The sequence below is a fragment of the Sebastes umbrosus genome, chromosome 7 (assembly GCF_015220745.1).
Source record: "Sebastes umbrosus isolate fSebUmb1 chromosome 7, fSebUmb1.pri, whole genome shotgun sequence".
NCBI lineage: Eukaryota > Metazoa > Chordata > Actinopteri > Perciformes > Sebastidae > Sebastes > Sebastes umbrosus.
This window is the reverse complement of record NC_051275.1, coordinates 23,531,222-23,675,400: the sequence shown is the minus strand read 5'-3', so window position 1 is coordinate 23,675,400 and position 144,179 is coordinate 23,531,222. Positions and strand designations below refer to the sequence as shown.

General features: G+C 40.2%; 3 protein-coding genes and 1 long non-coding RNA gene across 9 annotated transcripts; 3 read left to right on the top strand and 1 right to left on the bottom strand.

Moving 5' to 3' along the window:
* Positions 1-84,750: 84,750 nt before the first annotated feature.
* On the bottom strand, positions 84,751-112,138 carry LOC119491808. The gene is made up of 3 exons (XR_005207660.1): positions 111,563-112,138; positions 93,113-93,241; positions 84,751-85,619 (listed from the first exon to the last, which is right to left on the bottom strand). It is a non-coding gene; the product is annotated as an uncharacterized LOC119491808 (long non-coding RNA).
* Positions 86,957-104,071, top strand: scn2b (sodium channel, voltage-gated, type II, beta). Of its 2 annotated transcripts, XR_005207659.1 has the most exons (6): positions 86,958-87,210; positions 97,240-97,400; positions 97,509-97,725; positions 99,299-99,491; positions 102,765-102,833; positions 103,267-104,071. XR_005207659.1 is itself a non-coding variant. In XM_037776028.1 (5 exons), exons 1-5 carry the CDS (start codon positions 87,129-87,131, stop codon positions 103,295-103,297), a joined length of 684 nt encoding a protein of 227 aa, XP_037631956.1. In that variant the 5' UTR covers positions 86,957-87,128; the 3' UTR covers positions 103,298-104,071. The 2 variants fall into 2 exon arrangements, 1 of the variants encoding a protein (XP_037631956.1); XM_037776028.1 differs by lacking the exon at positions 102,765-102,833 and having other exon boundaries at positions 86,957-87,210.
* A 3,497-nt stretch (positions 112,139-115,635) lies between the features above and the next one.
* Positions 115,636-129,441, top strand: LOC119491175 (sodium channel subunit beta-4-like). 2 transcript variants are annotated; one of them, XM_037774893.1, is made up of 5 exons: positions 115,636-116,480; positions 125,314-125,477; positions 125,685-125,904; positions 126,392-126,521; positions 127,866-129,441. In XM_037774893.1, the coding sequence occupies exons 1-5, from the start codon at positions 116,387-116,389 to the stop codon at positions 127,957-127,959; spliced, it is 702 nt and encodes a 233-aa protein (XP_037630821.1). In that variant the 5' UTR covers positions 115,636-116,386; the 3' UTR covers positions 127,960-129,441. The 2 variants fall into 2 exon arrangements, with proteins under 2 accessions (XP_037630821.1, XP_037630822.1); XM_037774894.1 differs by lacking the exon at positions 115,636-116,480 and adding an exon at positions 124,551-124,987.
* Positions 129,442-136,655: 7,214 nt separating this feature from the next.
* On the top strand, positions 136,656-138,357 carry LOC119492039 (keratin-associated protein 9-1-like). 4 transcript variants are annotated; one of them, XM_037776374.1, is made up of 4 exons: positions 136,656-137,389; positions 137,484-137,503; positions 137,534-137,953; positions 138,104-138,357. In XM_037776374.1, the coding sequence occupies exons 2-4, from the start codon at positions 137,499-137,501 to the stop codon at positions 138,267-138,269; spliced, it is 591 nt and encodes a 196-aa protein (XP_037632302.1). In that variant the 5' UTR covers positions 136,656-137,389; positions 137,484-137,498; the 3' UTR covers positions 138,270-138,357. The 4 variants fall into 4 exon arrangements, with proteins under 4 accessions (XP_037632302.1, XP_037632303.1, XP_037632301.1 ...); XM_037776375.1 differs by having other exon boundaries at positions 137,484-137,773; positions 137,894-137,953; XM_037776373.1 differs by having other exon boundaries at positions 137,484-137,923.
* The last annotated feature ends 5,822 nt before the right edge of the window (positions 138,358-144,179 follow it).

The following is a 144,179-nucleotide window of genomic DNA, read 5'->3' as shown; positions in this document are numbered from 1 at the left end:
AGCAAAGGCTTTATGTGACCCATGTTCTAACACAGCTTTAACCTCTTGCAGCCACATTGTCCTCCAACACACATACCCAACACCAATAAATAGAAGAGCGAGAAATTATAGAATGATATATGTAAACATGCTGGCTACTCTATTTGCAATTTAATGTGATCTAAATCAATGCTTCCTCACACTGCAGCTCAAATGAAATCAATTTATTCTTATTACAGATTAAAGAGTTCACACACATGCTCTCTGCATAGTGCGTGTGCCGAAACCCTTGAGTATAATGTAGAAATGCAAGGTAAAAATCCTGTCGATATGCATTTACGCGTTGTTCGATTCCATTGGATATAATTTACTACATTATTAGAAACATGAAATATTGATAACACCTTGGCTAGCCCGGGGGGCTTCTAGAAGTTTAGCGACCCACTTTGTCATTATTTGAGACGAAATTACTTTTTCATTGCAGTCGTGTATCTTCTTTCATACATTCAATATATTTTAATATTTCAGTAAATGATGCTTTACTTTTAATAACCTCTCTGGATTTGCCCAGTAACAGCTGTTTTCCCTGGACTTTCATTATTTTGCATCCAATTACAGATCCTGTGGTGCACCTTATTTGTATTTCCATATGACTAAAACAAGAGTCTGCCTCCATATGTCTAGACACATGCCATTAATGAATCATGTTTCCATATCATGAATAATTCCTATTCCACAAAATTAATTTTGTATGCCACACTGGAGGTTTATTGACCCGCTCTGTTTCTGCCATTATTATTTCATTAGTGCCTTTGTTTGCACATGCATGTAGACACGGCAACGTATGTGAGCATGCATACTAAGAGAGAACATAAACATTTACTGTATTTACTGATCAAGCATTAATTAGATCGTCCCTAAGTAGAGCACACAACCCATACTTCTAATGCTATGAATGAAAGGAACATGTGGGGAATTAATTATAGTCAATGTATACAGCATTAAGTGTCTTTTGTTGTCAAATTTGATAAGTGGTGCTTCCAACGTTTTCTTTACTCTGATAACACAAAGCAGCATCTCCAGCCTGAGCTTCGCCATCGTGTTTCTTTTAAGCTCAGAGCATCAAAGTCTTGTCTCACGACCTTACATTTTATGTGTTTGGACTGGATCTTGTGTTTGTTAGTGTGGTGGCAGACGTACCGTAGTAGGGACATTTTATGGTGCAGGACCCCCAATCCATCTGGCGTGACCTTTGGCATGTTTGAAAGTGTCTCTTCAGGAGGGAATTACAACAGTTAACATAAATATCTTGCCTAAATTGTTGTCGTGTTTGGAACCACTCCCAACATCAACGTTTTTGTAACTTGAATTCCTATGAGATGATAATTCCCAACTTTTGACTCAAATTGTTAGGCTTTTCCACAATTGATTGAAAATGAAAAGTTCCTTGGGCTTTTATTACAGCAGCTATCCACAAAAACTGAATAGACTCAAATTTGTTGTTTTGTTCTTGGGCCTTTACATCTAAGTAAATTACAGCCAGTTCTATCATAGCAGAAAGGTTGGCAGAATTATGTTAGCTTATTTAAATTTCTGCCTGTCTACTTTATGGTCTAACTTTATCATATAATGTGATAAGAAACTACTTTTGCATTCAACTTGGGTCTCTGTTGGTATATCAAACACCTCTGGTGACAGTGATGGATTGTGTTTGTTTCAGGATCTCACTTCCAGATTTACAAAGATAGCATTTTTTGTATTTGTTTACAACAATATGCCTCTAAAAGGCTCATGAAGGTCCATCGGCCTCCCCACGTCCCTTTAGAACCCAGTGGATAAATTAATTAACCAACTTACTAGTTTTCCACCACTTGTGCTTTTATTATAAGTTTGCAGATTTCTCAAACCGTGTCCAGAATGGGAAATTATGGTGTATAAATCCAACTCAACTGTCTATATAGCCACAACCCATCCATTGTTGCCATGTTACATGTATGCTAAACTGAATTAGCATTTATTCAGTTATAATATAATCATATAATGTCCCTTTGTAATTGTAATGCTTGGGAGTCTGTTTTTATGGAATGATTTGTTGAGTCTACAATCCCAAGCTCGGTTGTGACTTGCCTAAATTTATATTTGTCTTTTAAAAGTTTAGCAACTTGATCATTGCCCTAGTGTGTTCCGTTTCCATTTGTCATTGTATATTACAAAAACATGAATAAAAATGTCATTTGACAATACCTTCCCAGGTAAAATAGAATGTCATGGCATTTACCCATGGATACTGAGGGGATTAAGAACAATGGTCGCGGTCTCGAGGAATCTCAAGTGGAATGAAAAAAGATCACATCTGCAGGAATACAGCATTGTGTGTTGTGAATAAAGCCTTTCAAAGGAAGCAACCAGGAATGCATCAGACTGTAAACGACCAGATTATGTATCTACCTGCATGCAAATGGTCCAGGAAATGGATGCACGCACACACACATAAACACCCACAGAAGCACACATGTACACCGCACACACACGCACAGGGACAGGAAATGTTTCCTCTCAAATTAGCTCTGGTTAAATGCCTTTTACACACACATACACACAGCCAGATGGGTTTTTAGGTCATTGCTGTGCCTGAAGCAGAGCGGAGGGAATGATGTCATCCCAACCTGTTGGGTTGTTGTCTCCCGGCATTCCTCAAAAACCTGTTGACTGACCTTTACCGTGAACGTCCACTGAACAGTGAAGTTCACAGGCGGGATGACTCTGCCTGTTCATTAGAAAGAGAGCGGATGATCACCGCAAAAAAAAAAATCCAAAACGCCACTTCTGAAGTTATTTTAAGCAAAACCACGATCTTTTCCTAAGCCTAAGCAAGTAGGTTTGTTGCCTAAACCTAACTAAGTCATTTTGTTGCCTAATCCTAACTAAGTCTATATTTTCCTAAGCCTAACTAAGACGTTTTATTGCCTAAACCTAAGGAAGTTGTGTCCTGTGAAGACAGAATTTTATTTTGAAAAGACTATGCATGTAACAAGCAGGAATTGTGTTGCTGGACATTCGTAGGAAAACGAACGAAAAAGGAGAAATAACTTTTACATAAGATATCATCTGAACCGTTGAATGAGAACACATTGAATACGTTGACATGTGTTGCCAAATATTTTATTCATATAGAGTAAAATACAAGCCATAGAAAAAGGACACATCTTTAGATTACTTTAAACACATTTAAATTCCTACTTTTTTTTTTGTTTTTTTCGCCATTACTGTATATGTTTATAAAACGTTACAAACTGACCAGAGTTGTAATTTTGAAAGTGCGGTCTAATTGTCTTCCTAAGAGCATAGGTAAAGGCAAAGAGTACAACTATGCCATATACCATGAAAACAGACACTTGGGGAAACTTCTAAAGTGAAAACTTACATTTTCTCATTTCTCAAAAATATATACATCACATAATTAAAATGTTTTGCATTTTGTTCTTTAGAACCATGTTTTCAATATGATTTGATTGACTGCCCTGACAATGTAAAAGGTGAATAGCTTTTTCTTTGCAGGGTTTCACTGTTGTGAACTGAGGAACTGCCTTCTATGAGGGGAACTGAATGATTCACACAAAGAAGGTTGAACACTTTCAAATGCTAAATAATTCGACAAGGTTGGTTTGGACTTTATTCAGAAACCGTTACAAATTAAATACTGTTAGTTGTAGACCATACAGAAGGTTAAATAAAACATTCTTGAAGGACAGAGACTGAAAAGTCTCATTTCAGGCTGAACAAGAATGCATGTTTCTAAGGAACTGCCCAGACTGTATATCGTTCGCCATCACTTACATCAAGTTTGCTTTAAAGCTGCTTTCGCACTGCCGCATGACAACCTCCCTTCCAACCGCCTACCTGCAAGAGCTGCTGCTGCTGCTGCTGCTACGGCCCACGGCTGCAATGACTGGCAGCTGTTTTGGTGAACGTCATAAAGGTTTTCTGTAAAATAATTCTCCAAGAAAATGGGCTTCTGGTTGTCCTTCTAAGTAGCTAACACCGTGTTGTACAACTGCTGGGATTCAGACACCAGCATTATCAGCTCCTCCATCGCTCTTTTCTTCTTCCGTTTCCCTCTATTTCCGCGATGCCTACCCCCTTCTATTTTATCGGTCAAAGCCAGGAGGTTACTGACCAAAGTAGGGTGAAATCTGTGAGCGTTCAACCACTTCATACCCCTACCGCTGTGATCGAAGCCTCCTCCCCTCTGCGTTCCCCTCATTGAAATGACGGGAGGCGGCAAGTTACTACTACTGTGAAAAAGAAACACCGGACTTTTAACCAGGAGACCGGTGTTCGAGACCGGATAGTGACATTTGTAACGTGTTTTTTATTGACATGTTTTCTGTACTCATGTTACGTTGTATTTGTACGTATTGTTAGTTCACATACCTATTTTAAGGCCAACCATGATGTTTTTCCTAAACCTAACTAAGTGGTTTTGTTGCCCCCTGCTGGTGCTGCACATTAATCCACGTGTGTAATATTCACGCCTTGGCGAGGCAAAACCTAACAATGACACGCTATCCTCCGGTGGACAGGCAGGTTTATTACATGCTTTGGCGTGATACAGGGTTGGCCTGTCACTAGAAGTATAATTTAAGTATGGACTGTATTGACAAAAAGTCACACAAAGGATAGCATTTCATTATATATTTATTAATTAGTAATAATAATGTTTAAAACAATAGTTAGTGGATGTTTTTGTTATTGCAGCCATTTTTGTATCTTTGAAGAAAAACACCACCGCCGGAGTCCAAAAGCAATGCAGCTTCAGCAATATCTTCCCTGAGCATATGAAACTCTCAAAGCATATTTACTGTTTTTCATCCTGACTGACCTGACCTGTTAACCTACTATCTCATGTTGTCATGGTAACAGAACTGAGCCTATTTTGTGAGGCATAATAGACACTTTGTTCAGTGTTCAATCTTTAATTAGGTTTGAAAAATAGTAATTAGAGAGAAAGCAGTGAGGTGTAATTAGGATAGATTTAGTACACATAAAATATTACAGTAATACAACAGAGTGGATGAAATGACACCAACATATAAGTAATTGTGAAGAGAAGTGGCCCTGATTTTCACTAAAATAAAATATTAAAATAGGATTTAGTAAAAGCTTCTGTTCCTTCTTTGGCGCATTTATGCTCTACACCTCTTTTATCTATTTTATGATTTTAATGCCGTACATAAATTAAGTTTATTATCATCCGTCCTTCAGCTGATGAGGTACTATTACTTTAGTGCTGACTTGTCAGCCTGAACGGAAACCGGCTGATCTGGAGGTGAACCGACCGGATTCATCCGAGGGACGGGGCTGCACCTGCTGACCCTATAGTCTGAGACAATGCAGGGAAGCATTCAGGCAGCGACCTTTGACCTTGCATTGATTCCATCACATGTCACTTGGAACAGAGCATTGATTGCTCACAAATTGCATTTTTGTTGCCAATAGGATGGATAGAAATCAGAATGCAGTGTGGAAAAAAAAAAAAAGGCGATGACACTGCGTGACAAAGGAGCTTACAAGTTACAGTGATAACTGTGTAGCTTGACTGAGTTGGCGGTAGACACTGAGAAATAACAGAGAAATAACACACTGTTAAAAGTGTTTTACACTAGAAATCAAGGACAAGTGTTCGGTAAACACAGTGTGGCAGGAGCAATTTTTTTTTGTGTCTGAGAAAGGCCACAGATTCTGAAAGCAAATGAACTTCATTCAAATAGGGAAAGCATTTTCAAAACAAGTCACTGATTACTTCAAACCACCGTATGATTCTTGTTACAACCATTTAAAACATGATTGTTTCCAAACTAAATTCTGTAGTTGTGAAATTTATTGTACTTTTCAGCACATAAGAATTTATCCTCTAGCACAGAGCCTGACTGTAGACATGTGTGCATGCTCACAAAGAGATCCAACGAGGCGCACACTATAAATCATGTGCTGAAATAGAAACATGAACAACCCCCGAACACTTACACGCACACACACACACACACACACTCACATACATCAAACACACTGACCTCCCACACGAGCGTCCCCTGAGTTTAATTTTGGTGGGAGTTTTTTTTTTTTTGCGGACGATTGTGGAGGAATCTGTGTCGTAGGTGGCACCGAGGCGGTAGGGCTGAGGAGATGAATACGCAGAAAAGAGAGAAGAGAGAGATCCGACAGAACGATCGAGCCACATAAAAGTAAAGGAGGTTGTTCAGAGAAAGAGGAAAAAGTGGAGAGAAATGAAAACCGAGGGTGAATGGGATGGATGGAACGAGATGACAAAGGGTGGTAAATGCAGAGCAGCACAGGAGTGAGAGAGATATAAGGAGAGATGGAGCAAGAGGGGGAGTGAGGGAGAGATGTGGGGGTGGAAGAGAGGTTGAGGAGATTTTTGCAGCCTCTGCATTGCAGGGCCAAGGTCAGAAATAAATAATGAAGTAAGTGAAGACGGAAATAAATGAATGGACTGATAAATGGAGGGATACAGGAAGGTGAAGCTTAACCTCAGAATTTGTATAACTTCCACAGAAAATCCCTCTTCCAAATACAAATGAACAGTGCTGCTTTCTTTTTTTCTCAAACAAACAGTTCCGTGTTTCACACCTGTAACTGAGCAATATACGATGAAATCTATCATAAGCCGAATAAGCAATTGATTCAAGACGGATTAATAATGAGCTCGTGGAAGATTAATGTAAAGCTCATTATTATCAATTATACATCAATTATATCCCAATAATTTGTAACAGATTAGTACATGATTTGTTGAAAGAAGTTTGGCTCATCCTTTAAGAAAACACTCATTAGGCTTAAACTAATTTGCTTTTTTGTATAAAAAAAATTCTATTCAACATCTAAAGATGTTTTGCAGCTCTTTAAAGTTGCAGCGAATGACCTCTATTCAGCATTTACTAATGGTTAGTACTGTAAAACAGCTGTCTCCATGATAATGAAAAAGAAATGAAAAGGCTGTTGATTTATAGTTTACTAAGAGCAGTACCAATTTTAACAGTATGACCTTGAATCAGCAGCGACGGTTCTGGGCTCTACTACCCAATAACAGTTTGTGTTAGAGGTTAACATTGCCAGTGCTGGCCCTCAGCTATTAATGGTCGCTGTCCATGGTGCCGAAGAGGATGATTAATTCACCGATTTTACTTGCATACATGCTTGTAAACTATGTTATTGATTCAAATGAAAAATACACAATAGAAGTATTTCATACAGTACGTTTTCCAGACTGAATACGCTTGAAATGTAGCCTTGGTGGTGGACTATAAGCAACTCTGCTTTGCATTATGGATGTACCTTGTACATCATTTTTCTTTATGGGGACACTTCATTTTTTATTATCAATTACATTAAATTGTGAGTAAGAATTCACTTTCTACCTGTGGGCAGAACGTTTGCTAGCCTTCATTCATTTAGTGAAATGTATTTTACAATCATCTTAGTCTTAACATGCTTCTTGGTATGCAGCCCAGAAGCAATTGCCCGACAGGGGTGAGACTGAGGCCAGTTGGTTTTCTTTTAACAGTATAACTACCACTCTCACTAGTTGCATAACTATGGCTGTCAAAGTTAATGTGATAATAACGCGTTAACACAAATGAATTTAAACGCCAGTTTTAAAGCTAGAGTGAAGATACTGGTATTATAATATGATAGTATGTAACTAAAAAACCAAGGAATCCATTGGAACCAACCATGTCATAGTAGCTTGTCACGAAGAAGGCTAAATTTTGGAGAGAAAAAACTGGCATGGACATTTCTAAAGGGGTCCCTTGACCTCTGATCTCAAGATATGTGACTGAAAATAGGTTCTATGGGTACCCACGAGTCTCCCCTTTACAGACATGCCCACTTTATGATAATCACATGCAGTTTTAGAACAAGTCATAGTCAAGTCAGCACACTGACACACTGACAGCTGTTGTTGCCTGTTGGTCTTGAGTTTGCCATGTTATGATTTCAGCATATTTTTTTTATGCTAAATGCAGAACCTGTGAGGGTTTCTGGACATTATTTTCCAGTGTTTGTGTTGTTAATTAATTTCTAATAATAAATATATACATACATTTGCATAAAGCAAGCATATTTGCCCCCTCCCATGTTGATAAGAGTATTAAATAATTGACAATTCTCCCTTTAAGGTACATTTTATACAGATAAAAAATGTGCAAATTAATTTGAGATTAATCGCAATTAACTATGGACAATCGTGTGATTAAATATTTCAATCAATTGACAGCTCTAGTTCAAACCAAATGTAGTTAAATGGTCAAGACTGCTACCTCCGGATTGAGAGCATAGAAACATGGAAGAAAATCTCTACAGAATCCGCAGTAAAGGAAGGTTTGCTCCTCCCTTTCCTTTATAGAAGTTGTTTTGTTGTTAATTTAAGGAGTACAGGAGAAAAGTAACACACTCAAGAATGCAAACTGGCTTTGAGCTACAGCAGCTCTCACTTGCAAACAGAGAATAATTAGAGTTAAGATGAGGGCATCGATATTTTGTCATCTTCTCAGTGGTGACGTGTTTCTGATTCTTGTTGACTGTGTGATTCATGCTTCTTTTTTCAACTCCTTCTATGCTACTTATAATTATCCCAGAAGGCAGTTTCTGCTGGAGTAAACTGAGCTGAGAAGCTTGAAGCGGTTACTTGGTCAGTCGAGTTTGTAAAAAACACAATCACATGCATCTTACCGAGTGTATCACTAGGTTAAACAGGAACAAGACGCATTTTGGATTTAACATCATATCAAAATAATGAGAGGAATGTGCTGTGAATGCCAAGATGTCTACAAAGGTGAATTTTCTTCTTCCATTCTGCTTGTCTTTCTTTCTCCGGTTTCTCGTGTTTTTCAGTACTGAAGATACGGTAGTCAACTGAAGTACTCTGGAATCACATGAGGATATGGAAATGTGGAATCAAATCCTACAGTCAGATAAATATCTCCAAAAATATAACATGGACAGTAACAAAAGTTGCTAAAAACAAAACAAAAAAAACCTTAAAACATCAAATTCAAATATCTTAAAAAACACCTTCCACGAGAAGGACAACCAACTACACAAAAAGATGTGTAAATTCAGAGCAAGGTTTTAAACGACAAGTAATGATGGACAACCCAATCATCATCCAACATAGAATGCCATTGTTCTTCCTAAGTAAGTTAAATGCATGCTTTTTGTTATACGCAAGAAAACATTAACAGTAAAGATACCTAGATATGGACCACTGCCAGCCATTTTGTGCTGGATGTGTTGAATGACTACTTACTTACTAAACTAAACTACTACTTACTTGCTGCTACATAAGATAGTACTAATGTGGACAGTCAACCAAAAATGAAACAGTAAAACCGTTGATGAATGGGAGAGGGTAACCAAAAGCACTTTAGAAAGCACACAACAGACACTCCACTTCAGAATACATGTATGAATGCAATAAATCAGGCTCTTGGCAAAGCCTTTAGTGTTTACTACATCCTCAGAAACAAAGAACCATGTTCAGCCTCAGGAAACCCCACTAACAAAATGAAAATAAAACATTAAAAATATAAAAAAAATGGGAATTGGCTGCCATTAAAACCTTTAAATGTACTCCTGCTTGCTGCTTTGACATTATTCTGGCAGTTGTATCTCAGTTGGCAATCTATATCCAAATTTCAGGGGGGAGAGCAGGCAGAGCTTTTTCCTGACTCTGCTTCTCCCACGTGCTTCACTTCACCTTTCTATTAGCATAACACCAGTGCCACCTTCTGTTTGTGTCTTACTTTCCTTTTTTGGCATCAGTTTCATTCATCCTCAACCTTTCTGAAAAACTAAGGAAGGATTACTTCATGCACACACATGCAGATACACATTCCTCACCCGTTCTTTATCTTTAATTTCCACCATCTCCTTCCTTCTTCCTGTCAGTCTCATTCTCTCACAAACTCCAAGCCTCTCCATGGTATCCATTTCTCCAGATGTGAGTGTAATGAGTTCGAACATGTCTTCAGCAGGAAATATTTGTTTAATGACCCAAATTTAGAGTGACTGGCACAATATGTTATTATATTGTGTATAGCTCATAATTCTTGTCTTTTTGTAAAGTTCTTAGTGCGAAAGTGCCTTAAACTTGCATTCTTTCTAATAGCCAGCAGGGGGCGACTCCTCTGGTTGCAAAAATAAGTCTGATTGTATAGAAGTCTATGAGAAAATGCCCCTACTTCTCACTTCCCATGTGAGTGTGTGAGTTTATGGTCTCAATCACTAGTTTCAAGTCTTCTTCAATACAGCATGATGTTCATTTAGTAAATTATGGTCCCATTTAGAGTCAAATAGACCATAAAGCAGGGTATGCTTTAGGGCATGGCTACCTTGTGATTGACAGTGTCCGGTCTGTGAGTTGTCCGTGTTTTTGTCTTACAAACTTTACCCTTTCACAGTGTGTTTTCAGTCCATGAAAGTTAATTGTAACATTTTGGTCGCCTCTTATTCAGCTTTCGATTGTACTTATCTCCACCCTCTTGTGTTACTTCTGGTTGCAAAAAAAACAAGATGGCGATGGCCAAAAACCAAGATGGCAATTGCGAAAATGCCAAACTCGAGGCTTTAAAACGGCAGTCCACAAACCAATGGATGACGTCACGGTAAATACGTCCACTTCTCTTGAACAGTCTATTGTCCTGCAGCTGTATTTCTAAATTAATAAATCAAGTGAAACCTATACAAAAAGTTAATACAGTGACAGAAAGATATAGTACATCCTCAGGGTGTGTACTGTATACCACATCCCTGTGCCCAATTATACATGTATCTGCTACTTTTTAACATGTAAAACAGACACATATTTCATCATATTGAGCTGTTAAAACAAACAAGCTTAACGGCAAAGGGTTACTTGAATTTGTCTTACTTGTGGTGACCTATAAGTAAGACAACTCCAAGTCATGACTTGGAAAAGAGAGAAAAGATTAGGTTGACAGAAGAAGAGCACGCATAAATACGAATAACAGATATGTGAGAGCAAACACACACAAGGGCCTGCTTGCGGATAGAAAACTTGAATAAAAGGCTTTATTAAACCATCAAAAGTCAGATCCTTCTTACAATCATCTGCCACTTAATGGAGTAAATCAATTCATCATATTTAAAGAAAGAGACACAAGGGTGGTCAGTGAGGTGGTTGTATCTGTCTTCAGGTAGGTGGATGTGTGAAGGTGTAGCTAAATAGGAGGAGAAGGGATGGGGAGGGAAAGAAAGAGAGGAAGAGAAAGAATTGGCTTTTTAGAGAGATGGCAGCTAAATGAAGCCGTAGAGTGTGGTACAGATGGAGAATGGCTTCAGACACAAGGTAATTATTTCCTGGCTGGTGGACTGGAAGGAGCAATGGCTCCTTCATTAACTGGCTGTTCATTACTGATGAATAGAGGGATGGACGCATCTACACATAGGCACATGCAAGCATGCACAGTCATAAGTGCACACACACACATGGTCACTACCAATGAACACACACCCTGATGCATATATATTCACAACTATTTAATCAGTCTTACCAACAAAACTGTCTAAAAAAGGTCTGGAATTCTGATGAGGTGTTGTAGATATGAAAAAATATGAAGAAAGTGTCATTCTCTTCCTCCAATGATGAAGATGAGTATATTTTGAGGTCAGAGTTAAGGTTATATAATTAAAACTAAATTGGGTAAGGTAGGGATTCATGTCAGGAGTCATTGAGGCGGCTTTATTTCTTTGCTAATTTGCCAAGAATTAGGTGAGAAGATTAGAGGAAATATGAAGCCACAGCCGGCTAACCCAGCTTAGCACAGAGACTGGAAACGGGAGGAAACTGCTACCCTGACTCTACCCAAAGTTGACGAAATCTGCCTACCAGCACCTCTAAAACGGAAATTGTATTCTGAAAAACTTGCAAAAAACTCTTGCGAGACTCGCTGTCCGATGACCTTTCCTGATCTTAACCATTTGAAGTCAATGCCTAACCTTAACTATTCAAGGTCAACACCTAACCTTAACTATTCGAGGTCAACGCCTAACCTCAACTATTCAAGGTCAATGCCTAACCTCAACTATTCAAGGTCAACGCCTAACCTCAACTATTCAAGGTCAACGCCTAACCTTAAATTTTCAAGGTCAAAGCCTTACCTTAACTATTCGAGGTCAACACTTAATTTGCGTCTTACCTTTTAGCCATGACCCTTGTTATTTTTTCTTGCTTGTTATACTCATTATTATACCATGTAACTTTCATTAACGGTCGCTCGATAAACTATGTCACCTGCCCTGCGTGTCACTCATTTTACCACTTGCTTGTGATACGAATTTGTGATACGTCAAAGACAAACGTAATCCGAGTCAAAATACGCTTCCTTCCAAACATAATTGGGAATGCAGTTTAGTTGTATGGGAGTGTAATTTTTTAGGAGACAGGGCTGCCCACAAACAAGGTGATGGTGTAATCTAAATGATTTGAAGTAACAGTCTCTGAGATAAGTGGGCACTCAGAAAAGAGTAGCATTAGGTTCATCAGTTTAAAAGGAGATTTGAAGCTTTAAGTTGAAAGGATTGAGAGAGAGTTGGGAGGGGGGCAAAGCAGCCTTGTTTATGCCTCTCATAAAGGGCTTGTCAACTCTGTCAGCCCAGAGGAGAGAAACCAATTTGCAAGCTGACACCTTGTGACGTGTGTGCGCGTGTGTGTGCATGTCAATGCACAACCGTGCCCACTTCTCACCTGTTAGCACTTCCTCGACAATATACTACAGCTATACATATGCTCCCATATGCATATGCACATGCACAAAACCACGGGAACACTTGGATGTCATACATGTATATGTGGAGAGTATAGAATATGTACAAGGCCTGCAGACACACGGGCTACACACTCGTTCATACGCGCGCACACAAGCACACTTAGACAAACAAGTTCTGAATTTGAATGCAGATGAGCGTCTGGATGAGGGTTGCTGCAGGCTGTCCATTTAGGAGAGTCATCACCCCGTTTCCATCTATGACACCTAGAGACACCACAGTCACTTATCATCTATCTCAGACACCTGAAGACAGAGAAAGAGATAGGGAGAGACAGACATTCAGAGAAAATGAGAATGGGAGAAGGGAAAGAAAAATAAAGTCTGATGTGCATAAGCAGACATGCACACAGGGGTATGTGTGTTTCAGTCCTTCTTGGTGTGTGTTTGTGCTTCAGCTTTTGCTCTGTGCTGTCAGGTTTATCATATATAAATGCCAAGGGTGAAAGGTCATCTCACCGTTGTACCAACCAGCAGCAGACTATCCAATGTTGCAACTGGAAACTATAATTATGTTTGTGTATGTGTTGGAGAGAGAAAGAGAAAAATGATGGCTCACTTTTTGCATCTGTTCCATATCAAGCTTGACATATACTTATACATATTTTCTTTAAGGGTTACTATCTCTCATGTCTTTGAAATGATACAAACATTACATAACGAACAGACTCTATGAATTAGAGTAGAACAGACAGAATATATTCTATTCTACAGATGAAACAGCAGTTAGTGAATTTGCACTGTCAGGCTGTTTTCATGCACTGTTCGTAGCTATGCCTACAAAATGTAATGCACTGTAATTTGTTTATATCCAACGAAATCAATTTGTATGCAATCCACGTAATCGTTAACCAGGAAGTGTATAGAGCTACAAACTTGTGGTGAATGGGTGGGTCAAAAAACACCGGACTTTCGCCCAGGAGATCGCTGTTCGTACCCGTGTGAAACAAGAAGTTAACGATTTATTTGTCACTTAACTTTCGTACTTAAGTTACACCACTTCCGGAATTATTTTAACCCAAACTACGGTCTTTTTCTAAACCTAACTAAGTAGTTTTCTTGCCTGAACCTAACCAAGTTGTTTCCTGTGAAGATGGAAGTTTATTTTGAAAAGACTGTATGCATGTAACGAGCAGTGTGTTACTGGACATTTGTAGGAAAATGCACGAAAAATGAGGAATAACTTTTCATAAGATAAGACAAGATAGATAAGATGAGACAAACCGTTGTATGAGGATACGTTGGAACAGTTGTACTGTTGCTTCTTGGCCATTTTAAGTGCTATTCAATAGATGTTAAAATCAATTCATTTTTTTTTAATATAGCGTCAAATCATAACAGAAGTTATCTCAAGATGCTTTTTATATACAGCAGGTCTAGACCGTACTCTATAAAAAGACACCCAACAGCTACAACAATGCTAGGACTTTGCTCCACCCAGAGGACCTCTTCATATTTTCTTTTGTATTATCAGAAAGCCCCTAATTGAGATGAAACATCCCTACAATAACTACTTCACATTTACATAACTGCAACAACTGATGAAGTGTCTAACAACATGTTTGGAATCATGTTTTTTGCAATATAAAGCTAGATAAAAAAAAAAAAAAACGTGAAGCCAAACTTCAAATTGAGTAATCTGCAGCATTTCATTTTTCTGACTGATGATGCCTCGCATCATGATGTCTCTAATTGGAACTGTTACTGCATTACATCTCTCTGTACCCTTGAGGAATGATCATACCTAAAAAATAAAACCGACACATCCACAGTGACTCACATAAGTGCAACAGCAAAGTATGTGAACGTTCCTCAAGCATCTAAGTGATAAGTCGACAGATGATTCTTAAAGTGCTTTAAGTGTCGATTCATTCAATGAGAAACGTTGAACAAGATCAGGTGAAGGATCTGGGCTTGATGTGGGGGGGCTGGAGATCAGGGGATGGGTAGGAAACAAAAGAGATACGTTTTCATTCACTGATTTGACGAAGATGTGACAACTCAGACTCGGGACTAAAGCTCACTCCACCAATGGAGGCGCAGGAAGGAGTCAAGGCGTAAGGTATGGATTTGAGTGTAGGTTGAGAATGAAGGTGCATTGGAGCTGCACCTGCATCACTTTGTAGGTCTTTATAAATGTTGTGAACTGGATGGCAGCAGCCACTGGCACCCGGATGAATGCAGACAGAAAAGGAGATTGTGTCTAACAATCTAGAGGGGGTTAAAGATAAAGTGTCTGTCTTAATGAGGTGTGAGTTTCTGGGAGCAGACGCGGGATAGCCCCAGCCAGCAGGAAGTTGTAGTAGTAACAAGTCGAAAAAAATGATGAGATCCTTGAACAGGAACTGTGGAGACTCTCTGGTGAGCCAGGGTTTTATTTGATGGATGTTAGAAGCAATTCTGCACAGTCAATCAGTGACTGCTGTGAGCGCATCAAAGGGTGACGTGGTTGTCAGGGTTTAATACTAGGCTTTTGGCAGATTGAGTAGATGTTATAATGTTTTGCTCAGTGGTGATGCCAAGAAATCAAACTGTCTATAGGAGCAGCTGTGTCTTATCCTGACTGGAGTTCAGGTAGGAAAGATGTCCATGTGGAGATGTCATCCAGGAATGCTGAGATCCATTCTGCTTGAACCTGTGTGGGTCAAAGGAGAGAATACAGCAGAGTCGGTAAAGCGGTTTGTGAGACATGATGAGTGAGCCAATGGACTTTGTGTGAGATGAGAACATGAAGGGGCTAAAAAGTGAGCCCTGAGGGGGCCACAGAAGTAGAACTGCCATGAAACCAGGCTAGATACTTCCAGCTACAATTGTATTTAACTCGGCTCATCCATGTGTGTCATCACATGAAGCAGGGTCAGGAGGTCACAGAGCCAAAATATGACACTGTGACCTCTGATACTGATTGCAGCATGTAATGTGGCCCGGCCGCGCTAAATGGTGTATGTATGAAACAGAAATAATTTCACGTGCAATGAGAAAGACGTTCTTGCATTTCTACACCATGTAGTCTTTATTGACTGCATTGTCAACGCATCCGCGTAAATACGCTACACCCAGAGTGAGTGACGTAGAATAAAAAGTGAGAAAGACCACTCATGGCGGGCGGGAGGGGAACAAAGGATTTTCAACCAGGAGACTGCTGTTTGTGTTTCAAAGTGTTGTTGAGTTATTTTGAAGCTACATTAGTGATGACTGTGACATGTTTTCCGTACTTCTGTTACATTGTTCACATACTTCTGTTACGTTGTGTTACATACGTATTTTAAGTAGTTATTTTACGGCCGACAAACAAAGGATTTTCAACCAGGAGCCCGATGTTCAAGACAGGTTTTGCGGTGTTCAAGACCAGTGTTCATGTCCCAAAGTGGGAAATTATTTTGAAGTGACGTTAGTTGAAGTGATGTTAGTGTGTGATGCGTTTTCCGTACTTCTGTTATGTTGTTCACGTATCCTTACTAAATGGTTTTGCTGCGTGGCGAAAAAAAGAGGGATACAAATGAAACGCAAAAAAGCTAAAATGCGTTCTCATGACACGTGGAATGACCTTGTAATGACATGTTATTTATACGCCATCCCATGAGATCAAGTTGTGTAATGCCACCTGCTATAAAATCTGTGACCATGGTTCATAAGTAATAAGCAGCACTGTGAGACTGATCACAGGTTAGGAGCATTCCTGGCTGCAGTAACGCTGGATTTGTACCAGACTGAGATGGCAAAGAGTGAGCAGAGATATTATGCAGAGCTCTTAATTTCCTGTTCAATTTTCATTCAATCACATTATGGTCACAAGCTTTGATAAAAAAAAAAAATTAAAGAGTGAAACTGCAGTTAAAATGGACCAAGATTAGTTTTTTGCTACAGAGTGGCTGGTGAGTGATGATACCACAGAACCATTCTTCACACTGAGAGGAACATGTTTAGGTTTGGACACCTGGTGAGCGTGCAATCTGGTGGCTGCTCTTTGAAGGGTTTCTGGGCAAGACAGACTTGGAGGATCCCCCGAGGGAGATGGAGGGATTTTCTTAGGAAAAGGACCAAGACAAGTGACTCAAATTGATAAGAAGCCTTCTTTGTCTAATATAATATTCCCACTTATCCTCCATTTAGTCGTTCCCATCTGCTCTGATGGCAGTGGATCATCCTTATTGCCTCAACATGTTTGTGTGATATTGTCTTTTTGTCAAGTCTCAATAAAGCCAATACACTGCATGTGAAAAGGGAACTTTGAAAACGGATGGCCACAGTCATAGAAAGGGCACATTAAGATCAAAGGCCTTTATGGACTGTTATTGTCTCCGTGGATCATGTAGATTGACAGATAATGCATATCTACAAACAGCCCTCAAGACATAGACACACACTTATCGTTCTCTTCCTTTCTGCCTCTGTTTCTCTGTATCTCTCTTAAGACAAATACACACACACTTGCATTTTGGTTCCCCCTTCAAGCTTCAAAGAGGGACCTGGAGTGACGAAGAGGACAGGGATTAATCTGAAAAAAAGCATCAGAAAGCTGCATTATCCACCCAGATTACCACTCCTGCTGCTCCAGGGGCAAAGGGACATGTCTGTGTGTTTATGTGTACCCGAGTGTTCATTCAGGTATACATGTATGTGTGCGAGTGTACAAGTGTGCGGATGTGCAGACTCTTTTTTGTTGAAAACTAGGAAGCAAACACAACCTAATGTTCTAGGACGAAGCTAGAACAGAAGATGAAGATAAACAATGCAACACAGACGGTAAAAATTCATAATAAACTTTTTTGAAAATTATTTTTTGCCTAGGAAAGTTTTGTCGGCGTCGAGCTCATTGTGAAAAGCTCATACGGCAAACTTTTGAATCAAGGTGGAGGAAGCAGGGAGTTTTCGAAGGCAGAGACAGAGTGTCTGTTTCCAGTTTGAGAGATAGAGAGAGGAGTGTTCTTTAAAAGTGAGATATTCTGAATTTCATTCAGACAAAGGGGAAAAACATGGCACAGTAAATCACAGCAAGTAGCTTAACTTATGGAATATGCACCAATAGAAACTTGATATTGCCGTTGAGTAGTTAGAGATAAAGAAGGCACGCGAAGCAAATTGTGTAACAGACATATTAAGAAAGAGCAATTGTTTTTGGTCACAGGCATCAGGTTTATGATATTAATATTGTTTTATACTTATTTTTTTCTTTTATAAGATGTTACAATACACTGTCACATTATAATGATCAAATCATTTACACACAAATCCTGTTTTACAATGCTGTCTTCTCTGTCCGCGCGGGAATGTGTAATGAGCAGTAAATGCACTGCATGTGTATTCATTTAACACACATAATTGATGAAGACAATTAAACATCCTTGACTGGAACTGAGAGAGATCAATGATAGACATGTGAATGATGATGAGAACAATGACACAGAACCTAATTAATATGATGGATGATAGGGTGGATGATTTTGACAAATAACGCCAGATAAAGAATGAGGTGAGGAGGAATGGTGGGGGAAAAAAACAGGGTTATGAAAGCATAGGTGCTGGTAGGATGGATGGATGGAGGGATATTGAGGTCAAAGATGGATAGAGCGATGACTGGGTTGACGGCTGAGGGAATGTTAAGGTGAAAGCTGGAGGTAAAGATGGAAAGAAAACATGGAGTGGTATCATATACACATTTTAAAAAAGCTTGAACCTTATTTTCAAAGCTCAATTTAAAGTATTTGTCATATTGACAGGTTGCTACCACGTCGTTGTCCAGTCTGGGAGTTGTCTACGTTTTCGTTTTAGAACTTTAACCCTTTCACAGTGTGTTTTCAGTTCATGAGAGTTAATTATAACCTTTTTGGTTGCCTAAAAATGTCAGTTGTTAAGTCCACCCTCTCGTGTCACTTCTGGTTGCAAAAGACCAAGATGACGGCCAAAAACCAAGATGCGACAGCCAAAAAGTCGAACTCGAGGTTTCGAAACGGCAGTCCACAAACCAATGGGTGACGTCACAGTGACTACGCACACTTCTTATATACAGTCTATGAGGAGAACAAACTTTGATGCAGGCCAGAGAGGACAAGAAAACTAAAAACAACTGCACCCACAGCAGCTGTGTGCTAAAATGCAGTTGCTAACAGCTAGTGTTTTTTATGTTTTACAGTGGCTGGCAAACAATGAAGTGACGCTCTACTGTCACTCACCACTTTAGTGTAGGATAACACCTCCTTGTCCTTGTCAGTGTGTGTGTTCCTGACTTAGGCTACTATACCTTCGGGGACACATTTAGCAATGCACGCTTGTGCAATCGGGGACAAAAGCTGTGTCCTCTATTTGGAAAAAGCTGATTTTTGGGGTCAGAGGTTAAAGTTAGCGTAAGGGTTAGGGTTAGGCAAGTAATGGTTATAGGTTAAGTGTAAGACTCCAGGAAATGCATGTAAGCTTATGTAATGTCCCTAAAAGCGACCTAAGTAAATGTGTGTGTGGGTGCGTGTGTGTAGGATTTTGAGAACAGATTATATTTGCGTTTTTGCCGCAAACTGCATAAAAGAAAAAAACAGTGATATTGAACCGATGACTTCCTTTAAGCACTCAGCTTTGACCGAGGAGAGTCAAGTTGTTCTCAGTGCTTCATCCATTATTATGGGCAGTTCACTCATCCTTTTTTAATGTGTAATGCTTTATTGATCCATATGGGCCTTGCTTCTCACACTGTACACACTCTGCTTGCAATGTCATGGCACATGTTGTGTAGAGCAGCATGGTTATGTTCAGTATGTTGCTACTTCTGTGGTTGACTGAACTCCAAGTTGTCTCTGTCACCACCAGGCCACTCTGCCACTTCTAATGATAAAACTCCCCTGTTACGCTGCTTTGTGTATAATGACTCACTTCAAGAATCCGGCACCAATGCAGTGGAAGCAGAAGCCGGGAGTTACAGCAAGGCCAGCAATGAGTTGTCTCATATCTCAGCTTTCTGTCCCAAGATGCCCTCTTGTCTGCCTCACTCCCTTATTTAATTTTTTTTAGAGGCACTCATCTTCCTCATGCTCTTTTCTCTTTAACTCATTTCGTGACGAGCACCGGAGCCCCTCAGTGTGACAAACAATGAGCGTGCCTGTACTGTATGCAGGTGCATTCCGAGCGAACACGTGTCCACGCTCTCTCACCGGGGCATGAACAATTCTTCATATTATTGCGCCGTGCACAAAAGCTCCTGCATCTGTGAGCAATCGCGGGTGCGAAGCAATCAGTCAGAATAAAGCAGACGCAGTGACTGCTCCCCTCAACAACTTGTCATCTTTATTTTATCCACTTCTTGCTTTAATATTCACAACAGAAACATTACATCCACGTCTCCTTGTCGGCTGGATAAGATTTGTCTGTGTCTAGTGAGTGCATGGCTCAGTGATCCATTCATTCATCATGTGCCATAACGGTATGGATCTTAGTGGGGTTTTTTTATCTCCTTCTGTCCTGCCTGTGTTTCACCAAGTTCACACAAGGCAATATGTAATGTGAGTATCAAGGAAAGTGTAATGTAATGATAAGCAGAGAGGAGGTTTTGACACCAAAGAATAACACAAACGGATTAATGTGTCAGCATAGACGATGGCTCTTACTCTTGAGGTTCATCCTGGTGTGACTCGGCATAAGTAAACACTTTTGTCCTTCCTTTGCTGATCTTTTCTTCTGCTATTCTGCCAGTTTCACCCTCTCTTCTATCACAGTTCTCTCAGTACCTCCCTCCTCGGCCCAAAATTGTGTCTCTTCCCCTCTGGATAGTGTTCATTAGTATGATAAATCTCTCGGGCCTTCCTAAATATTCCACTCGGTTTCTAATGAGGCACACACATACACACAACAAAACAAATCTTGGGGCGATGGTGTGAGGATCAAACCTAGTTTGGAATTGGGTAGATAATGCATCCTTTACCACAAGGCAAAGCCCCACAGATTTTGTACACAAAACCATATCAGCTCACATTCTGTAAATGGAACAAGAACGATGTCAAAACTGTATAAAAAAACAAGAACAGCATAAATCACCTTCACACAAAAGAATGTGTTTTCTAATGCGTGTGAGTTATTTATTGTTTTAGGGCTGGGCGATATGACAATACATATAGCGTCAAACGATATAAAAATGTCTATTGTTTGGATTTTTTCACTATTGTTTCTATCGTGATGTCAAAAAACAAGCAGCCAAACTGTGTTAGGGCAATATTTACGTCATTTGGACGACGCTATACGTTCCTACATGTGGGAGCCGGAGTGAAGCGGAGCTGGAGCGAATAGCTGTTTTGCTTCAAGAGAACTCAACATGCGGAAACTTTCTGAGACTGCCCAAACCTAACTTCCTGTGAAAATGGGCTTTTATTTTGAAAGGACACTATACATGTAACGGGTGTATACTAACACGCCGTCCCTGGTCCGTCCAAAAGTAACGCAAGAGGGATACCCCGTGCGTCGGTATCCGATGCCAGGGCACTGACCAGGCAGCGGTATTTGACGAGTTGGAAGTGAGAATGTGTTGTATATTGAGGACCAAATGCAACTTCATAGACTTGAAACATATATCTCCAAGTCTCCAAACTACATTAATATTTCTGGGCTGACTTGTACTCGTTCTCCCATTGCACTCTAACACTGAATGCCTGCTCTCCTTCATGGTGCTGAGAAGCTTTTCACACAGGCCACAGTTAACATCTCCCCTGTGTATCCCTTTAACAGATTAGCCGATGTCAGACCATATGTCTCCACACAAATTCTCCCGCAGCACCCACACTGCTAAAAGCTCAAGCCCAGGAGTCGTGTAGGCTTTGTCAACCTGTCATTATCAACTCCCTTTTGTGCTGTACAATACATGCTATCCTCTCGTTACATTAAAGTCAAACCAACTACCAGCACAAGGCCGGGGTCGTGGTAGCATGAACTGGTAAAGCACTCCAGGTCTAATATGCAGATGACTAACCTAATTTATCTTTCTTTATCTATCTTAATCGTTCTTTTATTGTGCATATGAATGTCCATGCACTATGTCTTAAAAAGAAGTACTGAAAACAAACTGTCAAACTGTTAGAGACGAATAAACTTCAAGTGAGGTCTTCAACAAAGGGCTGGTTTTATTTTTCAAAGGGCACATGATCTCATGTGGGGTGATACGGGACTTCTAAGTGACCGTGAGCATTGCCTGTTATCTGAGAATATCTTAGCTAAGTGTCGGTAATGCTCGTATGTGCGTCTCCTCTTCGGTGCCTCCTGCAGTCTGTGGAGAGACGCTTCTTCAGGGTCACCTCCTAATAAATGACTGAGCTGGAATATCTGTTTCTGTCTCTACTCCCTCGCCTCCTCCCTCTTCGCCATCCACCAATACCGGGACTGCACAAAGAGGATGACCCTTACCTGCCACACACGTACGCACAAAATCTTATCGGTACTCACTCTGTCGCACGCATACGCACACACACTGTTTCTCCCGACTTCCCCAGAGCTGTCCAGGGACAGATTAGCTGTGACACAGTGTTGCCCTGCCACCTCTGACCTTCCAGAAAGTTCTAAGAGAGCAGACCCCTGGCTTACCACTGAAATCCAATTACCCAACCAAGCAGGGAGGCAAGAGAGGGGAGAAGGAGGGGGGCGGCAGCGAGGGAGGAAAAAATTAAACTGAAAGTTTGCCATACTGTGGCTCTCCATCAAGCTTGCTCCATTTCGATCCCTCTTCACCGCGTCCTTTGCTCCCATTTGTTGTGTTTCCTCTGCCATCATTTACATCCCCTACCACACCATTATGCTATTTTTGTTGGACTGCATTTGTTTCATGATGCCTGCAGTAAAGGACAAGACACAGGAGAAAACGATGTCACGGCATGCATGGCCGTGTGCTCAGCAGAGCAAGCTTATCAGCTTCATATTATTAGATACAAACCACTGAAAGTTTCAAGGTAATCTGAGCTTGGTGATGGTTCGCACCAAACAAGGAAGGGAGGGGGAAAGAAAAAACACTGTCCAAGTTTACATAAGCTTTAAAAACTTCCTATTAGTGTTGCATATTCATGAGTACCCTGATTGCTTCTGCTATCTCTTAAATCAATCGTCTGAAGGTTATAAAAAATCTTTTATTTATCTTTATCTTTGCTCACGTGTATCGATCAATGAATCAGAGTTCAGGTAGCTTTTATCAAAGGTGTGCAGCGAGACTTTGATATTTGCATTGATGTCAGGGCCCACATGTTCCTCCCAAAGGCTCCAGAGAAGCCTGATAACCAGCGTTATCAGCAGTAAGATCAGCTCGCCTGGGATACAATATCACCTCCAATCCTGTTAATGCTGAAGCAGGATCTACTTGCTCTACTTTTAAATCCATATGCAGCAGCTTAGCAGGTTCAGATCAGAGTACAAATGAATGGGCCACAGGGTGTGCCCCCCATCTACCTACAGTCATGGGCGCCGAAAATAGGGCCCCATCCCACTTTTTTTTAAGGTTGCTAATCACCGTTCCCCCGCAAATGCCCATATATTGCAACACGGTAAAAAAAAAGACGTTTCAATCATTCCTGTCCACCCCGTGCATGTCAAGGCTGGAGGGTGTCAGAAGTGTTTTTTACTCAAAAGATACGCTCTCGTTTTAATCTGTGCAGCAGCTTGTCTGCAGGGCTCCGTTTCAGATGTGTGTCACGTAACCGCAACCTGAACTGAAGTGTTTAGGCTATTTACGCTTAAAGTTTATTTATTTTTTTCGACAATACGTGCGTAAACACGAGGTCGATGCCCGATAAAAAAAGCACTGAATAATATATTTAACTACATTTTGCAATCGGCGGAGCACAGTGTGCTGTGGATCTTTATCCAGTCATAATAAACCATTGTGTAGCCCCTCGCCGGGCACATCGTCTGGGGTCTGCTCGGAAAGGCTTGAGTTTTACAGCACCCCTTGCCTGGACCTCGCCGCTGCCGAGGCTGTTGAGTTCTCACTGCACAGTGCGCCCATTCTCCCTGTGGAGAGGGACGGGATTCACTCCCGGTGCCACTGTCAACCAGGGCGGACCGTCCTCAGTGCGAGGGGTCTGCGGCGATGTCGGCACCCTATCTCGTTTACCATGCTTACGCTGTGTGACTTTTTGCCATCAGCATTCATAACCATACAACTTTTATGTTAAAATTGTTTACTAGATCTAGCTTCGTAATTTGGCTCTCAAAGTGCACCAGATCGAGGCATATAACTTCAAAATGTTCAAAATTTTCTTCCGGGGCAGCATGATCCCGGACCTCCTAGAGGGTCCGAGGTCACCCACCACAGTCTCTCAAAATCCTGTGGGAAACACTGTATTAGCCTACATCATTCAAATCTGCACCCTCCACTTCAAAACTCAATCCAACGCCACTGCATACAGTAAAAATTATGGAGCACTTTCTAATGAAAACACCATAGTATGAAGAAATCCAAAAGGAATATAACGATTTATTTTGTAAGTGGTAAATAAAGACAAACAGCTTGAGTCACTCATCACCATCTGTTATGTAAACAAAGGAGAAGTACAAGTTAAGAGAGGAACATGTATCAACACAACCTGTAAGTGTTAACTGATAAATAAACTCGACCTTGCCAACATTTAACACCATTCACAAGTTCTTTGAATGAAACAAAACTGTTTACATAAACATGTAAGACAACACTCTCCAGCCTTTCACACATGTATTTAGTCCTCTAAGGATATATAATTTCCTGCTTACTCTGAGTGTGACATTGCCATAAATGTGTGAAGGAAAACAACATTGTCCTTAGTTTAAGTTGTGTTCAAGACTCCTCTGATTCTATCTCAGAGTTAAGCAAAGCTAAATCACAGTAATTTCAGTCAAACGCTTTACTTTGACATTTTTCACCCGCATCTTTTTTTTTCTGAGCAAGTTCTCCTTGTCCAGCGTTCTGATTCCTGCCTGTCATGGCTGGTGGTGTCCGTATGCATGCGCGTGCACATAAGCAGATACAGGACAGGGAATCTGGACAGGTTTTGTATCCTGAGGACATAATCTGACTTTAATTCCAATCACTTGCATGACTAGCCACATCGACATGATCCCCTTCGGGACACACACAAAAGCACACGGACACAAACATCTCTTAAAGATCAATTAATACCATTAAGATTTTGAGTGCCTCTTTCCATTTTCGTTTGTATGTGCTTTTATTCCCTTTAACTCCACGTCCCCCCTTTTGAATTCATCCCATTGTTAGTTATTTCTTCTTGGGTTTTTTTTTTTTCTTTTTTTTGTCCTCAGCTTTGAGCCGACCGCTGTGAATATTGAAGCTTAAATGTGTCCTAACTGCTTCTGATGGCCAGCAGAGACGTGATGAACAGATAAAGTGGGAATTAAATCGGAGGATTTAAGGACAGTGGCAGTTTTAAGTAACAAAAGTTACGCTACAGGAGACTAAGATTATGAATATCACTCAAGCCAAGCACCATAGTCAAGCAAATAAATAAGTTTTTAAATTAATTTATTTTGGCTTGTCACAGAAACAGTGGCAGGGATTAAAGGAGATCAAAAGTGAAAACGAAGAAAGTGTCAATTTGATAATTAAATCCTGGGAATAAACTCAATATGGACCAAAACTACCAAGATGAAACATGTACATGGAGCACAACCTTGTTTCAAACAGACTTTGTTATACAACACCACCCGACATTTGTCATTCTCAAAATCAATTAAACTAAATTATAAACATATCAACATATGTCATGAATACAAACTCATGAAAACAACCACTCTCACATGGCTGGCACCCAGGACTGTGTTTTTGACTTTAGATAATGAGATAACACTCTAAATGATATAGTAAAAGAGGAACAAAGCCAGTCCCATTAGCTGGTGTGTATAATTAGAGACCTGGGACAGACCATCCCCATCTCTTTCTCTGCAGAGGTTGAGTGATGAGATTGAGATGTGAGGTATGGGATTGCTTGTGACACCTCCTCGAAACAACACCTGCTACCTCGCTAACGCGTTTAGCATAAAGTAATCAAACTTTTCTCATTATCTCAGCAATGTGAGCCAATTAGACATGATACATCAACAACTCTGCAATTATCTACAATTACAACTCATTAAGCTCTGATTTACTTATGTTTTAATTAGCTGGCGCCACACTTTGCGTCGCCGACAATGTCCTCGCGCTGGCGTTGGTGGTTGTTGCCGTCGCTGATGCAGCTGATTTTGTTTGTTGGATTGTTGCACTTGGCTGAGCATGGTGTACTCAAGAGGCCATCAATCTCCTCTTCATTGCCTCGCTGTTGACTCTCAAAACCTCCTATACACTCACTCATACACGACGTTGACTTTTGAATGGCTGGGCAAGTCAAGTATGTGTTGGTTTTATTGGTGATACGTTGTCTGGAACGCAGTCTTGAATTGTATAGAAAGTGGTGACTGATTTGTAAGTAAATGAATGTGTTGGAAGAACCTTTTCTATCATGTTTATCCCACTCATATTCACTGACATTTATTTCTGAAAATGTTAAATAAACCCACAAAGGGAAATATATATGCGGTGTGTCTAATGCAGTAAATGGAGCACAGCATATCCCTACATCAGTGGTCAACGTGTCTTGGAAGCAAACCCATTATGTGGTGGCTTTCAGTTTTCTGGGCCTTTAGCATCTTTGCATGAATAAGGAAGTGACAGAAAGAGTTGAAGGCGGAGAGGAGGGGCGAGGGATAGATTTAGAAAAGCTCTGCAATTGTTGGAGGGGAGGGAATGGACTGGAGGAAGAGGCGAGAAAAGAGAATGGGATTGACGCCACAGATTACCCATTCGCCGTTACCCCACCGTGGTCTGTGAACGAGTAATTTAGTTATTTCGCTTTAAGCTCCTTTCATTTCTCCCCGGCAACATTTTAACCATTTTTAGTATCAATTGTCTCTTGCCTTCATGACAGAAACAAACCAAACCAATTTTCTCCCTCTTGTTTTTGAAGAGGCAATCAGCAAAGTGTCCTTGGTTTGATTAGATTCCAAGCTGCTGTCTTCCTTCCCTCCATTTACACACTTTCTTTCTTTCTTCTGTTGTCTTTTTTTTCTTCTTCTTCTTAAAGGAAAGTGCAATAAGGCTTCTTCTTAAACTCTGTGGAGATTACATGAAGTTGAGAGTCCTCCATAAATGCTTGACCCACATAGTCTATCTTTTACCGCACGTGTCCTTCTTCATTCCACGCATGTCTACCTTCAATCCCGTGTCTCTTTCAGAAATAACATTACCATCAAGTGAGCGTCTCCGCTTATTCGGCCATTTGCAAGTGACTGCAGTAAAAAAAGAAGCTGCATACTGGTATTTTGCTGACTCCCACATGACTATGACTTTGGCTTGAATATTGCTCCTCCTTTGATCCAAGATGCAATTTAAAAACTCTTCTTCATCACCATTTCTCCACTCTTTTCTGTAATTGTGTCTACGCTCAGAGTCTTTTAAGTCACCTTGACCGGGATATACCAGTCATAATTCAGATTTAATCACCTTTCAGGCTATACGGTAAAAAAACATCCAATACCGAGAGAAAATGGCAGTAGAAAGTCATTTGAGGTAATTTGGCCAAGTACACATTTTTGAAATCGTTCTCTCTAATTGTCGTCTTAAAGCAACCTGTTTGATTATTGCGTTTACGTCCAACAATACAAATTTTGAAGACTTCAAATGCAATTGAATACTGAAATACAGTGTATGATCATTTCTGTAACTTTTTCTCATAAAATGTGATATTGCTGTATTGAGAGATCATGTTGTTGTTGCATTTACCGTTAACAAGCATACAGGTTATTGTGGAACACATACAATCTGTTGTAAGTCAGTGATATGGTCTGACAAATCCATGCAGGACCTTTGACCCTTATGTGACAATCTCAGTGGGGGTGATGATGTAACATGAACATTCTGTATATCCACGCACATGCACACACTTAGTGAAGCCACTGTCTATAGGCATTTTAAACCTTTACCTCTTGATAGGAAAACACACACACTATAAGGCTTTATTCACTTTAACATCTGGTGGTCTCTGTGTTTCACATGTGGAATGAGCTAAGCTGTTTAAGCTCTATGCAGTAATCTTTGCCTATATTTGTGTATAAATAATATAATAACAAAATTATTAAAGAGGAAAAAAGAAATTTGAGCTTAAAATTTCCAATTAAACTGAGAGGCTGTGTAGAATGGTGATAACCAAAAATATAACCAAGGTTTTTATAAAAAGGTCCTTTTTGTGATTTCAAGGAGGCGTCTTGACCTAATAATGCCAACAAGTCTTCCAAATTAAACAATAATATAGTTTTTTTTGTGCATGTCCTCCAGAATGAAACAGCATTTTACTGCGTTTTTTTTTATCTGATGCTCCTATCATCACAACAACATCAATCCTTTGTGCCTTCTTAAACCATTACATAAAAAGCATTACTTGACAATGCTATTAAGGTTTGGTTAGGTTTAAATAAATGACAAGAAAATGCAAAATCCTCGCCTGCAAATATTACATGTGTAGGGCTTTTATTGTGAAATTTAAGAACAAAAGGAGTGGATCTGGTCCGTGCTGCCTTTGTCAAGGTTGAAAGGAGTAATACAATTTGCCGTCTTGGTTCGGACTACGGAGCTTCCGTGTTGTTATTTCATAAATACAGTCTCAACTCAACCTGTTCCGCAAAACGTGATTGGTTGATGCCTTTATTCAAGGTGCGAAAGCTCAGAAAAATCCGCCTCGTTCCGGGAAAAAAAGTGTTACTTTTTTGCTGCATAATATTCGCATTCTGTGTGAAGCTATTCATGACAAAAACAACAGTTCAATTAAATATTTTGACGTGCGAATTAATCACACGAAAAAACATCGCCCCCCCATGTGTAAAGGCCTTTAGGCACAAAAACAACTTGGTTAAGTTTAAGGAAACATTGTATTTCGGTTAAAAGAAGTGCTGTACGACAGTTGCTGTCATTCTTGTTCGGAGGACAGTCTCACACACGACCTGAGCCACGCAGGTAGCTGACGGACGTAGTCAGTCTTGACACCAAAATTGCAATGCACCATTGAACTGTGGCCCCACTACACTTCTCCTTGGTTGCACACCGCCAGTGACCAAAATATCTAACAAGCAGGGAAAACCTTGTATGAATTTCCTCATATGTTCTGTATTGTCACCAGCGTATGATCTATGATAATAATAATGATATTATAATTCTAGCCTTTTGCTAATTCTTTGTGTGGTTATGTCTGCATGTGTGTATGTGTGCACATGTGTATGTATATGTGTGTGTGTGTGTGTTAGAGAGAGAATGAGCGTTGTGTGCAGTCTGCTCCATCTCTGGGCGTCTCAAGGTTAATCTCATTAATTGTCATGGGATCAGAGCATAGATTGCAGAGAATCATTAAGCAAAATTATGAAGAGAGTCTGATTGGAGAGAGAGAGAAACATGAACTGCTTAATTACCGCATCCTCATTATTGTATTATTGTCCTACTCTTATCTACCTCACCTTGGTCCTTTTTCTTTCCTCCTTCTCCATTTTTATTGTCTCTCCCATCCTTTCCTCCTACAAATGAGACAGAGCAGTTACAATGATGAGAGGGACAGAGAGAAGGGGATGAACCAAGGATAAATGTAAACTACAAAGCTCGAGTTGACAGGGAGACGCACAACAATTTCCAGTGAAGGAGACAAACACATTGAGAATAGATAAGTAGCCCGCGATAGGTAATGAGACACCAAAGACAGAAACTTGGAGGAGGAAGAGCGTTGATGATCTAAATTAATTGGCAGCAGTACCCCTGCGGATATTCTAAAATTGCAAAAAAAAAATAAGATTATCCTCAATTTATTCTCGCAGAGTCTGAAAAAATTGTCAAACATCTCATCTGTGTGCTCAGAGGGGGGAGTGGTGAACGGCACGATGGAAAAATGACTTTTCATTAGGAATCAATATGACAGAGGAGGGTTGAAGATGGCAGCGAGTGACCCTGGACGCTCCGGGTTTAAATAATTAGTGAAACACTGTACTCACACTGGAGGGGTGTGCTCAGATATTCACTTTGTGTGAGCTCTCGTGTCTCAGTTGAATCGTTTGCCTATCTGTACGTGGATGAGGTATATTTGCAATCCAGATTTATCCATGTGTTTAATGTGCTCAGTCTGTTTTCATTTTGTGTGCGTGTGCGTCGTTGTGCGCGCAACTAACACGAATCTGAAATTGGCAGCCGAATATGCCGTACGAATTAATTAGGCGTGGAGGCGCGAGCATCCTAAAGTGAATAATCAGTGGGGAGGATGAATGGAGGAGACAAACAGGCCTGACGAGTGAGTACAGCCAACGATCCACATCAGAGGGGAAGACGAAGCTTCGTTGGACCTACGTTTGATGGGTGTAATTCCTACTGATGTACTCTACAGAAAATGACTCAATTCAAAAATCAGCATAATGAAGTCAAACTGCCTATGCCAGTTTTTTTGTTTTTTTGTTTTTTTTCAGTCAGCGGAAGACTTACTGTGTCTGTTTGTGTTTAAAAGTTCACTATTTTCTGCAGCGAGACTTTTTGCTCGAATGTCAAACTTCTTAGCTCCTTATGAATAAGTCATTGTTTCTCTTCTTCAGATGGAGTGTTTGCACCATAAAAGCAAGGGTTTCACAGGTGTGTGTGAGTAACTGCAAGGTGCTGCACTTTCAGGAGGCCTGAATGTGAGGAAGAAAATGCGGATATATATTTGTTCTTTAATGGTCATACTGTATATATGGCCACGTTTACAGCTCTCGAGGAGAAACCGAATCCCTGACAGCGGTGCAGCATTAAGGGCTGTGACTAATGATGAATGTCCTGTCAGGGTGAATTAGAGCCATAGACAGCACCACATACAATATGCCTGGAAGACTGCCCAGTGTGAGAGAGAGAGGGATGTGGAGACAAAGAAGAGGAAAGGAGAGAAGTGAGGAAGACTGGATGATGGAAATAGAGAAAAAAAGGTAATTATGAGAGATTTGGGTGATTAAGAAAAGGTTAAGTTAAGAAAACACAACAAGGGATGTTGAGAGATGAGTACCCAACAGAGAAAAAGACTGATTCAGTAATTCACTGGTTGTAGTAGATTAAACAAAGTAGAGAAAAAAAATGAAATGTAAATGCAAAAGAAAATCAATAAAATTACTCATCAAGCAAAAGTTACAGATCATCAAGACAAAACAGAGCCACAGCCAATTATCTCTACATTACTGTGACTAAACTAAACTAAAATCATCTCGTCTCAACACACAAAATAATTCATCATCCTGAAATTATAGAGACGCAGACAGACATAGTAATCATCAGTGCCTTCTGAACCACAATAATGAGATGAACTTTTTAATATCCACCACCCAAAATGTGCAGCTGGAGGAATATATTACTCGAAAAGTTTAAAGACATAAAAATAAGTTTTCTTCATTACCAAATTTGGTAACACTTTACATTAACACACTGTTATGTATAATTGTAAGCAGATATGTGTTTATTAATATAACAAATAAAGTATATTAATAAACACTTACAAATGTCCTTTTGTCTGCTTACAGCTTACATTACTATAATGAAGTTTGATGGTTTAAAAATGGAAAGAAGCACAAGAATGAAACAGAAATAGATGTGTGAACAAATAAGTAAAAAGAGAAAGCAACAAAGAGGGGTGAGGGAGAAAATAACACACAAGCAGCGGTTTTATCTTTTTAGAATCTCCTAACCACCACCTTTACTGCCACTCAAAGCCGTTTCTGTGGCAACCGGCGGACGGGTTTTTCCAGTTTGTGACACGTTTTGTGGAGTGTGACCAATTTATCACCCCGTCTGTGACTGCACTTCCATCAACATCTCAGCAGATCAATACACAAAATACGCACACAGTAGATGACACAAACAGCATTTCATTAGTTATAGGCATGCATGTGGGTATATAAGTCGTGTTTGCAGTGTGTGTGTGCGTGTAGGTGTGTGTGTTTGCATGGTTAGAAGTTTACCACTAAGAACCGGCCATATACACCCTGCTGGCTGCTGGGAAACCAATGAGTTACAAAGGCTATAAATGCTCTTCCTTTCAGTTTTTACGGTTCTGCGTGGTAACAAAACACCAGAACAGATATATGACAGAAACGAGGCACTGAGACAGCCTTTCATCAATAGGACGTAAAACACACAAAGGCCACCTATTCCCAGTGGCTGTGTGTGTGTGTGCACTTTTACTTTTACATTTATCTTTGTAAGAACCAATTTCAGTTTTAGACCCTTGAGACTGAGGACATTTTGGGCTTTTTTCAAGGTTCACATTAGATAGAAATAGGTTTAAGTTAGGGTAAGTGTTGGGGTAAGGCATTTAGTTGTGAGGGTTAAGGTTAGTTATGTTGCACGGTGCTGGATCCTCACAATATCCTGAGATCACGTGAGAATCACTGGATCACATATCTCACGAAATCTTGTCAGGCTTCAAGTAATATGTTTGTGTCCGGCAAGTGCCCTGTGAGGAACTACTGGCTACAGGTGTGGTTTAGTTGTGTGTGAGGAGACACTGAGAGGCGACTGTTCGTTCTAAACAATAATGGTGGCTCCTACAGAGGTTAACATGCTGCAATAACATCAGTTATATCAGAACTGGAGAGTATTTCTTCATTGAAAGTGGAGCAAAGAACGGCACTGAAGGCTTTTCTCGATGAAAAAGATGTTTTCGCTCTTCTCCCAATTGGCTTCGGCAAGAGTTTGAATGACAGATGGTTCATCCGATCACCTGCCAAGTATTTTTTTAAAGTACCTGCCATTTTCCATACAATTTCCAATGACGGCTTCTCAGATGGTTTTGTGTATCAAACCATCTGGCAGGTTATAAGGTTAGGAAATGGATTGGAGTGTTGTCAATGAGTGCCGTCACAAGTATAGAAGTACAGGGTTGTGTTTTGGGGCAGAGAGAGACTGAGAGAGAATTAACACTCAACTCGACAAATGCAAGAACATCCTGTAATATTTGTTTTAATTGCTTTTTGATTTCTAGGAGATTTTAGAGATATATTTATTTAGTTAAGTCCTAGAAACGTATTTGATTTGTGACAGAATAAAACTGATGTACCTGTGTTTACACGTACTTAAATTTATGTTTGACGTACAGAATCTCAGAGTCACTCATTTTTGAAGGGGTGTTGTTGTCTTGAGTCAACAAGAATCAACAAGTATGTGCTGAATGCCAGTGGTACAGTATCTTAATTTGGGGTGTCAAACTGCTAACATGTCAGTGAGCACACCTGCAACTTCTGATCTGTTTAATGGTGTTCAGACAGGATGGAGAAACTTTCAAGTTAGGGAAGCAAACATGAGTTGACAAGAAAAAACGTACACTAGAAACATGTTACCCAAAAGAAAATACTTCTGTTACAGGTCCCACAGTTGGTACTGAAACAATAATGATGATTTCCTGAATACAAAATCATCCAGATTGCCTCTGAAGATTTTGTTTTATCATTAAAATATGTCTCTGGTTGTGCTTCTTGGGCTCTGAGGTTTACATTTGTGAAGGCATTACTACAGTAAAGCCCATTAGCCTAATGATCTTGCAGCTAATAAAACTCTTTGCCTCTATCTCCTCTTCGTGAAACATCAATACTGAGTCATTATGTTTTCCAGTTTTACTATTTGAAGCAGTTATTGGATTGACACTAAAATGTGTCACTTTGGAGAATGATATAGTACATAATATCTTTGTTCAACGGCATATACAAATTAAGATAGCAGGCCGGGCTTTTTACTCTTCAAGCACATGATCCATTAACTAGCATTCAAAGCTGAAAGATCATATTCAGAACATTTTGATACATTAATTGTGAGTACTATTTTATCCACACCTTGACCTGCAGCCTTGCATTGGGCACCATTTTTAGGTTTGGTTTAAATACTGACACTAAGATTAAATAAATCTGTGCTTTGAGAGGAACATATGTACGTAAACACTCAAGCGGTCAACGGATATTAGATTGGTTGGATACAACAGATCCAGGCCCGAATGTTTCTTTTACATCCCCGTCAGTGTCATTGGAGTTGCGTAATGTGCAATAACTGCTCTGTAAAATTGTTAAAATGTTATATTAGTCATGCTACGTACACTGAGGCAAAATTAGGTTATTAGTCATAAACTCACAAGTTTGCATGTGTGAACATGCCAATTTTAATTTAATTGAATTCAAAGTGCCAGCCTGTTATATGACAGCCATTATTCCAGGCGTGTGGGGCTCTTCCAAATGCCAGTGTGAAAACAAATCAATGGACAGAAACAGCATCAGCTCATGTGTATGCTGTATACACACAGAAATGCATGAATGCACACAGAGGGGACCTAATGCACTTCTTCAGCACTTCTCTCAAAAACTTAAAAAGCTATTTTCATAAGCTCTGTTTGGCATTGACAAGCCTCCTGGATTTAGGGATCAAGACGTGGAAGATAGCTACAATGTTTTACCGTGTGTGTGTGCGTGTGTGTGTGTGTCTGATGAGCTCAGCAGTTGTTGATTCAGCTAAATGTTTGATCCGAAGAACTCTCTCTTCAGACTCAATCATTAATGAGACACACACACACACACACACACACACACACACACACACACAGGCCCACGTGATGTACGAGCTGCTGCTGTGGAATCAGATGGTAAATTGCACCCTGTTTCCCTGCCTGTCAATCACGCCGTAGAAACGGTAACACCATCTTTTATAGCACAATTGACGAGATGCCTTCATGCTGTAGTGTACGCACACTCACACACACCTCTCACCACTCTCATGAAAGCCTCTTACAGTATAAAATAAAAGGTCAGGGCTATCAGAGTTCAACAGACAGCCCTCTTGTTTTTAACAGGACCTTGTTAGCCTCCTGCCATTGACTCACCTCACAGCCAGTGTTTCACTGTAAGCGGTCCACTGCCGCTCACTTTCTATAGCCAAGTCAGCAGGATACAAAACAGCAGACAAAGTAGGCGGAGGAAAGTTGAAGTTGGCCTTGATACAAAGTAACTTATTGCATATTAATAGCACCACTTCCTGGGCAATATTTCATTACAAACATTGTACTTTTTTTTCCCTTTGGTGATTGCATAATATTTTTTCCATTGAAAATGTGGCAGAGTGCTCATTCTTACAGTATATATACATCCGTAATAAAGGCATGTGATAACCTTTCAGAATTGAGATAAAGGGGAAGTTTGCCAATTTGAAAAATCATACATGTTATTCCTATTGTCTAAGACAGTCCAAAAAACATTAGTTAACATAAACAACTCTCTGCCAAATCCAGAAACTAGAGTGCTAAAACTCAAATGTGTGATGCCATGGGGTGTAAAGTCTGGAACTATGCCATAGACAATGAATTGGGAGAGATGTTATAGATGAAACTGAGAGCACCCAGGGGAATGTTTTTAGTATATTGGTACATTTTCTGTTTGACAACTGAGAACACTACAGTAGAATAAAGCTTGTTTGCTTATAAAAAAGAAAACAAACAATTTGTAGGTCACAAAATCAGTCTCCATTCATTGTATATGGCACCCTATGACAAATTTGAGTAATAGCACTCTAGTTTTTGGATTTGGGAGAGAGTTGTTCATGTTTACTATTTTTTTAAACCGTCTTAGACCATAGGAATAACATGTATGAATTTTGAAAATGGCTGTAGTTCCCCTTTAAAAATGGTAATGACAGGTTTCTTAAGAGGAACAGTTATGTGGTTGTCTTGTGAAACAGAGATATACAATTGTGTATCATCTGCATAACAGTGATATTGGACATCACACTGACTAATAATGTTTCCCAGAGGGAGCATGTATAAAGAAAAAAAATAATAGGGCCCAGAAGGCTTCATTAAGGGGCACCATAATCAGGGGATGGCTTTGTCATCATAACAAGCAATAATAAAAAAAAATAAGACTCCTTATCTTCTAAATTGCTATATCTTTATCAACACACTCTATTTGGCTCTTTTGGACCACAGATACATGCAAAATCCCAATGACACTAACTTACATACAGTACCGCACCTTATCAACAATATTGGTTCCTGGAGCAAAAACCTGTGGACACACTTTTACTTCCAGAAACAAGCCATAGTTCCCCTGTCAATACTGCAGCATTAGTGGGGACATATTGAGGTTTTGTTCAAAATCTTATAGATGTCAAGATTATTACAAAAGTATGAGTCATAGTCAGCTCATTTTCAGAAACCAATTTCTAAAGTTTCACACAGTTGTGCTATCGACGGGTGGGATCAATTACATTTTCAATTTAATTAGTTTAAAACAGCAATACATTCGGTAGTAATATATTCATATGCATGACATTGTTCATTTCATTGAAACCCCATTTCTAACAAGGGTTTAAAACGTCTTTAGAAAGTAGAAAGAGAAGGTAATTTGTGAATTATTAAAAAAGATAGAAGGAACTGAAGCAATTAGAAGTGTACAATAAAGTGTGTCAGCTTGAACTGTGTAATTGAAGACTTTCATTCCACTGCAGATAACCACCATTTTATGAATGTGACACCTGTTCTGATAATGTGATTGCGAAACATAAAACCCCAAACAAATTACCCATTAATTATCCATAACTATTGAATAGCACTATGGGTAATTAGCTCTGTGGAGCCTCTTGCTTTTCATTGAAGAAACTAAGTTCTGAGGAGATGCCATCATCAGCGTTTGATTTGTTGGCTATCACAGAGAACTTTTCATTGATATAATCTAAGTGTGAATTGCAAATTTAAGAGTAAATAGTTTTTTATCCAGTGTACAGGCCTTACTGTCGATATAACCGCTGTCAGCAATGGCTTGAAGTTGTTTTATTTGCCCCTACGTCTGGGCTGGTACACCTTGCTTGCTTGCTTATTTTTATTGTTGGTGGGGATTTATATTTTACTATTTAGTTAAGTCAGATGTTATTTGGGATCTTATGCCTTTGCATGTTGTTGGAAGTTTGTGGTGGACCTGATTGGGCTCCAGATCCAAATGTTTTCTCCTTTTTGATCACTTTCTTAAAGTGTGTCACTTTATAATAATTGCTATCACTTTGGGAGGATCTGAAGCAGTTTTGGCAGCCCAGTCGCCAGGAAAAAATGTTGACTTTGGACATTTTTGCCAGCCAGGGATACGTTGAATTGTGACGTTTTTGCCTGGAAAAAATGTTGGCATTGTACGTTTCAGCAAAGGATACGTTGAATAATGACGTTGCATTCGGTCAGAGCAAATGTAGCGTAAAGAGCAAAAGAGACACACCTTGCGGAACGGGAGGGGAGGTGGATGGGTCCAACAAACACAAGGCTTTCATCCAGGAGACCGCTGTTCGTACCCCGTGTGCCACGTTACCATCAGACGTTTGTTCATGTCCTGTGTTCACAACATTCAGGGTCATTGTACAAATGTATTAGTTTTAAGCCCAACCATGTAGTTATTTCCTAAACATTCCTATAGTGTTTCTTTTTGCGTTGTCATGTTGTTACATTATAATTTGAACACAAACCATGATCTTTTTTCTAAATGTAACCAAACAGTTTTGTTACCTAAGTCTAACCTATCATTTCACAACATTAACTATGTGGCATTGCGTTTCTGCAAGCGTGATACAAGGCTGATTTTAAACATATTTATGAAACGTATTTTGGGTTCAGAAACGTCGCTATTCAACATATCCGTGGTTTGCAGAAACGTCCAATGCCAAAAAAAAATTCTGCTTACTGGGTTGGTTTTGGCATCTTTGCAACATTTGACCTGCCGGCAAGCCTCTGACTAAAAAAATAAGTGCATGGAAATTTTTTGTTTCTAAGCTCAAGACTCCACTAACTAGCTTTCAGAGCTTTCAAATGCATCTCACAGTTTTCACATAGTCCAGCGTGGACTTGGATTGCAAGGATCGGTAGAAAAATATTTTGGAAATGTAAGCAAGATGCAAATATATTTAAAAAGTTAGCGGGGTTGAACTGATTTCAGTTGGAAGCCTTCATGAAATGTTGACTGCACAGTAACCTGCAAACGTGTACTCTATTTAACACCAAGCATCTAGAAAGCACCCGCACCTCGCACACACATATACAGCATTCATTATTTGTCAAAGGAATAATTTCATGCCTTATCCACCTCGCCTTTGATCTCATTTTAATAACAAATATTTGATCTTCTGTCCCTACGCAGATTAAGTGTGCACTTGCATGCTTGTGTGTGTCTGCACTTGAATGCATATTCAAACGTAGAGACGTAGAGAGCAAACATGCAAACTCCCTACATAAGGAACTTTGCCAGCTGGATTGCGTTCAAACACAGTTCCTTCCTGCCATGATACAATCCACCACGCCATCCAGATTAAAATGAAAACCCATGCATCATATCAAACATGCTCATGAGCATGAGTTATACTAACTTTTCCTACTTTTCTGCCTCAAATGCCTCTACAGAGATGGGGTTTTTTTGCAGCAGTGTGTCCTCTGATATGAATATCAGCTCATAACATTTCTGTCAAAGTCATCTCTCTACACACATTCCTGTTCACTTTCACTCTATAGTCTGTATCAAAGAACTAATGGAATTACATAAGGATAGTGGAAGGCCAACACTCTATTTTAGAGAGATAGAAAACCCATTCTCCACTCAAAGATTATTCATTATTTCTTGTGTGTCATTCAGCCTCTAGTCTGCCAGAAAAGAATATTTTCCCCATGAAAAGAGAGTCCTAGGTCGGAGAACGCACAAGGAAATGAGAGAAACAAAGGTTTTTTTTGTGCCAGAAGTTTCGACAATGCAATTTAATTGTTACTCTGATGGCACTCAAGGGGGAAATAAATGTTATTGTCATTTGTATTCTGTGATTTTCAAGTAGGTTTCATCTTTTTTGTTTTTACTTACTGCACTCTGCACACGTTTTGTCACCTCAAATGTGTCTCTTTCTTTCTTGCTCTACACAACAATACAAGGATACCTTCACATCTTAATCTCTCTCATTTTTTCTTTTTCTCTGCTCCCAGTGCTTCTCTCACTGCATTCATACAGATTGGCACAGACCTATTTTGATGTGGCAAGAGCTAAAATCAGATTTGATATTATATTCATAATATTGTAAATTGACAATACATTTTAAGTTGACAGTATTGAGATATCGGGATACAATGAGTGAAACCTAACCCACTTAAAGCAGCAGTAGGTGGAATTGAATTACAAAAATTCATTTTTATAAAATGGTCACTATATCCTGACAGTGGTGCATGAGACAGGTAAGATTTTCTAAAGCCTGAAAACAGAGCCATGAGGAGGTGCAGAAGTCTAGTTATCTCTCAGAACACTTGAATTACAATAACCTGAAAGGTTATTATGGATTTTTTGCCCAATGATGCCAAAAATATTCTGCCTACTGCCTGAAAGAGTTAAACCTGTGGGGCCGGGAAAAATCATGGAAATAAATTCACAATGCATGAGCTTATTTTGCAGCCTTTATGACTTGTATGTAAGGGGGGTCAACTGGCCCAGTGGTTAGAAAGATCCTCCTCTAACCATAGTGTCCCTGTTGTGTAGCTGTTCTGTCCTGTTGTGTCTCAAGCAGGGATCAATAACTTATATACATATACAGTAATTATTTTGAACATTAGTGAGGGCTTCATCATCACAATGCCATTGCCATCTCTTTCCATGTTTATCCTCATCTTTATCACCATCAGCATCATCAGCTGATGTCATCATAATCACTGTTGCCAGCTCGGTCACTATGGCAACTACTAGTTGCCGAGATGAAGAGATGCAGAGTGTCAAACATCATGAGCAGTTTTCTCTACCTAACCTCACGACTTTATAGCCCATAAACAATGTTACAGCCGTGTTTGCTATTTGTAGCAAATGTGATGTGTTTTTCTGACCCTGTATGTAGGCTACCATGTACTAACTAATACTCCAGGCTACTGAATATTTACTTGAGTGTGTTTACATGCATGCTGGCATCATGATTATGTGTTTCTGCTGGTTTTAAAATCCTAAATAAGCCCTTATCTCAGTCCCTTAAAACCAGGATCAGTCTGCCGTGTATCGGTGCATCCTTTAAAACAATGTTAAATAAATCAAATAAATATTTGCACAGGCCTTATTCATTTGAAAAAGTTGAATATCGAGTATGCATGTGTCCATGTGTGTGTGCGTGTGCCTGCGTGCGTGTGTTTGGAAATGTGTATGTTCACCTTTGCCTGGAGAAAAAAAAGCTAAACTGCTTCTTGAGCTGTCAGGGGTGGAAGCAATGAGTTAAGAACCATGACAAACTCTTAACAGGAATTTCGATAGCAGTGCGATCAATACGGCTGGTTCAAACAGAGAGAGCACAAATATGACATTTATATGTTTGTGTGTGTGTGTGTGTGTGTGTGCGTGTGTGTGCGCGTGTGTGTGTGTGTGTGTGTGTGTGTGCACACACTGTGAGACACAACTGGACTCTGGATTTATCATAGTTATTGACTCAGTTCACTGCAAGAGCAGCAAGAAACTGAGTAGTGGAATCATTATTTTGACAGTTACAAACAACCCCCCCCACACACACACACACACACACACTAACAATCGCCCACACTCCTGCATGTACACACAAGTGCAGAATATACACACAGACAAAACAACACGAAACACTCTTCAGAATAACATGCTTCATGCATTCCTCACAGTCAAGTTGACATCAGATGAAATCTTTCCTGTGGAGTATATGTACACACACAAATAAGTGCACACCCACGCAATCAACAGTTGAGTTCATCACACACACACACACACCAGCAGAGGCCAGAGTTCCTAACCTCGTCACAGTCTGCTAGAGCAGCACATCGATCAATGTCCCCCATGAAGACAACGAGGATGGGAAGGAGAGAGCAGAAAAACAAAGAGAGGACAGGAGAGGTTTTTACAAAATACTATAGAAACATACTGTATGTTTGACCTCCTATGTGATCAGAGGCCAATTGTATTACTTTATTTAATATAACCTCCGACTGCCCTAGAATTGCTCCACATACTCCAGTATCACTGAAAAACTAATAATGGAGACATTAGCCTCAGCAGCCTAAAAATGATTATTTTCAACATCTTATTTCTAGCTATAAAATGAAGTACTGTAAGACGGATTACTTTCCTGATTTTGTAATGCATACTGTAGCACAGACCTACTGTACATTTCACAATAATCCTCTGCCTTTAGGTCATCATGGCATGATTGAGTAGTGGGGGTGAATGCTAGAATGTGGATGATGTGGGAGGCACAGAAACTACATTTTAGAGAGACCCCATTAAGTGACAAAAGGAAGAAGGATGAATAGTAGAGAAAACATAACAATGTTAGTGTGAGAAAAGACTAGTGAGAGAGCAGAAGAAGAAAAAGGACAAACTTGAGTGAAAATAGAACTGAGGGAAAAAAAATCAGTTGGTTTCGCTAGATTTATGTCTGGAAGTGGAGTATTTAAGCTCAGGGCAAAAGGGAAAATGAACACGGGGTGCAGGGGCGAAAACATGGCCCCTTCAAAAAGTAGGTGCTCTCAAACCTAAAGTTTGGGGACAACTGAGCTGCCACCTGAGTAAATGGTGTTAAAACACGTCCTAGTTTCAGGTGGTTGCTAGTTTCCAGAAGCAGGGTGTACCAAAAGGCCTATTTGTTAAAGTTTTTGACACAGGAATTGGACTTTGAAGTGGTCAGCGGGTGTTGAGAAAATGGGAGAGAGTGGCGAGACTTTGTGAAGAAGGGAGGGTTAAAGAAGTAGAGTGAAACTAGAGGAAGAGTGAGTGGAGTGGTGGAAAAGAAATCAAGTGAGTTCACAGGGTTCATTTGCCAATAGTTGGAGATAGGTACAAGGGCACACGGGGAGGAGGAGAATGAATCAAGCGGTGGAGGAGAACAGATTGGTCGTAAATGCAGAAGAGTAAACTCGATGAAGAAAAGTCAAGTTGGGTGCTTTAAAGGAGGATAAGTTATGAGAGGAAACAAGACGGGGAATAGATGCAAATGTGAGGAACAGCAGTTGAAAATGCTGCAACATGTCAAAGGAAAGAGGAGCTGAGCTGAGGAGAAAGGAAGAGGACATGTCCCTGCAGTTACAAATGAATGTGTTGTCAAATTAGATTATCATTACCACACTCATTAAACTGTCATTACTAGCATCACAAACACAGATGCCACTTTATTTGTCTCGCTCATGTTCCCTCGTCCTGATCATGTTATTTCTGTAAAGTACCCAATCGGATGACCTCCCAGAAGCTAAAGCCCTCGGAGCTTTGAAACTATTAATGGCAAATTGTCTATTTGTAGACTTATCATCAATAGATATTACAATGACTTGTGACAGTGTGACAATGGCTTGCAGAAGATGGGCCCAAAATCTGACAACAAAACAGGGCACACTGGGTAAAAAGCCAGTGAAGTGAGGGCAAATTAGGTAGAAGTTGTAACTTTGTTTGAACTCTAAGGTTACATACAGTACAGTAGGCAATGTGGTCTGACCAGTGGGGAACCTCAGGGTCTGAAAAGTGAAGCCAATGCTGAAGTGCCTTAAACTTGCATTTTCTCCAATAGCCAGCAGGGGGCGACTGCTCTGGTTGAAAAAATATGTCAGATTGTATAGAAGTCTATGAGAAAATGAGCCTACTTCTCACTTGATTTATTACCTCAGTAAACATTGTAAACATGAGTTTATGGACTCAATCACTAGTTTCAAATCTTCTTCAATACAGCATGATGTTCATTTAGTAACTTATGGTCCCATTTAGAGTCAAATAGACCATAAAGCAGGGTATGCTTTAGGGCGTGGCTACCTTGTGATTGACAGGTCACTACCACAGCGTTGTCCGGTCTGGGAGCTGGCTGTGTTTTCGTCTTAGAGCTTTAACTCTTTCACAGTGTGTTTTCATTTCATGAAAGTTAATTGTGACATTTTGGTCGCCTAAAAATGTCTTATTCAGCGTTCGGTTGTACTTAGCTCCACCCTCTCGTGTCACTTCTGGTGGCAAAAAGCCAAGATGGCGACACCCAAAAACCAAGTTGGCAACGGCCAAAATACTGAACTCAAGGCTTCAAAACAGCAGACAATGGGTGAACAATGGGTGAACAATGGGTGACATCACAGTGACTATGTACACTTCTTATATACTAAATTATATGAGTCTGACCAATGTGAGGGAAATAAATAGGACCTGGAACCAAATGGCACAGCTCCATCAACACCAAGCACCCTGAACCAGCAATCTGGACGGGGACAGACCAGTCATACAGTACTAGGCACTGTTTCGGAGAAACTGGTTGCTGGAGGAGTTCAGGGGAAGAATTACGGGAGCTCAGGGCAAAAAAAAAGTAGAAAACAAGTCAGGGGAAGCAGCTCTTGGCCAGAGAGAGTTGTTTGCCCGAGCATTGAACTGAGTGTAACGGGCTTGGGTGAAGAGCTGAAACTAACAGGCTTCAAGCAGACAACTGAGAGAAATACACGGGTGGAGAACTCAGAGACAGAGTCTCGGTTAGAGGCTCAGGAGAGAGAAAAGAGGTCAGGGTCAGGAGAAACACCCACCACAGAGTCACCTGATACAGGCACAGAAAAATCAAACACAGGGAAATCATGACAGGGACCATGAGGAACCAAACCGCTGGAGAAAGTAAAGCTGTACAGATTGAACATAGCACTAGTTGACTGACAAGAACCCAAGAACATTAATTTAAAACGTAACCCAACAGATATCACTGGATTATTAGTCAAATTTCAGGAAATTACAGGAAGATTTGTAATCAAGGGCTGTCTGCCCGGAGCAGCTGCAAGATATAACCCCCCATGGAGTCCAGACACTAGTGGTGGCTGATGATTCTGCTGAGACTGGTAGGCCGAGGAGGCTGATGAAGCTGATGAAGCTGATGAATCTGCGAAGAGTGGGCGGTGATGTGGAGGTGGAGGGGTGCGTGTAACAGCATCATAAAAGGCAGAGAGAGAATCTTATTTAAACGGAGACAGCAGCAAGATGATAGGCTAACAATGTAGGTGTGTCACTGTGCATTTGGATGGATGTGACCAGATGATGAGAACATCTGATATCATGATTGACAGTCCAAACAATGACGGCAAGGAAATTATGAGTGAACATGCGTTAGAGGAGGGAATGGCTGGATGTATGAAGACAACGCATTCTCATACAACAGTTCGTATGATATCTTAAGAAAAGTTATTCCTCATTTTTTGTGTGTTTTCCTACAGTCTTCACAGGAAACAACTTGGTTAAGTTAAGGCACCAAAACTACTTAGTTAGGTTTTGGAAAAGATTGTGGTTAAGTTACGCCACACCGTAAGAGGTTACGCTGCACTGGAAGTGGCGTAACTGAAGTATGGACGTTCTGTGTCAAAAAACCGACTCAGTTATGTTTAGGAAAAGATCTTGGTTTGGTTTAAAATAACTCCCGAAGTGGCGTAACTTCAGTGCGGAAGTTATGTGACAAAAGAAAACGAACACCGGTCTCCTGGGCGAAAGTCTGGTGTTTTTGGACCCCCCCATTCACCTCCACCTCTATGCAACGTCCGCCGCTCTTTATACTTCCATGTTCACAATTACATGGATTACATACAAATTGATATTGTGGGATATATACAAATTACAATGCATTACTTTTCGTAGGTATAGCTAAGAACGGTGTTTGAGAACAGCCTGATGAGGAATAAACTACAGGCCAAAGTATGCAAAAGTGTAGTCTTCTTGACTAAACTTACACTAGAGCTTCATGATACAATTCAACACTTATTGGGTGTACAAGGTATTCTAGAAGTTGTCCGTCCGTCCAATATGTTATGTGAACAGGGTAAGACAGAGGAAAACAATCATGGAATCCATCTGTCAGAACGAGCATCTTCTACACCGCCTCCTCTCTACCTCCACTTACTGTCCTAGAACCGTAGCAAACATACTAAGTGATCGTGACAGCACTTATGCCCAGCAGGAATGTGCTTCCTCGCTCCACTGCTTTGGCTATATTGTAGATGAGGAGTTCGAGTCACTTCAGATTTTTAGGAAGGAGTCCGGGGGGAGCGGCAGCGTAAAATGATCCCTCTCTCCCCAGCGGCAGTGGAAGATTAGTTCCTACCCCCTGCCTGAGCAGTGGGCCCAGGTTTAGCTCACTCTGCTATTCTAAATCAGTTATACTACCTGCTAAATAAGGCTCAAACAACGCAGGTTGCTTTGTCTCTCTCGTACTCTTTCTCTCTTTATTCCTTCCCCTTATACCTTCTCTCGGTTTGTCCATGTGTCACTTTCTCCATCATTTTGCTTCTCCACCTTCCTTCTCTTCTGTTCCCCCACTTTCCCCCTGGCTGTAGAATAAAAGGCCAAGGTGTAGAGGTGTGGTGCTAGTGCCATCTTTTGACTAAACAGAGGTTGTGATGGTGCCAGAGTTAGACGAGAGCTTTCTCTACATCTCCAGAGAAGACATAAGAGGGACATCATTCAAGAGGCTGCCTGCAACTGTGTCATTTTCCCAAATTTGTTTCTTTTTCTTAATGTAAAGGAGAAACAGTTTGAGCAAACTTTTCACCCTGGTTTCCCTTCTTTTCTACAGAGAACCAGAAGGATTAAATGGCTCAAGAGGATGGGTGTCCATCCTCTTTGTATCTTTTCTCTTTTCTCTACCTCACCCTTTCTCTCTGTTTTTTTTTTTTTCTCATTCCTTCTGGGTTTTCTTGTTTGCTCTGACGTAAAAATCGTGTTGTGTTTTGTTTTGTTTTGTTGTGACATTGAATTTCTCCTCAGAAGATTCAGTGGTCTGCTCAGCTGAACATCAAGGGAAACAAAATATGTTACCAAACATTTTCCCCTCGCAGCAAATCTCATTGTTATTCAACCTTGATGCGAGAAAAGAAGAATTTTCCACAAACTTTTAACTTTAAGCATCCGCACATGGAGACACGCACGCACACACACCTCTACTGTTTAAACAGAGGAGGTGGTGATAGTAATGGTAACAGTGCATTAAAAATGTTTGCATAAATTCTCCATTCATATTATGCCCACTAGTGCGGGTAATTGAGATTGTGTCGTGACGTCTGAGGTGGAATACAACCGCTGTTGTCCCTGTTTAGCTCAGTGATCTATATTCAGAGAAAATGCTGAGATAACACTCATTTGCTTTAACGATTACTCACAAACACACATAAACAAACACAATTTTTTTTTACTTTGCTTGCAAGGTTTTTCCATCCATTTATAGTCATTCCCAGACCGCTGAACCAAAGCTAAAACAGCATATAACACATGTACAGACAGACAGACTCTTCACTAGATACAATATACTGTAGTTATAATACAAGTTGGTAGCAGTATCATGCATAACGTATCAGATTAATTACTTTTTATGTGTCTTTAGGCAACTATTGTAATCAAATATTGCTGTTAAACCCTTGTCTACCTTTGCTTATTGTGATGGGACAAACCTGGAAAAGTGGCTGATACAGCATTGTTTAACTTTTTTTAATTTTCATATGTCCTTCACAGTGTGTTGGGAAGATATCTGAAATAGATGATACCAGCTTATTACAATCTCTAGAACACTGGAATTCAAGGATACTTTCAAGGATGATAAATGAGTATTAGTGCATGTGATAGTCCACTGTTTAACACACAAATACACAAGTGGTTGCACCCAAGTGCTCTTGTACACACATACTTTGTAGTGTTTTGTACCACACCCTTGTTCCTCAGATTTTGTTCCAGTTAGCAAGATATTGTTGATTGATGTGTTTCAGCAGTAGATGTGTCCTCCAAGATATGTGAAGAAGGGATTGTTAAATGCCAGCCCTATATCATATCCACATTCACTGTCCAGTGTGTCCTTGAACAATAAACAAACAAACAAACAAATGGGAGGAAACCACACCTCCTTGAGGCAGTCCTGACGCCACATCAATCCGCATATGCCATCACCCTTTGTCTCCTCGGCGTGATGAAGCTTGCTGTCGACTGAGGGCTCAGTGCACTGTCCAGGATATGTTACATTAATTTAGCATGATCCGCTCAATGGACAGCCTTGGACACGTCAGGCTAAAAAAAGCACCACCGGTGTCTAGTGGGCTTCGATTCAGTTTCACAAAGCCAGGTATGGATTGCCGTTACCAGCTCTACTGATGTGCTGTCCTGAGGTAAACAGGCATACAGATATTTACGCTGAGCGAGGACTCTGACCATGAGCCTTGTCACTAGAAATCTCTCCTGAACTTTTTCTTTTCATAATGTCAAACATTTTCTTGTAATCATGACTAGGGAAGCAAGCATTTTAAAAAAGTTCAAACACAGTCATTAAATATTTCAACCCTGAAATTGGTGTCTAACAGCAGACTAGTGAGAAATGACCTGTCATGCTTCTTTGTTTCATAGGTCTCTAAATGACTTGCTTCTTTTCACTTTTCGTTTCCACTAAGGTACTATTTGGATTTAAAAGCAGACACTTAGACACTGGAGCCAGGAGGGGCTGGGGTGGTGGGGCTGCATAGAGGTCTCAGATATTATCTGGGATCATGTCCATAATGGCCTATCCACCAGTCTTATATCAAGGTGTCCATGCCAGATGATAAAGAGCCCTCGCTGTCAATATCGAGGGACTAGAGTGGGTCTGAGTGGGTGTCTGTAGCCACACACACTCAATATATTCATTCTCAAGATCTTTATGTACATATATATATATATATATCCACACTCCCACTGTTCCTCTTGTAGAACAATAACTAATCTTAATGGAAACATTGATAGTCTGGGACTGATGGCTCATCTCGGATGCTTGAAAGAAGACGTTACAGCTAATTATAGTAGCTAAATGGACAAAAACAGCAGGAAGCAGCTTGTCTCACATAGCCAGATCTATCGCCGCTGTGTCCAGTGGCGGACTCAGGCTATTTGAGGAGCAGAAAATAATGAAAGGGCACCAGATGCACGCGGTGAGGCACCAGCGCTAAGAGAGTTTTCTCGCATGTACGCCAACCTAAAATGGCACTGCAACATGTTTTCTCAATTTGAAGGCCACCCTAGAGGGCACTTAATCGCACTTTCTCCACTGGAAGGGCACTGAGGGCACTTGATCACATTTTCTCTACTGAAAGGGCATCCTAGACTACACTTTATCATGTTTTCTTCATTTAAAAGGCATCCCTCTAGGGCACTTTATTATGTTGTATCAACTGGAAGGGCACCGTAGAGGGCGCTTTATCATGTTATTTACCATAGGGGCATCCAAGAGGGCACTTTTGCTTCAGTTTGTTCAAACATGGATGCAGCGACGGTGCCCTTGCAAAATAGATAGCGCAGATAGCGGAAGGGGAGGAGAATGCAGCGTGAAATACACGGCTAATGGCAGACTCATACTCAAAGTCTACATCCGGTGAGTCAAACTAGGAAGCAGCAGATACTGTCAGAGCAGTGTTAATGGCAGAAAAATACTGTACTTTTTCTTGTGCTCCACCTTTGTTTGTTTTTTTGATGGTGATGTGAAATGTTTAATTGGATACCATACCTGCTTGTTTATGGCTGAGGTTATCTCTTTGCCTCATTCCTGTGTTTGTGTTTTCATCATTTTTCATATGTTTGGTTCTGATAATAGCTCACAGAGCACCACTGTAAACATCTGAATGCCCTTTTTATTGAAATACACACAAATACAAATACCTGCATGCATAAATAACCACATAATGGTATGTTTTTTTAGCTTATGAGCTCTGTATATAGCCACAAACATAAACAAATATCATATTAAAGCAGCCCTGAATGTGGTGATGAATTAATATAAGGACTATAGTGCCACTCGTGAACAAACCTGATGGGCTGTATTTCCAATGTCTCTGATGTTAAACTACCTTACCACTGACAAATGGATAATTGAACAACAATCAATAAAAAAATGCCGAGGCCATATCTGACCAGTCAACAGCCTGAATATTTCAAAGGTGTCTCTGTGAGTTATTCAAAAAGAAAAAAAAAAGAGTGAAATGATGATCGCAGTATCTAGTTTGTTAAAGAAAAAGTTCTACAACTCAACAACCCAGTTTTTGTCAAACTGGGAAATAAGTGACATTGCGTGGAATCATATATTTCTGCAAAGGGGAAGATTTGTAACACAGGTTTCATGTGCCATCCTAAGTGATTGACTTGGTTTTGTTAATGGTCGGTCTGACCCTGAAATACACACATACAGGCGGAGATTAACCCTGTGTGTCAAGAGCGGAGCGATCGATCTGTCAGCTCAGTAGCACTTCCCCATTTAGATCCACTTCGCCCTCAGGGTCAACGGAGACAATGAACACTTTCATGTGCAAACAGGCTCTGTATACACACATTGTCACGCACGTAGTAAGTAAAGAGCCTATGTACACCTTAATGAGCAAACACACATAAACACAAACAGGCAAATACGCACATCCATTGAACAATTAGCCAGACTGGTGAGAATTGGATTGTTGGGAAGGCCGTGGGTGCACAAATCAATTAAAGCCAATGAGATGTCAGAGTTGAGGTAACTGATTGCACTGTATTCACAAAGGAGTTGACAGGTCAGAAAAAAGTTGCATCGTGGCTACACATGTGCCTGTGTAAGTCAATGCTATAGTTCTCCTTTGCACCCATTCTACTGCTGTATGTCTGTTATTTAGGTTTCAAGCATTCATGGACATTATCCAAGGCCATGAGCTCTGTAAACCGGAGCTTCCAGGCAGGTGGCTTGCCTGTCAAAAATAAACAGCAGCAAGCGACACTGAGCTAACTGGAGCATTTTAAACCACAATACTGTAGCTCTCAAAAAGCTAACTAGGTGCTTGTCATTTTTTCTGGCAGTTGCTGCTCATTCAGTCCCCAGCCGATGACAGCCCTGAACGGCTGGACAGAAATGGGCAGCAGGCATCAGCATTAGCTTAAATCCTGTTTCACCTCGGTTGGCAGCAAAATATGTGAATGTAAGTCATGATGTGATGTCTGTTAGCATGGCCCTGAAGGTCCAGAGTCTGTTAAAAAAGATCTCCTTATTACAGGGCTGGTTCCCTCAGCTAATGTGCATTTACAAAACCATTAAAACATGATAGCAAGTCATGACTTTTGGGAAATTCAACTTCAGTATCGATAGCTGTGTGTCAATGCATGAGGGTGGATTGACCTTCAAAAAGAAAGTGGGTTCTAGTGGCTTTTGTAATAATGATCATCATCACAATCGTAATATCATGTTTGTCATCGCTGTCACTGTGTTCACACATTGAAGACATTGTCATTATCGCTGTCAATGTGACCTTTATGATACTGAATACACTATACAGTCATATTCACAGTTGCATCAGTCATAGTCATCAATACTTTGTCTCCGTCTGCGTCTTCACATTGTTAACTTTACCAGTTGTTGTTGTTGTTGTGGTGGTCATTACATCATATTTGTTATGGGTTTTTACATAACTGTGATGACTAAGTTTGTGGGTGTGTGCGCGCGTGTTTGTCTTCAAACTTGTCTCTTTTTAAAACTATCGCCTCCTTCTGCCAACGTTTTGTACAGGAACAAGACATAATATGCATATGTTCGTGACACTAGACACAATCCAGACTGAGGCAAAATAAATAAAGATTGTACTTAGTTTTCTTTTAATCTTTTTGTTATGTAATCAAAGAACTCCTTTGAAACCATCACAGTGAAAAAAAAAATCCTACGAGGATTTATGTTTCCTGCAGTCAAACAGCAACTAGCCAGTTTATGTTGTTACATGCAAAAAAGGCCCCTGGTTGACCCATATCAGAAGATGCTTTTGGGAAGCCAGGCCCTGATTTATGTGTGCAAGAGAGCATCTGGAAAACAGAGCTTTAACGATGTGGTGTGTTATCCTCCCACTGATCAAATAGAAGATAAAATGCTGTATACTTTAACACAGGCAGTGTAATGCAGTATATATGAATATACAGTTCTATAATATGACAGTGTGTACACAATCTCTTGGAGCAACACATACGCTCCCATGGGTGTAACCCTACTTACAGGAGGTTAATACATTTTGTATTTATGCACATTTGTATGTGTCTTGAGTAAATATGAGTGATACAACAAGTGAGTGAGGAAGAGATACAAGGGACAAAAGATCTGGAAGTGTTGCATGATAAAACTGAGTTCACATGATGGCCATAATGTTTAAATCTTTTCATTTGGGAATCAATTTGAGTACTCTTTCACTTCCACAGTCAGAAGAAAAACTTGTTGCCTGCAATTTCATCCCAACCCCAGTTGGTTAACATCAGACCCGAGCTGAATAGCTCGGTTAAATGGCATTTGATCGACCACAATGTTTCGATTATGTGAAAAAAATGAAAAGTAGCGCCGTCTTTTGGAAGAGCAAGTCCATTCAATTTCTGTGGTCACAAGAATTGCTGGAAATTCATGCTGTCTCCTTATTTCGGTAGTGATATATTATAGCTAAAAAACTAAAGCAAACAATTCATGTTAATTTTTTTATTTTACTTTTTATTAGTTTTTTAACAAGGCAATATTGTTTAAGTTTAGTTTTAGTTTTTCTTAAAGGATATCATTTATATTTAGTTTCAGTTTTAGCTTACGATAATACAACACATTCTCACTCCCAACTCGTCAAATACCACCGCTTCGGCACCGTACTGTAACGCCCTAGGTACCCCTCTAGCGTTTCAGGGACAGTGTGTCAATATACGCTTGTTACATTCGTTTTGTCTTTTCAAAATAAACTTCCTGTGAAAATAAAAGTTTTCACAGGAAGTTAGGTTTAGGCAACACAACCACTTAGTTAAGTGGTTGACATTAACTTCACTGACTAACGACTCACGGGACTAACAATACTAACGAGTCACGTGACTAAAGATTGACGTGACAAAATAAGTAAACTTTCAGTTTCACACACGTCACCAACAGTGGCCTCCTGGTTGAAAGTCCTGTGTTTGTTTGACCCCTGCATCTATCCATCCATCCGTTCACCCCTCCTGCCCGCCCTAAGCAGACCATCACACTCTTTATACTACGTCAATTTCTCTGATTTGCTCCGACACCGAGGGGAACTGACCGAGTAGCTGTATTTGACGAGTTGGGAGTGAGAAAGGGTTGGATAATAACCCCGCTGTCTGCTGTCTAGAGACCACCTTGGCTTCATGTTAAACCACAGATTCCAATCAGTGACAATTTACTGGCTGCTGAGAAGGATTCATAAACTTGCTTTGAAGATTTGTTGCTGTTGTTTGTCTGTTTTCCCTCTCCAAACACTCTCTGTTTTCATCTGTCCATTTCAAAATGTATATCTCACAAACACATTAATAAGCACACACGAAGACACACACACACACACACACGCACTGATGAGCAAACTGGGAACATGGAATTGGAACAGTACCGGAGGGGGGCAAAGTTCCCCTATCTCTATGTGTCGACAAAACAAAAACAACACAGACCCCGAGAAAACAGAACAAGAAGGGTTGACATGGAAATAGCACTTCAACAACAAATAGGATCGGTTTCATCTGTTTCACCCAGCCGTCGGGAGAAGTTGGTAAAAAAACAGCCCCGGTAGACTGAGAGCTTGAGGATCTAGGCAGCGAGAAGGAACCATAGATAAAGTACGCCACTTAATTGAGAGGAAGAAGAATGCATCCACTTTTGGCCTCTTTCTGTTTCTCTTTCTGTCTCTCTGTCTTTCGTTATCGCTCCCACTTGTGGGGGCGTATGTGCAGACACAGATGCTCTGTCGTGCTCATCCTCTGCCTCTTGTCTCTCTGCGTTTGCCTCCATTTGTCTGCTTTTGGTCTCCGTCTCCCTCTCTGACTCTGCTGCCACTTCTTTCTCTCCCCCAGTCCTGAACTCCAAGGCGGAGGCAAAGCTTTCAGAACCAATATTTCCCCAAAACACATCTTTCTTTTGCCTATGCTTTCCTCTCTTAGTGTCATGAGTCTTTTTTTTATTGGGAAAATGTGTTATATTTCAAGCTGGGCTGGATCTTGTCACTGTTTGCCTTTTAGCGTAGGTGTGACTGAAGCACATCAGGCTCAGCTCCCCATCACTCATATCATGTCTGCACATGAAGGTGGAACGGTGGAGGAGGTTGAGAGAGAGCAAGAGAGTGTTTGAGTCAGAAGCACAAAGAGAAAGAGAAAAAACAGTGTATATATCCGTTTGAGTGTCTTGTTTATTGACTTGAATTTTCCAGCCTCTTCCTCATTCGGTGTCAGTCCTGGGGCTCAACAATGACTGATGTCCCCCTTCCCACTACTCTCTCTCTCTCTCTCTCTCTCTCTCTCATACACACACACACGCTATAGCGAGTGCGCCTGATTCCATTAGTGCTCTTGGACCCCAGTCATTGTCCCTCCGCTGTCCTCTGAGGCAGCAGCCAAAACCACTGGAGGAGAGCAGCCGCCGCACAACACGTCTCAGACAGATTGTTAATCAGCCGGCGCTGCATGATATTCTGTAGCCGGTTACATCTCGCTCCCTCTGCGAGTAATCACCTAACAGTGTTATGCTGATGTCGCACGAGGTCGGATGGAAAGAGAGCTGTTTGTCTATGTAAAAGAGACAAGAGAGAGAGAGACGGAGAGGGCAAAGTAAAGGATAGGAAAGGAAATGAGAGTAGAATGATGTGTTTTTCACAAGCTTTGACCGCTTGCATCACTCCTTATTAAGTGTTATTATGCCATTGAATCATATTGCCTTTACTTAAAAGACTCAGTAACTCATCTCTGTATCTTGCACACCCACAGACAAGCACATACAGTACACACACACACACACACCACATATTGACATGCTCCGGTGCTTTTAGTGCATCAGGGCTTGCGAGACGAGGCGGCAGCAATTAACACCTCACTGACATTTGCTTCTCCAGCTGTGGTGGAGGGAATCAGGGAAATGGGAGGAAAAGAAATGAACGCAATCCTTCCATGATCCCCACACCGAACTCACTTCTTCTGTATTTATATCCCTTTAGCGTGTGTGTGTGTGTGTGTGTCTTAATTTCCCTCTGAGCTCTAAATGACCTTTCATGTTTTATGTGTTACAAAAATACAGCGCTTAGCACGAGTGATTTAAAGTTCACTTTTTCAAAGCGGAAAGTAACAGCATTATAATATAAGCATTCTCTCTTTTTTTTCTCTGTCTCTCACACACACACATAAGCAGCAGTCTGTGCAAATAAAGATGTGCATTTGTGAATCAATCTTTATGACTATTGTCGCGCTGATTTTAGACAGTCAATATGGTGCCCGTTTGTGGGCGAGCAGAGAGGCCAAGCCGGGCTTCCCGGGCATCTGCTGCTCTGTCTGTGCTGGAGGCTTCTCCATCCTGTAAATAACACTTGAGACACACATTCAACCGATACACAAACACACATTTTCACTCATTGAGTCCACTGAAGGCGGTTCAGCACTGCGGCAGCTCTCATGCAGCCACTTCAGCCGTGGTGACCACTGCCTACGTTTTGCATATCAGCCAGAGTTCTTTAAATATTTTCTTTCTTTTTTCTCTTGTTTTTTTTTTGTTCTTTGAGGAGAAATCAATGTGTATAATTGCTGTGTAAGTCAAAAATAAGTTTAGGATCCCGTTTCATTAAAATAATGATTTGGAAGCCAATCTAGCTGTGAAAGCAACAATTCCTCCTTTAATCTAACCACATATGTTTATGGATGGATTCAATCAGCATTAAATAGACAAACAGAATCACTGCTGCTTTTTTTAAGACGCACAACTGTGATAGAAAACGTCTCAACGGACAGGATTGCTTTTTATTTGTTTGTGGTTTTGGCTTCTTTGAAATTATTTTGACAGACATACATTTGTAGAAAAATAACTAATTTCAAATTCAAATGGGTGCAGTCTGCAGTATGTGTTGCTTTTAGCACTGTCACTGTGCCTTGGTTAGACCCATTGGAGAATTGGTGACATGCATTGTTGTCTACCATAGTGCCTTTTTTAATCATTTTTATCATAGCTTCTTTTTTGATTTTCCAATAGTAAACTGCTGTGTAATAGCATCAATACATTCACAGAGAAAACTGCATTTTTACATATCTTTCTTAATTGTGCATAATTATTGCATTTATGTAATATTCACAAGTCAAAAAAGCATATTACATGCTTCACTGATGTGATCAGGTCCAACAACAAATTACCATAATTGTGAAGATATTGAGGCAAAAGTAAAATAAAGCACACTTATCTGACATCGTTTGACGGACATTAGGAGTTGAATATGTATATGTGTTAAAGGTTGTATTTAACAAGCCCGGTCGCACAAAATGGCATGTGACACGATAATGCACAAGGCAAAAGCATGCAATGAGAACGTCGTTCTTGCATTTGGCGTGTCATTTGTACACCATGTAGTCTGTATTGACAGTAATGTAAATGCATCTGCGTAAATATGCTACGCTCAGAGCTAGTGACGTAGAATAAAACATGAGAAAGATAGCGGGTGGGAGGGGAGGTAGTTTGAGACCGTTTTTTTGTTTTGTAAGTTACGTTAGAGACGTTTGTTTTGTAAGTTACGTTAGTTACGTTAGTGACGTTAGTGATGTTTGTGACGTGTTTTCCATAATTATGTTACGTTGTTTCCATACGTATTGTACTTAGTTTACGTACTTATTCTAATCCCAACCATGTTGTTTTCCTATATTCCACTACTGTAAGTGGTTTTGTTGCCCCCTAATTTTGTTGCATCTAATATTCACACCTCGGCGAGGCAAAACTTGACACTGACAGGCTGTCCTCTACTGGACAGGCGGGTCTATTACACACTTTGGCATAATATCGGGCTGATTAAACACACTTACAAATACAAATAATATAGAAGACATAAAGAGTTAAAGAGAACAGGAAACTTTTTGCGGACCACATTGAGAATAATCTTTACAAGAGGATGCAGCTCTGGTCTAATGGACTGATGCTTATTTCTCAGAGAGAGAGAAAGAGAGAGAATGTATGGGTGACAGATACAGAGAGAAAAAAAAGAGAGATAGGGATGAAATGAGGGGTCGCAGAGAGCGGACCACTGACAGACCATATAAGAGAGATAGAGGGAAAACAAGACTAGAGACGAGCTGATGGTGGTTTACTTGGCCACTACACATCTTACCGTGTCACCTCCACTCAGTGTCATGGCCTTCTCCCCATGACGAGATGCTAATGCACATGTCACCAGATAGACATTTCCACATCGACCATCCCGAGTATCCACTCTCAGCGCTCCTCTCTGTCATTTACATCTCTCCGTCACCATGTCACCAATCTCTCCCTTCTTCCCTTCTTCAGCTGCTTCCAACACATTCTCTCTAATCTAACGCTGTCTCTCTGCCACTCGCTGTCCCTCCAGTGTCTCTCTTTCTTCTCTCTCCTTGTCTTGTCTTTCGAGCTGGTGAAGTTGAACTGTGGCTCAGGTCGGCACAGGTTGTACTTTTCTCCGGTATCTGGTCTCACACACAAACAACACACAGTCAGCAGTAGATTGAGGAAAAAACTAACAGCAGAGTGGGGGCGACAGAGGAGCTGTTTTACTATAATTTATCCCTTTAAAATTCTCCCACTGTACAGTCAGTCATGTACGTTTAACCCAGCGGGCAACTCCGGGGTCTGAGAAGTGAAGCCTTGATCTTAAACTTGCATTCTTTCTAATAGCCAGCAGGGGGCGACTCCTCTGGCTGCAAAAAGGAGTCTGCTTGTATAGAAGTCTATGAGAAAATGACCCTACTTCTCTCTTGATTTATTACCTCAGTAAACATTGTAAACATGAGTTTATGGTCTCAATAGCTAATTTCAAGTCTTCTTCAATACAGCATTTAGTAAATTATGGTCCCACTTAGAGTCAAATAGACCGTAAAGATGGGTATGCTTTAGGGCATAGCTACCTTATGATTGACAGGTCTCTACCACGGCGTTGTCCAGTCTGGGAGTTGTCCGTGTTTTTGCCTTAGAACTTTAACCCTTTCACAGTGTGTTTTCAGTTCATGAAAGTTAATTATACCCTTTTTTGGTCGCCTAAAAATGTCTTATTCAGCGTTCATTTGTTCTTAGTTCCACCCTCTCATGTCAAAAGATCAAGATGGCGAAATGGCGAAGGCCAAAAAGCCAAACTCAAGTCTTCAAAACTCCACGCCACAAACCAGTGGGTGACGTCATGGTGGCTACGTCCACTTCTTATATACAGTCTATGGTTTAACCTCATGCAATGGGATGCCTTCCATCCCCTTTTACTCTAAAGTCACACGTCTCATAGACTAGCCTAGTAACACAGGGAGTTGTGTTCATGTTGGATAATTCCGCAGTACACCATCCAAACGTTCAATGTCAATGCAGGAAGTAATTTGGGGAATTTGGTCCACGGTGGTACTGTGGATGCTGACATTTGCTGCTACTGCTGCTGTTCATAAGTCCCACCTCAACCCCAGCATTCACCTGTTCCCGGGAGGGGAATGTTATCATTATGAGCTTAGTGCTTCATTCATCCAACAGACATCACTACAGCAAAATATACATTCACATTAATAGTGAGGTAAAAACTGCCTCATTACATACACAAGACTTACATTCCTAACATTTCAGCAGAATGTGACCTTTAGCCAGAGAAGCTAGAAGTCAGACTCACACAGTGACTGTCATAGCAGCCCTGACCACTGCACCCACCCACTGCCTCACACATCTGACCACTGTCACAGTACAACGGGGACCTCTACAGGCCACATGTGGAAACAGATCCTCTCACCCAACACTGACATTAGATTGAAAGCTGAATGCTTAAAGGCATTCCACTCAGTCACTGTCACAGCCTCTCTCTGTCTGTCAGGCAGCCTCTCACACTGGTGGCCTCCTGCAAACACCCAACCAGGGTGCCGACTACAGGGGAGCCAGGGGGAGCTTGGCTCCTCTTGATAAGACATGAGCTCCCCCCGAAAGCCATGGTAGAGTTGGCACACCGCACACAACCGCACACATGCACTGGCACACCTCTCATTCATTAACACAAACATAAAGTACACACAATACAATTCAAAGGTCTAACTTTGCAGAGAAGGGAAAACAATCAAGGACTTTTGTGTTTAGACATGTTGTTGAGTTTTGTTTGTTGCATCCAAAATCAATGAATGACCTATTAATCTAAAACAGAACAGACATACTTCCACGCCAAAGTCAAAGTACTTGAAAAGTACCGCCGCTGGGCCACATGAAGGTCAATAGCACTTATGTCGATATTAGGGAACTTGTTTTTTCCCTCACGGCAATGGATTAAGTGGGGGAAAAAAGCAGGCTATTTTCATCTGTCAGTGTTTGACACCTGCATGTGTTTTCAGTTCTATAAAGCAGTTGTTCCCAACCTGGGGGTTAGGACGCTCCCAGAGGTTGGAAGATAAATTTGAGCGGTGGTAAAATGACTAATGGAATAGGAAGCAGAAAAAAACAAATTTCTGCTTCACAAAATTATGTTTATTTTTCAGGCCTTTTTGCAGGGTACTTTTTCTTGTCAGGCCTTTAAGTATTATTCAAATGAAATCTTATCGAAGGAAAATGACTCTTCAGCGACTAACAACCAGCCTGTGACAAGGTGATGCAAGTTGAGGTGGAAAACCACTACCATTATTGATGCAGTTAGCATGCATTTAAACTCAACTGGCTTTGAGAAATGATGAAGATAAAGAGACTGCATTTATAACTCTGCGTCAGAGAAAGAGCCTGAAAGATGGTGCAGGGTCTCCACACTTTCAACTGAAAACGAATATTCCTATTTCTGTGTCATCGCTGTGACAAGTGCTTGGGTGCAGAAGTAGAAGGGAAGGAATTCTAGCAAAAAAAAAAAGACTAGTTTAATGCTTACTCTATGCCAGTGATTCTCAAAGTGGGGTTCGGGGACCCTAAGGGGTCCATGGCATTCTGCCAGGTGGTCCACTAAATATTTTGTTGTGAATTCTAAAATTGTGATTTATCATTAAAAAATTGCATCATCTACAGATGGGAACCATTTGCACCAATAAAACAAGCATATATTGTGTCCATTACTCCACTAATGTTAGCTTTGGGCCAATAGAAACTCTGCCGTGATTGTGACACAACACGTCAATCTATCATAAATCAGTCACTTCACTCACTCTAATGCAAATATTAAAATACAAAATTATAAAAGTAATTGGCTTCATTAGTATGACGTGTTCTGTAACATTGTATGATAACTTATGTTATGATTTGTTCAAAGTTTCATGCCAATGATTTGAATAAGAAGCTATAAGTTAATTATTTTAAAGATGTTGTTACTGAAAGTCAGACTGGTAATGTTAAATGACTGGCTTTAGTAGGACTATGCCAGTCTTATGTTCATTTTCTGAACGATTTTAAGACTTGAAAAGTATAAATGCTGTCTAGTTGAGTCCAATTTGAATAAAATCAACCTCTGTTTAAAAGTATATAAGTGGTACTAACATGATTAAAATTGAAATGTGTTTCTGTTAATCACTATGAAATAGGTATGAAGTATTTAGGATACATTTTCACAATACAAATAGTTTGGGTCTAAATGGTAGTAAGCATATGCTTAATTACGATTGTCGATTACAATTAATTGTTACGATTAAGAGGGGGTCCTTTGAAAATGTTCTCCCCTGTAACGGGTCCCTGGCCACAAAACGTTTGAGAACCCCTGCTTTATGCCACACTCTGGTATTGTGGGAATGTCTTAGCCTATGGTCCACAAGCAGAGCTCTTACCCTTGTTTTATGCGCAAATGTTCTTGAACAACACACGTGAACACAAGTAAAGTTTCCAGGCTCGCCCCAACTTTTCAGAGGAGCAATGTATTCATAACAGATCTTTGATTAGTCTATGCTTGAATAAGAGATAGGAAAAAGGGCACGATTTTGCTCTTTTTTTAATGAAAAGCTCACTTTGATGTTAGAGGCATATGTTGATAACATAATTAGAGCATGGTATTTGGATATCTTTGTGGAGTTTATTACTCCACATCTCTAGCTTGAGCAGATTTTTCCGTGTGACATTTGCCTTCATGGATCCTTCTCCTCCGTTTTGATCGCTTCACCTCATAAAGAGGTATCTTAATTGGAGCTTTTAGTAAACAGACAACACCCACAGTCTAACTTTTTCTCCCTAGTTTTGCGTTGTGCTTCAGAACTTTGAAACACAGTATATCAGGTATTCTATACACACCATATGACTTGCACAACCCTTTTCTTTTATGTACATACAGGAAACGTATTCATGCCTTTCAAGGTAAAGAAGGGTATGTTGTTGGCTTGGACTGCAGTATTCACTATTTCTCAGTGCAGCCTTTTGAATTCTCCATCTTTTATGGGACATTTATGGGAAGTGAATGTACATGGTTTGAAAGGTCTCATGAGCCAAGTTGAATGCAGGCATGTTTCCAAAACTCTCTCCTTGAAAAATGTGAGCTACATTAAGTGTCATTACGCTCTTTTGGGGAAGGTTTTAGAGAGCTCACGGTTCAGACTGAGGGAAGTATTGCCAAAGTAAATTGCCAAGAAGTGAAAGTCAATTGTTCCATTGCAACATCAGCACCCAGCAGCAGAGCTATGCTTCTGCCATTTTTAACTCAAAGTGACTACTGGACACCAGTAAAACGTCTTGCTAAAAAGTGCCGTACAAAAGTTAAGAAAAAAATTCTATTCTATTGTCATATTGCACCGAAATGCCCTGTGTTGAACAATAAAATATATAGATATAATAAGTGATATCAGTCCAAAATGGCTTCAGTGGCTGTTGTCAAAAAAACACCAGAGTTTCGACTCTTTGCTTCTATACTCTTTGGTATTACTACAGAGAGATACCAGCTCCTCCTATTTTTGAAGGTGCGTTTGTCTTTTTTTAGGAGACACACAGATAGAAAGATCAGCCTAGTCCCCTAAAAATGATGTTCCCATACAACGAAACTGCATTGTCAATTGCGTTTCGAGGGAACGTATTTTCTGCCGGATTATGATTGTTTTTGTAGCCCGTTCTCACCCCCAACTCGTCAAATACGGCAGCTTGTTCAGTGGCCCTACGTGTCAAACTATGACGCTCTATGTGCCATTGTTATGGCGGGAGTAATGGAGGAAGTCAGGTTACATAGTATAAAAAGGAAGGATGCCGGGATGGGTGGGTCCAAAAACACAGGACTTTCACCCAGGATACAGGGGTTCGTATTCCATGTGAAACCAAATGTCATGACTTATTTTAAGTTCAGTAATGTTACTACGTCGCTTAAATAACATAGCCTCCTTAGCTAGATTAACGTTACTACACCATGTAGCCGTTACGTACTTATTTTAAACTAAATCATGATCTTTTCCTAAACCTAACCAAGTAGTTTTGTTGCCTAAACCTAAACATAATTGAGAATGCAGTTTCGAAGCGGCAAAAGCACCACGAGCAGTTAAAACACTATAATGATGATATGAAACATATTTTTAAGTTCCGTAACAATGAGATTCAATGTATCCGTGGTTTGCAGAAATGTACAATGCCAACATTCTATTCTGGCGACTGGGTTGGAAATTTACAGTACATCAAGAGGAAAAGACCAAGTGTTGGGTCATGAACCACACATTTACAGGCAGTGATTCCAACCACATTCCCCACAAAATGACAGACAGGGCGAGTCTGCTGACACAAAGACCTGAGCACCTGGCAGCACACTGTTTGTCTTCAGTTCTTATCGGCGTTTGTGTAGAATGGAGAAGGGATTGATTGTTGAACTCCTGAGGCGGTGCCGGTATGGTGTGTTGATGCATTGAACTGGTATCAACACATGCGCCATTGGCCCACGTAAAGCTGCAGAGTTTTGTAGACATTTTCCTTTCTGTGATCTTTAAGCTTGATGTTTTGCTGAAGATATGGACATAAATAAATAATTTCAGTGTGGTTTTTCGCGTAGGTTTGCGTGCATGTGTATGTATGTGTGTGTGTGCCCACGTTACAAGGCCTTGCATCAGTTTTTGCCTTTGCAGCACCACAAAACAGACCACTTGAATTTGAATCTCACTCCTGTATTTTTCCTGCCTTAAAAAATATCTGTCTTTTAGCTTGTGTAGCCCCTACTGCTCTCTGTCTAAAGCACTTTCTTTTACTCTTTCTTCCCTACATCTCCCCCAGTCCCACAAGTCTCTGCTTCAATCCTTTCAAAACTTGCTTGCTCCACTGTTCTTGCATTACTAGTTTGATAAACCGACTCAAAACATCAATAATGCCTGAGCTCAGCTATGTGATTCTGTTGAAACTGGCAAAAATGTTAAGATGCCATTCACGGTAGCCACAAATGTGGCTTACACTGTGATCAAATGTGGGCAATCTTGCACAATCGCAAAGATACGGGTACAACAGACATAAACAGGTCTAGAAAAATGAGTCAGGCAAATTGCTAACTGCGGAAGACCCAAAACAAAATGTAGCCAGACTTTCTGCTATGCAGAGCAAATGGGGGACACCCTCTCAGGCACAGATGGGAGAGCCTGAGTGCAAGAGAAGGATACCACCATATTGCATCAGGATTGCGATGTAAGATCCAAACAACCCCTCTGAGGAAAGCGCGCAACCTCTTTATCTTGCAACACTCCAAATATGTCTAGTCATGTGGCCTTAATCATGAAACATTCACTCTTGGTGAGGTCAACTGTGTCTCCCAACATGCAAGAGATAGGCTGAAAATTCTAAAGTGTTGACTAAGTGCTGAACTGTATCAGCCCGTTCTCATTCCTGAGACGTCAAATACCAACGCTTCGTTGCGGCAGTCGGTGTGTGATACCAATGCACAAGGCACCCTTTAGTGCCAGTATAAAACTCACTGGTCTTTCAATTAACTACAATGTAAACCCATCCGCGGCAATGGTAAACGCTCAGAGAAAGTGCTGTGGTGACGTAGTTTAAAGAGTGAAAAGAAACATACAGGGCAAGCAGGAGGGTCCAACAAACACAGTGCTTTCATTCAAGAGACAGCTGTTTTTTTTTGTCCAGTATGTTAAATTTCATTTTCACGTTACTATCTGCTGATTGTTCGTGTCCAGTGTTAACAATGTCAAGTCACATTTTCACTGTACAAAGTAGTAGTTTTAAACCTAACTAGATGGTTTGGTTGCCTAAATCTAAGCAAGTGTTTTTCTTTAATTCACAACATTAAGCATTCATGTGTTTACTGCGACCGAAAAGTGACGACATAGGATGAGACACATTACATTGGTTCACAGCAATTCACCTTTCTTATTCAACACAGATCACCACAGATGGCAAGGTTAGCAACGGTGATTTGTTGCCAAAACCGAAATCAAAGTTCCCCTTTCCCATTTCTTTGTTGGCGGTGACTGTGCATTGGAGCTCTCTTCATAATAAAGTCTTCAGAGCAGAAAATTAGGTTTGACTGAAATGGATTCATACTATCCTGAATATACCAAAGTTTGAGTCTTTCATTCTTCCACTGCACTAACCTTGATACTTGTAATAAACAAAACAAATAAATAAATAGAGGAATGACGTGTCACCATGAGACAGCATGAAGTCTCTGTAAAAAAAAAAACTTTTTGTATAGACACTGGACTATGAAGTGCATTTGCTATTATTGTATAAAATGTGTGTGTGAACACCTGTGTAGGCAAACAAGAATGAAAGTTGTACGCACCAGTGAGGCTGTAACCTCAGTTCCCCTCCTTCGGTGGTCCCACCACAGCAGCAGTGCTTTTATTACCTATCAATATTTCAAGGAGTCAATTTAAGCAATCTCTGCTCCATTATGCAGTCCTGTCAGAGTGCTCCGATTTAACTTAATTTAGCAAGATCAGGTACTGTATGTTTTCAATCAGCGATTGAGGTCGCGTATGCTAAACAGGAAGATCAGGAAGCTCGGGGGTTGCCAATTCTATCGTCATCCCTCTTTCAGTGGAATCCAATTCTGCTTTCTCTCCCTGCCAGCCGCATGCATTATAGATCAATATGCAATCCAGCCTAGCCCACAAGTACTGTACTGTTATGGCTGTTATCTGTCAGCAGAGTAGCTGCCTGTTGAGACTGTAACCAACAGGTTTCCATGGTGACAATATGAGAAGTAAAGATTCACATTTTGTTCTAATTAGTGCACAGCCGGTAAAAAGACAGCATAGTTTACTGACCTTAAGAAACATTTACTGTGCGTCTGTTTCAAAATAATTCAACAAAAAGATTAACTTTTTTTTTCTTCAGCTTAATATCTGCAGAAAACAACATGCCTAGTAAGCTCCTGGGTTAATTAAAAAGGCAGCTATGTCCATATATTTTGGAAGTGTTGTTGGCGTTTTCTTGCTCAAAACCCATGTGGGGCCTTACACTGAATTTAAATCTGAAAGTTAAATCCAGTGAAAAGACTTCAAAATGTGAAGGTCATATTTGCTCAATATGTTCCAAAATGCCATACTTTCACACAAAAAATGGCTAAATAGACTGCTTTCATTTTTATCTTTACATATGGCCCTGTTGAACTTGTGAGCAGGTGTGTGCATGTCTTAGGAATGCGAGAGGAGACTTGCCATGACCTTCTTTATCAGTGAACCAGCTACAGTTATCCCTCTTCTTGCTTTTTTTTTTTCTTCCTCACCTCCTTCTTACCAGCTTCCTGCTTAAGCACCATGTTTCCATCTTGCTCCGGTTCAGCTCTTCCTCTGGAGTTGTGCTTTCATGCTGGAGAGGTTAGCCTTGTCTCCTAGCGCACCTTCTTCTGCCATTTAAACTCCATCTCCGTCAGATTCTCGACTTTGGCCTCCTCTCACATGATCCGCCGGCTCTTGCAGTCTTCCTCGATTGCTATCGTGTTGTTTTCAGATGCAGCTCTGATCTTGCCGCTGTCCTCTTTCCAGGCAGCTTCAAGCGGCGTCGTTTATCTCCTTCTGAGCGACTTTCCCAAAGGGAGATCTCCTTTCATTTGTCTTGATTCATCTCCTCCTTCTACCTGTGTTTGATATTAAATTAGTCTTGTTTGCATTCTTTGTTCTCCAAAACGCTTTTCTAAGTTTTTGACATGTTATTTACCCAACGTTCCCTTGAGGATTGTCATTTATCACTTCCCAGTTTCTATCATTCATATGCCTGATTGAACTATTTGCTGGTTGCCAATCTCCTCCCTCAGGGCTTCATTTATGGAACTTTTTGTTTTTGGCTATAAAGCTTGTTTATGTCCTTGCATGACTGAGCTAGAAGCCTGCTGATCAGTGTGGTGTTGATCTGTAGTCGTTTTAGTGACCAATGGTACTAGAATAGGACTACTAATAGGACCACTATCTGTCACTTGTTGTTTTACCTTATTCACATTATTATTTTAGTAGTAAAAAAAACAATTCTGTGCATAACACATATTATTTTACAAACTTTTTGGAGGCCAGGCTTGAAAGAGCGATGCAGAGAGAGAGGGGAGGTAGGAGAGGGGGGGATCAATACTTAACCTGGAGGCTGAACAGAAGGCTAGCCTGTTTCTCTTCTAAGTGAACAGCACAGCTTGTGATGTTACACACACATCAAACCGTCAAGGAGAGTTTTGAGCTGGTGTGGTTGTATGTGTGTGTGTGTGTGTGTGTGTGTGTGTGTATGTGTGTGTGTGTGTGTGTGTGTAATGCTCCTGGTGGATGGACCAGGTGGCCATCCAGGTGTGTGGGAGGAAGTGAGCCTTGGCAGACAGATACGATGGGCACCGTTTTCAAAGAGGACACACGGATACACAAACACATGCACATATCGCAGTGTATTGCTGATGATCTCTAACCGCTGTCAGTTTATCAGCGGTGTCTTTAAAGGGCCATCTGAACTACAGAGCAGTCATGGTCTTACTTGTGTTGCAAAAGATTTTGAGGATGAAAAAGAGGGAGCATGGTCACGAAGAGCACAATCTCAGTAGACCTAGCAGCTGTGTGAAAAGAGCAACTCTCTGAACCATACTGCATGGCCTTGTTGTTGATATTATACATATGTTATATGCAAATTTCCCTATTGTGGGACTAATAAAGGAATATCTTATCTTATATTATCTTGTGCATTTTGTTCAGATTTTGATGGACTGCCAATGTAGGATGACTTGTACAATTGTACGATTTTTCTTTTAGTTTCATTGTCCTGCATCAGGAGAAAAATGAATCCTACTTGATAACACATGACATGAGGAGACATTGTCATTTTAGTGCACAGCAACAACCGAAACATACAATACCCCCCAGGTTTCCAGACACCCACATTCCCAGAAAAGATACTGAAGACTGTCAGGTAGCTATGCAGACCCTGGATATGGTCATATAACAACCCGATCTCATGGGAATGCGTATACATAGCATGACATTTCCGTGTGTCACGATAATGCATTTTAGGCTTTTTGCGTGTAGTTTGTACGCCACGTCATTACCGTGAAATGGTCACAGTTATGTTTAGGCAGCAAAACCACTTAGTTAGGTTTAGGAAAGACATCATGGTTGGGCTTAAAATAACTACATAAACGATGTTTGGTTGGTGCGAATCAGAGTGAAATTGATATTATTGGTTGATTTTCTATTTAGTCTGGTTCTGTTTCACAGTGCACAAATCAAAGCGGACCAAAGTTTAAAAATAATTTGCTAAATGGCATGTCCGAAGGAGCGAATTTATCTTTTTCGTCTTGATATCTGCCACTTATATGCAGGGAATTGTGGACTTTGATATATTGCTGTCAAAGTTTTTTTCACTTTGACTCAGCACTGATCTACTGTGTGCACGAATCCCTTCTCCTCCAGTTTATCTTCAATGACATGAACGTCACTATTTTTGTGGACTTTATTTAGCATATTCTGTTTGTTCTCTTCGTCCCAGATGTCAAGCAAACATCTGACTTCTGCAGAAGTCCAGTTCAGTCCGCCTCCACTCTTCAACCTGTCGTTTATCTGTGTCCATCTCAACAAATGCCCACATTTGCCTGCGTTTTGATTTGCTTGGAAACGGTCAGAGACCGCCTCTCGCAAACAGTCTCGGACCAGTTGTTTTGGAGTACGATTACTGCGTTCATAACCGGCCAAACCAACTGCTCCAGGGGGTTGAACCTCACCAGAGTTCGATTAAAACGCACTAAGTGTTGGCTTGTGACAGCGCCGTAAAATAATAATTAAATTAAATAAGGTTTGTCTTATGTAATACATTACAATGGATATCATTTAGACTATTGTAACAACTTACAGTCTTTTTCAAAGATGATACCGACATGTGCACTGTTCAACATGTTTAAATGTTCATTAACAAAGTGACGTGCATGTGTGAGAGGGGCTTAACATAAAAAAAAACTCAGGGAAAGAAAATGATGGAGAGTTTCAGAGAAATTTTACATAATCAGACACTGCATCTTACTATGCAAGCTAAGTTTGCTACAAATCACGTCACTAAATGTGCAGAAAGCAATGTAGTTATTGTTCAGTGAGCTACACACACATCTCATGATCTGATGATTTGGTAAATAAACATAATTGGAAAAGTTACAAATTAAGATTTGGTGACTGTGACTTTAACACATCACAAATAAAGGCAAATGTAATTAATACACACATTGAGATTTACAGTACAATTATTTTTTTAAAGCAGATGTAAACACATACACATGCAGAACAGAAGGATCATACAACTTGCTCAGAGCAAAGAAAGTACACAAAACACTTTCCCTCTGTTTGTCTCCCTCTCATGCGCTCAACTGAAAATATCTGCAGGGGCTTCCTTTTCCACTATCAAACAATTGTTTGTTCTCATTATCATAACTCATTAATCCTGATCAGACTCAATCCTCCTATCTTTTTTGCTGTCTGTTTTTCCCCCCTCTTTCTCTATCTCTTCCTCTCTCACACACACAGTTACACATACATTTGTTTGTTCCTCTATTCATAATTCATAGGTTTTGATCAGACAGAATGTTTGATAAGGTTTACAGTCTGGGGTTGCCCAGGCAGAGAGGGAGACAACAAAAATAAACAGTCATAAATATATACATGGTAATACCCACTGGATGATGTAGGAGGCCAAGATAATGTAATGATACAGTTGAAGAGTGAGAAGGAGGAAAGTGGATCATGGATTGTACTTTTGAAGGCCTTAAGTGGATTTCCAAAACTTTAAAGACTTGTTTTAAGAAAAGAAAAAAAATTACTGCCGACCTATTTACACTAAGGGTGTCAAAGTTAATAATGCGTTAACGCAAATTTGTTTAAACGCCACTCATTTCTTTAACGCATTAACGCAACTTGCGATTTTTAGGTTGTCGCGGGCTCAGTTTTAAAGCTAGAGTGAAGATACAGGCATCATATGAAACTAGAGAAGGAGGCTAAATAACGCTGCAAACTTACGCTAAATTTTGGTGAGGAAAAACTGGCATGGCCATTTTCAAAAGGATCCCTTAACCTGAAAATGGGTTCTATGGGTACCCACGAGTCTCCCCTTTACAGACATGCCCACTTTATGATAATCACATGCTGTTTGGGGCAAGTCATAGTCAAGTCAGCACACTGACACACTGACAGCTGTTGTTGCCTGTTGGGCTTCAATTTGCCATGTTATGATTTAAGCATATGTTTTATGCTAAATGCAGTAGCTGTGAGGGTTTCTGGACAATATTTGTGATTGTTTGTGTTGTTAATTGATTTACAATAATAAATATATACATACATTTGCATAAAGCAAGCATATTTGCCCACTCCCATGTTGATAAGAGTATTAAATACTTGACACATCTCCCTTTAAGGTACATTTTGAACAGATAATAAATGTGATTAATTTAAATTATTTTAATCTACACTCAATACATACAGTACTGTATATGTGAAACCTCGTCAAGGTCATCTATTTCCTCAGAAATGCCTCACGAGTGACTTGGCCACTTGATACAAGTTGATGAGGAAAGGCTGAATGCGCTAATAAACAACTGAGAAAGAAAGACGGGGATATGAGAGGATAGTCAGCGCCGGTCTTACAGCAATAACAAGGTCCCTCTCTCACTCACTGACACACACATGCGTCCATGTTTTGACAAAATTGTTTGCTAATATTCTTCCTAATAAGATTATTAACATTGAACACTCAGACAGAGAGCGAGAGAGAGCGAGATGTACGCAAGTATGAGACCGAGGGAGCGAGACAGAGATTGATAGGAAAAGTAAAGCCATCCCAAAAATAAAGACTAATCCAAACTGAGTCTGATGGATAAGTTGGTAAATTGAGTAAACAAACTCATCCCTCTCTTCATTATGAGGTGCCGGGAAATATCTTGTCATACAAATGGAACTCAAAACAAGTCGGTTCAGTTCAGATGGGGCTAATGCTGGATAAATATGAGCTGCAGGGAGAAGGAGCAAGGAAAGGGGGAAAAAATACAACAAGAAATCTATCCAATAAATGAAGATCCCGACTCAATTTGACAGATTTGTAGACACGGTGGCAACAAAAACAAACCTGAAGTGTTTTGTTCACACCGGGTGATGTAGAGAGAGACGGATAGAGATGTGATGAAAAGAGGAATGAAAGGAAAAAAGAGGCAAAGAAACGGGGAGACAGGACTGTGTTATGCCAAGGGGCACTTACTACCACTCTACTACGGAGGTATTTGACGAGTTTGGAGTGAGAACGGGTTGCTTTATCAGTCTCTTTGTGGGACACCAGGTGATAATTCGATTTCTGTGATTCACATATTTAGAAGAAGAAATAAGGCGAGTTATCAACAAAGCAACATCGCTGCTCATGACAATAACAGGCCGGCCAGCGGTTCAGTGATGTAAGGGCGTTTTCATATTAGGTATGATTGCGTCGTTCCTTGCCTGAGTATGATTGCCCTATACTCACCGACTGCTACTCGCGTTAAATAGCAGTCCGTGTTTTGGTACAGTTGGTTTTCACACCTGATGCGAACCATACCCGGTGAAACATGAACCATACTCGAGTCCACCTTTTCAAGTAGACACACTAATCAAACGAACTGGACTTTGGGGTCTAGTGTGCTCTGATCAACAGTTTGCGATTGCACACCAAGACACACAACCGGTTGCTTGCTTTTGCGAGCCGTCCCACTCCAAAGAACAGGGACAAACACTGCATCATCTGCCGACAAGGCTAGTGCCGTCACTGACAGGCCTGCTGTCAAGCCTGTGGCTGAAGCTGTCTGGAGATGAGACAAACATTCAGTCATTCCCTGCAGACAGACAACAACTGTGGGATCACAAAAATACCTTTGAAGGTGCAATCCACTGTTGGATGAGAGCAACTTTCTCGTTTTTTGGTAACTCCCCAAGGTTTTGTGAAGGAAATTTGATGTGACCAAATCACAGAGTAACGAGACCAGCAGTATAATAAATGTCCTTTTCTGGTCATTTGGTGGATGTCATACGTAAGTGTGTGGTGTGTGTGTGTGTGTGTGTGGTGTGTGTGTTTGTGGGTGTATTTTCTCTCTGCTCTGACTGTGGAGCATGGAAATAGACTCACACTCTAACTGTCACTGATAGTTTGATGTAAGTTGATGATGTGTGATAAAAGTTTTCCGTAAAAACAAAAAGCAACTGCAGGAGTCTGTAGCTTTCCTGTTGAAAAACTAAATTCACTTCCTCTGTTGCACTTACACGCACAAGCTCACTTCCATCAAAAGGAAACCAGACAAAAGCGAGGGAAGACAAGTGAATGAGGACGATAGACATCGATTTGATCTGTGCATTTTTTATTTTTGTTTCAGAGCAAACCTATTTTTTACTTATTTTGCGTTTTGATTTGCCTCTCTCCATCTTATATTGTCTCTTTCTATTTCACTCTCACACACACTTTTACACACTTGTGCTCCTGCCCTTGATCCAGTATACAAACATTCACGCAGAAAAAGTTCCATCCCTTCAGAATGAGTAAGGATCGCGGTATATGCCAAAGATCATCTGCCAAATCCACTCCTTGAGAAAACTAGGAAGCTAGTATGAAAGTCAAAACAGGGTGTTTTTACTGTGAAGGGGAGAAAAAGAATGGTGATGTTTCTTATTATTTATTTATTTCTGTCAAGACTGTTCTTTTTCCCCAACTGTGCTGGCTTTTGAACACAGAAACACATTAGCAAGAGAAAGCTGAAGAAAAATCTGTTGATTTTTCCCTCATTTACACTCGGCCCCTTTAAGGCGAAGCTGAAAGGAAAGGGGACATGTGGCTGAGGCAGAAAGTAACATATGGCATCTGCTCTAGTGGAAAACCTTAATACGGGGTAGAGTATTGGCACCCGTCGCCTCACCAGCATTAACATGCTGTCAGAGTTGTTCTGGCAGAACACTAAGTGGAGCACAGTTGCCCAGCACTGTTCCCAAGAGTGTTGCAGTGCGTCCCTTCCCACTTCGCATCCATCCTGGACCATGTTATCAGTGCTGTTATAGAAAGGCGAGAATACAAACACGCTAGAGGTTTATCAGATCTCCAGCCAAAGATCCAGTCATGAGCACTGGTCTTGTTAACTTGGTGAGAAGATAAAAAATGAAAAATAGAAAGCTAGAGCCACATGTAAGGTACCAGACAAGTGGCGGTAGCAGCAACAGAAGCTGTAGCACTATTATGGATATTTTCACAATGTAAGAGTCTATTTATAGTCAAAACATTATAACAAAACATCAAGATAATTACCCCCCCAAAAATAAAAGAATACAGAAATGCAGTAAAAAAAAATCACATCAAAAGTTCTGCTTATCATGTTTAGACAGCTCCTAAAAAAATAAAGAAAATCAAATACTTAGTGTGGGAAATTATATTCATAAAAAGATACAATCAGGACAGGATTAGCGGAGAGGCCTTTTTCACATGTCGCAGTAGGAAAAGCACATGTAAATAATAAAATGAATGATGGCTAAATTCCATTTAGCTGCTTCAGTTTTAGGGTTCTGGTATTGTGCATGCTGGTTCACTGGGCTTACTGGGACACTTGAATAGAACAGAGACATCATCACTGTCATTAATAAAACCTTTTCTTACGGCAAGTAAAGATGTCTGCTGTGAAAAAGGCTGCAGCAAAAGTTACAAGGCCGGGTTGCAATGCAAAGAAATGAACGTATTAAAGTCATTTCAAAGCTCCTTGTTTTTGTGGTTTTGTTGGTGGACACAAAGCAAAAGACAGGCAAGTTATATGAGCTTATTACACGGCTGTGCTGAATACTCGATTCTGATTGGTCAATCAAGGCGTTCTGGGGTCTGTAATTTCTCTATAACAGACCGTCTCTATGTATAACAGACCGTCTCTATGTATAACAGACCGTTGCTATGGGCGCAGCTCTGATGTCGGACTCTGGCAGGCCGTTTTTGTGTCATAATATTGATTTCTTCAGTAAGTAGCCGTGTAATAAGCGGGATAATATGGTTAAAGAAAAAAAAATACAAAAAAATAAGGTATAACAAAAATATGTAATAGTAATAATATAAATGCAAAAGATCAAAATTGATATGGAGTTAAAGCTCAGAGGTAGCATCAATGAGATCCTGCATCCCCTCTAGCTAAGCATCTCCTACAGTGTGGACATTTGGTCACAGAATTAAAATTCTGGTCCATAGAGATGATCAATCCCCCGCCATCAGGGGTGGAGAGCACAACCTGTTCTGTTTAAAGCCAAAGCTAAATAGATTTTTGATCTGGGTACTCTGGCTCCGGGGGGACTTAAAGTGGAATGTGATCTGTGTTGGGCTTTCCATACAAACTATTATTTGTGTTTCTGGAATAGTTTTACTCTGCTCTTATGGTCTTTTATCATTGTTGTTGTGACGTTTATTGTTATCTTAACAGTCCTAATGTAATTTCTTAACACTGGAGAAATTAAATAATATTAAGAATGATTCTCTTGGTGAGAAAAGGGTTAGAAAAAAACAATGTGGAACAGTGAGCACTAGTAAAAGGCATTTTTGGTGAAATTTGTAAGTATGAAGGACGATGAGGTGTTTTTCAGAATGTTAAAATACAGAAGACAAGTGAAGGTTAGACTGCTGCTCTTTGACTAGCTTTGCTTCTCATTATGCATTTTTCAGGGTTGCAGACAATTGCAACCTTGGAACTCCAAGAACACTTTTTTAATTATTTCCTGACCCATGCTGGCATATTGTGTGTGCGTACACAAGCATACATTCTTTTCTGAGCATTTGGGTGGTTATGACTTTAGCACACCTCTTAGCATCTCGTCCTGTACAGTGGTCTTCTGCACTGTCTTTAAGGGTGCTTTCACATCAGGGACCCGGGACCGGATCCGAGTACACTTGTCCCCAAAGTCCGGCTCGTCGATCCATACTCCAGTCTAAGGACAGGCTTTTTTCAACGCCACCGGTCTCCTCTGAAATCTGTATACATATAACTGTTTCATATCTATGTCTGTATCTGCTCGCATCATGCGTCGATCTCATCTTCTGAACTGCACGGCCGTGGATGATACAGCAGGAAGGCAGGCGAGAGGTTCATTCAAATGTAGACAATCGTAGGCGATGGGGTTGAGTAGGAGTGTAACGATACATTTTTACAACGATACGATACTATCGTCATGGTTCCGATATGATTCAAGGACGATATTTGGCTCAGCTAGAGCGATACGATACGATTCAATAATTTGAAATCGATACAGTAACTCTTTTTGCCAAAAATTCAATCAGTGTGACTTTGAAATAAATATCTGGATACTGGACAGTGCAGGTCAGGATTCCTCAAAGTTTTTCTAGTAAGGAAATCAGGGATAAATGAATTATGGAAATAAACAAGTAAACAACGATTAATGGCAAATACATACAGCTTTTATTAGAAAATAATACAAAGTGCAACTGCAGGAGCCGCTGCTTCAGTTCTCAAGATACAAGGCAGTGCAATATTTAACACAAAATATAATAAACCAACTTCTATTCAAGTTAAATGAACAATGATCTAACCTGCTGCTTCTGTCCTCATTTTCAATATAAACGGTAAAGCAATAATACAGTGATCTACCGCTTATAGTGATCAAACAGCTTTGGACAGATCATGGTTTGGGCTAAAAATAAGTAACGTTACATTTATGTAACTTAACCATTGCAAACTGCCTCGCTGTTTGTGCAGCGGAGGACGACAGAACCGAAAGATCTCAGCGACTCCTGAGACAGAGATGCAACTCGAAAACCCGAATACAAATAACATGTTATTGACATTTGACTGGCTGATAACTTATAACACGTATTGGGGGGTACAGTACAGTTTTATCCACCTCGTGGGTCGACCACTAGTAGCATATTACTATTCATTTGAGAAGCGATGAAAGACAAATGATTTATGCTGCTGGAGTTTTTATGGACACTTTGGGTCACCATTTGAATCCATTGTAGCTGCTGTGAATCCAAACTGGCTATGCTCCCGTCCACCACAAAATAGCAATCTATTTCCAGAGCTCCGTTCCAAGCCCGCAGGCATTGAGTATTTGATACTCAAATGATCGATTTGGTGGAGTGGTCCTTTTAGGAAAGCCAATCAATATACAGCAGTATGGCTGATGGACAAGCCCAAATGGAGGAGTAAATAGGGAGGCTGACAATCATAGCAGAGATATTATTTGAGTCTAAAATCCATGGTGATGTCAGTGTGATTGGCTGAAAAATATAAAACACTTAACAGTTTGCTGATGTTGCTTTGCTGCGGACCTTTTAAACCCCCACAACGGCTGAATGACGCGGCTCCCTGGGAAACAAATTGCATCTCTGCTTGTCATTATCACATTAACTCTGCATCAGCTGTCAACAAAGGGCCACAGTATACGCATACTTGTTCACACACACATACACACACTCTCATCGTCTTTCTTCTCCTTGACTAATCTCCAAACAAAGCTGTGAATGTTAGCCTCTAAAATCCTTTCACTTTGAATTTTGTCGGAAAAAAAAAAATCCCTGGAGAAGAATAAAGAAGGACGATGCAGGCAAAGAAAGAGATGAAGAGACGAGCGCTTGCCAACTCCTGCTGAGGCCTCTTTGATAGATGCTGAGTTTTTCGATGAGGGAGTTTGGTTCATTTGCAAATCTCTCCGCACGGGCTGTGGGCATTTTGTGTGTCTATTTGTATGTGACTGTATGAGTCTATTAAACCCAGTCATTGTGCTTATACTGTATGCATACAGTATGTGTACACATCAGGCAAGTGCAGCGCTTTCTTTGTACACTGCGTGCATCTTCGTAAGATATAACAGTTTTGTTCTTTCTTTCATTTGCTTATTTTGGGAAGTCCTCATTATCTGAATGCTGGAGTCCTCATTGTATAAGCTTTCTTGTATCCTTTAAAGAGCCATTAGATTACCTTGATGTTTTACAATACTGCAAATTAGGCTTACTGTGGAATCCCACCACTAATAAGATTAAGACTTCCTTTTTTTTTTTAACTGTTGAAAAAGTACAGAAAATGTGAGATTGTACAGTACTTCTGCTAAACTGACGAAGCTGAGGAGTCCTGGTTTTACCCTTTCTGCATGAGAGAGAAGTAATTAGATCCCTCTACTTTGGGGGCAGATTTAAAAGAATGGAGGACAAACAGGGTGAGCTGCATATTTGATTACAGCCTCTATCCGCTGCGCTGCCCAGCATCACAGAGAAGAGAACCAACACTGTTAATTAGAGAACGAAATACAGCCATAAAGAAATGACAATGAGGCTGGAAAGGTTGATGTTTTACATGAGATATTAGATGCTTTTACTGTCATGTTCAGCTGTCCTGTTTTGGTGTAAGGATATTTGCATGATTTCATATTGTGCATGTTGTGGGTAGCTATTATCATCTCTCAGCTTTGTTTCCATACCTGCATGGGATGTGATGTACATAGCTTCAGTGTGAGCAATAATGTTTTCCCTGCATATTTTCTTGTAACTTAATTGTAAAAAAAAAAAAAAAGAACAAGCTCTTAATGCTGACAGCACAAACCCAAAACTTCCAACACTCATTGACGATTATCTCTGAACGTTTTCACATGCCGTGGACTGTAATATCACTTCATAGCCGTGTATTGAGCCCGGGAGAAAAGTAATGTGAATACCAGGTAATACTTTATGGCAGAATGAGTAGGATTTTCCTGAAAAAAAAAACAATGTTTAGACTCATACAAAAATAATCCTTCTCAATCATCTCTTATGTCCCACTAGAAGTGTGTGGCGGAGCATGTATCTGCAGAGACTCTGCCTTCTGCCTGTATCTTCTTATTTTGCATGGTTTCTGGGCGTCAACCTCTATAAAAACATAGCGACCATGTGCCAGATTGTAAGCAAGCATCCAAGAGGAAGCTACTAAAATGACACAGCGCAGAAAAAAACAACTATGGCAAAGCAAAACGTCAAGCGGACAAAGCTTACAGCAGGAAGTCAAGCTTTCCTTTCAATTGACCCTATTGCTACAACAAATCCCATCTGTTTAACAGTTCAGTTCTATAAATCTGTCACAGAAAAAAAGTCACAAGTTTTGAAGCTACATAACGCAGACCTAATATGAATAGACAGACAGGATTAGCTAGGTTTACTGTAAAGACAGGCAACAGAAATGACTGGTAACAGTAACCCTGGTCCAGGTCTGTTCACGAGGATGTCAGGACACAACAACTCAATGGCGTGTCGGCCAAAAAATAAGCGCAAATGAGAATGATCTGAACTTCATTTAATAGATTTAATGATAGTTGTTAGCTAGATCTAAATTGTTGGTGTGTCTAAACTGCTAAACTTATTCTTCTTCTGGTGTCTTTTGGCAGTTACCAAACAGCTTCAGGTGCATTACTGTTACCCAGTGGACTGGAATAGGGCTTACCCAGACTTGCATCTATATGCAGCAAATTCAAGACAGAAGCGATCAGACTTGTGATCTGGTTAATAGAGATACAAGTGTATTAAATCGCTTCCGGATATAACATTGACGTGACAAAGTGTAAATGTACAATGTAGCAAATTAGCAAATGGCATTCAAGTGGAGAAACTGGGAAACTGGTTTTCCAGTGTTGATAATGATATCAGTTGCTGTGCTTTTGCATGACTACTTAGCCAACAATGACTGAGGGTGGAAGATCTAAAGTTTACAAACATAAACTAGCATTACAGCAATAGGTACAATAGGAATTTATAACATGGTAATTCACCACTTCACCTTCATGAAGGGCAGGATTCAGTCAAAATGCTCCTCCCCTTTCTTTCTGTCTCTCATAGCTCGCTCGGCTATTCTGATGGCTGTGAGTGTTCATCATTATGCTGTGTTTGGGTATATTGTGCCTTGCTCGCCTTCGATTCAGCTGTGTGTGTGTGTGTGTGTGTGTTATGTTATATAGTCATGCCTCCGGAGTTAATGTGTCATTGCAGGCCATCTACACAGACAGACTAAGCACCATAAAAGGGTCGTGCGAGGGCTTTGGATAAATGTGGAACTTGTAGTGGTATTGATAGCCTCTCACCCATGTCGGATTGGCACTCCACGCTCAATGGTTAACCGTAATTTGAACTCAGGAAGACAATAAATCAGCAGTGGCATCTTCTGTTAAGGAGACTGACAGCTGTACTTCTTGTCACCTTGACAGATGAATGACACGTCTCCTTGTTATCCCATTGAACATCCGTACTTTTATCATTTTTCTACGTCTGTCTTATCCCCCTTACCTCTGTTCTCATTTGTCTTTATCTCCGTCTCTTGCTCCGTATCTCACTTGCACTCTTTATCCGGCTTTAATGGATTCTTTCTTCTTGTACTTTTTTGTAACTTTTTTCTCCCCGACTGCCTTTTTCTTTCTTTCACTTCCTTCCCCTCTATTTCTTTCTCCCTTGCTTTTCTTCTCGGTTTTTGTCCTCTCATCCTTTGGTTATTTGAGGACGTGGTATAGCGTCGTGTCTCAGGCCACTGGAGGACTTTTAGAAGTCAACAAGAGAGAGATTGTCATGGTCTCCCGGGTTCCTGCACACATACACACAGACACACGCACAAATTCATTCACACACACCAGTGTTAAGCTCTCAAATTCCCCACAAAGAGCTTCACTCCCACAAGGCAAAATGCCACAGAGAGAAAAACAAAGAGATGGAATGTTTTCTCTCTATCCTCCCCTTTCCTTCTCTTTCTCTCCTCCTCTCACTGTAGTCCTCAGTAGTTCTCTGCAGTGCAGTACAAACATGCAGAGTGATCAAAGAGTCTGGGGTGTCAGAAGCGAGGGACAAGACGGACGTGCGTGGAAGACGAGATGAGAAAGGGAGGCTGGAGAAAAGAGCTGTCAATCAAATATTCTATCAAACTCAGTGGAGCTTGTATCCCAGTGGCACGCCAGTGGACTTCTGAGCTTACCTGGAGGACCATCAGTGTGCTATCATACCTCCTGCTTTGTTGTCACTCCCACTGGGCTTCTTTATGTCTAAATTCAGGGGATTTTTCGGGTGAAGAATGTGGAAAAATAATCACGAAGAGTGCGAGATGTCTGCCTATCCATGCTTTATTCTGTAAAATTACACTTCCTAAATTAATAGAAAATGGAAAAATGAATGGAAATGAAGGATGATGATAGTGGTGATAACATATAATTGCAGAGAACATCAGTAGCAAGTTGAGAAGAATGTTCTCGTTTTCTCCTTCCTCACTGAATAATAGCACGGACAGGTGCATTAATATTAAAAAAACTATGACATACTGTAGGTCTGCCAAAGTAGCCTAATGCCAGCTAGTTGCCATTACAATAAAATATCCTTAAGCCAACTCTAACGTTACAAATTTGAAGTGAAATAATGGTTAATAAAATATGAGACTGTGCTGAAATCTGAAGAAAAAAACCTTCATTAGGAAAACTTCCCCAGACCGAATGTAGTACCACCATTAACTTACTCTGTAAAACTTTTTTTCCCCTTTTTTAAAGAAATTTTTTTTTTTTTATCTTTGGCTTGAACGCTGTTACTGATGCTTAATAAGCTCAAGAAAACGTGTAGAGTAAATTTGTTCAGAAAGAAGTCACATTAATAATGTTTAAATGATGACAGTTTTATTCCAAAGCATTTCCGTGTGTATGGTGGAGTCACAGCATCCTCTTCTGGATCCAGAGAGAAGTACATTTACATGTGCATGTTCTGTGTGTTTGTGTGGATACTCACCTCTATATATACAGTATATACAAAATAATGAGAGAATCCTGTCTTAAGTGTATTTTAACCTTTTCCACTCCCTCTATTTGTGTCTTTTTTTAGAAGGGTACAGGGGGTCTTTAGGGGGAGATAGCAGGTCAACAGTAGATGTCATATAGAAGTGGTGTACATCATCTGAAAGCTGGGAACCTGAAGATAAATTTGAGATGCAGCTTAGCACTGTGTGTCAAGTCGTTCTAGTCATACATCAGAAATAAACATGAATTAATTAATTAATTAAATAATTAATTGTAAATAAATTGTGAAAGTGTATAAGATCTTAAAACATTATGATAGAAGTATGTGATGGACATTCCCATGCTTTATTATGTCTCATAAGTTGTTGCAGCAATTTTTGGGTTGATACCATTTGTTACACAGATTTGCTGCTGAATTTAACCGTTTTTTATTACTCGGGAATTGATCAAAATGGTCAATATTCCCTCCAAAATATCACATTAAGACATCAAGATCTTGAGGATCACCATAGAAAAAGCCATGCTGTGATTTGGTATCAAACACTTTTGACATTTGGAGATTTCTGCAAGAATTGCATTTTTTGGCGATTGGATGGCGAGCACTTCTGTTCTGGAAACTTTTCAGAAGCCCCCTTATTGTCAATCTACCAAGGAAAGCCATGCATCCTCTGAATGCCCTTGGTCTCTAGTTTGTGGTTAAAAAGTTTCATGAGGCTGTGATTAACCTAGAGGTCACCACAGGCCATTTTATACAGTGAGGTCAAGTTTAAAAAAAATGGTCTCACTATAATGACTAACTATCGGGACTAACATCATCACACATTAATGCAATTGGGCTCATTGGATTCACAAGAGTCTCGGCTTTACAGTCAATTTAGAGTCAATACCCAATTTATGTAATTCCAAGACTCTTTACATGTAGGGACCCCAGTATGCAGAAATATTCAAATACACTAAAAAAAAATAAGACATTTATACTGCATGCAAAAAAAACTGCATAGTTTTTGCCCCAAACTGCATGTGATTATCATAAAGTGGGCATGTCTGTAAAGGGGAGACTCGTGGGTACCCATAGAACCCATTTTCATTCACATATCTTGAAGTCAGAGGTCAAGGGACCCCCTTGAAAAGTGCCATGCCAGTTTTTCCACGCCAAAATTTAGCATTATTCAGCATTCTTTCCGACATACTAACATGACATGACTAGTATCAATGGATTCCTTAGGTTCCTTAGATACAAGATACATAAAACTACTCAAGAAATGGCTCAACTGGAGCGCTAAACTACAATGCTGTTCTTCCTTTCTTTCTCACTCTTCAGTGTTGCTCTTCTTTCTTCTCTCTCAACCTTTCTCTCAGCTCCTCCGGCTGCAGGGAGGAAGAAGACTCACTCTGTGTCAGCAATGAAGATCCAATATCTCTGAGTTACCACTCCCACCATTTACCTGACCCCCTGATTCAGGGTGTAATTGGACAGGAAACCCTTCAGCATGACACCAGTATTTGACACAGGTGTGTTGTCCCACTGACATTGACTTCTGTATAGACAAATCTGTATTCAGATTCAATTTCAATATTTTCTTTGGCCTTGTTTGTAAAATGTATACATTGACATAAAAAATCACTATGACATGTGATAGCTTGTTAATACTGAGGGATTGATCACTCCACAATCAGTCTGAAAAGAATGGGTAAAGAGCAACAAATGGTGGTGATAATTGACAAACAACATACAATTTCAGCAGAGAATTGTTTAAATTTGGAAAAAAATGGTACAAAAAAGTAGTTTCACTCTCCCTTTGCTGTTATAGATGCTTTGTGTTGTAGATGCCTTGGCAGAGAGGTGGGCTTTGGGCTCTTATAGTGACTATACAGTGTATCATGGCTCACATCATATACTTACTGTGTCCTAAATCAGGCACTGGATTGATTGAAGAACGCCGTCCAGGGTTGGTGCTTCAGTAGAGAAGCTGAGCCTGCTCATCGTCACCCGAACCAGACAGTCTAGCCTCACTGTGACCAAAACTAATGGCAAATTTGGGTGCTTCTCTGTGAACTTCTGAAGTCGAACATTTCTGAGTTTCATTCAAACAGCCAATAAAACAGAGATAAACCAGGGGAAGTTTTGTGTAATGTTTGATTATACAGAACAAGTTGTGGCATTTTTAAAAGGACATGATGAGGTACTGGCAATTAGTGTATGAGGTTAAAGTTACGGCTGCAAAGAATACAATGTTGTGTCCAATCAGACAAAAGAAGGTTTCATTTTTTGGCCTGCTATTAATGATTGATTTGTGTCTGTCATAAAGTAAAAGAATATTCTCCGGTTAAACTTGTGAATCAGTGGACTTACCTGATTGCCAGTGGTTGATTGGCTTGAATGGAACGATGATGTGACATTAACCAAATCTTAACTGAAGTTCTCTGATGTCATTATCAGAGTTTTGCAGTGTCTCTGAGGTCATCAAACTGGTTTATAGTTGCTGTCAGACATAAATGCCATAAAGAGTCAGTTCACCCACATGATATTTTTTTTTTTCCACATACATACCCTTAGAAAATAAAAACCTCCACCCACTTCAATAAGAAAACCACGATCTGCTGATAAGTCTGGTGCTGGTAAACAATCTGTGGATCCTAAAAATGAGACAAATATATTAATAGACCAATTAAAACAATTAGCAAAATAAAACAACATCAATATGTATATATAATTGATTCAACAAAAAAAATCAATTTGAAGTTGCTGTTTTTTTTCTTGTTTTTTTACAGCTAAAGACCTTTTATCCCGCAACTGTATTTGAGGCCTTTTGAGTCTATTACCTGTTTGACAGACCTCTTACCTCTGATTGTCTGTATTAAATCAGCAACAGTGAGTAAAGCAGTGATTCACTCTTGTACAATATCCCTGCTGCCTAGCAACAAAGGAGCAATGTGTCTTCTCTCTGCAGAAAGACAGGGGAGAGAAAGAGAGAGACGGAGAGAAAGAGAACAGTTGTTGTGATACTCTATTGATTTGCTTGATTCTAATAAGTCTTAGTTGTAGTTTTTTTTATTAAAAAAAATATTTACTGATGACATTTTGTAACTCTGTAAACAAATGTGTGTAATCAGTCAATACTGAATACTTGAGTTTTCACATTGAACAGTATTCAGTAGTCGGGTCCTCCTCAGTGGTTCAGCACCATGGAGAGCAACAGTTTTAAAACACAATGCAAAGTAACGCCATTAACTGCAGCCTTTAAAATTGCCACAAGGTAGATTTTTATGAGGTTTATGTTAATAATCTAGATGGGGTAATTGTTTCTTTTACTGTCACTATTTTACAAAACGTATCTCAAACTGTTCAAATGATGCTAATAACAACTAAATAAACATATTGTCTCTAAGCAGCCACTAGATGCTACAAAAAAATGATTACAACCCATCACTATTGGAAGAAAGAATGTGTGCAGAATTGACATTTTGGCCTGAGGCTGGTGCTACAGTGGAGCTCATAATGTGTCCAAAATGAAAAGGATCCACCGACTGTGGAGCAGGAATGTGCAAATCTTGTAAATATAATATGTTGCTATTTTTGTGCTATTTTTAAAACTCAGTGCCATCAAAACACAAATGTGAACTTTGTGATATGTAGTTAAAGTTGATAGCATGCAAAATATTTTTAACTCTGAAGTCGATGAGGGAATGACAATCCCTCCACTGTGCCAGACAGCAACAGGAACAGGAAAATGTTTGTTTATGAGTTTTTATTTTCGTAATTAATGGTACAACACAACTAGTACTGTTGCGATACAGTAGCTGATGGGGATCTAAACAAACAAACATACAACACTCCAACGTTTTTAATGATTTTCCTTCATATCATTCCTGCATCTAATATCTAAACCCGTTTAAGCCCTTGCAAACTTGTATTTCTCTATAGCATTAACTATTCATGACAAGATGTGATTGACAGTGTTGGCAAAATGAGCACCAATGACTTACACCGATCAGTCATAACATTAAGACCACTGACAGGTGAAGTGAATAACATTGACTATCTCGTTACAATGGCACCTGGCAGTCGGTGGGATATATTAGACAGCAAGTGAACATTTTGAACTTTGTGTTGGAAGCAGAAAAAATGTTCAAGCGTAAGGATGTGAGCGACTTTGACAAGAACCAAACTGTGATGGCTAGACGACTAAGTCAGAGCATCTCCAGAACTGCAGCTCTTGTGGGATGTTCCCGGTCTGCAGTGGTCAGGACCAACCAAAAGTGGTCCAAAGAAGGAAAACCGGTGAACCGGCGACAGGGTCAGACCCAAGGCTCATTGATGCACGTGGGGAGCGAAGGCTGGCCCGTGTTGTCCGATCCAATAGAAGAGCTGCTGTAGCTCAAATTGCTGAAAAAGTTAATGCTGGTTCCGATAGAAAGGTGTCAGAACACACAGTGCATCGCAGTTGGTTGCCGGTCAGGGTGCCCATGCTGTCCTAATGTTATGGCTGATCGGTGGATATGTTGCTAAAATGTGATCGGTGCACAGGAATACGTGACATCACCTTTGTCTAACTAAGCCCCGCCCACTTCAAACCAGGAAGAAGAACACAGATAAAATCACAAATAAAGAAATTCTCTCATATGAAACTTTGACATTAAATGTTGTGTTTGTGTAGGAGCCCATTGCAGACTAAGAAGCTGACAGAGAAAACAGGTTGTCAGGGCCTTTTAGAGAAAGTAAGAGTAAGTCAAAAAGCTGCTGAGTAAACAAGCACAGAAATAACTGTGGCTAACATGTAGAAATGTCAACCTCCGGCAGGTATCAACCTCTCAGGACTCACTAGAGGCAAAGACAGGTGAAAAAGGCTTAAAATGCGCACACACACACACACACACACACACGCACACACACACACACACACACACACACACACACGCACACTATAGCTTCACAAGTATCCAATAGCATCTGGTGAATTTAAAGCAACAACAACATATTTTTGGTTGTTTTATGTGCAGCATAAGTGACTTTTTTTTTTTTTTAATTTGCCTATATCATATAATGTCACTATAGAATTTCTGTAATACAAAAATATTCAGCCTGTGTTGTACTTTGCAGTATGGGGGAGTTTCCCTGTATGTTGATACAACTTATACACATAAGTATATCAACTACTGTAAACGGTGTTATGGAAGGCATCACTACTGACACTGAGGTTGCCAAATTTAAAAATATAATTAGCGGTGCAAATATTAAAAGTTTGGGGCTATTGGATTAGATAAATATAGGTGTATTCTGTTGATGTGTCCAGCCTTTAAAGGGATAATTTGGGTGTTTTGAGATGGGGATGTATGAGGTACTTATCCGCAGTACGTGTATTACCTACATTAGATGACGGTCGGCACGCCCCCTGTTTGGAGAAACAGACAGAAGTACCGACACCGGAGCAAAGCAATACAGTGCTGTGGATGGGGATGCAAAGAAAAATTTATTTTAGCCACCTAAAAGAAAGGCCCACCTTAAAAAAAAAATCTATATCCGTTTAAGTGTATGCTATGTTTAGAATATTTCCAGCACTTTATCTTGCTTCTTCTTTCTGACAGGGAACTGAACTGAAAGTGAAACTGATCTACTCCTAAACCAGCAGGCTCAGATGACAAAAACAGTATAGATACGTCTCACTTTCCGTTCAGTCCGTTTCCGTCGGAAAACATTCTAAATATATTATACGGATATAGATTCTTTTAGGTGGCTAAAATACATTTTTCTGCCGTCCCCTCCATGGCACTGTATTGCTTTGCTCCGGTGTCGGTGCTCCTGTCTGTGTCTCAATGCTGGGGGCGTGCCGACCGACATCTTCTGTCAGTAATACACCTACCATGGATAAGTACCTCATACTGTATAACCCCACTTCAAAACACACAAACTATTCCTTTAAGCATGTAAATGTACCGAATGCATGTTTAAGCTACTGTCTGACCGAGTCTATAGGCCTAGTGGACTATGTTTATGGCTTGATATGGAAAGCATCTACTTCGACAGTGAATTTGGAAGTTTTTTCTTATCATAGTCAGCAGTGTTGTTATGCTAACCACAGACTGGCAATCAGCCCACCGTCTTGCTCTGCCTCCTTTCTACTCCTAATGGTGTAATGCTTTCAAACCACTTTTCTATAAGTGCCTCTTACTTTCCCTCTCTTCCTGTCTTAGCATAACATCCTCCTTCTCTCACTCCTCATTTTCTCTAATTCTCCTCTCCTCTTTCTTCTACAACAACATCACACATTTCTTTCTGGAAAAATGAGATTATCCGTCTGCTCTGAGGAATTATTGATTCTTCTCTTATATACCCTGTTTCCCTCCAGCCCCTCTCTCTCTTTACCTCCCTACATCACACCCTCTTTGCCTGCAGTAAGTGTAAATGAAAAGACGGATGGTAAGGTGAAACCTGCTACTACCAGTTAGTGTTTGCTTCTTTTATTTCCCAGTATCCTCTCCTTCTGCCTCCCACCCAGGAAGGATGGATGCAGGAATGGATTAAAGGAGGGAGGTTGGGGATGGTCTCTGCTTAATTGTTTGTTTGTCTGCACGGCAGCCTGGTTCCTCTGAGTCAGGCTTCCTCATCCTTATGTAATCTGGTCCAGCTGCAGCCTGTAGCACCTCAGTAGCACCTCAGTAGCACCTCAGTAGCACCTCACGCCGCGACCTCTTCGACTGACCCTATACAGAGTACAGACATTATTTTCCAGATGCTTATGTGCAGATATAGTAACATACAGATGTTAGATCTCGGTATAAAGATGTTACTGTACAACATGCTGTGCATTCCAATACCTATAGTACCATACTATTTAGTATGCCAGAAATAAAAAATGTAGTATGTCCCGATACATAGTATGTCAAATGCAGTATGCCAAAAATATCAAGATGTCCTACAGCATCTGATCGTCTTTTGCAGTATGTAAGCCAGCATGCTTTTCTGGGTATTCTGACCCACAATCCTCTGCACAGCAGATATGAGCAAGAAGGGTCAAAGTTCAAGGCGCAATGTTGTGACGAAGTAGTAGTTTATGTCCCTATCAGGGACAACAGATGAAAAATAGCCTTTTGGCTGATTCTTGCATTTTTTTATACCACGTGTATTTATTAAAATGCATTATCCCTTCTCATATAATCTAAACTAAACTTGTATGTATGCTGCATGCAACAGTATGGACTTTGTAAGGGCAGATACAGCGAAGCGTATAGAAGCAACGAGATGAAACTCTGGGTTTTTTTCATACGGCTGCCATTTTGGACTGTAAAAGGCTTATTATACCTATAATACAGGTGACCCTGATGAATATCTATGTTGGTCGCAACGCATTGGTCATTTTAAACAATTATTGCCATGTCAAATTTTGTTCAAACACTACAGTGTGCCTTGGATTATTTTTGAGGGAGACTTGCATTTTGTACTTTTTGCCACCCATGCAATGAGCCCTTCACAAGAATGAGCCCAATACACCTGAAGGATCCTGAAGAGCACCTGTATCTGATTACCACAGAGACCCAGCAGCGCTTCTACTCCATTGTCTTTATGTCTAGAATGTTTCATTGCTCAACACAGGCCATTTCGGTTGAATTTGACGACAGAACAGAAATAATTTTGTTTTGTACAGCACTTTTTAAGCGGACGTTTTACTAGTGTGTCCGGTAGTCGCTTTCAGTCCAAAATAGCGGGAGCGTAGTTTTCGCTGCTGGGCGCTGACGTTGCAATGGAACAAACTATTTTACTTCCACTTCTCGGCAATAGACGTTCTTTGGCTACAGTATGAATTAAAATTAAAAAGAAAAGTGATTTGGAACGTAGCCCCATGGTCACAATGACGTGTCCAATACATCTGTTTTTAATTTATCTGTATATTCCTCTTTTTCAGCTCATGTGGTGCCCTTTTAGTATATTTATTATTGATTACAACATCATTTATTTACAACCTATATGTGATCCTCCATTTTATTTTTCTGCTCTTCCTGCCCTCCCTCCCTCCCTCCTCCACCGACAACCATGAGATCAACCATCATAAGGCTACAGACACTGCCAGCCATGTCCTGCCTCTAAAAACCACAAAGATACTGTTTTTTAGCATTTTAACTAGATCATTACTGCTTGCTTTTTTTTTAACGAATTGATATTTTTTTCTAGACATTAAAAGCATCGTTTTTTTTTAATAATAAGAAGGAGAGAACATGTCTTCCCCCGTGCAGCAGAGGAGCTCTGGTGTTCAGCTGGTGAGCGCGGCGCTGCTGCTGCTGCTGCTCTCGCTCTCCGGTAAGAAAACAAACAAAACCAGCCAAACCGATCGATGCTCTGATACATTGATCAACGCGGATCAACAGTTCCGATGGGATGATGATGATGAGAGCGCGCGCAAAACCGCTCCATCTGTAGGCCTTTTATTATCCCACTGTGTGTGTGTGTGTGTGTGTGTGTGCAGAGAGAGAGGGAGATAATGGGTGTAATGTGAGATAATGTCGTTTAATTGTCATCCCAGTATTTACCCAGTTTGACAAAAGCCAGCCATTAAAAACCAGGTCTTAGTGGCTTTTAGCTAAACTGATTTAGGATCAGTTGTGGTGCTTCTGTAATGACATATTTCCCCCAAACAGTCTCTCTGTTTATCCTCTTGTTGGCAGCTAAATGAGTGCCCTGGTGCACCACAGCCTCTAAACAGGATTATGATGCACTATATATAAATAAATATTGGCTCACACAGAAGGCTACATAGGGCTCAGTGTTGTGAGTGATGGACAGAAATAGGTCTTATAATATAATAAGGTGCTATCAATGTGCTGTTTATATTTTTAGGCCTTGTTTTGAGTAGCAGACATATAATAAACCTGCTCATGGAGTCATCTATGTGATTTATATGAACACACTGATGTAGGAACAGTAGGATATCCAACCCAAACCGGTTCATGATAATTTACAGATCAAAAGCTACCAGATCAAAACACGCTTCCACACTGGTGTGTTCACACCCACAGCATCATCACTCCAAAGTGAGGATGATCAGATAAAAGCAGGTTTGCAAACAGAACTTCATCCTGTATTCCACAAGCCAGTGTTGTGGTTGAGCTTGTATAACATGCTCCCCTTACTGCTGCTTACTTAGGCAATATTGAATGCAACAGTAAAGCCGCTTCTTGTCAGGGATAAATGTATACAACGTGCAATGTGTAGCCCACTGTAGTAAAACTCAACAAATCCAAGCCAAGGCCAGGTTTTATGAGCCCGTGCAGGACACAGGATGTGAGGTCATGGGGTCATCATGCAGGGAGAAATCATTCAGTGGTTTTAATGGTATATATATATCAGTTAAGGAGAGGAAGTAGGGCTGGGCAATATGACGATATATATCATCAAAAAGATATAAAAATGTCTATTGTATATATATTTTTCCATATCGTTTTTATTGCGATATAATCTTATAATTTAATTAAAAAATGTTCATTTTGCACGCAAGTTCTTAAAATTTTCATTTGTCAAGTATTTAATTCACACAAAATAGGCTTTACCATGTGGTTATTTTCATATAGACTCATCATCATTACCGAGATATGAAATGACCTATATTGTGATAGAGGATTTTGGCCATATCGCCCAGCCCTATGAGGAAGATAGTTCTTTTATGGTAGAGGGAAGGGGTAGAATTGTCATCTGAATGAGTAGTTATTGGTTGAATGTTTATTTACACAACGAGTCACTGTAGATAGTTTTTTCCATAAAGTAAAAATAATGGAGGGAATGGCATTCATATTTAAAAAATCTTGTTTTCATCCAATTTCATCATTTCCTTGTCACTTTAAAACAATTCTGAAATGTTTGAGTGAGAGTGAGGAAATCCCGAGGGACAACAGAGCTGAATTTTGTCTTCAAATTGTCCTTTTGTCTTCTCGTCTCATCAAATGTTGCACTTCAGTGGTTTGGAAATTACATGGGGGGAACTCACCCGAGTGTATTTTTGGATGGTGTCAGCACCCTTTTGCTGTTTCACCTATGCCAACTGAAAGTAGATACCCAAAAGTTTCCTGCTGCTGGGGAGCGTGTTGCATGGAGATGGATGCAGGCTATGCTAAAGGAAAAATGAAAGATTACTGCATTCCTCTTTAATACTCTGCTACTTTTTTTACTTTGCGTTTTAATTGTCCACATGAAAATATTGCATAAAATACATCTTACACAGGCCTATGACTTTGAAATACCCCCACGAATCAAAAACTAAATTGCGTTACATTCTCAGATATCTAAACCATGTATATCCACAGTTTAGACACGTTAGGTGCTTCATGTGCTGAGTGCCAGATGTGGTAGCACACCCTGAGCTCGCCCATGAAAACAACTAAGTTTAGTAAAGGAAGTGCTGCAAAAGAAACGTTTTACCCACTGATCAAGCATATTATGTTGACTCCTTTCCCGTAAACACTCACATTTGTCACTCAGTAATGCTGTTTTATAGTTATACAGCTATTTTTACAATTGTCGTGTGCTGCCTTTCAGAAGAACACCGACTGTAGTCTAGGCTAACGACAAGCTTGTCAGTATTGGACTTCTGAAACTGCTGCAGTTTCCCACCAATATTCTTTCTGCCCATTAGTGTTTTACCTTTATTCAGCTGCAGTTCCTGTAGAGAGGCACTAGAGGGCAGCAGCACACCAAAAAGAAAAGGCATCTTCTGTTAATGCACTGGTATGGACTTCAGTACAGAAGCATCAAATTACCACAATTCAGTTAAAACTTTAATGTAGCAGCAATGTGTTTTGTTTTCTACGCAAAAACAAAATTCCTAAATGATAACTGCTACAAACGGTAGCCTTGTAAATGTAAAGTGCCTGTCTAATAAACAGGAAATCCCCCAGCAGAGCCTTTAAAAATCAAATGAAAATAAAAGAAATTAAAAAAAACACTTCCCATGCTGTCACAAAACATAGTTTTGCATTTAGGAGACCTCATTTTCCATTAAACTGCCATCCTTTACCAATGATATATTAATGAATATTAGCTTTGTTTTGGTTCTGAATAATTATTTTTGCATGAAACATTTTAACATTTTATGACTCCGTGTTTGTCACAGTCATCATGACATCATTTATTATTAATAGACAAAGTGTAATTTTATCCTTGAAACATTGTTATCCAAGTGACATAGATCCTACAATTATGTCATAGCCTACAATTAATTATGAAGTAAAATTCTTAAGATACCCTGTGGAGCAACTGACATCGCAAGATTTTACAAAAGGAAATCCTGATTTTGCATCGTGACATCCAACAAGCGTTGCCAAACACCTGACAATGTAGCAAGTCCTTGGTTGTTGATAAAAGTAAAAAAAAAGTTACATAAAATTGAATGCCCTTGTACCATTTATATTACAATAAACCCTTAATTTACCTTCACTTTTATACTTTTCCTGTATTGAATCAGTTTGTTTTTGTGCGGTCCTACTGTATAAGAATGAAGGCTATCCCATGGCATCTTTGCAACACAGTATTAAAAGCTTCATCAATGTTTCTAATGCAGGATAAAACTAAAATGAGTTCAATAAATACATTTAGAAAGAACATTTGAAAGTGTAGGACGGCTGCTGATGTTTATTTACAAGATGTTAAGATTGAGCCAGTGTCTCTCTTCAGATTCCAGTCCAGAAGCTGTAAATTAGTTTGAACAGTGAACTGAAATTTAACTCATCTAAAACATGAGACTAATGCTTAACACCACCACCATCCAAAACATTGTCAGTCTGTGTACTTGCATGTTTCTGTGTTTTTGTGTACATCTGCTGTAGACTCCATTCAAACCCTGTAAAGTTCCAGCATACTGTATCTTAAAGCAGCCAGACTTTGCGACTCGATTATAAGTGGACGTGACTGTCGATAATACATAAGAGTGAAAGAGTGGAGGAGGGGAGAGGAGGATGAGGAATAGAAAGTAGCTTTCAACTCTTATCTCCATCCGGTCAATATTTTCCATGTATGGGATTTAATGGTAGAGTATATGGGCTTGTGCACTTCCTATGCCTGCAACGCTGCAGTGAGATAAGGTCAATATATTGGATAATATGTTCCTGTCTGTGCTGATATTATCACACAAAGATGCAGCAGGCTTTCTGTTTATTACTTTATAGGGTTCTGATTGCTATCCCTGTCTAGTCATGACATAATCAGACAAAAGCTTTTCTGTTCCACATGACTCTCCAGAGCTTGCTGTTATATGTTTGTTGTGAGCTGCATTGACTGCTGACACCTGAGCGTAGAGTGCTGCGGTGTGCAGGATGCAGTGTTACTTTTTCCAACGCAGGGGTCACTATAGAGCTGAGTCCTGCGGTACAGAACACAAATGATCAAAACTTAAAGGGCCATTGTGTAACATTTAGGGGGATCTATTGGCAGAAATGGAATATTAATAAGTATGTTTTCTTTAGTGTATAATCACCTGAAAATAAGAATTGTTGTGTCTTTGTCACCTTAGAATGAGCCGTTTATATCTACATACGGAGCGGGTCTTCTCCACGGAGCCGGTCGCCATGTTTCTACAGTAGCCCAGAATGGACAAACCACTGTGTTAACTTTTCCTGCTTGGGCTGGAGTCGATAACGTTACTCGCTCCGGAGCGTCACTCCGTCAGCCGCCGGGAAACAAGACACGGGAAACCTTTGTTGTACTTGAGGAGCTGAAGCATTTATTCCTGCACAGACTGCAACCTCCACTGTACATTCACTTAATATTCTCTAAGCTAAACTAACTATTTTTTTCTGCTCCATTAGCTCCCCGTTTCGCTCACAAACATTCGCCGCCGCTCTCTCTCTCTTGCTTCTCCACTCACTTCCCACGTACACACACACACTCTATAAATGACCTACGCTACTCTTACAACAACTGTCCCTAGATAGGGCTGTTCGCGTTTTTGCGTCGGCCACCGTAGTTCTTCTACACGCTTGGCACACTGGATAAGTTTCAATCTGCAACCTCACCGCTAGATGTTGCTAGATGTTGCTAAATCCTACACACAATTAAGTAGTTGTATAGTGACACCAATGTCCCTTTAGTGTTGGGAGGCAAAAGCATAAAAAATGGTAACACTTGACCCAAAAACTGCTCCGTGCTGGCTGAGCGACACTGATCCATCGCCTACTGCCGTCTTCAAAATACCAAATGGTCAATTTGTAACACTTATCTCACACAAGCAAGTGTGCCAATGCCAAGCAGAAGTGGAAACCAAGCGAGTAACAAATAATGTCTGGCCTCACTAACCGCAGCTTGGAATTGAATAATTGTTTTTACCAGCAACCAATCTATGTGGGATCAGATCTGATCATCTTGTGATGCCATCACTTTTAAGCCAATATTGCCCTGAGGAATTTACAAGTGCTCCCAGTTAAAGTGCTTTGTTGAGGCTTTGTGGTGAACCCTAAGGAGATGGGGATCAGAGGCCAGATCCGCCTAAAAAAGTATCGGGGCTCTCACTGAAGCTGCCGAAAGCAGCAGCCACTGGCTTTAGCTAAAGACAAAGAGACCCAACTTGGGCAACAATCTGAAGGACGCTATAGTGTTGCATATAGAGAGTTGGCTCCTATTGAAAAAACTTTCAAAAAGGAAGGTGCAGTTGATAACCCTAAAGTGTCAACACACTCAAGACCAGCATTTACTCCATCAAACCACTCGGGACCAGCACCTCTTATACCTTAAATCTAGTCACAACCACCTTCAACACCAAAACACGTTAGTGGTGCTACTTTTAGGGATTGTACAACTCAGTCCTAGTAAATGATCATCATGAAAGTCATAAACATTGCTATTTTTGCGGACTTTATTGATCATATTCTGTATGTTCTCTTCGGCCCAGATGTCAAGCAAACATCAGACTTCAACAGAAGTCCAAGTCAGTCCTCTCCCGATCATGTTAACCTGTTGTTTACCTGTGTCCACAAATGCCCGCACAGGCAGCCTACGTTTCGGTTCGCTTGGAACGGTCCGAGACCACCTCTCGGAAACGGTCTCGCACAAGTTATTCTGGTCCGCACAAGAATGCGATTACTGCGTTCACAAACGCCCAAACGAACCTCACCACAGTTTGTTTAAAACGGACTGAATGTTGTCTTGTGAAAGCGCCCTAAATACTTAACCACCGCCCTTTGTGCCCTTAAAGCAGCTTTAAATCACTTTTAGAAGAGACCTTCAAAGGATGTCTGTGGTTTTGTCAAGTTGGTCCTCAGCGGATTTCAACTCTGAAAAGCTTCGTCCATGCCATCCCACAGATGCCTTATTGGATTGAGATCTGGAGGCGGGAGAGTTTAGGCTAGTCCTGAAAAAGACAAAATTCACTGTTAGTGAAACTTTCCATCCTTCCTGCTCAGATAAGTTGTGGTGCCTCTCTGACCCTCAGCTAGCCATAGCTTTTATCCTTCTTTTCTTTTCAAATACAAATTGGATCACTGTGAGGTTGTCATTACTATTTTTGTGGAAATATAGTACATTCTTTAAGAGGTTTTCATACCAGAAACAGGTAACAAATGGCAGTACCATCTGTACTTTTACCTCTCAATTAGGCAGGCAGACAGGCTTTCCCCTCTATTGAATTCTGCTGTAAATAGGTCTATGGTCATACGTATACAACCTAATGAAAAGGTGGTAACATAGAAGTTGGATAAGAGGAAAGAGGAGTACACAGGAAAGATGATGTAACAGATCTACCTACGTTTTACCTTTTTCCTGCATTGACCTTGTGAGGAGGGAACAATGGAGGTAAACAGAAGAGAGAGAATGCAGTGAGGGAGTACTGGAAAGTGAAGATGGAGAGAAACAGAAAAGCTGTAATTTTGAGGGTACATAGTTGTGGGGTCGGACAGATGAGGTAGTAAGAAAGAGGTGGTAGAAGATGGGAGAGGAAGGAAAGGAGGGGCGGGAGGGAGGAAGGGAGGGAGGAGTCGCATGAGGCTGCTCCACTGCAGTATTTCATCTGGTAGCTAGATTCTCTCTCTGTCTCTGCATCTGCCTTTTTCTTACTAGCCACGGGACTGCTGAGTCAGCAGGAGCCTGTATCAAACTGGATTTCTCACACCGAGTATCTGCGTACGATTTGTAGCAGCAGGCACATACATGTACGCAGTGCCTACGTGTGTGTGTGTGTGTGTGTGTGTGTGTGTCCGTGAATGTGCTAGCTGTGTGTACACATGGGTCAGTATGCAGGGATGACATTGACATAGCACAGCTTGCATGCTTAGCTCACTGCTGACAATGCACACCTTGTAGGAGGTTGTGTGTGTGCATGCGTGACAAGTGTGTGTGTGTGTGTGTGTGTGTGTGTATTAGGAAGAGAGAGAATGTGTTTGTGTGTGCGTGTGTAAGTAAATTATACATACGGACGATGGGTGGGAAATGTAGAAAGTGCATGTGTGTGAGTGTGTGGTGCAGAGAGGCAGGCCTGTGGAGTGGTGCAGCAGCAGTGGGAAGGGTGCCAGAAACACCCGACTGCAGAGGAAAGAATGGTGCAGAGTCCCTTCACACAGGCACGCACACACACACTCACTCTCACACACACAAACACACAAACACACACATACTGAGAGAGAGAGAAGCACAGATTCTGTCTGGGGAGTGGAAGCCCATGCTGGGATGTAATGTTAGGAGGGAGGAGGAAACTTGAGGATACTAAACGATACTTTAATTTCATTTTGAGCTACATTTATGTGCAGTTATATGCTTTTGACTTTCATTTTAGAATATTAGATTCAAGACACTTCCTAAAGCGTCTTAGTGGAGCAGTCTGAGCATGTATATAATATAGTTTCTAGATACTACTGTACAAGTATCATGATCATGATAGTCAAAAAAAAAGGTTTTCGTTGTCTTTAAGTGTTCCATACATTATGCTGTTCTGCCATCCCTCCTGATAACTTACTCAACTGCAATGACTGGAATAACTCTGAATGCACTTCACACAATACATTAAACATCCAATCAAGAAAAAAAAGCCTCATTGTGTATACCGTGCTGCAGTTTGTTTATAGCCTAACGTTAGCTTTTTTACTTCTGCATTTACACTTCAAAAATCATAAAAGTGGTGTTTATTTGTGGAGATTATCTTGCTGAACAAAACGTGTAAATATCCTAAACGTTTGTTTGCCACAGAGCTTATTTTCTGCAATACTCCCAAAACCCAATGGAAAAATCCCATTGTCTTTTTGTCTAGGGAACCAGGGCGATGCTAAGTTCCTAGTTGGTCTACAAAAATACGTCATCCCTGGAGCACTCTCTGAGGGGAAATAAAAACAAATAACAACTTTAAAGCTGAGATTCCTGTTTCCACATGGATGTCACCATCTGCAGCAGCAATAGATAACTGAAATAATGCCTCAGCAAAAAATAGTGGAGTTATTGTGGAAGCCTGCTTTGCTCTGTCAACAGAAAATGCAATATGTATAGTAAATACATCTATGATGTACTGTAGAGACTTATGCTGTAGACTTAAATGGATCAAACAAACATGTTGGGAGACACCACTTTCTGTGCGCTCTCTATGCTCTTTAACAGACTTCACTGGAATTGTTAATATAGCAGGCATATTGCTTGATCTACAATCGCTTTGCGGGACACATTTCCTCACATTTAAATCTGGTCTGTGAGTTGAGGAATTCACATCAAATCACTGTCTGCCTGAAAGACAGCGCTCTCCAGATGGAGTGCAGAAGAAGAGTCAGCAGTTGCATGGAATAAACACTCCTCACTACATACTGGCAAGTTGAAACTGCTGAGTTGCACTTTCTTGTTCAGTGTTCTACGAAAATTCTCTGTTTATTTTACGGTTAAACACGGTAACCGTGATGATAACTACAGTGTACAACAAATCATCCATGTGGGCTTGTTTTACTGAACATAATGCTGACTTTAGCACCTTTGACTAGTAACGAGCATTTTGACATGAAACCTCAGTTCAACTACTTAAACCAGATTTACTTTCAGCATATAGATTTTACCAGAAAAAAACCAAATATCAACTGAAAAATTAAATATCATCCTATACCAAATTTTGTGTATTGAATGTCCTTTTCGTTAGGTAGATTTAACTTCCTTATATCAATTGAATCAACTCTTTCAATCCTTACAGCTCATATGTTTTATTGTTGTTGGGAGGGATGCACCGATCTGACTTTTTCAGTCCCGATAGCGATACCTGGGCCTTGGGTATTATTGAGTCTGGAAATCTCAAGCCTTGGGCCAGGAACAGCTGAGATCAATGTTCTTCAATGTACAATTTTAATGGTGTCAGAAAGTCAACAAAGGTTACTCAAATGAATCACTTGATGCTGTACAAGTATATTGCAAGAAGCAGAGTTTTCATTGTGTTTAATATCAACAGACACAAACACAACCAAAACCCGAGCCGGTCCGGACACGACTGTCCGCGGGCTTTACATCGTAACCTTATATACTTGGAACAAAGAATTCACCCCTCCTATCCTGCCATCATACATTTTAGTATTCTTCAATTCTACTGGTCTCTGTCAAAATATCTTACTAATCAGCATATACCCTTTACCATATATATGATCTAGGGGCCTCCCCAACATCCATTATGTCAGAGACAGATTCCTTGTGTTGGGCTCCTTGCAGCTGCGAGGTGACTTGGAGTTCATTACAAGCATTACATCACTACAGCTGTGAGTTACAGCATTGGGGGTCTATACAGCAGCACTATGATTTTATGCTGTTTCAGTAGTAAAAACAGGGTTATAGGATTAATACTTTTATCATTGTTTATCACATTTTTATATAGTTTAAAAGGGATTACTTCTACATTATCAGCCTATACTCAGTACTGATCCGATACCAGTGTTTAATTCATAAGCTGTATGCCTCGCTGTGTGGAAGTGACTGGGATCATTTTATGTGTAAGCCAACATCAGGCTTCAGGCTAAACATTGCTTTCTTAACTTTTTAAAACAAAATGTAACAAATAAATATACATATATAAATTTACTGAATTGTTATTTATCGAAATGATAAATCGTACACAAGAAACTTGGCAATACATCTTCAAAATGAACTGGAATTACATTTCAAGTGTAAACTTTTTTAATGCAGCAACAAATTGGTCAAAACTTGAACAGGAATTCAAACACCAGTATATATTGTATATAGCATATGAGCATATAATTTAATTGAATAGATTGGCCCCATTCTCACTTATATCCGATCCAGCTCAGTATCGGCCCGATATCCGATTTGGTAATGGTGCATCCCTAGTTGTTGGTGCTAGCATTATTAACACATTATTAACACCGTTGTTGTTTTTATTCTCAGGTTGTTCGAGCATGGATGTGCTCGTGCCCAATAGCATCAATGCACTGAATGGAACAACTGTCAAAATCCCCTGCACATTTAATTCCTGCTATAAGATGGACCCTGCCAAGTTTGTCATGAACTGGACCTACCAAGAATCACTTAATGACACAGAAGAGATGGTAAAATGTCTCTCCTTTATGCTTAAGACAACTACATCGACAACTACAGGTGCCTACATCTTAAAAGCCTGTTATGAACACTCTCTCTCTCTCTCTTTTTCTCCATAGTTTATGATATACCATAAGAAAAAAGGAATGATAGCTCTGCGTTCGGACCGGTTTGGAGAGAGGGTCATGTTTGGCGGGAACCTGGATAAGAATGACCTGTCAATCACCCTGTCAGATGTTCAAATCGAGGATGAGGGGATTTACAACTGCTATGTGATAAACCCCCCGGACCGCATCCACGGAAGAGGTGCCATAACGCTCAATGTTGTCACCGAACGTAAGATACTAACCCAACAGCCTCTGAGCATACCAAACAGTATTGTGTATAAATCCTAACCCTTGCCTCAAAGATACACTACCTGATTTTGTTTTCGCTCACAACTGCATCCATTAAAACCTTCAAATTCACCGCCAGCTTCCAAACCTACATGCACTATTCAGTGCTAAACCAAAATCAGGAAGTGTATTTTCAAGGGAGAGTGCTACTATAAAATAACTTTCCTTGTGTCAAGTGTTGGCTGGATTTTGCTGTCAGGGATATTACGTAGAGCTGCAAGAGCATGACAATGTTTCACTAACCCATTTGTGCCAAAAGACTATAATTTAGTATGATCAGGAAAAATGGCAGAACATTTTTCTGATCGGTCAAAAGTCTTGAAATTTGGTGCGAACATACTTTAGGCAAGATTCTAACAGTACAACTTCAATTTTTAGATCACATGAAAAATCACTCTTTTATTGATAGTCGAAGTCAGGATTTTTTGAAAAATTTGGGGAAAAAAAGGTTAACATTGTTTTTATTAAATGTTTTTCCTATGACTTTTTTCACACTGCATATACATGCATATCTTTAATATTCAACTTGTTATGAGTTCATAGATACCAAATACTTGATTGTGCTCCTTTCTGAGATACAGCTGTTTTCTTATCATACTATATATATCTAGTATTTGGGCACATGGGAGTTGTGTTTTTCTTCCTAAAATATAATGGAGTCTATTGCAGAAACAGTAGTCCCATGTGCCCAAATATTAGATATAGTATGATCAGAAAAATTCACTTTTCATCTTAGGCAAGCCCAGGAAACTTCCACCAAAGAAAGTAAAAATCAGTTGCATGCACAAATGGGATAATCTTATTCATTATTTCACAAATATGAAAAAGCACATTTTGAACAAACCATTCATCAGTGTAATTTGAAACAAATATATCCAGTTCTTTCCATTATTGGTCTACATTAGACATGCATACCACTTGCCTCAGACTGAGGGTCAAGAAGTTGGCAGGACCAGCTACATTACAAGTTGAAAGCTCATGAATATCTTTTACATTTACATTGCATCTTTTACAAAATGTATTACCATATTTTGACAAACAGAACCCAGAATCTGGACTTATTAATGACCTTTCTTCTAATTGTGATATACTGTATGTGTTGTGTAAAGTGATCATCATTTGCTTGTGTTTTACAGTAGACTGAGCTCTCTCTGCCACTGTTCTTTCAGGATAAATGCCATACAGTAATCATATATAACAAACTGTGTGTGCGTGTGTGTGCGTGCGTGTGCATGCATGTGTGTGTGTGTGTTTCCTGGAGTGTGAGGACCTCCTGGTGATGACTCAGCTTTTTACTTATTAATGACCAACAAGAGGTTGAACTTCCCTCAGCATCTCTTTCGCACCCACACACACACACACACACACACAGACATATATGACCCAGGCTAACTCAGCAGCACTTTCTTTCTTTCCACTCTGTTTAATCAGTCCAGTAAAGCTTTTAGCCAGCATTGCACTTGTCTCCATCCTTTGTCCAGAAACTATTTAACCCTCTCCTCTCCTCTACTCAGTGCCCCCTCCGAGGGATTCGACCATCGCAGTGGCGATCGGGGCGTCAGTAGGCGGAGCATTAGCTCTGCTGATCCTTTCCATGGTAGTTTTGAAATGTCTTCGTCGACACCGGAAACAGGAACTGATTTCAGAGGAGAAGATGGAGGAGGAGGGCAAACTGGATGCTGAAGGTGTTGCGGAGGAGGGAACCAAGTAAGATATCTCACCATAACCTTCTTAATCTTAGTTAGTAAGCTAAGTAGCTGATTGACAAACAGACGAATCTTACTAATATGTGCCACTGCTGTATAATTATTATGCCGAACTGGCATATCCCACTGAAGTGACACATCACTGATGTCCCACTGACAGATACCACTTCTTACATGAAACAATTTTTAAAAAAGAAAAAAAAAAAAACTGTAGCTAGCAAGCATTAATTGTCGTGTTTGTCCGCCAAAAGCTCTCACATAAATTGTAATTTTTATCAAATTTTAAACCACATTTTTATGCCACACAAACATTTTTAGATTCCGGTTGTTTTACCTATACTGTATGTGTGAACTAGGTAAAAGATTTTAGCCATCAGCCGCTTAGATCGTAAGTTATAAGTCTCCTGGTCAGGACAGGACGGGATGGGATTTCCTGCAAGCATCGGCTTATTTTTAGCATTGTGTTTTTTACACTATCAACATGCCCTCTGAAAAAACTGTCTGCTGCTCACACGCTCTAACAGAAAAGTTGCTAACCTCAAGAAAGATATTCATAGGCTCTCTGCGGAGCTGCAGAAGAAGAACTGTTACATCGACACGGTATAATAATATTTACTGGTTAGATCAGGTCTGGTTTCAAGTACTTTTCATAGTACAACAACAGCTCTTTTAAAAGTTGTTAATGGCATGAGGACCAATAGTGACAATTAAAAAAAAAACTCAGTCCTAATACTGCTGTGACCTAAGCTCTCCATATGGCACTGTGGATCATTGGATCCTGCTGGAAAGGCTAAGAAACTGGGTGGGTCTGTCTGTCACAAAGGTTGCCATTTTCCAACTCATAAATATGCAAACTGACTCAGAGAAACTCGTGCATGCATTTGTTATGAGCAGGCTAGATTCTGCAATTCTCTGTTTATGGTTCTTACAAACAAAACAATCCATATATTGCAATTTATCCGGGACTCGAGTTCTAACCAGGACAAAAAGATCAGACCATATAACTCCAGTCCTCAGAAACCTTCATTGTTTACCTTTTGTTTTCAGAATACAATTCAAAATCCTCCTTTTGGTTTACAAAGCGCTGGCTGGTCTAGTTCCACAGTACATCTCAAACATGCAGCCAGTTTGTAACCCCAGCGGGTCTCTCAGGTCACAAGGTGGAAATGTCCTCCACGTGCCCTGAGCACTTTCTAAGTCTTGTGAGATGGCTTTCAAAATGTATGCACCTAAGAATGGAAGAGTTAGTTTGTCTTAGACATTGTGTTTTAAATCCAAACTAAACGTAGCGTAGCGTGGTCAAGGCATTATGCTTTCGGTTGTCTGTCCATCCGGACGGACGTACGTACGTCAGGTGCTTTCTCGTGAACACATTGTTCCGGAGATAATTTGGTACAAACATCCACTTGGACTCAAGGATGACCTGATTATAATTTGGTGGTCAAAGGTCAAGGTCACTGTGACCTCACAAAACACGTTTTTCGCCATAACTCAAGAATTCATATGCTAATTATGACAATTTCACACAAATAAAGTCTAACGAGATAAAATGATGAAGTGATGACATTTTGGACCGAGATTGATGTAAACTGCAACTTGACTGGTTGGCGGAGGCATGCAACCACAAGGTGGTAATTGTAGTTATGAGTATTGCCTTTGTGTATGGATGATATCTCTGTTTATTTGCACATTTTTGCGGCTTTTTTGTTGTTTTGTTTTTATGTAAAGCACTCTGAACTGTTTTTGTATGATATGGCACAAATACATTTGAATTGAATGGAATGAACACCATAGCTACTCACTGTAATGTGCTTACTACAAAGTTTAAAATACAAGTCAATTATATGGCTTGTTTTTCAAACTTTGTCAGATTTCCACAGGCTATGCTCGTTGCCTTGCTAGCTTAGCCACCACAAAATTATGAGTGTAAAAATCACAGTTGCATGGTTATCTTCCAGTATGTTATGACATTAGCTATAAATCGCATTTTCATGTGGCATACAGCAGCAGCAAAGCAGTGGCATACTGTATGGCACTACGAAATGTTGCTGTAAATGGCTTCTGCCAATGGAAAGTGTGTTGTGTCGTTTTTAAATGACATATGCCAGTAGAACAGCAGCGATTTACCAACAGTCATCAGCGACGTACCACTAGGAATGGACATATGCTACTGAATTAAGAGTTGTATACCAGTAAGCACTTTGTGATCCTTCATTCAACCCAAGCACATGTTTACTCCCATATTCTTGTGCCCTTAAAGCCTAAATTCTACAACCCAGACCACGAGTCATGAGGCTTAATTTCATATCTTTCTTCAGTTTGGACTAGTCAATAGTACATATCTCAAAATCGAAACACACAAATCTACTCTTATTCCCAAAATCACTTTATGCTGGGATGCAGTGTAATGAAAACACACAGGTTTTAAGCCTATTTTGAAATGTGTTAAAGTGCAGGTTTACAGCATATGTTGTATCTACCCAAGTCCTGGTATGTACAACAGTTTTTGTCCAAAATATTATTTGTACAAAATTAAAGACACACCGCTCAGACATAACTGTGTCTATGGCTTAAGCCAGTGGTTCCTAACCTGGGGTCTATATATATATATATATACGAAACTACTTAAAAGGATATATTTTTTTGCTACTTAGTAACAAAATATTCTGCTTCAATCCATATTTGTTGGCGTTTAGCCTTTCAAAAACAACATTTTCACTACGGTCAAAAACCTATTTGCTCTCCCGCTTGATGCACACAAATGGAGGCCCGCACCTGTATTAACGGGACGGTCTACGAGCAATAAAACAATATCATAAATTACATTTATTTAACCACAATGACAAAAATTCTATTTCAGCTCTAACACCATTATAGTAAATGTCATTGTCGTCACAAAAAAAATCAAATTGTGAATCTGCATTCACTTTGCGAATCCATCAAGACGGCATCAAACTGACAAGTTCTATTCATTAAAGAAAGTTGATTTAATAAAAAACTACTAACTCATTTAATACACTGAATCATTTTATTCAAATTTAGGTTTTTATTTGAGGATTTGTAATTTATTTTAGGGTGATGACGTCGGGGGGGCTCAGCTTTTCTTACAAGTAAGGGGGGGCTTCAAGGAAAATGTGTTGGGAACCACTGGCTTAAGCACTTTTACTACTATAACTCCTTCTCTCCAATGATTGGATTACAAACCTCAAACCTTCTCCCTCTATTGAATAAGAAGCTAACCTTTTGTTGGGCATCTCTTCACTTATATCTATAGACAACCATAGCTGAGTCATCCGATTGAACCAGCGGCCTGTGGATCTCTCAACACCCAACACCTCCTCTGGTAAATACCTGCTCATATCAGCCAATCTGGACTGTTGTTTTTGTCTGTCATGAACGCCATGTCTGCTATAGAATTTGACCTGGACAGTATGGAGAAAAATATGAAATACAACTAATTCAAAAATGCTCTATAGCAAACAGAACCAGAACCTATACTTATACTTAATAAATTAACTTGGAAGTCCGATCTCTGTCAAAAGAGGACTGTGCTGTGGATGTGCAGTGTCCTCAAAAGTGTTAAAAATAAGTATGTATACAGTACTGTGTGTGTGCATGTATGCAAGCGTGCATGTTTCTTTGTGTGTGTCTTGCCCCAGATCTCACTACCTGCTGGCTTTATCTCTAGAGAATCTTATTTATTGGGGCGTCTACCAAGAATATTACCAGCTTAGGTTAAAATATTGTTCATTCTCTGTTCCTCTCTTTTCTTTCAGACATGTGCACCCTCTTCCTGAAGATCTATAGTAACCACTGCTTGAATCATCTTCAACTGATACTTCCATCCCTTCTGCATGTGTGTGTGAGTGTGAGTGTGTGTGTGTATGTGTACTGAATGTGTCTATGTGTGCGTGCGTATTTCTATATGTCTGTGTGAGATGTGTCTTTTTTCCTTGAAATAAGTCAGGGAACACTTTTCTGCAACCTAACTACTAAACATATATTACTTTATTCATAGCTATACAAGTCAACATCAGTGGCATTAGAAGTCCATCTCATAATAGTTATTGTCATTTTCATCACACACTATAGGACAGGATAGGGCTGGGCGGTATGAACTCAAATTTGTACCACAGCATAGTTTGAAGATGGAGAGAGTAACAATATCACAGCATCACAATATCTAATTTTATTGGGAAGTTAAATCTATTATTAATGAACTATTAATAACATTAACAGTGGTTGTGGAGGCAGTTGTGATACTGCAAATCCAGTGTCTGTCAACATTGCCTTAAAGCCATGTCGGTCAACTGCCTGTATATTGGGCCCCGTGTCTTAACAAACATGCACATTTAGAGCATTCTGAAACATTCCTCATACCTTTGGAGCTTTTTCTTGCAAAAACTATTGCCCTGCATAGTCGTCAGAATCTAGTCCTGGTACTCAGCTCAAACAACCCGATCTAACATGTATAAATAGCACAACATTACAAGGACATTCCGCTTGTCATGGCGCATTTTAGGCTTTTCGCATGTCTTCTGTACACCACGCAACAAAACTACGGTAACGTCCGCGGTTAAGTTTAGGCAACAAAACCACTCACTTAGGTTTAGGCCACAAAATCACTGAGTTAGGCTTAGGAAAAACATCATGGTTTGTCTTAAAATAAGTATGTAAACTAAGTAAAATACATACAGAAACAACTAACATACGGAAAACACACCACAAACATCACTAAAAAAACATGTGCAAACGTTATTAACTAACGTAACTTACAAAGACCGGTTTCGAACACCAGTCTCCTGAGTTTGTTCGACCCATTCATCTCCCCTCTTGCCTGCCATAAGCAGTCTTTTCTTGCTTTTTATTCAACGTCACTAACTCTAAGCGTAGCATTTTTACCCGGATGCGTTTACATTGCAGTCAATACAAGTACAGACTACATTGCCGTACAAATGACACGCCAAAAGTAAGAAAGGCGTTCTTATTGCACGCTATATGCCTTGCACATTATCGTGTCATTCATACGCCTTTTTCGGGCGAACGGGCTGACTCAGTAGACCTTTTTCACGGCACACATTTTCACTCATCATAGCAGGAAATGCACAGGTGTTACTAATAACATTAACAATGGCTTTGTACTATTCAAGTGCCCCAATAAGTCATGACAGTAGGCTAGCTGTAACATTACCTCTGTAACACAAAATGATGATGATTTATAAGTGTCTGATGTTTCCATTTACTCTCACTCACCACTCACGATAGAATAAACAATCAAATGGCTATTACAGGGAGTACTGAATGAACGAGGGAGCGATTTCAGTGAGCCAGCATGAACAATACCAGATCCTCTGAAACTGAAGCACCTAAATGGAACTCAGTCATCATTATGTTATTATTTACACCTGTGATTTTTCTATTATGACACACAAATGTCAATTAAGCAAAATGTTTTCCAATAATCTTTGAATCGTTTGGTCCTGCCTCTGTCTTCTCTCTGTCTTTGTTTCTCCATCCACTTTTGTTAGTGTGCAAAAAGTGTTGTTTTAGTGTAAAAAGGGAGCGGTAGGCTCATGTTTTTATTGGTCTGTTGGTGCACTGATTAACATGCAGTGAGTTCAATGTACATTAAATACTGTGACTTAAAATAATTTAGTACTAATACGAACAGCATATCCAAATTTTTATATTTCTACTGAATGTCATTACTGGTTATACCGTCCACCCCTATGACAGAAACGTCTGCATCCATCTAGAGGAATGATATGTTAGTGTGCCTGAATACAGAGGTTCTAGTAGCAGGCAGTCTGTCTGTTATTTACAGGGTTAAAATGAGTCTTAGTATTAGGCCATACAAGACATACAATATCTATGACTGCAATACATTGTGCAATTATTTGCACACACTGCATAGGGACAATTGTCAGCGACAGTGTTGAGTTCTCCTCTCAGAATTCTTCCCTACAATACAAATAAAGCTATAAGAAGTATGTTGTTAGAGATATATAAAGTGAAGTGAATTATTGTTGACTACATGACAGCATCTTTGTCAACGTCAAAAACATATCAGAGACGATTTAATGTGAATAATTCATGTTGGTGTCAAACATTATTAATATTTATGGTAGGAATTATTGCCCAAACAGAAGATTACACACAGAGAAAGCTATACAGTAACCCTCACCATGACCCATATCACACACAGATAAGAGTTGAGTGTCATTTATAGTCATTAATATAAGAAATAACACCAAATGATCCAAATTAAACTGTAAGATTATTGTTCTCATGACTGACAGAGAAGAGCTTACTGATTTTAGCAACTGGATGCATGTTCAGTGTACTATACTGCCATGAGTGAATGTCAAACAGTGCATATCAAAAATAGAAATATTATAATAAAGTAAGAAACTTAATTCTGTTATGTTAAGTTTCCCAGGAAACCACAGAGATGTGAGTCATTCTATGTAGCAATCACGTGGCGCCATTTATCAAATATAATACCTGGATTTTATTGATACATGCATATATATATTTTTTTTTTCTTGCCTTTTTATTCTATTTTATTTTATTTGCACACACATAAAACTTCATACAATCCAGATAATAAAAACAAATGCATGCTCATTTGATTTATGAAGTCTCAGAGGTATTTAGTTGCACATAGATGAGTTTCATCTGCCTCCTGTAAAAATATCAAGAAACAATCCAACTTTCAATATTTCATATTTTGAAAACAATTTCCATACACATAAAAATGTGATTTTATTCTAACTCCAACTGGAGTCAAACTGGAGCCCTGTTTTATAGAGATTTAAAAAAAACTTTAACTTTAACTGAGCCATTGCACCTCTATAAAAACACATTTTAGTGCGTATTTTAAACCGGATTAATATATAATAAAGTTATACAAGTTTTATAACTTAGTCTCCAAAGTAATTCCTTTACCTCAACAGTGATAATTAAAACGATATATATATATATATATATTGTTTTGCACATCAACACATTTATGCCAATGCAATTATAATCAGTTTAATTATTGGAGAGCATGCAGATAGAATGGACATGAGGACAACATATAAAGCTCACTTTAATAAAAATTAATATAGGAATGTGGAGCTGTTGTTATGGAAACATGGCATGGTGATTGTATGGTTAAAAGTGTAATTATTTGATCATGTCTTTGGTTGGAGCACCTTACATGTTAAAAACATATATTATCACTATAAGATCACTATTTAATGTCCACTTTTACATGTTGCATTACGTGAGCTTTGTTAATCTCTGAATGTTTTAACTATGTTGTGGCATTAGGCCTGTAATGTCTCCTGCTGGTTAGCTGTGTCTTCCAGATGTTAGACAGTGGTTGGTGCTTCCAAATCTGGTGGCTTGGCCAGTCCTTGGCTTCTGACATTGTTATAAAAAAAAAACTGTGTACAGGTCTGTATTTAGGCCTATTACTTAATTATGGATTTTATTATTTATGATTTTATAATTATAGGTGATGTATTGCGTAATCAATATGGTCATTTAACACAATCATGCTGTGAAGAACAACAATAAAAAGGTGATTTATTGATATTTTTAAAATAGTTGGCAAAATGCATATAAGTGCAGAGTTCTTTGGTTGGGAGAGCCCTATCTGTCACACTGGGACGCCGCTGTCTGTGTGTGATCATGCATAGTTTACCTTGCAGGGTTTGTGTGGTCGACCCATAAGGTGATGACACATTAACATTTGGGGCAAATGTATAGTTCAGTTTTTAACCAGGAAGGTTTTGTTGGCAATATGAAGTCATATACATTACTGTATATTGTATATACTGTATTTCTCAGTCAGAAACAAAAATTAAACAAACAAAAACATTAATACTGTATCATGTACTAGACACATCTCATTGTGCATCACTGTTAAGCATCTCTGGCCATGAGTTTGCCCTGAATAGTTGCTCTTGTACCACTTTAAATGTTAGTGAACACCAAACTAATGCTTGCACTGTGCTGCCTCTGAACAAGCAGCTGTCATTACATTATGTATTTTAAATAAAGATGAGGAAAATGTCACCGTTTTTTTGTACTTTCTTGCCCATTATCATTATACCCTGCTTATCCTGTCCAAGCCTTTCCCAGCTTACATTGGTGAAGAAACAGAGCGCACCACAGTCTACCACCAGTCTATCACAGGGCTGACACCTGCAGACAGACAATCATTTACAGCTACAGGCGATTTACTGTAGAGTACTCACAGCATGTCTTTGCACTGTGGGAGGAAACCGACAAAGACATGGGGATACATGCAAATCCACTCTGAAAAGGCCACAGCAAGTCTCTAGCAGGGGCCCAGCTGACCGGTGGATCCAAACCCTGATATCAGAATATAAGAGTTTTGACTGCCCCACAGTCATGTGCTATGTCTTTGACACTACAACCGCTCAGGTATTGTATGTAGGCATTTGGCGTGCAATAAGATGATTGTCCATAGTTAATCGTGATTAATCGCACATTTTTTATCTGTTCAAAATGTACCTTAAAGGGAGATTTGTCAAGTATTTAATACTCTTATCAACACGGGAGTTGGAAAATATATTTGCTTTATGCTAATTTATGTATATATTTATTATTGGAAATCAATTAAGAACACAAAACAATGACAAATATTGTCCAGAAACCCTCACAGGTACTGCATTTAGCATAAAAATATGCTCAAATCATAACATGGCAAACTCAAGCCCAACCGTCAACAACAGTTGTCAGTGTGTCAGTGTGCTGACTTGACTATGACTTGCCCCAAAACTCCATGTGATTATCATAAAGTGGGCATGTCTGTAAAGGGGAGATTCGTGGGTACCTATAGAACCAATTTTCATTCCCATATCTTGAAGTCAGAGGTCAAGGGACCCCTTTGAAAATTGCCATAATAGTTTTTCCTCGCCAAAATTTTGCGTAAGTTTGGAGCGTTATTTAGCCTCCTTCACTACAAGCTAGTATGACATGGTTGGTACCAATGGATTCCTTATGTTTTCTAGTTTCATATAATGCCAGTATCTTCCCTCTAGCTCTGAGCCCACTACAACCTAAAAATTGCAAGTTGCATTAATGCGTAAAAGAAGTGCCGTTAAAACCAATTTGCGTTACCGCGTTGCCACCGCTCTCTGCCCCTCACCAGAGAGGTCGCCTGTGTCAGGCGCTGTAGGGGCGTGTCAATGGACTGGAGGCGGAGCTTGCAGAGCAGAGCCACCTGAGGCTGCAGGCTGCAGGAGAGAGCGAGTTCCTGAAGCTGGACGACCTGCGGAGGGTCCGAGAGGACACGGAGAAGGAGCAGCGGAGCCTGACGGAGATAGAGAGTAAGGCTGGACACCTGTCTCTTTAGCAGGAAGATTCTTGGTCGCATTATCACATTATTATATGATTCAGAAAGATGTCAATCACATCAAAATAGTTTGTAATCACTGAAGCTTTCTTTGTTCTTCTTCTTTCTTTCGTTTTTTTGTTTAGTCTGACAAATCCCTCCCATTTGGCAATGACTTTATGTTAAGTTATGTAAGGCAGTAGCCTACAGTTACAACAAGCTCTAAAAGCACTTTACAAATCTAATAAGTGTGTTCCACAATACCTGCGGTGTTCTTCTTATCCAGAACAAGGGACGTTAGACACATCAGCACATTTAACGTACAGTGAAGACTTTCTTCTGTCCATGACTCAACTAAGAAGTGTTGACTGCAGATATTTAAAAGTTGTAGCAAACATGAGAGCTACTCTTGTTGTCACTTCATTGCTGTGAGTATTAGAGGAATTGTCTGATGCTCTGGTCAAAATCAGACCAGGAAATTTAAGAACACTTAGTGCTTTAATATCTAAAACAGTGAGTCAGAGCAAAAGGACGGAGAGAAGTAGAGGTCGTGATTTAACATGATTTACGGGCAGTGTTCCTCACCTGGGGCCAGTTGCATAAAGATAAACCTAGTCTTTGTCTGAAGTATAACTTAAAGTCAGACTTGCTGTAGACATTTAAATTTACCTGCTGCATAAAGCTTCTCTATGAGTAACAAATGTAAGACTGACTTAGCCTGTTGCGCAATGCATTATGGGTGAAATAAGACACTTTACAGAACAAGAAAAAATGGATGGGTTAGGGGTAGGGTTAGGATGCTACAGCGACAAGTATGTGAGAAAATAACAAAAGGTAAACAGCATAAATCCAACGGTCGTTACAACTGTTAAAGATGTTCAGAAACTATTCAAGAATATGGTACAAGAATAAAAAAAAGCTGTGGATAAGGAGTTGAAATAGTTAGCTAAAATGAGCTAAAAGTAATGGATAAACTGTTTAAGTAGATAAGCTAGCAAAAAAATAACAAAGTATTGGATAAACAGTTGAAATAGTTAGCTAGAAGTTAGCTAAAAGGTAAACAGATGAAATAGTTTGCTAAAAGTGACTGCAATGTAAACACATCCATGTAAAGATGCTATGCTCAGAGCAAGTGATGTAGAATAAAAATAAAAAAGAAAAGAAAAAGAAAGACGTCTTATGGCGGGCGGGAAGGGAGGTGGATGTGTGCACTAAACACAGGACTTTTTACCAGGAGACCGGTGTTATGTTATGTAAGTGACGTTAGTGAGGTGTTTTTTTGTGACGTGTTTTCCATACTTATGTTACGTGGTTTCCGTACGTATTAAACTTCGTTTAAAAACTTAATTTAAGCCCGACTATGACGTTTTTCCTAAACCTAAGTAAGTGGTTTTGTTGCCTAAATCTAAATGCAGACGTTTTGTTGCGTGGTGTGCAAATGACACGCAAAAAGCCTAAAATGCATCCTCATGACACGCGCAATGTCCTTGTAATGTCATGCTATTTATACGCCTTTCCGTGAGACTGGTGTGAGCAGTAACCGGGCTCAAACCCAGAGAAGCCAAGCAGTACTCTGATCTCATCAGGCAGGACAGCCTGGAGCTGCTCCACTGAGATTCAGCCAGAGGTGACTTTGTGAATGTACACTATGTATTTTCAGCTTATGGAGACAAACTACAGCCCAGACCAAAAAACAGCCCTGCATGCGTTTGAGTAATTGATCCATGAGTTTCAAGGTTGAGACCAAAACAGTGCAAGGCCGTTTATAATACTATTAAACGGGATTTTACAAATCTGGAAAAATTACCGAAGCCACAATCGTTTTATCTCTTATTGCGATAATCGCGAGGCAATTCACCTAACGAAGCAATCTACTAGCTGTGCATTTGCATGTATTTGATTGGCCGGTGCATTGCATTAGGGTAACAGTTGAGCCTGGTTCAACTTTTTTTCCAAATGACCCTGCAGGTTTTTTTTTGCCAGAGTTCCTTTGCACCCCCACTGCGTCAGCCCAGTGGCCTCATTCCAATGAATGAAGGGGTCTGCGTTTTTTTCACGCAGTGCTGTCGTTCAAATACGGCATAATAAATGTTTCACTGATAATCATCTTAGTTTACAACGTGTGTCACTTAAAAACAACCTGGGTGCTATAGTAAAATAGGCCACTGTACAGACAATTTGAGGCACAGAGTGAAAAAATAAATGTAATGCATCTTTTTTTTTAAGCCGCTGCACTATACGAATAGCTGAAATTAAGAATTAAAAAAATTCATTATACTACCCCCATAGATTGCGTAGTTTTCAACCTATTAATAATCACATTCAATTAACAACCATGGAAGTAATTATTAAATAAAACAAAGTCAATAATGAAATTGACAGATTAGAAGATTATATGAAACTTTTCTTCTAGAAGACGACATGTATGATACTAAATAGGTGTATTTAAATGTTCTAGTTGCAGTTCCACTGCGCACACACACTTACACACACACCAGCACACAGACTTTGCAGTCTTTTTTGTAGTTAAACCTATTCCACACCAAGCCAACGTCTTGCCGACATCAAGTAAATCACAGCAGTTTCAAACTAACTCCAAACCATGAGACCATATAAGACTGCAAGCCTCCAACACAAAATCTCCACCTTCCAAGAGGCCGGCTGCATGTTCTGCTCAGGTATGTACTGCAGACAGGCTCTTAACTTTAGACGGGACTCACCTTTTTGATGGTCCCTGTTCCCCACCGACTGACAGACTGACGGACGGACAGACATAAAAACAGGATCACAAACCGCGAGGACAAAACAGACAGGAAAAACAGTGGGAAGGGACGCAAAGAAGAAAAAGCAGAGATAGAGTTATAAGCATTCTGCAACAAAAAGGATGAAGAAAAGGTGTAGAAAAAGAGGAAGGACAGATGAAAAGGAGAGGTAGAGAGAGGCCCGCCTCCACTCAGGATGCTTTCTGAAATCTGCTCACTCACCGGCTGGTGCAAAGAGAGAAAGCGAGATAGGGAGAGGAAGGGGGAGGGGGGATAGAGTAGGTCGAAGTGAGGGGTGAGAGGAAGGTTAATCAGAGTGGGAGGTGAAAGAAGTGGGAAGATGAAGGTATGGAGAGAGAGAGAGAGAGGAGGAAGGAAGCCGGCTGAGAGCTCAGTGTCGCTCAGTAGCTATGTTCAGACCGGCTCAGCTGTGTGGCTTCACTGCAGCATTTCGCTGCCTTGGCCGTCCCAGAAACAGATCCTCCACTCCCTCCCCCCTCTCCCTCCCCCTCCTCCTACCCCTCCTCCTCCTCTCATCTCACCTCCCTCCTTTGCCTCCTGTCATCTCTCCCCCACCTTCCCTCCTTTCCCCCCCTTGAACTTCTCTTTTCCTCTCACCCCTCCTGATCCCCAACACTCTCCCCTCCTCTCATCAGTGTAATGTCCTCTTCTGCTCCTCCTTCCTTTTATACACCGCATCCAAGGTCACCCTGTCCAGAGGCAGGTGTGTCTGTGTGCGTGTGTGCTCACATGTGACTATGTATCGGTGCGCATATGCAAGGACGCATGTGTGCATGTATCACTGCATGCTTGCATTTCACTCTCCCTCTCATATACACATGTGTATTTCTGTATAAACCTCTCCATCGACAAATGTATCTAAATGTAGCTTGCCGCATTAAGGTGTGTATCCCACTCATCTATCACTGCCAAAACACACACACACTCACTTGAACCTGGAAATGACATCAAATGCCAAGAGACAGATCACCTGACAACATGTGTGCCCATGCACGTGTGTACGTGTGAGAGTTGAGGTCAAAGCATCCAGACTAAAATATAGGAAACGAGAACTGGAAAGGGGTAACCAAATTCAGAAACAAGACATAATATAAATGTTTGTTATATTACCATTTTTATTATGTTTTCCTTTGTACTATTTAAAAAAAAAATGTCACACATCAAACGTGAAATGCACAATAAAAGTCAAATGATCATTATATTGTGAGAAAAGCTATGAGATAATCACAGAATGCGTTACAACCCGTAATGTGCCATGACTCCAGGGAGCGGGAAGTGATGCCAAAACATTACACACATCTACGTTGCCAAGTCATCACAGAAATCGGAAAAAATGTGTTGTGTAATGCCAAGTCATCACAGAAAGTGTGTTGTCTCCATTTAGAAAGGCAATTAAGTGTCTAGCAAAAAGAAACGGTGTTGTATTTCCTTTGAAGAAAAAATGCATAAATTCCATTGATACTTTGGCATGTATTCCCGAGAGGTAATATGAGTTCTCACTGGCAGTACAGATACAGATCCCTGTACAAAATGTCATCACTTCATCATTGTATCCAGTTCGACATTTGTGTGAAATTGTCATTGTTGGCATAGGAATTCTTGAGTTATGGCCAAAAACGTGATTTGTGAGGTCACAGTGACCTTTGACCACCAAATTATAATCAGTTCATCCTTGAGTCCAAGTGGATATTTGTGCCAAATTTGAAGAAATTCACTCAAGGCTTTACTGAGATATCGCTTTCACAAGAATGGGACGGACGAATCTCGCCATTGTGTGACTTATTGTCTACACAAATGTAACCTGGTAGCTAATGTAATGATTCAGGGAGAATTTTAAGAACTTTCAAATAAGTTCTTTGCTAATTATTATCTATTTATCAGCAGATATGGAAATAAAGCATATCAATTAACGTTATATTCGTTTCCTGGAAATGTATTAAATAAATATATAATTTAATATAATTATTAAATAATCTTTATAATAAAGTAATTTTCGATAAATATTGGGGTAATTTGGCAGTAATTCCAAAGAAATTGTGTTACCAGAATTTTTCTGTGTTCCACAGTACAGTAGGTGGTGTTGGGGTTGTACATGGAGTGATAGCAGGTTACAGATGATGAACAGTCCCCTTTGGTGCGCCTATGCATGTCAGTTCATCCACTGAGGTCCAACAAGACGTTTGCACTCCTCCATCGTTTTAGCAGTTACAACACTAAAAGTGTTAAAGTGTAAAAGTGAAGGCTGATAGATGCAAAACCCCTTTGCTTGCTAATGTTAAAGCTAACTTGCACTTACACCTTTGAGTGAAATGTGAAGTTGTACTGGGTCAGACAGAAATGGGCCTTGAGTGTTGGTGATGACACTGTTGATGTGTCGCTCGATGGGAGAGGAAGTCGTGAATCCTGCGAATGAGGTCAGACTGCATATTACAGTTGTGGACTTTGGCGATCCTTCACTGCCACTGTGTTGTGTTGAAGGCTGAGCTGTGATTGATGAAACGGTATGCTGTGATTGTGTAATGTCCTGCTGGTTCTGTGATTTGTAGCACGGTGTATACGCCTTGCAGGTAAATTGTAAGGCATGTAAACTAAGACCAGTTTCTGAAGGTATTTTGTGACAATTTGATTGAAAGCCACAGAACACACGCCGAGGCCAGGTCCTCTACAGTGCAGTCACGTTTACTGATTGTACAGGTTTTATGAACAGACGACGGAGGACTTGCTGACCTCTGGTCCACAGACCTAAAAGGATGTTGTCTAGGCGTTTGTGCCCGGTGTGGCTTGCATCGGCACAGTTTTTGGCAGTCGCTGGTTTGTGGTCAAATGTATTCAAAAACATCTACAAAACGTCCTGGCGTCATGCCAATTGCAATGTCAAAATGCATACACAGGCCTGTGCTTGTGCGTGTAAGGTATACTGCATACGTAGTGCCTTAGAACAGCATTTACTAAATAAAACAAATTGAAATAAAATAAATCCAGTGCAATACCAGACGGCAACCTCCCGGTCTGAGAAGTGGTGCCAATGCAGAAGTCATTAAACTTCCCTTAAACTTGGATTCTTTTTAATAGACAGCAGGGGACGACTCCACTGGCTGCAAAAAGAAGTCTGATTGTATAGAAGTCTATGAGAAAATGACCCTACTTCTCACTTTGTTTATTACCTCAGTAAACATTGTAAACATGAGTGTATAGTCTCAATCACTAGTTTCAATAGACCATAAAGCAGGGTATGCTTTATGGCGTGGCTACCTTGTGATTGACCAGTCGCTACCATGGCATTGTCCGGTCTGGAAGTTGTCCGTGTTTTCATCTTAGAACTTTAACCCTTTTGCAGTTTCACTTCATGAAAGTTAATTTCAACATTTTGGTCACCTAAAAATGTCTTATTCAACATTCAGCTTTGCTTAGCTCCACCCTCCACTTCTGGTTGCAAAAAAACAAGATGGAGATGGCCAAAATGCCGAAACCAAGGCTTCAAAATGGCAGTCCACGAACCAGTGGGGGACGTCACAGTGACTACGTGCACTTCTTATATAGCCTATGTGCAATACCAACAGATTTCAACTCAATGGCGTAAACACACCTTTATAAAACTGTTTGTTTTTTTTAAATCAAAAAGCCCTTCCAAATACGTAGTGTAGAATTGAGGAAGGAAAGAGAGATACAACATGAGTCATTTGGTAGAAAACTTGCCAGAGGACAAGATCACATCTTGCCAGTGCTGCCGAATCAGAGGTGTCGTAGGAGTATGAAATGTGAGACGCATGAAAGTGGAGAGTGGATGCAGTGAAGACGGGGGTATGTGGTGAAGCACCCAGCCCGTGTCCGACTCTGAGACCCCTCTTGAGTAAGGCTGACTCAGCCGTACTGCGCCGGGTGCATATGTGTATGTGCGTGCATGTGGCAGCAGTTATCACCCCCAGCTTCCCCCCTCTCCATCTCACTCCATCCCCTCCTTCCCTCTCTCTCTCTCTCTCTTCGCCTCTACCTCTGCAGTACCTCTCGTTGCTCATTCCTTCCTACGCTGGCTGGGGAGACACGCGCTTGCTGCTTATCTGCTGGCTGCTGGCTCTGCTCCAGCATCCCTCCGTGCTTCTCTCGTGCTCTCCCTCACTCCCCCCCACCCTCCAGCCTATGTCTCCCCCTGTGGGGTTTGCCAGCCAGCCTGCTTCCCTGGCTGCTGCTGCTGCTTCTGCTGGAGCAGTGGAGCTGTCTGATACCACGCTGCTACGCCGCTATCGCTCTATACCTCGCTTCTCCTCTCTGCCTTTCGCCTCGCACTCTCCTTTGCTGGATAATCACCACTGAGTCTGAACGAGACAGCAACGACAGAGGACAGGAAAAAGGGAGGGAGAGAGAGAGACAAGACAAGCCCCGCACTCTTCTTCATTCAACTGCTGCATTCTTCAGTTTCCTCTGCTTTTTTTTCTGGCCTGCTTGGAGTGCAGCAACGCAGGGAACAACTGCTGGTCGGGAGAGAACTCCCTGAAGGAATTTATCCTTCTCTCTCTTTTTGCGCTTCCTCCCTCTGCTCATTCCTGGGACAGAGTGCAGAGGAGGAAAGAAGAGGGAGGGACTGAGAGCAGGACTTTGGCTGCACAGCTCAGTGTCCCACCTTGCTCCAGAGACTCATAAGACAAACACATTTTGCATTGATTGGACACAGTTCAGGCTGACCAGACTGGCAGACGGGGACAGATTGACAGCATTCTGCACAAACACATAGACAGACAAGAACACAGACAGACAGGTGGTGTCATGGCGTCAGTGGACAGCACTGGTTTGAGTGTCTCTGGTCGGCTGAGATCAGGGGATCTACTCCATACTGGTTTGGCACTTGTACTGCTGTTCGGTGAGTTATACTTCTCTGTATACCTTCAGCTGTCATTCCTCACTCTTCCACTATTTCTGTACATTACACCACAACATTGTACTTCTATATCCTCACTTTCATGCCAGCTTGTGATTGGGTGAATCCCTCTAATTGTCTATACATTTCAACTTGTTTCTATGCCCTCTACACCTTCCTCTTTTGCTCCTTTTTGTTTCAGTGTTTTCTACGCCGCTCTAAATGGGTGGTTCACGGCTGTCACAGTCAATCTATACCTTCTTTTTTATTACTCCATCACAACATCTGCTGTTCTGTCGCTTCTGCTTTAGCTCTCTTTCCACACCTGGAGGCTAAAACAGATGGTGATGTAATAGGTGATGTTTACTTGTTGCCTCGCTGAGGGGCACCAAGGTCAATAACATCCAACCCTCTGCCGATCTGAACTTGGATATTGGTGGTTGCTGAGCTGGATGAGTGACTGGCTAAATGGCTCTTCATGCATGTACTTCATATGGTGCCTCTTTCTAGGAAAAACAATAAAGGGGAAAGAAGAAAATGTAGAAGAACTTGTGCTTCTCAGAGTACATAAAAACATTTGTTAAGGTTACAGTTCACGGCTGTGTGTGTGTGTGTGTGTGTGCTTGTGTTGTAGTATTACTGGTAGTGACGTAGTGGTGCAGTGGTGATCTGTGCTTTTGCTCATACACTCCCTGTTTTTCTTGTAGCACCCAATGGTGCCCCCACATCCCAACATTTCCTCCTAGCTCGCAGTTGTTTTGAAACTCGGCACAGTTAGGCCATAAGGCACAAAAACAAGACCAACAGGTATACGTGAAGAACTTTATTTCAGTGCTCTCCTTATCAAATTATGATGTTTCATATTATGCTGATATTTAAGTTCATTCTACACCCAAAGATCCCATGCAGAAGTATTTTCTAGAGGCTATACTTTACCTCAAATGAAGCTGTTTCTTCTCTTTTAATTGATTACTTTCACATTCATTTCTTTCTTTCGGGGATTTTCCATGTAAATGGTCCACAAATGTATTGCTGGTACTATTCAAATTCCCAATGTTGTCTGATCAAGGCATTAAGGAAAAAGTGTTGCACTTTGGTCAAGATAAGTCCTATATAACAAATGACTGATCCTCTTCATCGTATGTCACAATGTACGGCTAATCTGACATCAGCTTATCACACACTAAATGCTTCTACATACAACGGTCACTAGATGAGGTTGCTTTTTAAGGATTTAACAATAGCGATGAACATGATAAAAAATGAGAAAAGCTTATAACAAAATATTCCCTTAAGAAAGAGGAATACAAATACAGGTTATGGGCATCAGGTCATATGCAGAGAAACTTATTAAAAAAAGAGCAAAATCCAACACCATCTTGTCATTTATGTGACATTCTACTTGTAACATTTTGACATAATGCTTTATTAAGGATGGTAGGATCATTGTGTTGAAATGTCAGTTAATACAATGTCATCTATTCAAGTAAGAATGTGCAGCATTCATTTGTTTTCATTTGGATAGCATTATATAAATTGACTGAAGAGCACAATTTCAGACTACGCTCATCTCCTATTATGTAAGGGATAATGTACAGTGAGCGAGCTGTCAGGGTTTATTTCACAACAATGACCAGCGCCCTTCACATTATCCCACTTACTACATGGCTACTTACTTAAGAAATCAATAACTTTGAAAACAAAAAAAATGGTCCTCCCATGTCTGAAATCGTGTCTGTTATACACACACATTAAAGGTGACATGCTTGTAATTCTATATCCTAATGTAAAACAACCTCTGTTCCTGTCAGACTTTCCCAAAGCATGTGATTCAGTAGAGTTCATCTATAATCTAATAGCAAATATCTGTACAGTATTGTTAATTTGAAAAGCTTTTATGAGGTGGTTTTCTTGGTACCATCTGGCCAACTAAGTCAGATTTGATCCCAAAAATTATAAGATTAAAATGAAATCAAAACTCAGAGACACTGATCACGGGGTAGTTAAGATGAACAATTGTGCATTTTGCGATAAAAGCAAGAGATTTTGCCCCTGAGGGGCGGCCTTTTTCAAATTTCAAATGGGCGCTTAATATTCCTAAATGTGGCAGAAACTGATTTTATTGCTCTTGATAATTTCCGAGGTTTGTTCAATCTGATTAGATCAAATGTCAGAAGATCACAGACATGTTTTTTCCCTCTTTATTTTTTTAAGGGTGCTTTTTAAAAAGCTAATAACCTCAGAAAAACACAAAAAAACAAATTAAGGGAGCATGGTCACTTCAGGGTCAAACTTAACCCCCTTGCCTATTATAGCTAACAGCAGGTGACCCCTTTGGACTCCAACTGAGAACAATGAAACACGACTGGGAAGTCCTCTTCGGTGCTGTGACTCACACCAAGTTATCTGTCTTACTTTGCGGAGTACATTATATATTAGCCCATAATCCAGATTTTTGAATTTTCAGGGTTTTATTTAGCAAAGTTGTCCAAAAAACTCAGTTTTCCCATTTCATCAAACAGGCAACAAGAATTAGTTTCGAACACTGTGTTGTCTTTTGTTGTATGGGTTAGTATGGTATGGAGTTGGATGCAAGCCTGTATCTTTAGTTATTACACGGCTCTGATTGGTCAATCATGGCGTCCTACAGTCTGTTATGTCTTTATAGCAGACCGTTGCTATGTATAACAGCTATGGGCGCAGTTCTGATGTCCGACTCTGGCGGACCGTTTCTGTGTCAAATTACTGATTTCTTAAGTAAGTAGCCGTGTAATAAGCGGGATAATGTACAGCTAGTGGGTCATTGTTGTGAAATATCAGGGTTTATTTTACAACAATGACCGGCTGGCTGTACATTATCCCTTACTTGTGTTGCTTCACCCTTGGGGTGTTTGCTGTTGTAATTAGTAGGTCACCTTCTTTTATTCTGTTCTTAATTGCTACGAGGTCTGGTAAATCTGATGCAGTTGAGGCAAGATAAGACAATCTCATTTCAAGGGTACAGAACCAGTAGAATTGCCAGCAGAAAGATAAATGGTGTCCTAGCTGTGTATAGTAACATGGAATTTAACATCTGGCAGGCCAAACAAGGGCTTGAAGGTAAAAAAAAATAATAATCACTCTTTGGTCGCCAATCTCCAAAACACCAATCTCTGGTGTGTTTTACAGGAGCACACTCCTATGTAGAGCTCTATATCTGAAACCTATCTAGGTCCCAGTGGTCGCCACTGTGGTCCCTTCCCTCTTGTCAGTCAATCACCATCATTCCTTCATTTGTTTTTTTGGTTGCCCTTCTAAAGACCTTGGACCAAACTCATTTTGTGGCAGCCATCTTGGAGCATCAGTCAAATAACAATTCTGATTTCTGTAGGTACTGCCACTCCAGTGACTTTTAGTTATTATGTCCACTATGTAGTGACATCATAATGGATTCCCGTCGCTATTTAAGACATCAAATTGATCCCTCCTGTCGATCCCAACCTCATTTGTGGCAGCGTTGTCCACCTCCATTCTCCAACATGACGGCATCATCGTCTATTATTCATCTGTATTCTGCAATTCTATTTTATATACAGTTATTCATCAAAATATGCACATTACACATCTGTCGAAATGTCATGCCTGCATAGAAGCACTCTGTTTCTCTTATCTAATTCTTTTCTTAGATTCCTATAATCTTTGCCAAAAAATTACAGCAATCTCTCTCAACAGACCCGTTGTCAACAGAAAAGGAAGCCAGGGAAAACAGAAATTAAATGACAATCAAAACCAGATGGGGAATATTAGACGAAAATATGGGGATATTTAATTACTTCTAACTACTTAAAAATAAACTCCCTACTGTAATAATGTACACTTTTGATACAATAATCAGAGACATGATATGTGAAACATGACCGTAACGTGCTGTCAGGTCTGTCGCATTCAAAGCCTTTGGAACTATATTATTCATTCTCAAAGTATCACTCATTATTCACATAGAGATGCCATTAACATTACAAGCCCTCATTATAACAGACAAGACTCGGAGGACAGACTACTTCACGGACCAAATATACTCTTCAGAAAACAAAGATGTGTAATCCAAAAAGTTCCAAGATACAACTGTCACCTCATCGCTGGGCGTTAAACCACTTACATCCTCTTCACTTTCACAAGTCTCACTCTATGGTGCCATATGTTAACATAAGGGATTATGCAACACATTTTGTCGTAGAGAATAAACAACAAACAGCAGGAAGAGTTGTGGTAAAACAAGCAATGAGGCAAAACAGATGCAGAGCGGCCCAGGTTATAACCACACAGCAGTCAGTATCAGTAGATGATTGTACCGTATGTTGTTACATGTTTGCGTGGCTATCATGTTACATATGTGCGTATCTCTACATGTAAACGTGACCCTGCCTTGACCACTGATGATTTAGTTACTTAGCTGTTATTGTAATTCTCTGCCTTGCAGTCTCTCACTCACCTTGGAGAGGATGTTTCCCTACACCTCTTCCTATCCATCCCGTGTGACCCCTTCCATCACTTCCTACATACCGCACTTCCTTCATTACCCCTGCTCCCTCGTTCCTCTCCTCCCTCCCTTCTCTTTCACCCTTCCCATCACTTCTCTCTCTCTCCCTCTCTTTCTCAGAGAGGTAATAGTGGCCTCGGTCGGTTCTCTATGGGTTCACACGGAAATACATTAACTCTTCAATCTGTGGCCTACTTAAAAAAAAAAAAAAAAAACTCACCTTGACAGTCAGCCAAGGACACACACACACACACACACACACTCACAGTCAGTTGATTTCCCTCCCCATCAGTTCAGATATTGATGTTTCCCAACTGGGATAAAAGCGATTTTTGATAGTGGTGCTAAAAATATCATGCATTCCATTACTCATGTACACAAACACACACAGATACGAGTTCAAATACATATGCTACACACATACACAACATAGTCCATTACTACAGTATGTGGATCTATGGGTGTTGTCAGGACAAACTGATTTGAGAAGAGGAGAAAGGGGGCAGAGAGGAAGAGGATAGTAGAGAGTTGAGGTGTGAAATCTATTTATAGGCGCGATGGGGGACACTCCTCTCAGATATGTACAAGATCATCATGTTTTCCTGTGTGCGTGAGCCATTTAGGAGGGAGATTCTCCCTTGTTTTCTCACTTGTTTTCCTTTGCACCATTATCCTCTCTGGAGCACTTGGTTGCAAACATTGCTCAATGGCATTGTGCCAGTACTTGCTGATAGATAGTAAAAGATTATGCATTAATCCACTTAACAGAAGCAGCGCAAAGATTCACACAAGCAGCCAGCTACAGAAAACATTCAAACCTTTATGTTGCCATTGATTCCACCCCTGTCCCACACCCAAAAAAAACACACACACAAACCAGCTCCCCACATCTCTCCTCTATTTATTTAGTTACAGCGTCCCTGAGGAAAACGTTCTGAGAGCAAGTAAGACAGAAATATTGAGGAAAAAAAGAGAGTGAGAGAGAAAGTGCCCAGTGCTGCGAAAAAAAGAATAGTAAGAGTCCATTAAAAGAGAGCAAAACCAGAAACAGAAAAGAACAAGGAGAACCCAAATGGTCTGAGTTGAGTAGAGGAGACGAGTCGAAATGACTACAGAGGAGAGGTAAAAATATCGGATGTTAGACGACAAGAGGGAAGAGGTGAGACTGAGAAGACGAAAGATCAAATTCAGAAAACTGAACAAAGAAAAAGTACAACCAAAGCATACACCCTGAAATAACTTTAGTGTATAATTATATACTTTTAATGCAACATTCAGAGATTTAAAACTAGATTGCCACCTGAACCTGACAGGCACCAGAAAACTGTCACTATAAATTATTTTTGAGTCTGTATGAACAAATATATCCAGCTTGTTCTTCTCTTGAACTATATGATACTTGACAGGCCAGACAGTTATTGAAAAGTTGAATTAAATTAAAATCCTCATGTACTGAATTAGCAATGAATTTGGTGATTGAGTCGGGGATGGCTGCATTCACTTAATTGATCAAAACTTTTATGTTGATAACACAACACACACACATATGCTATGTTCACACTGCAAGCGACAAAAGCAACAAAACGGCCAGCGTGGCCAGCTACATTGTCGCGTCGCCATTGAAGTGTTGCTCAAGCACTCGACATTGGCGTAGTTATGTCGCTGGGAACTGGCTAACAGCATTTTTTAGACAGAATGATACAGTGAAATAAAAACATATGATTGGTTGACCCTTAAGGGCGTCATTGGTGCACTGAAAAAAGTAGTGGAGACCAGCTCAACTTTGATTTGTAGCGGGTCACGCCACTCACGCAGCGACAAATGTCGAGTGTAATGGCGTCAATATATAGCTTCATGTCACCGGCTTCCATTGAAAATGACTTGTAGCCTGGGCACCGTTTTTTTTTTTCTAAATTATATATTTTTTTAATATCCATAGTTGCACTTGGTATGGGATGTCAGAATGAAGAATGTCAGTGCCAACAAATAGCAAAAAAAATGGCAATTTATCGCAACTTTACAGTGAGCACCCCAACTGACTACAGCGTGTCCAGAGAATGTAACACCCAGTGTATTAAAGTAAATGCTGATTTCATCCAAAATGAACAGAGGGATTCCAGTGTTTTAATGTTTTCTTAATACCGATGTCTTCACAGTGCTGCAAAACATGTGGTGCGAAATTCTTTATATAAACGTAAAGACTTCACAAACACATAGGCATGCATATACTTTAACACTGTTTGCACCATGTCCAAGTGCAATGTGATCCTGAGCAGGTCAGCGTGTAGAAGAGCGTTTATAAATAGGTCCCAAGTGTGTGAGGGACACCAGAGCAACAATCTGAGAATTACACCAGCTGTCACTGCAAAAGCAACACACCAGGCCCAGTGGGACCCGAATATCAATACAAGATTAAAGTTGTCTCTTTTGGAAATGAAAGAGTTATTGTGTGTTTTCTGCTTTGCAGAACGTCACAGAAAAACTATAATATTTTGTAACAACTTGTTTTGATTTGGGAGCATTTCTTTCTCGCTGTCTCTTTTGGCTTGTTTGTATGTCAGTTACCCACCTAAGTCTTACACACAGTCTGGTCACCTTTCTTGATGTGCAAACAGGAGCAGTGAATGCACCAATAGCATAGTAAATGAGCAAAAATAGAGATTTTGTTAAAAAGTCACAAGACTTGTACTCCAGTCATAAATCTGATGACAAAAAAAGCCTTTCCAGTGACTTACTTGGACTTAACTATTGCAGGACAATTGAAATCTTTTGGTTGACCCATTATGTCCTGATTGAATCAGTATCTCTATTCACCAGTAGAGGGCAGAGGGCTCTAGTGTTTGTAGGTCATGTCTTATGAGCTATGGAATTTAAATAATAATAACAAAATATTTACAATAATTATATGTATATTAGAGGATATATTCTATGTAACTCAACTCTACAATAATTTGTGCAATAATTCAACTGTGCAATAACCTGGCATCATACTGTATATTTCAAGAAATATTCTTATTTAATTCTTATTTATACTATTCTTGCATTTATATCTAACACACTTAATAGATCCCACGTCTCAGCATTTTTATTTATTTATTTGCACTGTGGTTATCTGTTATATAATGTGTCTTAATACATATTTGTTCATATTTCTTATATTCTCATTTCTTATTCTTATATGTATTATTTACTTTCTCTACATATAGGGTTATATATTGTAGCATTATGTACATCATTTACATGTTACAAACTCCTTTATTTCTATTTTCATACATAGTCTTTATGTTTATGTAAGAGCAACTGTAACCTCTCAATTTCCCCCCGGGGATCAATAAAGTATTTCTGACTCTGATTCTGATGATGCAAATATAGCACAGCAGTATATATTTAAAAGAAGCCTATATGTTCAAAAGACGTCATGAATGTGTAACACATTTTTAACTGTGATCACATTAACCATCAGAGGACAATTACTCATTCAGGTCCTGGGATTATTAGTCTTCTGGGAACATGTTTTCCACATTTCCCCTCTGCTTGACCTCTGCTTTACCCTTACTTGAATCACTGGCACTGTGTTTATTACTATGGGGCTGTACAATAAGCCATAGAGGAGGCAGGGGGGAGTTAACTGCTCTGAAAGAACTGTTGTTTGGCTTTGAATGAGAGGCTTTACTGGAAACAGCATAAAAGATTAGGTTACTGTATTTTGCAAAGTACTAGCATTAGGACTTTATGACTATAGATAGACTTGACACTCTCCTCAAGGCGAAAGTGGAGGAAACTTGACGGCGGCATCAGAGTCAGAGCAGACAAACAACCCGTTCAGTTGCATCAAGGGGAGATTTTAAAACTGCCAGCTGTCAATTTGCTACATCATCAGCCGTAAATTGAGTTTGAGTTTCGACTCAAGAGATTCAAACACACTAACAAAGACTAGTGAACACTATTTAAGGAGGATAATAAAACTGTCATCTCATTAGCTGTACTTACAGTAAGTAAGCTACTTAACTTTGTAATGCCATGACTCATCTTTTACAGTGATCCTAGCCCAGCCCAGCGAGCCAGCATATAACATTACTTCATCGCTTGTCATTTTTGCTCCAAAAAATTGTTTAAAAGCAAAGTAACCTGAACCTGAACATGAACTGAGTTATAATTGACCCAACTTCTAACCAAAATGTGTTGTTTTTGGTCTGTACTATATGTGCTGTACTATGGTTTTACCTTTTTTTTTTATATCTGCAGGGTTTTTTTATGTTTATAAAAACCAAGGTTTTCCTTTTTTTTCTTAACCTTTTCCTTTCTCCCTTGGTTCAGGTGTATGGAGTGTTGGCGGACTGGAGGTCGTGACAAGTAAAGTGCCTCATATTGAAGCAATGAATGGCTCCACAGTCCTGCTGCCCTGCACCTACTCCTCCTGTATTGGCATCAAAAATCTCTACTTCAACTGGCACTATAATGACAATGGAACCATGCTCAAGGTACCGCACACACACACACACACACACGTGCAAGCATGAGCAACATGGACTGTATAAACAAAACACATACGGCCTATATTGACTTTTTCTGTGTTGCATGCCTCGGATACATTTTACGTTAGTACATGCTAATGCAGATCTTTGCACATATGGAAATACATCTGACTATGTGTATCTAAGTACATACCTGTGTGTGTGTGTGTGTAGCTATGTGAAGCAGTGATTCCCATTGAGGGTGTGGAGCCCAAGGTCAGTGTGTACCATGAGCGCGTGGAGTTTATCGGCTCCTCGAAGAACAACAACATCTCCATCCTGCTGTGGAACATCACCTTCGACGACGAGGGAGAGTACATCTGTTTCGCCAAGAACCCAAAAGAAAAGTACCGCAACCACAGTGCCAGCTACACTCTTATAGTAGTGGACAGAAGTATGTGACACATGCATGTGTGCAGTTGCATACACCTGACACACAAAAACACCTAACTTTGTATTCTAGCACCCAATTTGACTGTTATCAGGCCATTAAATAGCCGTTATCGGTCACTATAAGCACCATAGTTGTGCGTCATTGGGGGCCTACTACGCCTACTGCATTGTAAAAGCAAAACTTAAAAGCAACACCTTCTAACACGTTGTAAAACTGAGTGAAAATACAACTCTTTTAGATTTAGGCAACAAAAAACACTTTGCTATGTTTAGGGGAAAACATGTGTTTTGGCTTAAAGTTCTGACCCACATCTATGGTGCTTATAGTGACCGATAATGCCTATTTAATAGCCCGATAACAGTCTAATTGGCTGATTCTACCTGCTTATAAGTGCTTGTACCTTCAGACAGATATTAAAAATAAGCTGAGAGTCTTGCTGCAGGTGTCTCCTCTTACTCTTTCTCTCTCCCTCTCTCCCTCTTTTCAGTGAGGGAGGTCGACAATACTTTGACAGTCATCATTGTCTCAGTGCTGGGTGGAGTCATTGGCATAGTTATCATTGTCATGGTGATAAAGGCCTTGGTTGTTCACTTCCTGCTGAAGGACGATGAGAAGACGTGAGTAGATCACTGACTACGGTATTAAAAGAACAGTGTGAAACATTTCGGGGGATCTAGAAGCAGAAATGGAATATGATATTCATAACTATGTTTTCATTAGTGTATAATCACCTGTAACTAAGATTCACTGTGTTTCCGTTAGCTTAGAATGAGCCTGTCATATCTACATAGGGAGCGGGTCCTCTTCACTGAGTCCACCATGTTTCTCCACCATGTTTCTACAGTAGCCCAGAACGGACAAACCAAACACTGGATCTAGAGAGAGCCTTTCATGTTTTTACGTTACCTGAAGGCCACCGTAGTTCTCCAACATGCTTGAGAAACTGCGGTAATGTGAGCAGCAGAGGGCAAAACCGTGGTACCACCAGCCGCCGTCTAACTTCTGTTGCTCTTAAAATAGTGTTATTATGGTAAGAATGGCCTCTGAGAGAGGCGAACGGCGTTACCATGGTTTTGCACTCGGCAGCGGAGGAGTACTCAATTGGTTGCAATCTGCAACCACACCATAGATACTGTCAAATCATACACACTGTACCTTTAACACAGGATACTGTGGACAAATGACAAAAAATACAGAATGTAGTTGATTATAGACACTAATAGGCTTCTTAGAAATATATTACTACCTGTACTTGCTGTCTGGATGTGGCTATCAATCGCTCCATTACCTTTTTGATTTAAAATAAATTAACATCAACAATGCCCAGATAATGACTAAAATAGCCCCTTTCACATTTCGTTACAATCATTAAACAAAATAATATATACCATAACCTTCAATAACATAAAGATGAAATAATCTAAGTGTTGATTTGACAATGGTTGTACTGACTTGGACTGTTTTTGGATTAAGGAAATGAGAAATGCAGTTTAATTTCTAAGTCAAACTGCCATCTTAACTGGGTTAATATGAGACTATTGACACATCATAAAAATAATGTTGTGTATGACTGCAGCTAATAAACAACAGAAAGGCCGGCCTGTCTGACAGAAAAAGGAAGACAGACAGCATCTCTGCTTTGTCACATCTATCACAATTGATATGTCAGTGGTGAGTTGCAAAGCAGACATCTATTTATGAAATACATATAAAAAATGTTACAAGAGTGGTAAGAGGCATAAGGTTCTCAGGTTTCAAATGAGTTCCTCTGAGCTTTCAATTAACTTCTTTGATATGCGTTTCAGTAAAATCTTAATTCCAATTTGTGTCCAACACTAGATTATTATTTGGGGCTATGAGGGTTAGGCTTTGTAAAAATCCCTGCAGTATAGCCTTTATCACTCCTATTTCCTCCCTCCATGGGTGTACATCTTAACCTTTGGTTTCTCTGTCCCCTGCAGCAAAGACTGCCTGGTGAGCTCCTCAGGGAATGACAACACAGAAAATGGACTTACAGGAGCCAAAGCAGACAACAAAGGGACACCAAAGGCATGAGCGAAAAGCAAAGTATGTCTGTATGTTTGTATATATGTTCGACAAATGTACACGCTCAGAGAAAAGGCTGTTATCGGTGGACTGTTTTATCTTACTAGCGGCTAACTAATACAACATGTAAATGTCTATTTTAAATCATGCTTGAGATTTGGGAGGTGTGGAGTGTGCACAGGCCTGGATCACTCTCTCACCTACACGGCAGCCCGGTTGTTACAGTGTGCAGCCTCTGTTATCGAATTCTGCTTACTGAAACCTAACACTTTCTCTACAGTAGAGCCTCAAGTAAACCCTCTCTGCCTCCAATTATATATAGGTGTTGTTTTCATACCCTCTTTACATCATCTTAGAGGAATAATGTTGCACAAAGCAGATCTTAAGTTGTTCCTAAGTTCTTTTTTATAGACCCAATTTCAATCTACTGCCCTCCAGAATACAGTTATCCTGCCTTTTCCATCCACAACTCTAAGTCAAACCTGGACCCATACAGACCTAACCAGTGGGAACAAACACATTTTGATGCCATGATGAATTGCCACAATCCATGAACTGCCATGATGTCAACTGAAGAACAGCACAGAATACACAAACCTGTAAACCCAAACCACAGGACCATTCAACCCAACATTTTCCAGTCATAATCAAATCAAATTTGCTCTAATTAAAACCAGTAAATATACACCTTTTTTAACACTGTTTGTAAAATGGCATTTTAACATTTGAGGATGAGGTACCAGTACTGAATGGACATGTTTCATATATTTTACTGTTCTTGTGAGTAACTGGCAAACCATAAGTTGGTTTGATAGAGGTTTTTGAAGCTATTTATTTCCTGACCTTTTTAGTCCTGATCATAGACTTTATATAAAGATGGACGACATGACAGCTCCTCAAAAGTGAAGCTAAAACATCTCGATCGCCCTCTGGTGGCTGGCTGCGTTAGGTCCGTATAGGTCATAAATCCCGCCACCTCCATGTTAGCGGATGGGACATGGGCCAAACAAAAAAGTCAAAGTACTTGTCAAATAATTTTTTCCCAAAGATGGTTTCTGTAATTTTATGTAGTTCTTACCACGCTTATGTTTGTTCAAGTGTTAATTTTTCTGATAAGTTTGGTTTTGATTAGTTATTTGAGGCTATAAAAAGGGGGTGAGACGTCATGAGCTGACAAGCTGCGGCCGTGCTCGGCTTGTGATTGGCTCGTGCGGGTGTGTGGGCGGAACATAAATACCGCCCAATTGCTACTGCGCAGACTCAGGCTCCAAATGATGTCAAAATCTCAAGATTGCTGCTCCCGTATCTGGGATATTTAGGCTTCACTTCTGTACAGTGGGAGGAAGTGGAGATGTGTCGTCTATCTTTATATAAAGTCTATGGTCCTGATCTAACCTTAACTACTGCCAGTGCCAGCCAACTTGCATGTTTACAGCCGGGTCCAGGTTTGACACACTGCCGCATGGGGTGTTTGGTTCATTAATGCCAACAGCAGATTTTGATCAACTGGTTAGCTATAAGGCTAACAACTGGGCTTCCTTAGGTGACTGAAGGATCCGGTTACGCACAGGTTTTTTTTGTTTCGCTTTAGATTGAAACACAGGTGCCTGTTCTGCTTCTGCTCCCTCTGCTGGTGGGAGGATCAAAAAAACACAGAAAATGTATAAAAAAAAACATCCCTAACCCTCATCAAAGACAATCCCTAGACTCCCCAGCTCCCTATAGAAATGAATGAAATTGATCATGCTGCTTCTGACTAATAACCAATGCATTTTTAGCATGTGCGCATTTTATATAACTTCATGTAAGTGTATGTTGTCTAGCACCACAGCACAGGTACATTTCTGTATGTCTCTGTATGGTCCCATTTAACCCTTTACATCGACCTCAATTAACTCTGTCAATGTTTGATAAGCACCACCCAACACTGCTACGACTTTTCTTACCCCTTTAACCAGGTCAGGGTGATCGGAAGGTGACTTAGAGTGATGGCCTGCGGGTATTTGCGGGAAAGGAAGGGTGAAAGACATTTTACACTTATTCCGAACATTTTAATACCTCTAAATGCGAATCATACAATTGAACAACTCTTCTAGAAGTTTAAGAAGTTGGTACTTTGCTCAGTGGCACGTCAGCAGGATATAATGTAAGTGGGGAGAGCAATATAATGCAATTCTCCGGATGCCAATTCACTTCCATATTTCCACGCTTGTATGCAGACTCTTACTGGCAACCGTCCAATTCAAACTTGCTCTGATAACAATAAGACTTGAGTCCGTTGATACTGCCTTAGTAATGCAGGTAGCACAGCATTGGGACAGATCACTGAAAAAGAATGTAAAGAATGAAAAATGATACTCAATATATTCATGTTATTATCAGATGAATGTGTGAATATTCCAATAGCCCGGTGGTTAATTTTTCTTTGCCTTTGCGTGACTCTACAACCAGCCAATACTGTCAGTGTTTTGCTCAGTTCAAAGTTTAGATTGTATGTAGGAATGTGGGCCATTGAAGATGATAAGACGTTTGTGTTGGGTTTCTAAATAGTACTGGTGTCTTAGCGCTAAAATGTTTAGGTAAATACAGATTAACAAGTGTTCAAGAGTTTGGAGGGAGCTGGGAGTTGTCGAGAGTAAATTAACAAAATGAAAAAATATATATTATTGTATATAAATATAAATGGTAGAACATGCTCGAATTAAACAGCTCGTAACATTTTAGAAGTCACCACATTTTGTTTAAGAAAATAAATATAGGAAAAGACAACACAGTCTTCAATATATCACTAAATCTTGTGATAAACCAACGTCGATGAATTTAATGTTAAAATGCCGACTGGAAACTAGAGCCCGCTCTCTATTTGCCTCTCAGTACGAGAGGTCACTCCGGTGAACACACCCTCACACATAGCTCGAATAGCTATGACAGCAAACATACGCAGGAACATACACGCCTACACATGCACTCACATACTGAGAGCCACTTTTATACCAGAGTGTAGTACGCTGGCCTTGCATACAAGCAATACAGCACTTTACCACAGTTCAGAGTGGCCGCACAAAACAGGAAATCACGGAAGAGACTTCAAAGTTGTTCTTTCATGATGTATTACAAGAGTTAACAAAATCCTAAATTTTCCCGTTGTGTTTACCTGACAAAAGCATTGTGTCAAAATCGTTTGAGCATTGTCTAACTACATGTTTTCTCACTGGAACAGTGGCAAATTTTTATTTCATTTTTTTCGAATTTTTCACCTCTGTTAGCCTCTTAAACTGGAGTGCATTTTTCCTTCTTGCTTTCAATGGAAGCAATAAGACCGACATCAGATTATGCAATAACCTGTTATAAGGCACTTTATAGATGTGTCTGGACTGGCTGTGATGGCAACTCTGTCTGTCCAAGGCACTGTTCATTGTACTGATGTATGTATCTCCAGTGTTCTAATGTATTTCAGTTGGACTAATGCATCGACATTAGTTTCATACTGTATATATATTTGACAGAATTATCTGCTTTGGAAAACTGTAAAAGCGACTAACATTGTAACTGTGACTGTGCAGTGTTAGAAGTGATACAGCATCCTTGTTGTGTTGTCCAACTGTGAATGTTATGGATATAAGGAAGCACTACATACATACGAGTCTCGTGCAGATCCCTCTGTAAAGAGGGTACATATGGACATCCAAAGTCTTCCCATAGGGAAAAGCAATATTGTGGCATTGATCTGTCCGTTAGTGTACTTTTCTTAACACATACCTTTAAAGGAACAGTGTGTAACATTTCGGGGTATCTACTGTAGTAGCAGAAATGGAATATAATATTCATAACTATGTTTTCATTAGTGTATAATCACCTGAAACTAAGAATCGTTGAGTTTTCGTTAGCTTAAAATGAGCCCTTCATATCTATATAGGGAGCTGGTCCTCTTCACGAAGTCCGCCATGTTGCTCCACCATGTCTATACATTAGCCCAGAATGGACAAACCAAACTCTGGCTCTAGAGAGAGCCTTTTGCATTTTTATATTACCTGAAGGCCGCCGTAGTTCTCCGACACACTTGTGAAACTGCGGTAATGTGAGCCGCAGAGTGCAAAACCGTGGCACCGCCAGCCGGTGTCTGACTCCTAAAGTAATGTTATTATGGTAATGTTAGCCTCTGAGCGAAGTGAACTGCCCTACCACGGTTTTGCACTCGGCGGCTCACGTTACCACAGTTTTGTAAAGGGAGGAGTGAGCGGAGGGGCACTCAGTTGGTTGCAATCTGCAACCACACCACTAGATACCGCCAAATCCTACACACTGCACCTTTAACCCTGACATAGCATAACAAACAGGCGGTTTCATGTAGGGATTGTGATGCATAATGTGTAATTTGTGGACACAGCTCCCATTGTGCGGTCCCCGTTGTTTTCTGTGATCCCTAACTTGATTGTTATGTTTAAATGTTTAAATATTTCAGGAGATCCTTTCTTGCTCTGCCAGTAAGAATTTATTTCCCTTACATAACTACTGACAAAGTGGGAAAACTCCATATCAAATATGCCCAGCAAACAGGTATATAAGGGGGGTGTAAGAGTGATGTTCTGTTTTAATGAAGGCCAGATATATGTGTGACAGATAATCTAATGCTATCTTATTCAATGCAGCCTAGATCTAGTTGTAGAACCCTGTGAAACTGTACTAGGGTATTGGCTATTTTAACTTTTTTAAATGATCTTTGTTTTCTCACATAAGCCCCTTTGTACACTCTGACCTGCCTTGTCTTCTGTCTATCTGTCCTGGACCTACAAACGTGAGTCTTGAGGTCAGCCAACTGCTTGTATGTAGTGATTGCTGCAGTACTGAGTCTGCCCTGTACAGTGTAGGATGCTTCTCTGCAGTGGTGCAATACAGCACAGTAAATACAGTGTGACTGCCACCCAGTGGTTAACACCCAACACGTCAAATCATCTTCCCTCTAGTGGAAGGTTTGATTCAGATTGAAATGACTGCATAATGAAAAAACTGTGTCAACTAAACTTAAAGCTAAGATTCTAATTTCATCTAAATGAGTGATAAAATCATTGCTACAATTTTCATAGTTAAAACAACATAAACATAACATAAATAATTGTTGCTAATTGCTTTAGATAATGCTTTTAGTTAGATTGTTTACATGTATACATAATTCTGATCCCTAAATACATTTAAAAAGGGGTGATGTGTATGAATAAGTTTACACTAAATCTGTTAGGAAAAGGATACATGCGTCAATTTCTACAAAACATGAATCCTGTATCAAATCGCTCTCATAGTGAGCATTAAACAGTTCCAGATAGTCTGAGTGTTACTGTCACATTACTCACTAAAATAACTAAAAGAGTTCTGACTGACCACTACGATTCCTCAGAGTTAGTATTGCTCTTACTGCCAGAGCGGCTGAAACTCACACTGCCAATCCAAGAGTCTCACGTCTGCTGTTGTTACTACACTATTACAATGACACACAACGACTAAAACATGTTGTACTACCATCTACCGCTGTATTAATGGCATTTCAGTACTAAATTGTAGATGGTATTGCTCTCTTCTGTATTTCTAGCAGCCGAAACTCACACTGCCAAGCCAAGAGTCTGACGTCTGCTCTCCGCTTCCCACATTCCACATGGATCAAATGATCAAACCACTATATAATGTCGGAAAAGAAAAGTCAACTTTACTACAATCCTGATCCAATGGATGATAAATCAAACAACATGTTCTTATTCTGGCACTGACACAATTGTTTTCTTTTTCAGAATTTTTAGATAGTGTCAAATTATTGTTAGCAATGCCAGTGATACATATTTTAACCTACTGTGTGTTAACATTATATTACACGTCTAGCAAACTGCCTCCTATAACTCTGGAAAAGAGATTATTTTATAGACCAAGGCTAGCTAGCTTTAGATTTTGAATTACGCACACAAAGGCTGACACTGACCTCTCCGCATTTTCTCCCCCTCTGCATTTGAAACTATTTCAACAATGTTTTCTACACATCTAGCGGCTGATTTATTTTAATCTAAATAACAAATTCATATCTCCACACTATACACTAATGTTATACATATTATAGTATTTTATAGTAAGTCGTCATCTTGCAGCAAATGACTATATTTTGCTTACATCGGCACAGTATATACACAACACATGTGCAACCCCAGGTTTCCTCTGATTGTCCAGCTGTTTGTCTGTGTTTGTGACCATGTTGCTCATGCTCCCTTCATGACTATGCACCTCAAACTTTTGACTTGTTAAAAAGAAATACATACTGGAAATAAAATGTTGTTTGAAATTCCCTCAGCACTGTCGAGTCTCATTGTGTCTTTATCCGATTTAAGAGAACGCTCATTCACTTCATCCAGTTCAGATGAAGAGAGCAATCGCTCAATTTAGGGTCGATCTGATTTTTGTGTGTTTACGTTATGATGTATTGGTAAATAGATACAGTATTACTGTGATAAATGATCTACAGAGACACAACCAAAGAAGAATTGGTTGATACTGATACTGTAGAGTACTAATCAATATCAAACCGCATAGCTTTTAAAGTCTAGACTCGAGTTACGCTGGTATATTAATTGAATGGGCAATAATTCAATGTTCTTTGATTCCTGAAATACTTATTGTGGTTTAGCAGTGCAAATATCATCCAGGTTTGTAATAGCCATGCTTGTTCTACCACACTATTCACTCACATCACTTACAAGATTAACACAATTCCTTCCACCCGCAACTTTATGGTCAAATCTGGTCTTTTGGGGAGTACAGCACACAAACAAGAAAAGACAAACGTCCGACAATACATTGTTCTCCAGTATCTCCATGTAATGCTACAGAAGAAACAAAAAGTTGCACAGAATCTGCCCTGTTTGCCTTGGCTATGTCTTATTCAGAACCACAATATGATGTGTAACAAGTTAAGTGAGGTGACATAGAAATACAATTTCCATAAATATAAATTTATATTTGTACCTATAATATTCAGAAAATCCCACTTAAGCTTTCCAATTTTCATTAACAGGTTCTTTTGGCTAGGGCGCTGATTTACAAACACAATTTCTCTCTGAAGAGATGTTATATTTGGAACAACTGTAATATTTTATATAAGAACATGTCTCTATTTTATGATAAATGGTTTAACAATGGTATTATACTCATGAGTCAGTTTTTTAATAGAGAAAGACTACTTTATAATTACTCAGAATTTCTCGCCAGGTACAATATACCAATAACCCCAAAATATTTTTCTATAGTTTTTGATGCTATCCCATCTGGTTTGTACATATTATTGAAGAATGCTGACCACTCTCCGCCCTTGTCAGTGTCGCCCCGCTGACTCAATTCAATCTCTGTTAGCTAAAGTCTTTTTTTCTGTTAATAGAGGTATGAACTCCAGGATAAGGGCCTTGTTTCAAGACAGCGTGGTTTCTACACCGGCAGCAGCATTTTATTGGAGTAATTTTGTTAGTGATATTGACTGGAAGAAAGTTTGGTCCTTACAGCAAAAGTTCCTTCTAACAAATAAAGGTAAAAGAGGTGTCATTTAAGTTGATCACTGATTATATCAAGTGAAACATTTCTCACAAAAGTTAAAGAGTGACATAGATGTAAATTTTTCCTTCTGTGAATCACATCCTGAAACTTGCTCTCATTTATTCTGGTCCTGTAAATTTACATGTGAATTGTGGAAAGATGTCAATAATTTTATACTTGTTAACATTTTCTCAGATTTTGCACTGTACTATAGAAATATTATATTTGGTTGCTACGAGAACAGTGAAAAAGACAGTAATGCATTTTTTTGTTATTAATTTAATTTAAATTCTCGCAAAGTTCCACATTTACAAGTGTAAATTTACCAAAAGAAAAGACTAATTTCTTTGTATTTATGAAAGAAATGGAATTATATCAACAATTTCTTCTTAGCAAAACAAAAAAGCAATGAAAACAATGAATGTATGCAATATCTTGAAAGTTTTTAAGTGAAGTTATTGTCATACTCTTGCGTCGTCTTTTTTTAATTTATTTTATTTTATGTTGGTTTTGTTTAATTTCTGTTGTCCTTTTATGTTTGGCACAGCTCTTTGTTTATGTTTTCGCTATGCTTCTTCTGTATGTAAATGTTTTTAATGTTTTCTGCTGTTACTATGTATACTGTCATTTTGAAATTTAAAAAAGAAAAGTGCAGCTGATGACGCGTTGATGACGCGTGAATCCGCCTCCTTCCAGAGCAACGCTGCTCTTAACGGCTGCTGTAACCACGACAACCACAGACTCATTCGGCTGAAAGTCGCCAGTTTGTTTGGTCGGAGAAGTCGGTTCCTCTACTCCTCCTCTCTCTCTGTCCTCCTCTCTCTCTGTCCTCCTCTCTCTCTCTCTCCTCTCCTCTCCTCCTCTCTCTCTCTCTCTCTCCTCTCCTCCTCCTCTTTTCCCCGCAGATGTTCAGTCTCTGCTTGTTGTTCCTCTGTCAGAGAAGGTGGAAGAGAGGCTCATGTTTCTCACATCTGACGTCACTCAGCTGTGTGCGCTGAGGAGACGTTCTATGGCGCATGCGCACAGAATGTCATGATATGATGTGACGTCATCTGCTGCCTCTTATCATGACGTCATGGCTTTGCTCTGGATGTGGTCACGATAAAAGGAAAGCCATGGCTTTGATCTGGAACTCACATATAAGATGAGATGAGCTGCATTGGGGAGATTAGTGCAGTAAAACTAGGAGCAGCAGTAGAAAACAAAACTCGCGATACAACACAGTGCAAAAAGCAAATATAGGCCAGCTGCTTTCCACACTATTCATTTACAATGACTTCTGAGGAGAATACGATTATCAACATGCAGACAGAGGACAAACACCTGACACCTCAGCTGAATACAGCTCAGCTGAATACAGACTCCCTGGACAGACATGACCTGCTAAAACTTTATAACGAATCGGAGACAGAGAACAAACACCTTAGAGATCAGATCAGGACACTTCAGATTAGGACATTTTACCTGGGACCAGATAACCATTGTGACAATACGCAGACAGAGGACAAACACCGGACAGCTCTCCTGACGACAGATCAGGAGTGGACAGCCTACATGAAGGTAGCTTACCTGCTAAACCGTTGTGACAAATCGCAGACAGAGATCAATGTCCTGACAGCTCAGCATAGGACACCTGAGCAGATGACAGCTCACCTGGAATCAGCGAAGAGGAGGCTTCATTTGAAGGTTACATCGTCTACGACGCTCAATGACGCTCTATCTGGGGATGAGAGCCTCTTGGGGACTTCACCTGAGGATCAGAACCTCCCAGAGAATCCAGATGCTGAGGGTCCGACCAGAAGTTGGTGGTCCGGCACTGCTAACGTTCTACGGAAGGTAGCTTGGTGTGCTGGCATCGCCGCTGTTGGTTTAGCAGCCTATAGTGTGTGGCAGCTTACAGGCGAATAATGACTCCTGTCTACAGACACAGTTTTGGAGGTGTTAGGGTGATAGACCTCACACCACAAAGGGTGATCACCTCATGTGATATGAGGTGTGTCACCGTCTCCTCATGCGACGTGAGGTGTGGCACCGTCTCCTCATGCGACGTGAGGTGTGGTACCGTCACCTCATGCGACGTGATGTGTGGCACCGTCACCTCATGCGACGTGATGTGTGGCACCGTCACCTCATGCGACGTGAGGTGTGCCACCGTCACCTCATGCGACGTGATGTGTGGCACCGTCACCTCATGCGACGTGATGTGTGCCACCGTCACCTCATGCGACGTGAGGTGTGGCACCGTCACCTCATGCGACGTGAGGTGTGCCAGCGTCACCTCATGCGACGTGAGGTGTGCCAGCGTCACCTCATGCGACGTGAGGTGTGGCACCGTCACCTCATGCGACGTGTGGTGTGCCACCGTCACCTCATGCGACGTGAGGTGTGGCACCGTCTCCTCATGCGACGTGAGGTGTGCCTCCCTCACCTCATGCGACGTGAGGTGTGTCACCGTCACTTCATGCGACATGAGGTGTAGCAGCTTTACCTCATGCGATATGAAGTGTAGCACCGTCACCTCATGCGACATGAAGTGTGGCACCGTCACCTCATGCGACGTGAGGTGTGCCACCTTCACCTCATGGGATGTGAGGTGTGGCACCGTCTCCTCATGCGACGTGAGGTGTGGCACTGTCAACACATACGACGTGATGTGTAGAGTTTGCATGTTCTCTCCGTGTCAGTGGGGTTTTTCTCCAGGTGTTCTGGTTTCCTCCGACGGTCCAAAGACATGCATCATGACCTCTCGCCTAACGTGAGCTGTGAAGGCTCATATTGAGTGAGAGGTATTCAGAAAACACATTCTGAAAAATAAAAAATAATTAATAAAATAAAATAAAAAAATAATAATAATTTTGAAGGGGAATTGAATCTGCAAAATGAAATAATAATTAAATAAGGAAAACTGAGTATCATGATAATGAGAAAAATAAGAAATGAATAAGAAAATGAACACTTTACTTCTTTTCACTTTATTTCTATTATTTTATGTCGGACAAGTAACAAATAAGTGAAAAACAAAACAAGAACTAGAAGTGCACTCGGAGAGCGAAGACCTCCGCCAAGGCAGGTTTCATGGAGGTCGACGACAGTTTAGATGTTTTATTTTGTTTCTGTCCAGTTTGAATGAAGTGTTTTACGATGCTCCGCTACCTACAGCTGATCTCAACATGAACAAAAATACATGTGAATGATGGCGCAATATTCTCATAATATTATGACTTATTTTTCTTAAACTTCTGACTTTATTCTCATATTACGACTTTTTTTCTCGTAAACTTATGACTTTATTCTCATAATACGACTTTTTTTCTCGTAAACTTCTGACTTTATTCTCATAATATTATGACTTTTTGCTCTTAAACTTTTAATTTTTTCCTCAATGTGGCCCTACTTCTCCGTCCTAGGATACCATCAAGCAACTGAACTGTTAAGCTATGGAATAGTTGAGGTTGTATTTGTTTAATGTTGTACTGATTTGTGTCCTATTGTATGAATGCTCACGATGTTCTGTCCAGAGCTGAAAACACAATAAAAAGGAAAGTAAAAAAAAACAAAACATCCAGTCGTGGACACTTTGTTTTCTCCCCTTCAGGTAAATTAAGTGTTCAGTAAATAGGACAATAATTCTGTCTTTGCTTGCAGGTGTAGGCGTACATTCCTCGATATCTAACAGACACGCGTCTATCCCTCAAAGCAGTTTGACGTCCTCAAAGACGACTACGACTACATGCTGATCAGCAGCATCCTCTTCGCCCTTTTCTTCGCCATCATGATCAGCAAACGCCGAATACAAAGAAAAGAGCAGCACCGCCACCAGAACACACGACTGAAACCTGCGGCCACCTTCAGATTGATTGACGGGTCTTTTAATACGATGAAGTATAGAAGTCAACAACTCTTTTCATCAGTTGTGTTTGTACACAGCGGTAAAAGAAACAAAAAGCCTTAATAATAATAATAATAATACATTTTATTTATATAGCGCTTTTTTGGATACTCAGTTTGTTTGATGGTTTGTCTGTTAGCAGGATTACTCCAAAAGTCCGCGATGGATTTGAATTAATTTAGAGGGGTGGGATGTAGCACAATGAACAATCCATTAGATTTTGGTGGCGATCCGGATCATGACCCGGATTCAGGAATATTTTAAGAATACCGATCAGCCCATGGATGTATTAAAAAGAAGTGATACACAACGGCGTTCAAGCCCTGGGGCACAACGGGCCCGACCCAGTAAGGGGCCCACGAGGCTCTGGAGAAATTAAAAATCACAGGGAAATTCACAAACAGAAATGTTTTAAATCAAGTTTTACGTTTTTACCTTTTCTTTTTTTTTTTTTTTTTTAGATTATTTGTTTGACTTTTCTTATTGGGTATGAATAGTGATAGATATGAAGGGGGGAGGAGGGGGGGGGGGATGACATGTTGATATTACCATTTCTTTTTAGGGTTTAACTCAAATCACTCAATTTACTAAACAACAAAAAAGTAATAGACCACTGGAAAATTAGAAAATTTGAAAATGTTTCCCTCCTGTTTTTCTTATTTATTTGTTTGTAATTGACCTTTTCAGAAATGCTTGTTAACAGCGACACCTATGGCCGTTAAGTCAACGAAAGTCAGCGTCGGGCTCGCGCTTGACACAGAAAACCTCTGTTGGTCTGGAGGAGCTGCAGCATTTATTTCTGCACAAACGTCTACTGTACATTCACTAGATATTCTCAGAGCTACTAACTCTTCTGCAGTGTGTAGTGTGCGTTCATAAAAGTGAGAGTGGAGCGAAATAGCATGAACGAGCGCGGCGTGTCAGTGAAGGCAGGCAGGCAGAGGAGCAGAGTACAGCAGAGACTCCGGCCCTGAAGACCAAAGCTATGGTCTCCCCCGCGTCTTCTGACCGCGGCCAACCCTGTTTTACAAAACGGGCTTCAATAGATATAACTTTGGTGCTTCCGTGTAGTTTGTGTTGGACTCTTGTCTGAACAGCGTAGCGCACATGGGACACCGACCCGGGTGATTTATACGTGTAAGAAGTTACAAACAGTCCCTTTAAATGTAATATAAATGCTTTTATTACCGTTTTTCATAAACATGATTAAATATTGACTTTGGTGTTATATTCTGCTTTTTCTGTTTAATGTTTAAATGTCTATTGCCTATGTGATAGTTACACCAATGCAAATATGCAATGTTGCATATAAAAAGTTGAGCCTACTATGACATCTTGTTATTGACCGCTCCTTTCTTGTTTTTGTTTTGTCGCCATCTGCTGGACTTGACCAGTGTAGCACCGACTAATATTGTTGTAATGGGATGTGTAGTTTGTCCTTCGAGGCTACCGTAGTAACGTTGCAGCTCGACGTAGATAGGAAGAGAAAAGAGGAGAGTTGCGGTTAACGTTAGTTTGATACTCTAACTTCATATGAAGTGATATTAAAATGATGTGCGCCCTCCAGTGAGAGGGTTGGAAATGTTTTAGGTGTTGTATTCTGCTGCAAAGGAGACACACGTACCGGTATGTATGTTTTTAGTGTGATTTATGCAAATGTTTTTTATATGTTTTTTTTAATGAAACAAACATTTGTCAATATAACTTACTGACTGTTTTAAAATGCAGTCAGTAGTCTTGTTCTTACTTTCTTTTCTTTTCTTGGAGGCCTGTTTCTGACAATGACCATGACAAATGGTTGCCTTACATAGCCTTCAAAGAGATAAGTAGTGTTGTGGAACTTTTAAACATATTGGCATGTAGGTAAACCAAACCTCAATTATGATTTTATTATGAATGTCACATAGGCTCCCCCAAGTGGGCTACCCATGTGGGTCCTAGGTGGGTCACTAATGGGAAGTTAGAGATGGGTTTTGGTTTATGTTGCCCAGATTGGGCCCATATAAAACCCAGTGTACTCCTGCATGAAACCCACAATGGTAATTGGCATGGGGCCAACATGGAAACTGTGGACAAACCCACTTACAACCCATATTTCAGCCCATGGAGTCCCCATGTAGTCCCCAGGTAGAACTTAAAGCTGGGACCAAGATGGGTCTTGGTTATGTTGCCCAGTTGGGGCCCACATAACACCCATTGTAATCCTGCATGGAATCCATGTGGGCAATTGACATTGGGCCATTATGGAACCCGCGAACAATCCCATATAGGGCCCATTTTTCAGCCCAGTTGCTACCCACATGGGCCCCACATACAAATGTTGGCTGTGGACAAATGGTTGCCTTACATAGCCTTCAAAGAGATAAGTAGTGTTGTGGAACTTTTAAACATATTGGCATGTAGGTAAACCAAACCTCAATTATGATTTTATTATGAATGTTTGCTCAAAGAGTAGGAAAAGCACAGGTGTTGTTGATAACATCAAGGATGGCTCTGTTCTACTGAAGTGTCCCAGTAAGTCATGACAGTGTGAGCCAGCATGCACAACACCAGGACCCTGAAACTGAAGCAACTACCCAGCCAACATGGTTATGTGGGCCCCACATGGGTCATGCTGGGGGTACTTTGGTACCAATTGGGTATGGGCCCAAAATAGGCAGTTTATCTGGGGCCCACTTGGGTCAACTAATGTGGGTTCTAGGTGGGTCACTAATGGGAAATTAGTGTATGGGCTCAGAATGGGCCACACAAATGTGGCCCATTCACCTAAATAGGTCCCACATAGGCTCCCCCAAGTGGGCTACCCATGTGGGTCCTAGGTGGGTCACTAATGGGAAGTTAGAGATGGGTTTTGGTTTATGTTGCCCAGATTGGGCCCATATAAAACCCAGTGTACTCCTGCATGAAACCCACAATGGTAATTGGCATGGGGCCAACATGGAAACTGTGGACAAACCCACTTACAACCCATATTTCAGCCCATGGAGTCCCCATGTAGTTCCCACATAGAACTTAAAGCTGGGACCAAGATGGGTCTTAGTTATGTTGCCCAGTTGGGGCCCACATAACACCCATTGTAATCCTGCATGGAATCTATGTGGGCAATTGACATTGGGCCATTATGGAACCCGCGAACAATCCCATATAGGGCCCATTTTTCAGCCCATTTGCTACCCACATGGGCCCCACATACAAATGTTGGCAGGGGACAAATGGTTGCCTTATATAGTCTTCAAAGAGATAAGTAGTGTTGTGGAACTTTCGACATTTTGGCATGTATGTAAACCAAACCTCAATTATGATTTTATTATGAATGTTTGCTCATAGAGTAGGAAAAGCACAGGTGTTGTTGATAACATTAAGGATGGCTCTGTTCTACTGAATTGTCCCACTAAGTCATGACAGTGTGAACCAGCATGCACAACACCAGGACCCTGAAACTGAAGCAACTAAATGGATTTCATCTATCATTCATTTAATCATTTACACCTGTACTTTTTCCTACTGTGATATTTCAAAAATGTCCTCTGTGAAAAATGCCTTTGTTGTGATAAAGAGAGTGATGACCTTGGTGTGTAACAATTGTGGCCAGGGCATTGAGTGATTTTGTCTTGGGTGTGGAGTTCCTATACAGTGTAATCTACTGAATAGCTACGCAGTGAAGTGTCTGTGCTTATCCGTGGTGACACAAGTCAAAACTTTACTTTGGAGCCCAGGTTTACCATCAGGTAAACCACATTTTTGGTTTTGGTATTGATCTTTTTTACCTGTCGTTTGTATAAACATAGCATCATCACTGGCCTCTGGAGAAAATGGTGCTCTTCTGCGTTCCCTCTTGTGGACACTTCCATACTTCTGTTGTCTTGTTGGGGTTACTACAGATACAGTAGGGTAAGTAAAACAAATGTCAATGTGTATGGATCCCTTTCAAAGGGGTCTGCATATATTCTTATCAAAAGGAAAAATGTTTTATTGTACTCACCCTGAGGCAAGTGTGTCAAACTCAGTTTCACTAAGGGCCACACTGAGAATGAGAATCACATGAAGTGCCAGAAATATATACTGTAGTTTATTGACATGCTTTTATTTAATCATAAAAAGTACTAGTAAAATGTCTTAGATGATGTTGTTGCATGTCCCATATAGCCTTCTCACATACAATTTTGTCAACATAAAGCTCTAAAAAAACCCAAAAGAAAAACGTTGCTTAGCATTTAGTCAAGCAAAATAACACATTCTTATTGTATTTTTACAAGTAGGCTACCATACAGCCAACTCACGTCAACCTGTTTCACAGGCCTAACTATGACAACTCAATGGTTGTGTGGGGCATTTAATAAAACAAATTACATCCTGATGTAAAAGAAAAATAATAAATCTTTGATTTTGTTCTTGCCCAAGTCTCATATAGCAGCCTGTTTCACAAGCCTGAATATGACAACTAAATGGCTGTTAGGGACATTTAATAAAAAAATTAAAGTAAAAGATCTTTGATCATGTAGTTTACATGTCCCATACAGCCTAGCCGTCTGGCATGCAGTCGGCTGCACTTAAAACCCTAACAATGACAAACAAACTTTGCAGTCAAGCAAAACTCACATGCAGCTATTCTGTGTTAGCTGGCTTGCAGACACCGGAGGCACACCTGTGTGTGTGGTGTATGGGGCATGTGTTGCTGTGCAGACCACAACTAGGTGGGCCAATATTTATTGAGAACCTGAAGTGATATAGGGGCTGGATCAAAATTTTCGAGGGGCCATATTTGGCTCGCGGGCCTTGA

Excerpts from the sequence above, each read along its gene's own strand:
- scn2b (XM_037776028.1), top strand. The coding sequence starts at position 87,129 with ATGTCTTCCCCCGTGCAGCAGAGGAGCTCTGGTGTTCAGCTGGTGAGC. Across the intron at positions 87,211-97,239 it reads GCTGCTGCTCTCGCTCTCCG|GTTGTTCGAGCATGGATGTG; the intron begins GTAAGAAAACAA and ends TTTTATTCTCAG. Across the intron at positions 97,401-97,508 it reads TTAATGACACAGAAGAGATG|TTTATGATATACCATAAGAA; the intron begins GTAAAATGTCTC and ends TTTTCTCCATAG.
- LOC119491175 (XM_037774893.1), top strand. The coding sequence starts at position 116,387 with ATGGCGTCAGTGGACAGCACTGGTTTGAGTGTCTCTGGTCGGCTGAGA. Across the intron at positions 125,905-126,391 it reads TCTTATAGTAGTGGACAGAA|TGAGGGAGGTCGACAATACT; the intron begins GTATGTGACACA and ends CCCTCTTTTCAG. Across the intron at positions 126,522-127,865 it reads CTGAAGGACGATGAGAAGAC|CAAAGACTGCCTGGTGAGCT; the intron begins GTGAGTAGATCA and ends TGTCCCCTGCAG.
- LOC119492039 (XM_037776372.1), top strand. The coding sequence starts at position 137,499 with ATGAGGTGTGTCACCGTCTCCTCATGCGACGTGAGGTGTGGCACCGTC. Across the intron at positions 137,954-138,103 it reads CTCACCTCATGCGACGTGAG|GTGTGGCACCGTCTCCTCAT; the intron begins GTGTGTCACCGT and ends ATGGGATGTGAG.